The sequence below is a fragment of the Pogonomyrmex barbatus genome, unplaced genomic scaffold (genome assembly GCF_055798465.1).
Source record: "Pogonomyrmex barbatus isolate J1 unplaced genomic scaffold, ASM5579846v1 scaffold6, whole genome shotgun sequence".
NCBI classification, from domain to species: Eukaryota; Metazoa; Arthropoda; class Insecta; order Hymenoptera; family Formicidae; genus Pogonomyrmex; species Pogonomyrmex barbatus.
In genome coordinates this window covers 6,952,977-7,089,153 of record NW_028297160.1, presented here as the reverse complement: position 1 = coordinate 7,089,153, position 136,177 = coordinate 6,952,977, and the positions used below count along the sequence as shown (strand labels likewise).

Genomic DNA, 136,177 nt, shown 5'->3' with positions numbered 1-136,177 from the left:
CTTCATGTCGTTTATATTTTTATTAAAATATGAATGCATATTTCTTATTCCCTTCTTACACAATATTAATAAATATTTGAATATTGTAAATCAGATAATTACATAATATTTAAGAATTTATTTATTATTAAAATACTATCACGTAATCATTTACTTCATGTTTAGTATTTCACAAGAATATATTTTATATACAGATATTACTAATCTTGATAAATATAATCTTGATAAAAAATTTGAATTGACACAAAGATATTTACTCTAAAAATAATATGATCATTTTCTTATTTTTTATAAAAATTTTAAAAATTTCTAAATTTGCCAATTCTCCCAATTTTCTTGTCCTTTTCTTCCCGCTGCTTTTTTAACTCTAAAAGTAGCCTTGAGCGAATAGCATTAAAAGGACGTTACCGTACTGATATTATCAAGCGCTGGCAATTAATCGTCCTGTGAAAAACATGAATGGAAGAAAGCAACGCGGCGCCTGACTCGGCGCATTAGTCGTCGACAGGAAACGGCTCCGAAGATGACGTTTCCTTCGAGGGAAAAAAAAGGAAGAATCTTCGAAAGTCGGTCCCTTTTCTCAAGAATGATTATTTCGAAAAGGGCGGTGGGGTAATTTAGCGTTGGGATCCTCTTAGAGTTTACTGTCGATTTATGTCATCAATTTCAGATTTTCAGTGAAAAAGTTCGTTTCTCTTCAAATTCATTTTAAACCATTACTCAAAAAAATTGATTTGTTCACAATTTTTAATTTATTAAATATTATTTTTTATTTTTACATAAAGTTATCATATTATTGTCTTATTTCTAAATTAAAAGGATGGAATTACAAGTTATGAATTTTCTTTCCTTTTTATTATTTTCGCTTCTCCAAAATAATAAATTGCCTCTATTTAAAAAGAAATCATAAAACGCTAAAATATCTGTATTTTCTAAACACAAGCTGTTATCGTTAAAATAATCGCTCTATGAATCGATTCATAAATTCTTTGGAGAATGGAGCGGTAGCTGAACTAATCTCTTAATATCGCTGAATTTTTGGGAGGTCGTATCGTAATTTTCTAAAGCACATCTAGGTGTCAGATCGCACCTTTCTATGCTATGATGTTTCTTTAAAAAAAAAAAAAGGAAAACATCACATCTTAAACGGAATTTATGCCTGGCCCAAATCGATAAAACTGTATATTAACGAGGCTACTGAATCGATTTTCATTGCTGTGGCGAAAGAAACTATCGGCTGCACCTTTTTTCTTCCCGCTTCTCGTGAGAAGTGGCACTAAGTCTCTGCAAAAGACCCGCCCAAAAAGGAATGAAGAGATTGTAAAACTCGTGAGTACTATTTTCATGCCAATAGTAGATTTTTTAACTCAAATGAATATTAAAAAAAATATCTGATGTTCTAAACCACTTTGTTAAATAAACAAATTATTCTTATTATAACTAATTGCCATAAGACTGAGTGTATCAACTTGAATTATTTAAAAACTTTTATTAAAATAAAAATATTAATTAAATATATCTAATATATATATATATATATATATATATATATATATATAGAGAGAGAGAGAGAGAGAGAGAGAGAGAGAGAGACATAATATTAAATATCAAAATAAAAGCAAACAATCAATCATGTAAAAAAGATTTTCTATATAAATAAAGATTTTCTTTAAAAAAAAAGATAAAGATAAAAAGTGTCATAGCACCTGTACAGAATTACTGATCAAAACGTAAATGACAGTCAGTGCAAAAGAGGTAACCAGGCCCACACAGGTATACGGATCGTCGATAAACAACTCCCTGTGGCGAGTGTACGAGACATAGGCACGGGCGTTAAATGAAATTAGCACGGCATTTAGTTAAGTTAGTCGGTCCGTTTAGCTGATCCTTCGGGTTATAAATTATTCTGGAATGACTTGCACCGAAGCGGATAGGTAAGGCGAGGAAGAAGAAAGAGAGTCTCGGCTCAAATGAGAGCTAAACAGGAGAGAAAAAGACAACATCAGCGAAGACAGTAAACCAACGCAAGGCTATATATTAAGAAACATAATTTGTTTCGCCAGTGCGATATTTTTATTAACATAGTGTTCGATATTTTCAGTCGGCCAGTTTCGAGATACGAATTTTAACGCCAACACTAAACACGTACCATTCCATAAAGCCAAACATATTTATTTCAACATATACCGAGACGGAAAGATAATAAATATTGTCGGTTTGAAATGAAAAGTTGTCAAAAGTTAATTATGATATATTTGCATATATCTATAGGAAGAATGTTATATTTAGATTTTAATATTTTAATTAATTCTTTGCAAAAAATAAATTTAAATAATGCAAAATTAAATTTAAATCGTTAAATTAAACACAAATTCTTTGCAATAAATGTTTTACAATGTAAAATATTATTACATTCACAAAATTACAAAGAATAGACGGTCATGGCTACAGCTGAAGGAATGAAAAAAAACGAACGATAGCCGTTGAGGAGGCGTGAACGTTGGCGCCTGGCGCTCGAAAGAGGAAATAGGGTACAACGTAAAAGGTGAAACAAGGCTATGAAAATTAAGCTAGTTTGTAATACTTGACTACTTTCAAAATAAACGGACTATGACCGAAAAATATCAGTCTAGTAAAATTCGAAGCAATAGTATCAATTATCTATACTCCCTATCGAACAAATTGCAATTAGAAATATTATATTTTATTTAAGATATTCATCTGTAAGTTATAAAAATTTTTATAATTTTATCAATAGTATTACACAACTTATATAAATATACAATATGTATATATAATAATATAAAAGCATATAATAATACAGAAACTTTTACAGAAAGAGATTTTATAAACTACAATATTAACAAATATATTAATATATTAATATATTAATATATTAATAAATTTAATATAAAAGTAGTATTTATAAAATAAGTATATGATTTCTGCGTCATTCATCGTATATCCTACCTGATGATAGCCCTTTGGTATCTTCTACTTTGTAACGACGATTCATCTTTGCCGAACAAGCGTAACGAAGCCGCGTGGACAGCGACGTAGAGCAGGCTTGAGCACGGGATATCACCGGTCCAGAAATCTCGAAAGCAATTATAGCTGAATCCCTAAATACCCATCACCAAGCTACACGGGGTCTTTGTCTCGTGTACCTGTAAGCCGACTTGTTTCACAAACGAGGATAGGTCGAACTACAAAGATCGGCCGCCGCGAAGAATCGGAGACCGGTTGACCCGCGCGGTGGTGGCTCAAATCTCGTCAAAGGTGGCCCCGGATCAAGGTGGCCCCGAAAAGGGGAAGTTGTTTTTTGCATGAAATATTTACACATTTTTATTGGGTGCTAAACCCATTCAGGATCATTACATGGCATCTGTGATCCTATCTCAGAGATCGGTTACTCGCTTGTTAAGAGATTCGCTTGTCTCGTGCCGTCCTTATATTTGCTGTACGGTGCTTTCCTTCGCGATAGTTTATGACAACTTTGACGGTCCCTGCAGCTACCTGCATCGGAAGTTGGATCGTTTATTTAAGTGGATGAGTGCGAGAAGATACGAGTGCCGTACAAATATATATGTGGAAGACTTAATTTTTTAAATTTTACGGAATATAATTTTCTTATTTTAGAATATTGACATTAATTATAAGAGTGTAATAAAAATGTATAATAAAATTTAATAATAATAAAATTAAAACAGAATTTAATAATAATAAAATTAAAACAAAATCATTTGAATTTTTTTAGATTATTGTACATTATATACATTTGTGCCACGATAAAGAACAAGTCTGCCTAGTCTATGTTCTGGCTCCGCTTGTAACTTGAGCGCAAAAAATTTGCGAGCCAATGTTTCCGTGCTGGCCGGTTTAGTGCCAGAGGGGGGTCGCGTGATCCTGGATGTATCCTAGCTCTACCCCCCGACTAGTCAACCCCCCGAAGGGGTCTTCTTCCGAGGAGATCGAGGATGCTCGAGGATGCATAGGGACCCATCCTGAAATCCGGGACACGCGAGCCTCGCGGGAAATTCTTGGCTCTATATCCGAGCTCTCTACTTCTCGGTAAAGCGACTCGTAGCCGTGGGCGGTTCTTCATGTTCTTCTCTCGTGTCTCGTCCGTGCCTATCCTTCGTTGCTATCGACGGATCGCTAATTCCTGTTGGATACACTTAAGCTCGTTAATTCCATAGGACGGAGGTTTTTATTGTAAATATTGCCCGCTTAAAAAAATAATTTAAATAGAATTAATTAAATTTTACAATTTTGAAATCACATTTGTTTAAAGTAGAATTTATTATTTTTAGTCATTTATTTAAGGTAGACTTTATTGAGTCTTTAATACTTAATGTATTCTCTTTCTTCCATTATATAATTAAGAATTAGAATATTCTAACTTAAGATTTTAAAATACTTTACTTATAATATATAATGTTGTAGTCAAATTGTAAATCATCTCGATGAAAATAGCCAAATTATTTACTCTGATTAATAAGATTTTTAATTTTTAATTTTTAATTTTTCGATTCTTATGAAACTGCATAAAAAGAGCTGCAAAAAAACTAAATCTTATTTATATAAACTACAATCCAACATATTGTGAGAAGTTAACATACCGTTTGATTATATGATACACGCAAATTACTTATTATAAGAACACTTATGTGTTCTTATACTTCATTATAAGAACACATAAGTGTTCTTATAATGAAGTATATTAATTACCGCGTAATAAATTTTTAGTATGATTAGAATTACATAGGCATACATGGGATTACATAGAAACGTTTAAATATAAATTGAATAATTATATTCATATTATAAACAATAGTACTGTACATAATTCTATCAAAAAATTCATAGACTCATAAAAGGCGACAGTTCAAAAAAGTAATTTGGAACATATTTGTTTTCACATGTTACATTGTAAATATGTGCGTGTGTGCGTGTGTGTGTGTGTGTGTGTGTGTGTGTGTGTGTGTGTGTGTGTGTGTGTGTGTGTGTGTGTGTGTGTGTGTAAGGTATAAAACATGATAACATCTCATTTTTACATAAAAAGTAATCTATATACAATATTGTAACATTAAAGAAATTTTGTTTTATACATAACGAATCGATATATTTTTAATCACAATTAAGCTTGATTAAAAAGATAGAAAACCTCCTGATATTTATGATTCACGAGTATCCGGCCTGAAAATAATAACACTTGGCTCGCAAGCATTACCGAATAAACTTAGCTAGCACCGAAGTTACCGAGTGTGATGATAACATGTCTAGCGGTGCTACCATCGCAACTCTGCCCGCGCATCTACAATGCGCGGAAGGGCATGATCAAACCGGTAGGGTACAAAGGTAGCAGCGCGTGAAGGGCGCGGAGTAAAGCAACCCCTCGAGGGGACACTCGCGCAGCGGCAGTGATGTGTGACGTGGCCTGACACGATGTCGGATCCCGGTGGTCGTGTGGGTACGTCGCGGTCGTACATGATGTATATGGTGCGCGGGAATAGGGGCGGAGCGGAGACAGATGGGCGTGCGGAGGATCCCTTTGAGGCTGCCGCGCGCGGCGCCAGTGCCTCTGTGCCCTGGAAGTTCTTCTTCTATCTCACCTTGTCTCTCCTCCCGTCCCAGTCCCCCATCCTCTCGGAGAGCCGCTCGGACCGAGCTACGCTTCTACGGCTACGCAATCAGGCCCAGAAGAAGTCGGAGAGCGCCTTCAATCCTTCCCCTGGCGCCACTCTGCAACACCGTCTAAATCATCCTACTGCCGGGGAACAAAAAATTTCCTTTAACGGGTCGAGAGTGGACTCGCGATCGTCTGATTCGTGAGAATTTGATTCATGTTCGTGTTCCTTTTAATGTTTCTTGCGCCAAACAGTCTTCGTGCTGATGCAGTCATCAAGAAGCGGATTTCTTCTAGCGGATTTCCTTGAAAGTTGCAAACAGCTAGTAATTTGCGTACTTGTTTTTTGCATTTATTTTACCAACATCATTAACTGAAAAATCGCTAAATAACAATGTTACGATAATTGCAAATTTTTCTGTGAGAGCATGGTAAAAGAAAAATATAAAGTATCTGGAAGAAATATTCACAAATCTGACATGTTTATGAATAATCAATCTGTTCGAAAATCTATTCACACGTTTCTCAATGTAATTAATGGATTTTTAAGTGGCCAATTTATCAGTATCAGGTGAGGATCAAAGCTCACTGCGGCGAAATAGCGAATTGTGCAAGATCATGCAGTAACAATCGATCGAGCGCATCGTTACGAGGGATGCTCGACTTTCCAGCTCGTCCCTAGATCTTACAGCTTACTTAGCAGAGTGGGGTAACGACGTTTAGTCTTCTGACTAATGAACCTATGGGGCCCGAGCACCCGGCAGATTACCTGAGTTTCATCTAAACTTCTGTAGAAAAGGTCAACCAGAAAGCTGAGGAAGATGGATGCCATGGATTATAGTGTTGTTGGATTCAAGTATGATCTATTCATGTTGTTTTTTAAACATGACTTCCATACGTTATGTACGTTAATTTAAAAAACGTATACGAAGAAGTTTTGCTAAAATTTATTATACGTACAAATATGCAATATCATTATTATAATTGATTCTACATATAACATAAAGAATTTAAAAATTATATTTATAATTTTTGTTTAACATGTAAATAATATTAATATTTTTCAAATATAATATATAAAAAGGAAAGCTACCGATAGAGTATTACGGGCCACCACGATCTGGTCTTTGACCCCAATCGAACGCTTCTCGGAAATTAGGTGAATCGAAGCCCATGCCTTATAATTAATCAGGATCTAATCTTATACATTACAAAAATTATAGCACATGATATCTATCTCACATATTTTATCTATTTCACCATCTCAAAAAAAAAATCATTAGAGACTCTTTTCCATTCGTATATAAAAAAAAATGTATAATAATCATTCGTTCCGTAAATACTATCTCAAGTTTGTTTTTCCTCTTATAAAATTTTACTTAACATGGTTGATGATGGCGTACAGAAAATTACGATAGAAAATATTACGCGCTCGAAGATGCGCTTTCTATAAAACTGGCGAGTTTACAAGGAAGTCTCTTCCGTCGGACGCCTTGATTGATTGGACAGTAACTAATGAACCGCGGCTAATTGCGCGCGGTAATATTCGCCAGCAAAAACCAGGCAAAGCACACATAGCTGACCCGTGACTTCCCTAAGATCACAGGACTCCCCACGCCGCTTCCTGGCCACGACCTTCCGCCCGACCTTCCCGATGCCTCTCACTAATTATTTCGGCTACCCTCTCATCGACTCCATTTCTGTCTCTTCCAACTGATTCTTCTTTGTTCTCTTCACGTATCTCCTTTGGCGCCTAGCGCTCGTCTAAGGCAAATCTCGATTGTCTTTGCATCGATTAAAGTTACGTAATTAAAAGTAAAGTAATTAATCATTGATCATGTAATTATATTTATTTATACTATGAATATAATAATTAATATGTCTATTTATTAATCAAGTAATAATATAATTTTATGTAATGTCATATTTCTTAAATATAAACATGCGTCTAATTTGAGACTTTAAGGAATATTTTGTGCTTATAAAAATTAAACTAGTTTATTAATAACTTTTTTAATAAATTTTAAATAGTTATGCCATTCGTGTGTTTAAGCTAGTTATCAAATAAATAACATTAATTTAATCCATTTGGATATGTAAATTATAAATTTTTAAATAAAGCTGATAAAAGCAGCTTCTTAAAACAATATATGATCGTAATATAACTGACGTTAACCGGATTGCGCAAATTTATTGTGGCAATTATGGGGCGCCATATAACGACGTACAACCACGTTTACGGCAATCGACAGGCGAGGGACTTTTATTAGATCAGCAATAAACACCGGCCCCCAGGGTTCTCCGTCGAATATAAACGCCGCCGAAATAGGATTTGCCCACTGACTCCTAGAAATCCCTTCTGGCACTAGACTCAAAAGCAAAGGGGCCAATTACGTTGTGAGGGGAATGAGTGCCGTGTCAATTCTGGTTAAAGATGACGGCATTAACCCTCTATCGAATCTTTTTAACTCTACAATTCACCGCGACGAATTCTCGCGCTCCTCTTTCTGTGGAAAAAGCTGCATTTAATTCAAGTAAAAAAAAAATATATATACTACAATGAATAAAATCTACTACAAACAAGTGCGATGTTATAAAGATAACTTTCTTATTGCATTGACTTAATAAGATAACAATTCGCATTTATTTAACTGCTCACTTTAATATTTCTTCGAACAATAAACATTTTTTTGATCGGAAAAATTTACAGAAATTACATTCTACATTTAAAAAATTTTTTACATTTATAAAGTAACAAAAATTAACATCTAATCTTAATTTAAAAAATTAAAATTAAATTAAATCAAAACGCCTTTAGCAAGCTTAATCTTTTTGATTTATTATGGAACTTGACTTTTCCTTTCTAAAAAAATGAAAATATAAAAGTAATATTGTACAACAGTAGCAATTTATTGTACAAATTATTATGCTTTTTGAAACAGATTTGTTTTCACACGATCTTAATGTTTGTTTTGATACCAGATACCAAGTGTTGTTATATACGCAAGGCCGCGCGCTGAGTTATCATTCACTCGTGAGATTCCAGTCCGGCAGGTAGGACATGAGTTATTGATGTGTCGTCGTATTAAAATGCGATTATTTCTTACAAGTAATTAGTAACAATTAGCTCACACGATCAATTAATTCTCGCGTTTAACAACTGAATGAGTTAGCTATTTTAAAACAAGTATTCTGTGCCTTTATTCTTGTCACTTGTTAATAAAATATGAGTGTTATAAATTATTTTTTTATTTGTGCTAATGAATTATTTATTCAACGATAGATTCAAATGCGTTTTATATCACGTTTCAAATGTTTTGTTTATTTTCTAAATTTGCCCGTCGCCCATATATTCCGTGTTGTATATCGGCGAAACGTGTGAAGGTGCAATCATCTTATGTAGTATACACGTTTATTAATTATAAGTTAAATAATTATAAGTTTTGAGCGTGTATAAGTGTAACAAATCTATAAAAAGAGAGATCAATTCTTGTGATGTATAATCGTTAGAAAAATGTAAATGAAAGGCATTTCCATTGCACATTATCACTTTTTTTCGATTAAATAGAGAATATAAATGATCGCGAAGTACATGCGATACATACATCATGTTTAAAGTGTTACCGTTAAGATAACACGCAACTAGTTTACAGAAATAGATTTGATATAAATATCGAAGAACTTTGTAGACAATATAAGATAAGAGATCGCAACAGTGTTCGTGAAGTAAGCATTATGATACTTCAGCAAGTTATGGCTCGTAGGCACTTCGCGAACCCCTCGATTCCACTTGTAGCGGTCAATCGAGAAGAAATCTGAAGTGGGCATCGATGAGGCTCTCTCGCAAAAGTTCGACGACGGTCATACTTGTGGAACCCGTTCGCCCTCATCACGTATCGCTTGCGTAAGATTGATTCGATTCTCGCTCTCGCTCAGGCTCGCCGATAGCGTGACAGCCGGCTAGGCAGATGCGTGGCAACGAGTTGACATCGAACGCTGCGGGCTAGCGTGGCTAGAGCTGCTCTTCGCAGACACGCACCCTGGCATTCTGGTGGAGCAGGGGTGCAAATAAAAACAAAGGGAGGAAACGAAAGGGACGAGGACAGGATGGGAAGAGGAGTGAGAGAGGGAAGGAGAGGAAGGGAGAGCGAGAGCGAGAAAGGCAGGGAAAAAAAAATATAAAAAAAAGGAGGGCTTGTCGAGACGCGAAACGTGCGCGTGCGCCCATGCACGCACAACACGGCACGGTGCAGGCACGCACGCACACTGCTCGCTCTTCTTGTTGCCTATACACTGGGCCCGATGCGCGACGACGGCCCTCGTCGTCTACTACGACATATATAGAATAGTAATGAGGGACAGAGATACGAGGCGGGTCTTCCCGCTGCCACGGGGGAAACCGAGCCGGCCGCGGCGCGGCGGTTCGGAGCGTCGTCACGCGAGAACGCGGCCAGCTGACGTTCTCTCTCGCTACTCCCATGCGTTCTCCTTCGCGCTCTCCTCGCCTCTACCTAGGCTCCTTTTTCTCGTGCCTACGCTCTCTTTTCTAGCAACTTCTCCAACTCCTTCGCGCACCCGCGGGGTGTTCCCTCTTTTACCCCTCGGTTACTTTTGCATGATGCCTACCCTTCGTCTTAAACAGCGTTCCGTGGTGGTCCTACCGATCAGTAAAATGCAATTAGGGAAATTTCCCCTAGACAGATAGAATAGAATTGTGAGGAGTTACGTTATGACGACTTCATTTCTCAGCTTTATTGTTTTTCAAAAATAAGTGGAGAAGACATTTATGTTGCTACAACGTTAACTAAAGCAACGAGAGCGGAGTGGAAACTGTTATAACTTTGTCGTAAAAGTGAAAAATTACAAAACCGTGATCTTCAGCTAAAGCTTAAGTCTATGAAAAATTATGATAATTTCATATTATTATCAGCGTTTTGTAATATTTCTCTCGTTTTATTTTTTCAGTATCTTCTTAAATGAGATTGACTTTTATTTCTCACTCTATTCATTACCTTCTTCAATGATTTTGCCTGCTTCTTCGGTCTCCTTTTTCTCTCATCATTCATACACCTCGACGATGATCGTGAGCCACCCCTTTTGTAAGAAACCGGGGAGGTCCGTCCAGAGTCTCTCGCTCAATTCCACCCACATACCCTTCGTGCGAACATTAAGTTCCTTTTATCAACAGTCCATCACGATCGTTTGAGAACTCCAGGTGTTCGTCGCATACATTCGCAATGGCGTGCGTGCGAGCGAAGCCTTTGTAGAAAGTTGCAGAAATTGCGGGTGTACTCGTGAGATTCGATTAGATATAAGAAAGAGAATAAGAAACGCACTTACCTGATAGTGATATCAGCTATTTTTGTAATAACAAGTCAACAAATATTTTCTATGACTTTATTTTCTATGATTACAAGTTACATTCTGGCAAGTTAGTTTGACGAAAAACATCTTTTTGACCATTTTTAAATAACGCTTAAATATTTCTATACAACGCGTCTTTTATCACGCATGTATGAAAAAAAATTTCTTACATTTTAGGTTTTTAATTAACATTCAAATATGAATACCTTTCTCAAATTGAAGCATTGAAATTCTTGCGTATTAATAATCATATAATGAATTATAATTAAAATAATATATTATAATAAGAAAAAGAATCATTTCTCTATATATGAAATATTTTATATCACAAGTCGTTTAATATTACAAGATTTTTTTATAATAGAATATCTTATGTCTAAATAATACATAAACTTTTTTTCTTTTGTTCTATTTCTTATCCTATTTTCTCCTCTCATATAATTTTAGAAGTGTTTTCCGAGGAGTCACTTCATGAAAAAAAGAAAAACTTTCTTTTATCGTCATTGCAAATACGAGGAAGATATGCCTGAGAATGTCGCACAATCATACCGCGGGATTGCACGCGACTGTTTTTTGCTCCTAACAGTGACGACCCTTCTGTTATATTTTTCACGCGTGCAAATTGCTATCTTCTACATTTCAAAGCTTCACCCTTTTTACGCGGCTCACTGCTCTCGAACGGTTATACCTAAAAGTCCCGATGGAACAGTAGAATTTCCTTTTCTCATGATTGCTGTCGCGTGAAAAAAGAAAATCCATAACGTGATAGAAAAAAAAGTCCTTTCCGTTTCGCACCTCTGCGAATAGGAAAAGTCAGCCATTTATTTGTGTGCTATTATGTCGAGAATTAAGCATAATAATTACCGTGGAATAATAAATATTAACGTAATCTTCCTTGATGACATGTTATTTATAAGTTTCTAATTTTATGCTCAACATGTGCGTTCAACATTTTAATTCAGTCATTATTTTACTCTCTTACTAACTCTCTTACTAACTTACACTACCAGTTACGCGCATCTGGCTCTTTATGCAAATAATAAACACTTCATATATGTTTTATTCATAATAAATTGCTTGTTGGTACATGTATATGATGAATATTACATTTTATCGTTAAATATATTAAATTTGCTATCTCAACCAGCACTTCCAAAATAATTATGATATATTTACAGTAAAAATATATACGTATAGTAAAAATACGCACATGAGTGCTTGTGCATACAATATCTCATTGCGACATGCATAGTCATCAGAGAGCAAGTAAAGCTTCCCACGTAAGAATGTCGAGGTTCGATCAAAACCGAAAAGACCGAACATCCGCCGGCGTTTGCAGTCTCTCATTGAAAAGAGCTCCCAGTAGGACTCGCCACACCCTTCGCGGTCGCATCCTTCCACGTCCCCCTCTTCTCTTACCCCCCTCCTCTTCCTTTTAGTACATCGCGGTCTTCTTTTGTTTCGGGCATTCATTCACGCAAGGGCAACCACCTTGAAAGTCAGTTTTTCCTCCTTGTCTCTGCCCGTCTCAAGGAAAGAGATGTACGATATACGGAAATAATAGAAGAATGAAATGGGAAAATGGTCGCACTTAATTGTAGGGTGCGATTGTATGAGTAGTACGGGTTCTAGTTGGGCGACACTTCGATAGGTCAGACGCCTGCTCCCTACCGATTCAAGGATGCTCTGTATCGTCGTCAAAAGTTGGCTACCTGATATTTTCGAGAAATTAAAGGGTCGACTATTAGATAGACCGATAACACAAGTTTCTTTCACAAATTCTGAATTATGGAATTAAATTTTATGATAGTTCATCACGAATATAAAAATTATATCCGGAATTAAACGCAGTCTTCATAATTTTGATTTAACATTTTTATTAATGTTTTTGCTATAAGTTGTTTTCTATTTTTAGAAAAATTTATAATTTAAAAAAGATTTTTTTATTAACTTAAAACATGATAAATAAATAAGTATTAATTAATTTAACGCTTTAGAGAGTATACATCAATCATAAAAAGCCATTTAATTAATATTCTTTCTATAATAGATAAATTAAAATAGTACAAAAAAAAGATTTAAATCCGTAGAATTTTATCATTATAATAATTATTATTCACAGTAAATCATCTCGTCTCATGAAAATAATTATAATTATTAGGACAGTAAATTTAGTTTGCAATTAAATGCGTTGCATTAATTTCGTTATTAATAATGCCAAAATTATCTTTGATGTCTGCAACTCTAGCATAATCTTGTCGTCATTACTTGATATCTTATTTCGAATCCTTTCTGGTATACGATAATCAATTCCGCCACAATGGCGGGCAATTCGACTTCTCCAGGGCATCCCTCGCACCACGTCGCTAGTAGCTCCATTCATTCGTCTTGAAGGAGCCGCGTCCTCGCCCTCTCGTTTTTCTCCTCGTGGCTCTTCGCTCTCCCCTTCGCACGTCCACCTCCTCCCCCTCAGTGTCTTTTTCTTCCTCCTCAGGGGCACTCGTGAAAGTCTCTTTGTTCGAACGACGGCTCGTCCTCGTTCGCCTCGTAAGTCGCCGACTCCTCGAAGGCTTTTGACTCTCGTGAGTACCGATCGAACGACTCACCGTGAGACTCACGATTCCGCTGCTTCTCCCGCCTTTCTAACGTCGCGTTTCGAGCCGCTGCTGCGTGATGCACTTTTCTCAGAACGTGCGATTTTAAATTTAAAATAACTAATTTAATTAATTTTGAAGATGACTGATATTGAATTTTAGACATTAATATTCCTTTATTTTTAATAAAAAAGTTATTTTTATACAAATTATATAATTATTTGTTGAGAAAAATTTTATAAAGTTGCAATTGAAAATTGCCAATAGCAAAAATTAATTTAAATCTAAAAATATATATTACATTGTTGAAATACCTACTCTCTTTCAACTTTATAGACATTGATAATATCTTTCAAGATCTGTATGTAAAATAAAACCAGTTAAATCAGTTTTCCGGAAGACAATAATAACAATCATTGGTGCGATTCCTCTAATGCAATGTCTTCTCGCACCTCGCTACATTTTCTTGAATGACGGTACTCTACCCAAAAGAAATACTTCTCACTTGCTTCTCTCGGATGCTCTACATTTTCTCCGACTACCGTATCATTAAATTCAATACCACTGGAGTCTTAACGAGGAGTACATTTCTGCGATCCCGTGCACCTGATCTGTAATTTCGAGCCGGCATAAACGGATATGCGTCTACTCACGTACAGGATGTGTTTCGAAAACGCGTGCGACGCCCGATAAATCATCGATGCCCGGCGATATTGGATTAATAGGATCGATTCCGCGATAGCCGTTAAAGTGTTTCTAGTCAAGTGGCAGAGGCGCGGTAGATAGATTTCGTGGCCCGTGCTAAAAATAGAGAATGTTTTCGGACGTTAGAACGGACGATAATACCGTGTAGAACACGGTCAAACACAATGTTTGCGGGCGACGCCCACCTATACTCGCTCCGGCTTTTACTGCCAAGCAATAAAGTACGAAAATTATGATCCGAGCTTGTCACTGCTCCGGGCATCGAGAAACTCTCGAAGACTCGCTACTCTCGCACCCTCCTCTTTCCTCTTTCTCTGTTTTTTCCACACCGCAGCACTTCGCGCAACGTAGATACGCGCGCAACGTAGAAACGCCGACCGCGTAGATATTACGCGCCGTTGTTAAGCGCACGTGATGGAAAATGCATGATGCATGCGAGCAAAGCGCAATGCGATTCAATCGCGCATAAAAAGATTAAATTGTACAACGCCCAGTAATGGACGAGAGTGTTCGCATACATACAACGTTATCGGTAATATTCTTTCAGTGGCACGCGCGTGAAATATGAGTCTTAAATAAGAATCTCTTTCGAAATTCTTTATTTTCAAAAATATGTTATCAAATTTGTAAACAAAATTTAGAAGAATTTGGAACAATAAACATCTGCAATAAAATGCTGGATGCAATAAAAATGATAAATTATTGGGTATCAATGATAGAAGAAATGGAAGAAAGTCTTCGTAGTCTCTTCCATTCTAGTCTCTTCTCATCTCGTCTCTCGCGTTTGGAATACTCCGTATTTAAGCGTGACAAGTATTCAAGCTCTGTCATTAACTGACATATAGGGAGGAAAAAAAGGAAAGGAAACAACCAAAGTGCGGTAAGCGGTGCACCGATCGACGGTCACGGAACCTGCGAAACTACGAGCGAGCGGGAGAAAGTTCTCGCGGGATGCAAGCGCAATTACAGCGAGTGATAAAAGTGCCACTTAGCACTATAATCTGCGAGTATTTTTACGTCCTTTTGATTTGACAGAGAAACGACGGGGCAACGAGAAATCAAAATGCCACTTTGTGCCGCAATTTGTCCATGCGCGTTTCCACATCGCGCTGGTATTACCCCTTTTTTCCCGTTCATAAAACTACTCGAATTACGAGCGCTTCTCGCATCGTGTGAAAAACAATTTCTCATCTTTGACACCATGTCGTGTGAAACGTGACGAATTCGGGACAGCGAGGCGGGAATATTATTTTGTTTGTTTCTTATATCATCGTTTTTATATATTACTAAAGGTCTCTTGTATAACTTTCGTAAATTTTTTAAAATAACAAATTTTATTTCTTTAAATTAAAAAAAAATTTCTTTGTATTAGTAAATACTATTTTTCCAAATGTATTTTATTATAAATAGTTTTAAAACAAAATAATTAATAAAAGTTTTTCTAAATTTATCACAAAATAGGGAATTAATTATTTCCTAAACTATATTTTGAATTACAATATATCTTTATTAAATTAAGAAATTTGAGATTACCGATTAAAGTTAATTATTTTATTAAGACTAAACGCATATTTTTAAAACACGCGACTTCGAGCGACGATGAACCATCCGCTTTAGGAAGTACCCATCGAAACAGAAGGGACATCGAGTACTGCCAGCGCGACGCGGTCCTCTCGTCGTCTAATTGAATGGCATTTTATTTAGCACAGTTCCCCGCACTCTGGATAGCCGCTATTTACCTCAATTACGTAATTCACCGTACACAACCGGCCGCGCAGCTATCCACCATAGGCATCGCATGGTGATGGCGCACCCGATGGTAGTGGTAGTGGTGGCTGATGGTGGTGGCGGTCGGCTGATGACACGTGTTTGCGCTACCGCCGCCATGCAATTAGCCCCCAATGTAATTTCGCGCCATAAGAGCGTGCCACGCTCTTTTGGCCTAGTGCCGTTCCCGCGGGCGCATCGGTACACCGGTATTACGAAGAGGGAAGTGATTTCGTTCAGGACACGTAAGGAAATTCGAGTCTCGTGCCAATCTTCGTGTTTTGTACCGGATGCACTTTTGTACATCACGCATTGACCGGACTAATTATCAGTTTCATTATTATCGATATCCGTTCTTCATATGCCATCGTCTTAATTCTAAAACAATTAGAACGTTACTTCTAAGATGCAAAATAGCTCTTAATAAATTATTGTACTAACTTCTCGTACATATTTAATCGTGAAAAAAATTTTTAACAATATGCATGTATTTCATTCATAGAAGATATAAGTATTTTCGTTTAGAATAATATATACTTCGAGAAAAAAATATTAATATTTATATATAATTTATTTTTTATATATTTGTACACATATTATTTTATGTGTTATTATTTTAAAATATATTATCAATGCGATGGCTTTTACGTGAGCGTACAATTGCAGTTGTATGCAACAAACTCATATTTTATATATGATTCTAAAACTTCGCTATATCTAAAAACGCTATTATCATGTAATACAAAACAGAGTTCTGCACAAACTTTATTTCTCGTATATTTCTCGTATACAATACTAAAAGTTTCTTGTTATTCAATATTCATATTTTCTTTTTCCGGTTATAGCACTCATTATAGAGATCTGCAATTTCATGTTAAAAATAATCAAACAATTTGAACGTAAAAATACTACTAATAATAGCAACCGATCTAGTTATACTTAAATTGAAAGTTTCTTTAATGTATATAAGAATATCATATATAAACATTTGTTTATAAGAACATGAAGAAATATTCATATTTCTTTTGGCATTTGTGTAGACGATTACTTACTGTCAGTACAATTGTAATTAATGGTGCATTCTCCAATATATCGAGAATGAGTGCTCGAGTAATTGAAGCATCGTCTATATACTGGCAAAACGTGATGTAATGTTAATAGATAGTATATAATCTAGCGATTAATATCATTGTAGACGAACTGCGCACAAGATAGTAATTGTGCTCGCTCTGTCTGATTGAACATAATTATAAATCGGAAAGAAATGTCTCTGGGCTCATTGTGCTATGACGATTAAGGAATTTCTATTCAAACTATTTCATTTCATATTTCTAAACAAACATATATATTTCTAGAGTTTTGTCTAATTGTCTAAAAATTTTTTCTAAAGATTTATTCTGTATATTATTAAGAGAATTTTGTATTTATTTAAATTCGTGCTCAGTGTTAATAAAAAAATTTATCAAGTTTTTTATATTTATTAAAAATTTTTAAATATTAGATTAATAATATCGAAAAATATAAATTGAAATATTGCGTACAACAATAATATATTTCGTGTCTATAATAATCACATAAATGAAATTAAAAGTACAGTTAAAAGTATAATTAATACCAAAAAAGAGGATTTATCTAATAAAGTTATTTATTGAAGTACGCTGGCTTATATAGAAAACATTTTATTCGCTCGTTTCATGATCAGTCATCCATGAAAAGAAAATTTAATCATAGATAATCAAAAGTCATTAATTTTAATTAAAAATGTAAAGAAGCAATGTAATAACATTCCATCACAAAACAATTTATATTAATTGTATTGTGTAATGTGTAAGAGTTTATACGATATTGAAGATCAATAAATAAATAAATATATATTAAATATATATTAATATATTTTAAATATATAATATTTAATATATATTAAATATATAATTAGATTATTCGCATATAGAATGTAATTTATTTGTATTTGATTTTCATAATGCATTTGTTATCTTAGATAGTATCTGGAAGAAACTTTGTCTTATCACATAAAATATTATACCTCTTGCTGAAATTTTTTATATCATAGTTACCGTCGCATATTTACGTGTCAAATTATACGATACATTTAAATAGATTAATAATATGTATAAAAATAATATATACAACCAATATAGCTATTTTTATTTAAATTTTATAATATGTTTTATTATATTTTTATATTATTATAATATTTGAAATAATATTAAATAGATTTTGTAGAATTTCATATATTTACATATTTATATAGATAGAGCAATAACAAGTAATAATCGAATGCAAAATTTATAAATTGTAGCATAAATTAAAAAATTAAGTAGTTTTGCTAAGTAGCATGCATTATCGACACGTACGTGTTGCATTGACCACTCTTTCGGGCTTAATCAGCAGGAATTATTGTTAAATCTGTTGACGCTTCACTACCCTCAATCTCATCATCGATGCAACGGTGCATACTTCGAAGCAATAGAAAGAAAAAAAATATCGCGCCGTTCGTATGCTCCATCTTCTACCGAGAGTAGACGCCCTTCGTGGTGGATTAATGGGCGGAGCCAAGGACATCCTTTGCTGCCAAAGTGTCGCGACAAGGTTTGCACGATCAGGCGAACTAGCTAAGAAAGCATAAATTACATGGTCCAAAATTTTAATAATCATTCAGGATAAATGTACACCCAAAAAAAGATCATTTAGCATTTAATAGATTAATATATGTCACAAACTGGAATTCAAATATTAATAAATTTTCCATAGAGATAACTCTATTATTAAGCTTAGTAATTCCGCCACAGCTCAATACATTACGGATACTTACATATACATTTGCACATTATTTATATATAGATATATGTTTTATGATGATAGAGCAAAAAAAATCAAAATAAAAATTAAATTAATATTAATAAGAAGACTAAAAAAAAAAAAGATATGTATTTGCTATGGATAAAACAAAATAGTAAAAGTTCAAATTTATTTTTTATATACTTTAATTTTAAAAAATGTGAATAATTTCCATAATGTGTCAATATCAATAATTATACTTTACACTGAATAAAAATGTAATTATGTTTGTAGATATAAATAAGATTGTATGTTATATTAAAAAAACGGATTTCTAAAGAGAAAAATTGACTCAAATTTTCCTTCAAAAAAAAAAAAGAACTTTAAATGATATGAATGATAGTATGAAAGTAGAATAAATGCAGACACAACTGTTATCTCTAAAACATATGGATGTTATTGATCAAATTATTTTTGGAAAATAAATATCGTTTTAAAAATTAAAGATTTCATGTTTGTATTCGAAATTATTAGCTTCAAAAGAATAATCACAAATAAGCTCGTCTCAACTCAATTTTCAACAATCGAAAAGTCAAATACTCAACAATTGGAATGTCACTCGTCGAATCTCTCTCACCTCCTGTCACAATGAGTCTGATAGCGCGATTTAGTCAATGAATCGAGCAAGCCGAAAAGAATACAGACGCAATTTTATAACGGATAGTTCGCCGATGTCTCTGTAGTCTTCTTCAAGTATATCTCGACGATATCAGGACCTAATACGCGCGACGAACGAACGGGCTTCCTCAGGTATACAGAACACCTCCGCGTTGTCAGTCGCCCCGAGGGCGTCCGGGTATACATGGGCGTAGTTGTTCTGCAGCAACACCCACCTGGACACCATAATGGCCTCCACACCACCAGTCGCAATTGAGTATTTCATGTAGAGTTGGAGGGGAACAGCACAATGTACCAATCGCAAACGTGCCTGGTACCCGTCATAGGCGTGGCCTTGAGTAGCGCCACCGCGGCAACTTTCAGAAACGGTGAACCGGGCTCCGGGGAGAGGCTCCGGCTTCATTATGTATCATTATACCGGTCCGCGCCGCGCGGTGTGCACTGCAGTTACTGGAACCAGGCGCGCGTGTGTGCTTTTCTCTCTTCTTCTACGTCCTGGTCGTCGTCTTCTTCTTCTTCCCTTACTTTCTTCGCCCAGCCGGTACGTTCGCGTATACGTCGAGCGTGCACGATACGCTCATCGGCCAAGTAATCGTGGCACGACGCGTGTAAAAACTATACCGTCGCCGAGGAGATGCATGAACACGCGCTTGTGTCGGGTTGTACGGCGTGCAATTAAATTGACGACGAACGCGAGTGTTGGGATATACAATATAGATTTTCGGTACTCGTCGTGCAGAGCGAACCGAAGGATTTCATTTTGGTGTAGCTACCCACGCGCGGATGATCGCGGACCTTTGGCGCGATAAAGTTTGGTAACATCCATCAGCGAATCAAGACTGTGTTGAAAAGTGTGAACGAGTGACGTTTCGCGACTGGAGTACGATGCAACGTGAGTGAAGAGGACCGATATGCTGGTGGTCTGGTCACGCCGTTGCGGCGCGTTCCCATTTAAAAGCCGAGCAACGACGAGCTGACGCATGGCCGAACAGTAACGTCAACCAAAACTCTTTGGCTGAGTACAGTGTCTCCGAGAAGACTACGCGTGTGAAGTGGACGTGTTACAAGTGCTGTCCGAACTTAAACAAACAAAAGATCCAGACGTGAATCCTAATCAAGGAACGATTCACGGATACGTGTGACAAACACTTATTTGAAATAGTCAAAAGTGATATTATTGAATACCACAGTGAACCCTTTAAAAAAAAACGGGACATTGTGATAGTGCAACTTAACAAAAGTAAGTCCAGTGTGTGCGATCAAGCGACATTTCGTTTTCTTTTTTAATTCCAAAACTTTAAGCTGGAATTGAACGGCTTGAAAACTTGAAGATTGATCCTCTTGTGATTCAATGACGACTCTCCGCATCTATTCCGATACTTGGTCAACATAGTCGTACTAGGGCGCAGCGTACTCGTTGTAGAGAAGCCCCAAAATTCGGGCCCCGTACGGAGGGTACGCGACGGTCGCGGCGGCGACGACGTCGTCGGCAAGCTTGGCGGCGGCGAGGACCGTGGGGTGTGGCGGCGGCATCGACGTTGTGTCTAAGGTGGAGCGTCCGGGCAGCACGACGACGCTCAATTTCACGGATCTGGGGAGCCCATTCGGGGCGGGCGACCCCTGTCCGTCGAGTACCCCGACCCCGAACAGCATGTCGGGCGGCGGTGGACCTACCGGCGGCGGTGGTGGCGGCGGTGGCGGCGGTGGCGGTGCCGCCGGTACCGGAGGCGCCGGTTCCGACATGGAGCAACATCTTCATCACGCGGGCCTCGGTTCGGTGACGCCCGGTCCACCCGGCGGTAACGGCGGCGATAGCACGACATCCAGCACGCCGGTCTCTCAGAGCGGCAAGTCCGCCTTCATCGAACTTCAGCACAACAACCTCTACAATCCTGCGAGCCTGCGGAGCGGTTACCCGGGCGGACACAACATACCTGGAGCGCACCAATTCTCGCATCAGGTCGGTTCGTTGGCGCACCAAGGATCTGGGCCCGGCAGCGGGAATCAACAGCACGCGGACGCGGGCTTCCCCAGTCCCAGATCGTTAGCCGGATATCCGTTCACGCCCATGCACCAGCACAACGCCTACGGATATCACATTGGAACGTACCCCCAGTGCCCCTCGCCGCCCAAGGACGGTGAGTACCCCAACTGTATGTATTCGCAGCCTTTTTTATTCCTATTCTTAGATTACGTATATCTAGTTAATTTCAATCGGCGAGATCTCCGTTCTTTGCGATTTAATATCGCCGACCCGGATTAGTGTTTCATGTCGACCGTGGAATCGCGAAAAGATATGATAATGTAACAAAATTAATTTTGTACTCATCAGTGAATCTCGGAGTGAAGTTTACGCGAGTGCTAGTTGCATAAAAGTGCAAAGTGGAGACGGAGATATCATCGAAGGGCTCAAGGTGTTTATGCGATATCGCGAAAATTTTGGTGATGCTATTGAAATCCCGCAGAAAAATATAAATGTTATAAGCTTTCAATTCAGTGATATTCTAGCAACAACAGAAGTTATTACTAATATTATTTTTTGCGCCATGGGAACATTGATGCGAATGAAGAGCTTTAAATGTTCGTTCGAATATTCACTTTGAGTCTTACATTTTAAATATAGATAAATAGATATGACGATCTTTCGAAGTCGTCCATCATCGGTACGTGGACGACTTCGAAGTTGCAAAGGCGAGTATCGTGCCAGCATCGTAACATTTGTCAAGGGTGATATGGTCATCTTGACACGAAAAACAATATAAGACGGCGACAGGCGTTTCCGATGGGTCACCTATATATCGTGTGTCGAGCACTTTATTATTACGACTTTATTATATAGCTGTAGGACTTTATTGTCGCTTAGTGAATGTCTTCATTGCCGCTTAGTGAATGTCTTCATTCGCGCAAGTAAATTTCAGTGCGACAACAAATGTGGAACGCTTATGGCTTCGCGACGTAAAGCACAAGCAGATCGCTGCAAAAAGGAAACGGGTTATGCTTGCTGCTCGCACGGATTCCTATTTGTGACTCCTGCTGAGTCCTCGTTAAATCACTCGTTCGCATCGTTTTCCATACATAACTTTTTGTAGGAACTTCACTGTGTTGTAATCCTTATTTCCAGTGTAAAATATAAAGAACTGTGAGAGATCTTTAAAAGAATTTGAAAAATGAAACATAGAAAACAAGATGAAGGAGTTATACGAATAAAAATGACATTTATAAAGGGTTTTAGAATATCTTTAGCTTTCTTTTTTCGTATCTAAATATATTCCAAAAATCTAGAATAGCAGGTAGTAGCCGACGCCTTACCTATGTTACAGCACAATGCTGTGAGAGAATAAGATATATGACTGAGAATCCGCTCCAAGTCCACAAAAAAATCCCGCCAAGGGACTAACGAACGAGAACAAAAGATTTAGGACCAAAACGGGAGCAGTTGTAACTTCTTTTTCAGGAGCTTTTAGAGGTTTCCTTTTGATCGCTTTACTTCTTCGTGTTTTTATCTTCCTTACTTAATAGTATTAGCACGATATAATCACGACTTTTGTTTTGCGCACAAAATCACGAGTCAGCTAATTACGATCATTATCGGATTCGCTCCAAGTTCATCGTAGATCGCGGAATCGCTTAAGTTTAAGGCATGTGCGATGTAACGATACTTAACTTTAGAATATCTTCTTAAATACATTATTGTTAACGAATTCAACAAAATTAGTTATCTGAAGATTAAAACTAATTAAGATTTTGAAAGTACGATGAAGAAAATATAGTATAAAAGTACAAGAGCAGTAAGCAATGAATACATATTTAAATTATTGAAATTGTTTATATTTAGTTATCAAGTTGTCTTGTCATCTCGTGGAAATTTCTGTTTTATTTGTTCATAAATATGTCTAGCGCAGTTCTCTCATGTATTGGTCTAAACACAATGCGACTATATACACATCCGCATCGTGAAATCGCGTGATCAAGATAACTTATTTCGCCAAGGAAGTCTGCATGCCGTGAGGCTCCATGCAGCGACATTTGCGCTGGTTTCTTATTTTTCGATCGTATTTTCAAATATAGTAGTCCGGAGTATCGGCTTTAGAAATATTCCGAAGCCGTGGTAACATTCGGCGAATAATTTATCGTGGTGGACGTGCGCGTGATGTATAGAGCAACGAGGAACTCCGTTGGCGCGCTTAGACAAACGTTCATAGGAGCAAAACCGACGGGACAGCGGCGACAGTTTGCTACCCTCCATCCGCGACCCATGAATTCGTAACGACAGCCGCGTGTCCACCATCGCGGCATGTGGCAACCTCTCTGGAAGCCCGGCATTTCTGCGTAATCTACCGCACCGGGTGACCCTCGCTTTGGCGTGCGAGCAATTTTTGTGGCGCCTCTCTCGAAAATTGCCAGTGAACTCCCACTGGCGAGATGGAACGAAAGGGTTTGTTCGCGGGAGAAACTTTTCCGCCAACGGGAGGAATCCGCGTGCCATCGGGCGCGGTACAATTTTTGCTCGACCGAGCGGGCGAATGAACGAAGAAACGATCGGCGCCGGCGATCATTCGTCAGGGGGTTGAATTCTCACGCACGGAGGGTTGTAACGCGCGGAAACTTACGTTTCGTCTTTAAATTGCCGGTCATTTTCCTTTGCAACTTGTGCACGGCTCGCTTTTCATAAATCGCACGGGAACAAAATGCATATCCTCGATCTGCTTCGCGAACTGCATCGTAAAAACTTGATCGAAGGGTTGACATAACTTCAGTATTTTCATGGAAAAGTTCCATCGAGGTTCTGGTAGAAAAGACAGTTATGTATCGTTGCGATATTTGAAGTACTTGTTAAAACTTTTGTCAATTCTGAAGTGTTGTGCAGAGGCGAATGTGTACGCGAATAAGTGTGTAATAAAAAAATCGATATCATAAAGATTGTGGCATCATATTTACATCGATTTAATTAAATTGAAGAGAAATATGAAATCACCATCATTATTTATCTAATTGTTAACAATTACATTACAATTTGTATATTCTACTCAAAGTGATTTCGTTATTTGTTTATTTGAACACGAAGCACAAAATTAACTTATTTCAGAACAATTATTTCGGAACAATTTTGATTACTCGATTAAAATAAACGACACAGTCAATTGCGTGAGTTTCATAATACGTATTGTAATAAACATACGTTTGTGCGCAATTGAATCGGAAATATATTCTCAAAATCATGAGTTTTCATAACTGTATAAAATTAAATAAAAAAAATTTATAAATATTACAATTATTTTTCGAGAAGTAAATAAAAATAATATTGTTAATATTAATCAATAAACAGGCAAAAAGTACATTTTGTAAAAAAAATCGCAAACTATTACCCAACTAAAACTTTCTTAAATTATTTCTACTAAAATTAATTGATATTATTTGAAAATAATCTCTGAAATAAAAAATAAAATGTTATTTATAAGATAAATAAATATTACTTGTCTTCTTTGTATAAACAAACAAATGAGGCGAATAAGCATAACAGAAGCACAAAAAGTTCAACAAACTGCCACATATTATGTAGATATTTTTAGCTAATAAATTATTATCATTATCTCTTACGTGTGCGATGAATAAACTACAGTCGAATGCACTTCATAAAAGTGATTTATAATAAGATTGTCCGCGCTTTTACCTCAGCTCGCGACGTCAATCTCTTGATGATTGTGTCATCATACTTGAGATGAATTTACATAAAATCTATGAGACCAAGCAATACAATAATACACATATCGGTTGATGAAACAATTGGTATCATTCATCTGGAATGGAAACGTCGTCGAAAACATCGTCGATGAAATTTTTCATCACGCACGCGTGCTCTCCATGAAAATATTTTCATCGCGCTTGCTCGCAATCAACGCGTGTAAATCCACGATTGTAATGTCGGCGTAATTACGAGTGTTTCCTTTGAAATCAGCTCGTAGGTGGAGAGTCGTGCTTCGGCGGCGACGCCACGATTATCGCGGTTGCTCGCGATGTTAAACGCTCTTAGACTTGTTCGAGTTCGAGTAACGCTAATGAAGCTGTCCGGGAATATACGAGCATCAATGAGGAGCCGCGAGAACGTAAAGGAGGGGTTGTCCGCGTGTACGCAACTTGTCGAGATCCACAGTGAGTACACCCGGCGCCTTTGCGCCCTCGACCAATCTTATCGTCGCGACAAATGAACCGGCCATTAACCAGCTTGTCCGCGCGTCTGCGTCACGCCCGTTGTCCTTCTACTCTTCGGACAAAGCTGGAACGTGGCTGAAGCTGGAATCCAATTAGCGGGGGCTCCTCTCGTATCAGACGGAGGCCCCCACGGTATCTCGCATCAGTCACCTGACGTCTGACCGCCGCCCGATTTAATCCGGAACGGTCGAAAGACAATGCGTGCCCCGTGTTCGAGTGATGGATTAGGTATTAAACGGTTGTTTTCACAAGGATTAGGTAGATACATCGACCTGAAGAGCACGCCGACCCGGCCTTTCTGAAGCTCCGCTGACCATGCTTAAATGGATCGCTCGGATTTATGGAAATCCTATTTCTTCTAGAAATATACTTTTGAATATCGACGACTATTTCTTACTGTACTCTCCAGATTTAGGATTTGAAAATATGAAAATAAATTAAGAGAAAATAGATAAATGTTAATATAACTTAAAAGTAGATAAATATTTGATAAAAACATGTTTGAAAGTTTTATGAAATGAATTAAACATTAAGTTAATGAGAACTAAATTTTAAATTTTTGTGGGCAATGTATAATATAATATTATCAACATGTAAGATATAAATGAACTTTAATTGATAATAAAAGATAAAAAAAATATAATTTTACTTCTAAATGTGCTTAGTAAAAACATTTTTGATTTTAAAAAAAGTAAAATGCCCGAATAACTTGTTCAGTAATTATGAGTTAGGCAATTTTATAACTCTAAACCTTTCGAATAGCTATGAATTTCTCAATAGTAGCCTCCGGTCTCAAAGAAAGGAATGTTTTCATTCCGAGTTACATCGAAACACAAAAATGAACTCGGTGAGCTTTTTCATCGTTTCTTGCGCGCAATGTGGTAGCGATGTGGAAATACAAGATGTCGGTTCAGCGACAATGTTAGACAGGCTGCGTTAAGTCCAGCCTAGGGCAGAGACGGACACCTTGTAATTTCGAGTTCTTTGGATTGAGAGCCGCGCGCCTACCGTGTGATTATCAACGTCGCATTAATCGCTTGGTGGGCTTATTATCATACGTTCGGTTGGGTTTGATTACGCGATTCTAAAAGAACCTTCAGCGATGCGAGGCGGCTGAATACGCGCGCGCCGCCGCCGCAAAGTAGCACTTTGCGGCAGTTTCTGCCGCTGCCGCACACTTTGCATACGCCTCGGTGTTAAAAACCATAACTCTAGCCTCTCTCTATCGTATCCCCGCGCATCGTGAGCTCTCGCAGAGCGGCGCGAAAGAAAAGTGTTCCCATAAAACAGTACTTTCGTCTCTTCACGCACGCGCGAAGTTACACTCTACCCGGTCGACACCACGTCGCCTTAATCGGTTATAATTAACAACAAGAGCTCGTAATCACAACTAACCCCTCTATAAAATTTATTGCGCGCTACGTTATACGTCAATACACCGTGCGACAGTGTTAACTGTTACTCCGTAATAGAAGATGATAAAAGGGTTGAGATCAGTTGAAAGAGTGCATTTTTAGAATATAGAATTTATAGAGCATATTATTCCTTTGTGTTTTTTATCGTCTCTTATCTATTTCAAAATTAATTCTGCCTATAATTATAATTCCAACAAGATCATAAATTTTGTAATTAAATAAAGATATTAAATAATATATTACATGATAGAGTAACGTAGTATTATTAACATAATCGTTTTATTAAAGATTTTAAGTGTTTTAAATTAATTTCTTGTCATCAGAAACAGAAAGTAAATATCATGATTAAAATATTAGTAAATTAATCTACTCTTTATCCGCAAAGAATTGAATCATAATGTCAAAGAGAGTTGAGGGTGCATTTACACCGATATTAAATATCGCACACACGCCCAGTATCGCTTCGAAATTATACGGGGAAGATAAACACGAGCGCAAACACGCGATTGCATCGCCGTAGCGCGATGTAACCTCGTGGAAAGTTTATGGGAGATCATTATTGTCTTTTACGCGCGATCAAAGCCTCCCTATTGACTCTCCATTGATCCGCGCCTTGTCGATCCTTTCTCGCTCGTTGCCGAGACTCTCATGTATAAATCACGAAGAATCACACGCGCGCAAGTACGCTCGACAACTCACGCTAATTAATAATCGTACTAATTGTAATGGGGGAAAAAAAAAAGAGGATTCTCGCATTTCAAATCTACGCATCGCATCGCATTGTCAATTATAAGTCTCGGCTATCTCGATATCTCTGCTTGTTTAACTTTCGGAATTTTCCATCCCTTACGACAAAATGCGCCTATCATCGCTACAGAACAAGAAGTGTCCGTGTCTCTCCTCTCTCCCGGGAAGGCCGTTCGCGTCTCCCCGATGAAAACACGCAACATCGTAATCGCGATATAAAAATAATGAAACAGATTCCGCGCGAGATAGGCGGCGCGGGCGCTGGCACGATGCGCACCTCTATCGAGCTCTACGCTACTTCATTGCATCGCTTTAAGATTGATATATGGCTCCGTAATTAATTACCACGCCGTTAACGCACCGTAGGGCTTTCTTCCCCCCCCCCTCTCTCTCTCTCTCTCTCTCTCTCTCTCTCTCTCTCTCACACTCTCTTTTGACGTAACGAGAACATGCATTCTCTTCATTGTGCTAATTATCAGAATACGTTATATGTTGAATTGAATAATGCATTTATTTTATCAGATAATTAAGCGCGGCTTATCGAATAAAATATTCTGGTTGTGTTTATGCTATTGTTTTTTTTCTTTCGAAAAAACGAGACGTCATTTCCGCTTCGGAGTCTTTGATAAGACTCTGAATGTTTTAGTGCTCTTTATGTTTTATATGTCTTTCCGAAATCACCTGATTAAAAAAAAGACATAATTAACCGTGTAATATGATGATTTATCACGTAAAGGAGAATTTTAAAAAAACATCCTTAAGGAAAGTCTAGTAAAGTGTTGTAATATGTTTGTTTGCTTGAAATATTTTCTTTTCATCTGCATCTAAATTCATTATTCTTATATAAATTTATCAAACAGAATCAAAATTTTTAATCGTCCAATTTTATAATAGTAAATAAATTTTAAATAATAGTTATTAATTATTAGATATTAACAACTTTATCATTGTAATTATTTATTTATCTAAAATTGTCTTTAAAAAGAAATTCTCTACTTTATTGCATTACCTGGAAATTTCTTTGAAACATCAATCGTAATGACAAATTTATTAATGTCAAAGAAATCAATAGCCGCGCGTCGGTTGTACGCATTTCCATTATTGTTGTAATATCGCGATATATTATCGAAATCCCAAGTCAGGTTTTAGTTTGATTTTATTTTTAGTTCGTACGCGAGCAGTGATGAGGATTCTGAAAGTTGATGTTAGGGTGGTGCATGTTCGCAGACCTCTCGCCATTGGGTGATAAGAGCGGAAGCCTCGTCGACGAGCTCGGCGGCGGCGGTGGCGGTTCCCTCAGGAACGGCAAGGGCAAGAAGATGAGGAAACCGAGGACGATTTACAGCAGCCTGCAATTGCAGCAGCTCAACAGGCGGTTTCAGAGAACGCAATACCTCGCGCTACCGGAAAGAGCGGAGCTCGCGGCCAGCCTCGGACTCACGCAAACACAGGTAAGTTTTATCGACATTAAGCCCAACAGACTAGAGCGCAAGCTTCCCACGACATAGTCGTGCAACGATAAGTAGCTCTTATCTCGCGCTACTCGTGACAGGTTGACGTAAACAAATTGCGATAAACGTGAGCGCAAAGAACAATACTTTGCGAATATACAGTATTTTGTGTATTTGTAGATTAATCTACTAGATTTTCTAGTCTACTAGAATAACGTTGTTCAGTTTTCATGGAGGTACGACAAAAATTGTGAAGAATTAATGAGTAAATAATTTTTTATTTAATTTTAAATAGAATATTTAAACAGCGTTTTAATTTGACAAGATATATTTAAGAAGTTCAAGTATTAATTGTGTTACATATAGAGAGAAAGCCGATATAATAAATATATACATGAACAAATTTATTTTTCACAGTCTATATAAAACTTGTTTAAGTTTGTAACCGCTACAATATTATGTTTACAACTTTTCTACCGAATGATAAAATGAGTGAGACATACATATTTCCGCGAGCAGAACAGGTTTTTCACTCCTGATATAAATTATCAGGAAATACCGTCGGGAAAGTCCTTTGAAAATCGCGTAAACGAGTGAATTCCATACGAACGGCAAAACATTGTACAAAAGCCAATGTTTGCATCGTTAATTATAAGGATCTCGCGCCATGATTAGAGTTGTGAATTTTATCAAAACGACTTCTTTTTTTTTTTTTGTGATTGATGGATCCAGTTGCGTACTCGATCCGCGGTAACAGGAGCCCCGATATACGGCATCTGTCAGCATTATCGGCACAAATGACTTTACTAAATCACCGATTCGCCACGCCCTGGACATCGCGGATAGGGTTGCCGCCAGTGTCCAGTGTACCGAGGGAAGGAAAGAGAACGAAAGAGACAAGTTTCCGGACTAACGAGGTGGTCATAAATTTTCTCCTGGCGATCGCGCGAGTTTTACGCGAGCTTTCCACAGTAGGCAGGGCTTTATGCGCTTGTTGGCGAAAGACTTTTCGCCAATTATCCGTCGCGTGGTTTCCAATTAACGATTTATTAGGAAGCTCGAGCTACATAATCAGAGTGAAGGAGTTAATTGGCTCCAAACTTGTCCGTTATAGATTTCTCGGGAGATGACGATTTATTGACGAACCGAAATCCGCAACTAATTAGATCGATTTCGCGAGGGATAATTCGAATTTACGCGTATCATATTGGCAGTTTATTAGACAGTTTATTAAATAGTGGACATCAGCGTAAAGTTAGCTCCTTTCGATGTTATTATCGTCTTGCGATTTGATGGGATTACATTCCTTCACACAAAATTATGCGTTTCATTGGCTGATGCGAGACGAGATGGAGCAATTTTCGCGGTTGCTCTTTGTGCATTCCTCACCCCTCGAAGAAGTGTGTACAATCGACGTGCAGCACGTAACTGCGTATCGCGTAATCATGGGATAACTGGCTGTCGTAGCTGGTTGATGTCGTTGCAGGGGGTCCCGGACCGGATAATTTCATTAGACGGAGCACCGCGGGAGTTATTCTCCCCCCCCGTGAGCGAGTGAATCGACCGCGACGCAATCTGATGAGCAGTCGGCGTCTGGTTGTTTACTAAACACCGTCGTTTGAAATCAGCAGTAGCCGCGGTCGGGGGTGGTAAATTAAATTACGGAACTTCCGAGATTATTTATTATATTTTCTATATGATTATCTTATATAACGCGCTATCCATTTAGTTGACACAAGCTAATAAAAAACAAAAATTTGATTAATTTCTATATTTTCGTATTAAAACGCCGTAAGAGAGTGAAATCTTAGATTTTTCTTTTTACGTACGACTATGAAAATCTGCCTCGATGAAGCAATTCAATTTTGCGTTAAGTATTGCTGTGAATTCTCTTTCTAAAAATGGGGAGGATGACTTCTATCTTTTGCCAAACAGTCGACATCTTCGTTCCACGTAACGAAGAATGTTTGCCGCGCGCGATCGGTGCAGCTCTTCAGCAGGCACCGTGCATAATCCGTAATCGTCCAATCAAGGCGTTCGACCAAGCGCCTCTGCCTCTGCACTCTTGGCCCTGCTACCGTCGCGCGCTTGGCTTTCTTGTCATCGCCACCAACATGGCGCCTTAGCCTTCAGTCTCTTCCATCTTCTCCTCTTTCCTCGTCCCCTCTCTTCCTTATGCCACGACAGTCTCGTCGTCCCCCCGGCGATCTCCCCTCGCATTTCCCCACCGGCTCTTCCCATTCTCCTCCTTCTCTTCTTCTTTTCCTTTAACCTCAGATGAGCAAGAGAGAAAGAGAGGCAGGGAAAAGGGGGACGGGAAAGGGAGGGCGGGAGGAGCGGTGAGGATCGAGGTGAGGCCACGCATCTCTTTTTCTCCGGGGCCTCAATTTGAGGACGTGGTAGCGTTCGTGCCGCCGGTGTACACGCGGAGATACGCGAAGAGGGTCCGAGGGGGCCAGAGGGGAACAGAAGGACGGGAAAGGAAGGGAACAGGGAGTACTTGCACACGCGAAGTACATGGGCACACGTTCTCGCTCGCTCGCGCGGATATATACGTAGGGACGTGGGCACCAACACGCCCGTCTGCGTTCCTGCCACGTACCTTGGGCGTGGTGCTTCCTTTTTCTTCCTCCTCACCGCGGCTAACGTGCCCGATCTCTCCTCATTGGCCCCGGGAATGCGAACACGTCGAAGCGAGATTCGAAAGTCGCGGGAGGGAAGCCCAAGTACACGACGTGAATTCGAAATCCTGCCCTGCTCCTGTCCACCATGGGGTACGGCGTTAGCATTCTCGTGCCGAAAGAGAGAGCTTTTTCAATTTCGAGCAGGACAGACGATTCAATTTGGGAAACGAAAACTCATAGACTAAGCACTACATGCGCAAAATAGATTTAAAAAATATATTCGTGCCTCACGTTCAGCACTTTAAGCAAATAAATTTGATTTGTTTTGTATAATAAATTTAGAATAAAAATAAGATAAATTTATATTTAATATAAAATTTATATAAAAACTGTTAAACATACATAAATATACAATTCCATATTTAAAGCAAATTTCACAAATTATAAAATTAGATTAAATTATAAATCTTGCTATGTAACTGTCATGAAGATTTACAGGTAGATTATGTAGGAAGTCTTTGAAATACATAATATATATACAGCTTTGTAAAGACAAATTTTATTGCGATCAAATTCTCTTTCATTGAATTTTCGAAAGAAAATAAATTACGCATCGGAAAGTTGCCGCGGATCGCGTTCAAGGTCCTCGGGGATTCAACCACCGTCACGTAGTTGGATATCACGCGATACAGCTTCGCGGAAAAGCACCGCACATATCATCGAAAATGCCGCTCATATAGTAGATGAACGCGCGGGTAACTATTATTCATGCATGAATGCGTTCGCGATCACAAATAGTATATGCCATCCACTACCGTTCATCGTTGTTTCGATATTGAAACATTTATATAAGAATTTATGAGAAAAAAACAATTTTTATTAAATTGATGCGACACAAAAAAAGATATATAAAATCGCAAGAGATTGCAGGCTAGATTTTTAAAGGCTAGATTTTTTATTTATATACTCAAATTTACTATCGATTAAAATCTATGTAAATTTATATATAAGTCTACTTGTATTAATATGTTATAATGTACAATTATATGCGATTAATATCTTTTGTCCGAGAATGTTTGAAATATTTGTGTTTCTCGTAGCACATAATTACAAAATAATTTTGCACTTCTAAAATATAAACACATATTAATATATATTAATCTATGATGATTTCAAAAACTTATAAAAATTATTTGATGGAATATACTTTTGAATTTCAAGAATGTACCGTAATAGATAAGTAATAGATGATTTGATTCTTTGATTTCCGCAACCCAAAACACTTAAAGTTCTTCTTTGTAAAATTATATTACGATAACCAATTTCCAATACTCTCTATATAAAAGATTGCTAAACATGCCGCAGTGAAAACCACGTGCATACGCGAGATGTATGAAATGACGTTGGGTTCGGAGAACCTTGATCGTATCCGTTTCAGGAGAGCGAAAGAGAGAAGCGGATTAGCCCAGATCACGTTCTTAAGATCCTATCCACTCTCCTGACCAGTCCTCCGTGTATCTTTCTCCCTGTCGACTATAAAATCATTACGCGGTTTTTCTCCCTTTTTCCGGCTACCGCCGTGACGCCGACTTGCGAAACGCTCCGTCGTCCTCGTCTTCGTGGCAGACGTCGATCCGCCGATAACCGGGCGTGTGTCTCCGTTCTGTATGTATATCTCCACCTTTCCCTCGTCCACCTTTCCCGCACATTTATCAGCGTCCATTTATCTGCCTATCACTGCGGTCGCCGTGTATACATACACACACGCACACGCACACACACACACACACACACACACACACACACACACACACACACCACATACACACACACACACACACACACACACACGCTAGCGATCCGCAAGCCTTTCGTTCCGTTATCAGACCAGATGTGTTAGATAGCGGACATAGTTTCTCGCCGGGGAACAATGAATCGGATAATTAATCACGGGTATGGTGTATCGGATCACTGGGGTCACCGCCGGCCTAGCAATAAATCGTTGAGTTTATGAAAGTGTTATTTATTGAATAAATGTGGCGGATACGAGACGCTCGAGCAATTTATTATATAATATGTGAAAGGGGCAAATGTTGATCTGTATCTCAATACATTTTAGGTTTAGCTTGTCCTCTACTCAATTTTCATATACCAAATCAAATATGGATAAATTAATTGTCAAAACTTATTAATATTCAATTCGATTTGAAAACATAAAATATAATTTTACATTTTGAAATTATCAAATAATGACGTTATTATAATTTTTGTTGTACTGTATTGTAGAAAACTGTAGATTGATTCGTAATAATTAAAATCACTGATGAGATATTTAAATAATTTTAAAATAAACTCTCGTACATAAAAGACTTATAAAATGCGAGATGCTTAAATTTTGGCGAGAATGAAAAAAGTAGTTGTTTAGAAGAATGTTTAGAAGAATTTATAGAATTTATCAATGATCTGCTATAGCGATCCTTTGGCGCTCTTAAAGTAGATACGGGAGATAATAAAATCAATTTCTGATTGGAGAATATAAGCAAAAATATAAGCAAAATAATTGATGACTTTAATCGATCTAAATCATCGAACGAAAAGTTAGCTTCGGTGCCGAAATAATGTCGCAAGACATTGTCAGAAAGGTTCAACTAAGTTATATGTATAATATGTGATTCTGCAGAAGCCGTGTCTCATACATAGCTATAAGTTAATTAACCCTTTAATTAATTAAACGTTTTAATAAAGAAAGTGTCGACAGCTCGTAAGTGCGAAATCATTCGAGTCGCCTGGGAATTTAAGCTCACCGACAAGAATCGATAAAAGCAGAGAATAACTTGGTTATTTAATGGCTTTTCGGAACTTGGAGAAATCCGACGAAACATAACGTACTTTACATCACCGCGTAAACTTTTTAATCGAGATTTACGAAGTTCGGCGAAAGGTCTGGCTGCGTGTTTGACGCGACGTGAAGTCCGCCGTGAAAACCTGCCGCTTTCGGTGAAGTTAATTAAAATACTTTTCTGTCTATACTCCCACCCCTCACACTTGCAAAGTTACTTAGAATTGATATGAATACATCGTGCTACACTGTGAAATAGCAATAAATAAAAATAAATACAAAATAATTCATATAAAATAAATTGAATTTATCAATTACTTCATAATACTTAAAATATTATTGAAAAATATCGTTTTCTCACCGGAGAACCGTCATTCCACTTATACCTCTAGGATATACGGTGCGAGAGAAAGTGTGCTCTAGTTTTGCGATATCTTTTATATTTATTTTTAGATTTGTCAACCTTGCGTTTTTCTACGTATATACATATTTCGTTTAACTACACTTCTGACGGGCCTTGGCCCGGAATAATAAATTTATTTCTTTTTTCTCTCTTTACTTAATCTCTCTCTCTCTCTCTCTCTCTCTCTCTCTCTCTCTCTCTCTCTCTCTCTCTCTCTCTCTTTTCCTCTCGTTCACCCTTTCGGTCTTCCCGTACTCTAACCAACTAACCGGCATTGATCCCGCTTATCGCGATATTATCTCATCGGCCGGCCCGTGCGTGTCAAGATAGGGATGTGTCCATCGCTCCCGATCAGCTTCAGCCGTGCGTCGCGCACGCACACGCTCAAGCTCACACGCGGGCCCATGTCAGCCCACCCCCGCTATTATCGATATGTACAATAAAACTAATAGGAGTTCGACCGACATATCGCTATCGGCTTGTATCTGTCGATCGCCGTCTACCGGCTACAAATGGGAAAGTTTCGCGGCGCACGCAATCCTCAACGCGATACAACTTATTATTCCGTCGACTCGCGTGTACGCGCGCGCATTTACGTGTACGTCACGATTTTAACGGATTTCTTCGCGAGTTCTCCTAACTCCGAGTGCATGTGAGTCCTCTGCTTGTGACGTCGAACGAACTTGCGTTTATATATACTTTTACAACAAACATGTATAATTATAACATTTTTATAGGTGTATTAGCTTCTTTTTTCTTTTTAAGATATTTCTTCGGTGATTTTCTGCCTAGCGGTATAAAATCATTGACGGTTTCGCCGATAGCAATCGGGGAAACTTTCCCCCATAGATGAAGGTTGTAACACGTCGCACGATTGACGTTTCCGTTGTTTAATAGAAACGTCGCAGCTAGTATATCAAGTATCACCACTTATGCCGTGTACTTTCTTCTATCATTAGACGTGATTAGTATACGTATGTATATCTGATGAAATACACGATTGTCACTCTTCATATAAATCGCCGAGAAATGACGCAAGTCGTATTATGTGTAGCAAAATTTTATTATTATATACATTCTCATGACAATTTCATAATATTCGCTGGATTAAAATTTACATAAATTTATTTAATTATTCATACTTGATGAAAACCACAAAAATTCTAATCTATAAGGAAAATATCAGAATTCTGATTCATATTGATAACAAAAAATTGTTTACCGACCCATTTGATTGACCTGTTTTCTCAGAAAGCGCGCATTAATTTCTTGCAGTGGCGTACCGAGAAACTTCCCTTTCAAAGTAACATTTCGCCGCAGGACAACGACTTATCAGCTTCGGCTACCATAAGATAATTTTTTTTACCTACCGATATTGCCGGTCGGCTATAGGAAAAATGCATATATCCTATTCTTTCGATCGATATCGGTGATCCGGTATTGCCAGTTTTTTCTAGGTTTGTACGAAATCCCCCGACGTTTCGCGCGTGTCATTCACACGTGACGCAAGCACAGCGCGTGATATCAGGCTGATTTCTTATACGATAATAATTAATAGCGTCAAATGCGGCGTGAACAGCAAGAATCTGCTAAAGCTGCATCGAATCGCGATTACATCAACGGCAACACGTGCGTCGCAAAGAAATTATCCTTGGGTTATATCCAGTAATTTTCATTAAGTGCGGAACTGTAGGCATGCCTTCGCCCGCCCGGCAGCAAGTTTTTGTAACTTTCTATCATTTTCTGTCATTCTCGTCTTGCTGCGGCAGATGACGCGGGCGCGACAGGACTTATTGATTATTTTTTTTAATCTTAACCGGAGACAATGGAGAGGCAAGTCACGACTTGGATACGTTCAACGGAAGGTCGTGTCAACCTATCAACGCGAGTTGATCGTGATTGCAGTGCTGGAACCTCTTTCGTCTGCGCGCTTCAACTTGTTGCTAACAATTGTGAGAAATATGATATGAAATTGATATTTAAGAGTTATAAAAATAGAAGATTATAAAGATGTCTTTCGTGACTAGAAAACCATTACAAGTTTAAATATGATCTAATATTATTTGTAAAATATATATTACACTTTATAAATTTTCATACTTTTATCGCATATTTTTTATTTAAAATTTATACTGTAATTTGATACTGAAAACAGATACTCGGAAATGGTATTTTAAACTGGTGGAAACTTCATATGATAGCAGGATATTATCCACGGCGGAGAAAGGAAAAGAAATCGAGCGGAGTACCGGAAACTTGTCCCTTTTTTTCTTCGCGACGTAGCGGCGTCTCATCTCGACTCTGCCTCCTCGTGACGTTTCTCTTGCCGTGCAAACGGAGGCTAATAATTATTTTCACGCACTGACTCGTGTATGTATCCACGTTCGTGGGATGGCGTGCATCGCGATACCTCCCACGGCGCTTCGAATGCCAATAATTACACAGTTCGACGTTTGTAGAAACAACGCGGCGAGTCGCTAGTCGTTCCGTTACACGTGAACTCGGACGCGCAGTAAAACAACCTGCATGAAAAAGAAAGGGCAGAATCAAAAGGTTTCTCACAGATTGTGATTTCTTCGACACGATTCGCGCATCTCCGAAGGTTTCGTGCTCTTTATTGCTACCCGTTGCTTACAACGTGAATTTTCTTCCACGAAGTATAAGGATACGTGTAACGGATCGTTGTATGTTTTATGTTTTAATGACATACCTTTCGTTAAAGTTATGGCACCTAACGTCGCACATATTTAACCACGATAATCACGGCGTCACGCGTGAAACGCGATAGTTGTTAACAAAAATGCAGAGCACTGGTTTAGCAAGTGAAGAAGCATGATTAATTAATCGCATGCACGAATATATGATTAATATAAAATAAATGAAGTAGAAACTAAAAGAGAGAAGTAGAAAGAGAAAGATTTATGACATTTGTACAAAACGTTTGTATTTTCTTCGCTGAATATTTTAAACGAACGAAAGAATTTTTTTTTTGAGTAGTTACTTTTAGTGAAATATTTTTCAGACATTCGCGATAGTTTAGCTAAAGAGATGAATTGTCCTTGAGGAGAATTCGCATCGGCAAGTTCCTCGAGAAGAGAACCACGGCCGAGCATAGAAGAATTCGCGCAAAACAGGCTCGAGGGGTTTTCGAGCGGCGGCAGCGCAGCCTTCCTACCTCCCTCTTGCGAGGAATCCCTTCGCGGCGTAGAGAACCCTCTGCCCCGCCGTAGCCCGCCTTCTTCTCCGATCTCCCCCCGTCGAGAGATCTTTCAGGAAGATCACCGGCGGCGCACGCTGCGCTTCGTTCGGTGCTGGCTCGCACCTGACTTGGCCACGGCTGACGCCGCGGCCCGTATCGCGGATGATGCCGGCAACGTCGTTGAATACCGTACGGCGGCGGACCTGCCGGAGAGAAGAGAAAAGAAGAGAAGAGAAGAGGAAGAGAGTGGGTGGTGAAGAAGAAATAAGGGAAGGAGCAACACCCTTCGCGGGGCCAACTTGTAAAGTACACGCATACACGTTCACGTTCGCTCGTCCGCTCACTCGCGCACACACGTGCACGTACACGTGTACCCACAGACACACGCATACACACACACACACACACACACACACACACACACACACACACACACACACACACACACACACGCATACATTATTTCAATGTTGGCAGTAATGCCTGTTATTAAGCGATGATAATGATTGGTATTATCGCGAGTTGGGAGCAGGACTGGTAGCAGCGGATATAAATCATCGTTACTTCCTCCTCGCTAGCAATGCCTGGGCTCCGCCGCGGCGCCCGCGCGCTCGCCTCTCCATGCCAAGAAGCTGTAAATAACCTGGCAAGTCGCGCTGACGTTCGCACCCGCCAGAAGGCGATTCCGGGGGCCTTTCCCGACGACCATTCCGTTCGACGGCTCGGCCGACGATTTTCCAGGACAGGGTATCCACACCGGCGACGGCTTCCAGCGGAAACGACCGCGGCTTCCGCTCCGAAACACGCACATCTCGTTATCACTCTCTCGTAACGCTCGACATCGAACATTTATAGTATCAGATCAGTGTAAAATGTGTGTCTGGAACGTCACAGACGATTCTCTATGATTTTTTTCTCTTCTTTTCTCTTTCTTCCGTTTCGCTCTCGTTTCTTTCTTGGCTGTAAATCACGGATCTACCGACCGTAAAAACCACCCCGAGTTCCCACAACGAGTTCCACCGAGACTTCTTCTAGTCCCGTCGTCCCGCGTTTCGCGTTTCCCGCGAAGCGTCACGCGATCTATCGGTACTCGCGATCGTCCCCGCGGATCGTTCTTGCGGCGCGCACTTGTCGGTTATCGCGAAGATGAGCAACAATGATTCCCACGAATCTTTGCACCGATGGATCCAGCAATCGCCGCACGTCTCGGTTTCCTTTCGATCTTTCCTCCCTTTTCCTCCTTCACCTTCTTCTCTTTTCTTCTTTTTCGTCCGTAAATCATCATTCGGCGCCGGCGATCGAATTCACGATACCCACGTCCCTCGATTCCTAGAACGACGAAGGGTGCGGGGAGAACTCCGTCAGGACGTGGCATCTTCGCCTGCGATCCTCCTTGATTCTCTACGCGTATGCGTGCGCCACGCAGGGTTCCTCTCTAGTCTAGCTTTAGATTTAGATTTAGGTGGCTTGCTGGAAGGGCCCCTACGCACGTACGTAACCTAACGGTGAGGTCGAGCAGCGTAAGGTGGGGCAGCGGGAAGCAGGAGGGGACGGGGGATGCGGTGGGTCACGCCCACGCGTATCTCGATCTAATAAATCCAACATTTCGCCGGTAAATCCGAACCCTCTCGTACCAGTCGTGCATGGCCGTAGAGAAGATGAGGTGTCGAGGGTGGGCAGCGGGAGGAAAGACGCGCGGCCGTCTCATCCGACAGTGCCTTGTCGTGACGATCTTTAATTTTTGCCTCGACTTGTGGATTTTTATTTGCGAACCGTCGCGCGGCCAATATGCGTCCGTCGTTGTGAGAAATATTACCCAGTCTATCGGGATCGCTTTGATAGATGTCATGTCTTTAAATATCTCCATTTAATTTATTAGTTTTGCATAAGTAAATAAACTGCTCGATCGTAAAAGGATTCTCTATGAAAGCCTGAAGAACAGGTCTTCAATGCGCGACAACGCTTAGAAAGACTACACTTCAGCATAGACATTTCAGTCGAACTTCTCGATGAGTATACAACTATAGTAATTACATCCAACTTTGAACTTCTCTGTGCGCGGCCCGATGACTAGTTTATTACCCCGTATCTTCTCTTTAAGGTAGCTTCGTCGCGAGCGATTCTTTGAGAGAGAGAGAAACGCCACGCGATTACCGTCACGATGCAATAAATTGGCTTTGTAATAATTACAACCTTTCGGCCGCTACAATGTCTCGTAAAGATTTTCTATTTGCTTTAGCTGCACCTTAAATACTGCGACAAGCTCGGTCTGTCGAGACCTACCAAGACGACACTCGCTCGTTCTTTTCAAACGGAAATCCAAAGCGTGCAGAGAGCCGGTAGAGAGTTACTCTCGTGGTACGAAAATTATAATTTACCAGAATTTCTCTCTTCTTTCCCAATGAGAATCATCGCGATCGACGCCGTCACGAGGCATTTGGGCTACTTTATACCCACGACGCGGATTCCGCGTAGCCGGTTACGAAGTAAGGGATCGAGGGACTCTCGCAAAGATTGGTCCCGCGAGTGGATAACGAGGCGTCCCAGTTTGAAACTCTCGCGCTTCGCACGCGAGCGTCCAGCCCGCGTATATCGGAGATACGAGTATCACTTTGCGTTCGTTTCTGTGACTTCGTGGAAAGGCGATGGACCAAGGAAAAGGAGGTACGGAGAGTCGGACGAGGAGAGGCGCAAGAAAAAGAAGCTTCGTGTCAGGATCGGTGGGAACACCGCGAAGAAGCCCTAACGACGGCGTAACGATCGAATTATGCGTTTCGCACGAAACACTCCGAGAAACCGCCCCGTTTGTGATCCGCGGGACATGGGAACAGTATGCACGCGTGTAGCTATCTTTCTTCTCAGACAAGATTTCACCTTTGACAACGTTTGTTTGAACACTCGAATTCGCCTGCAGAATTATTATGAAGAAGACTGTATGTCTTTATAAAAATAATGTTCTTTATAAAAACAGAAGTTATACATAAGTTATTGAAGAATAAAATAATACATTATACATATCATACACTATATACATTGTGTATTATAATTTTCTTATCATAAGAGTAAAACATAGTTTTAAATATATTGATTGACATATTTATTCTACTTTACTTGTCAGATTTCTTCAAGAAATAGTATAGTTATTTTAGAAATTTAATACATATTTTTAGATAAAGAGAAAATAAAAATTCATTTGTGTGAAGTATCAAGAGATCACCCTTCCCACGTTTCATCTATGTTATAGGCGGTAAGACACCCGGAGCATCCTAAAGGACACTAAAGTTTCCGTCAGAGGTTACCGAACTTTGCGGTAGCGGGCAAAAACCGTGGAATTTGCAAAAATGAACAATTATAGGAATCCAGAGTAGTCGTCCCGGGTGCTCTCCCGCCGTTCCGCGTCTTTTTCTCTCCCTTTCGTGCTCTCTCTCTCTCTCTCTCTCTCTCTCTCTCTCTCTTTCTCTTTCTCTCTCTCTCTCCTTCTCCACACGATGTACCCTCAGCCCTGGTCTACTTCGCCGACAGTAGGCACCTTGCGGGGAAGAAAGAAGACGGAAGAGGGAGGACGCATGCGCGGGCCGTTTGAAGTGGCGGCGTCCCTGTGCTTTTGCTCTCTCAGATTTCTTACCGTCGCCTTCCTCTACCTTCTTCCCTCCACTATAGCTCGCGCACCGCGACAGCCACGGCCGGCCCTTTCGGTATTCGTTTGTTTCATGGCGGCTCCCTTCGTGCCCATTGACGATCCCTTCCCGCTCTGTCTCTTTTCGTTCCTTTCCGAGCGCGGGCGATCTTCTTTTGCCTTCTCCGGATGAAACTCCTCGCGCTCTCCTCGCGGTGTCTTCCTCTTCTCTCCAGTGCCGCGCTTCAGGGTCTTACGTATGGCATAGTTGTGGCATTGCTTCGAGCCTGGGCATCGTTTTACAACCTTGTCCAGCCTCCGTGAAGAAGTACGAATCTCCGAAGATGTATTCACCTAGCCTTCATCCATCCGAAGGATTCCTTGAACATTGCGCATAGCATTTATGTTGAACGTTTAGTATTGAGCGTTTTAGATGCATGAATCTCATTTTTTGTTTTGCTACACAACAGTCATTACAAATTGTTTCAAATTCTGGAACTGATATAAGCTAATTTTCATAATGAGTCTAAGAATTTATTCGTTCTATATATATATATATATATATATATCGAGACGCAGATTAGTTTTTGCGGCTACAGTCTCCATTGCGAATGACAGAGGATGGATTACGCAATTTTTCCGCGTGACGTTGAATTTAACCATGAGAATTTCCGCGAGGCGAGGCGCGGCCTTGATCGATCAGCCGCATCAATCACATTGTATCGCAATGCTCTCCTTTTTCATGTAAAATGGTATATCCAATCAAATGAAAATCACATGCAGTTGGACTCCATGAATTTACGTGGTCAATCTCGCCGACCTCGACCTCCCGAAAGGAATGAGGATAAGTCAAATGAAAAGAAACCAGAATGTTGAGTCGCGTAAAGGAGAAGAAATCCAAGGAATACTCAGGAAAAGAAGAACTTTCGAGGATATGCAGTGGTTCCCAGGTAGACAACGCGGTTCCGATTGTGAAAAACAGAGAGAGTATCTCATCGATCTCTCTTGCTCCCTTTCTACATTTTTCGCATTCTCGAAAGAACGAAGATGCAACAAGAGTACGCACATCGAAGCGTTCTTGCCGTTCGCAGGATTTGCTCAACATTTATGCTTGAATCAGGATTTTTAAATGTTTCCAACAATCTTAATAATCTTTACTTTCAATAATTTTTATAAAGTTAGCAATGGAAAGTAAGAGAACATTTATCGGCTTTAACATATTAATGCCAAAATAATTGGCGTGCTATTTCCAGATGAAGATATCTGTAGACAATATAATTAGCACAATTTCTCCTTAGTTACCGTTTACAAGTGCAAGGTTTCTCAATAACGATGAGCATGCCCATGTCGGCATTCTGGCGAGACAACTCGTTGACCCTTTCGTGTACTCGTCTTGTTGGTGTTGCATATGTCAACGGCAACAAGACGAGTATATGAGAAGGATAATTCCGCATTACATCACGAAAGCCGAAGCATAAATAACAAAACGGAATGATTTTGCGCTGATACTTCGACTAATCGCATCATATATATTGTCCAAAATATTCTGTCATAGTTTGGATGCATCAGCAAATTTCTCCATCATTATGCGAAATTTTTGGCGCGATAATACACGGAAAGAACACTTTTGCTAATAAATCTAAAAATTTAACCAGATCTAAAGATAATTTTGTTGGACCTTCAAAATTATTATAACATTTAAATTGCTAAAAGATCAAAAATTTTTGAAGTATTGGTATCATGTTTAAGCGTCTTACATAATAATTTCGATGGTATCATGATTGGTATCATGTTTAAGCGTCTTACATAATAATTTTGATGATCCAAGAAAATTACAACAAAATTATTTTTAGATCTATATCTAGTTAAATTTTTAAATTTGCGAACAAAATAACTAAACAATATGTTTCAGTCATTTTGGCATCAAGCTCTTTTTCGTAAAAATCTTGAGGATTTGATTAAATCGGATCAAGTGAGGACGATGGGGGCGAGGGTTAAGTTACTATAAAAGAATGAAAGGCCGAAGGTTTATTTCGTATTCGGGCTGCGCTTGCGCTAGTTGTCACCGCTGACACATCGTACGTCAATCCGTTTCTGCACACAAAGCTGTGAGGGAATAAAAAGGAAGGGGTTGCCGCGGGTACTCCCTCAGGGACGTCTCAATCGGCATTGCCGATCGATCGTCGACACATCTTCTTTTATCCCATTGCCTTCCAGATCCGCGCGGTCGGCCATTCTCAAAGACTTCTTCGGCGGAATTCATCGCTTCGCACGCTTGCGCAAGCCATTTGTTGTTGCTCATATTTGTTGCGCATCCACGAACATCGCGCGTGGGATCCTAAGCGAGCTAAGAGAAGCAACGTTAAATGATACAATAAGTTTCCAGGAGGCAAATTAAATAAAGATGAAAAAAGTACTGTGTATTAATAGATTAAACTTACGTATATATTAATTAAACTTACGCATGCTTTTCAATTCGCATTCGCAAATCATGTTTAGTTTTAAGTATTGCCACTGAATTGTAAAGCTTGTTTATCTAACGTATCATCTGGTGTAGCGCGGTACGATATTTCCTTGTCTCGTCAGATGCCTCTTCGTCAGATAGCGCAGTCGCCAATCATTGCCGCGCATGATTGCCCTGCGGCGACCGATATCGCGGTGGCTCCGGTTACGACTACGGAATGGAATACCGCGCGGGTGGAATACCGCGTGTCACTTCATCGTACATAGTTGCACCGTGATTATAACCTCGGACGCGGCAGTGAAAGAAAGGATTTTAATGCCACGTCAAAATCAGCCACGCTCACAGTTTGCCGATGCTATCAACCAGCTGCCGCAAGTTAAGTGTGTGCCCACCAAGCACGTACGTTCCCGAGGCCCCCGCACACACGCATCGCACCGTGGCGCGTTTTTCTTTTTTATTTATGTAATCTCTAACTCTCATTTGCTGTTTCATGAAAGATGTAACACGTTGATGCGCGCGCGCCTACTATATCTCTAAGTAAGAAGAAGGTGGAGGTCGGAGTGGATCGCCTTGGAGCCCGAGAGGCGCCCCGCCCACCGTCTCGTCTTTGCTTGGAGCCCTTTGCGTTTTGTATTCTTCTTCCAAAACCGTAGGGATCAGAGCCTTACGTTAAGCCGCCCTCACACAGCTAAAAAAAACCCATGAACCATGCAGGATATAAAACTATAATGTTAAATTAATTAAATTTTCCTTGTTTGATAAGAATCTCTCAAAATTTGTTGCTTATAATTCCTCATATATATCTAATTCTTTGTTGTATAATCTTTTACGAATGAACGATTATATCAAAATTGATATATGCAGAAGATAATAAGATAATTTAGCTTTTTATTTTCTTAAATTATTTTGATATCAGATTTCAGAAGATTGTTTCAATTAAAAACTGATGAGTACAAATTGTTATCTGGTATACATTTTCATAGAATTAAAGAAATTTCAATTTATAAAAAATATTGATGACGAATCTTTGAAAAATTGTATTTAACTTGTCACATATTTTTCTTTCTTAAGATATTAATATTTTATCATATTATAAATAATGTGAGTGTGTACAACTGTGAGCCAAGCTTAAAGGTCTATACCCTTACACCCCAGTATCATACCATTCGCATTTGGGAGCGCACGTAAACCGCACCACGAACCGGCCACAATCCATTCAGCGCAAATCCTACGGAGCCTATCAGATACCCTTTGTCGATCGATCCTCTTTGTAAATCGGTGCGCGGCAGGTACTATCGTGTTACCTTTTAAAAAGTATGCGCAATTATGATGATGGTGAAATACGTAGTCCTAATTTGCCTCCTGTAAGACGCAGTAGTCCAAATATTACGAATTACGATACAATAATAATTACGCTTGCAGATTTTTTTATTTCTATCTGTATTGGCAAAGTTGAAATTATATCCAATGAATTCTCTTTATTACCATAAGTATTTTATGTTTATTACACACACACACACACACACACACACACACACACACACACACACATATATATCTAAAATTTTCTAGTTTAAATTTAGGTATTACGTGAATAATTTTATGATGTCTTTATAAATAATAATAATCAATTTCGCAGTTGCTTATCTTTATTAATATCAAAATATCGTTCTCTTCGTAATAATTTTAGTCGCGCAATCACTCAATATATTTTTACACCAATCATGTTTGCACTAAAGCAATCCATATCGAGTATGTGCCAGGTGTAGCATAGATCGGAAAAATCGCAGAACGATGTCCGCGTTGGATATCGAGTTCAATCAAAGCAACGTCGGTTTCACGGATCGTTAATATCGTTACGACACGGGGCTGGTAATGGTCGCGTGCAAAAACATCTCACCGAAGAGAACATTTAATTTAACATAATTCAACGGCGCTTTCGCGGGACATTGGTCAGGCGAAGGAAAAAGATTGACGATGTGACTCGATCGACATGTAACATCTTGCTGGGTGGTCCATTTTCTTCTCTTATACTTTCTTCCGATTATCGTTATTATCGGGAAAAAGTCATGATGTATAACGGTAACATCGCTTTCAAATCGCGCGCTTTATACGTTATTATACATATATAGATTATCGTTTTATCGTTTTGCAGATCATAGGTAATTCTACGAATATAAAGATACGAATGATCAGATAATACCGTTAGTGTCATTTTACATGTATCGTCACACTCACGTAATATGTCATACAGTAAATGACGTCAGACAGTATGGCGCATGTCTTTGACCGATGCAATTTACTTTACCTTGTACGTCGGCGTTAGAAACGCATTACTCTAGAAAATATCCGGAATGATAAAAATATCCTTAATTTATATTGCACCCCGAACGTAAATTTTATACTGACCACCTGCACTTTCTACCGTACGTCTATCGTACATTGAGCAACTTTTCCTGTAACTATAACTTTTCCAACAAACGTTCCTCCGCAAGCCTCCTCCGCTACGCTCGCTACAGGAATATATAGCGGCTGTCGTAGATACAACTTTCTTATCTTATGAATCTCAAATGCGTACCTTCTTCATCGATCGACATACTCTCTGGAGAAATGTAAAATACTTTTAAAGAGATCGGAAAGTTTAATTTATTAAATAGTCTGATTAAAAAATTAATCGGTTCGGATGACCGCAGAGTTAAACTGCTTTTGCACAAATTTTGAAACAATGTATATAGGTTTTATCCTTCATTGCTCTTTATAAAATCTAAAGTGAAATTGCGCCGAGTTTTACCGAATCTTCTGAGAGAATGTGGTATAGACGAAGTTAGTCGACGGTTCAAACAGCAAGCCCACGATGAGGAGGATCGATATCCATGCAGTTGACGATTAGAACTTTCTTTCATTGCAACCCTTGCGCACCGGCGTGGCGTGCAACGGCGAAACGAGGCCTCAGATTCTTTTGTTATTATTAACCTGTGCCATATTAGGTCGATACACCGACTATACCAGACTTAGATACCGCATGCCGATCCTCTACGATTGGTAATAGCATGTGCACGCGATTGATACATTTTTTTAATTTCTGTAGACTTGAATTTTGCAAGAAAAAAAAACATTATTCGTCATTTGATAGACATAAACATATTTTTATGTGGTTCATATAATCTAGATAATATGAAAATCGCTTTTGAAAAGGAAAAGTGTTTGAAAAGTGATATATTACATAAAATGTGTTGCCTCTCTTGCGAATATGGCCATTAGTCATACGGGTTATCTTCATCGGATAAATACTTTGCACATGTCCGCAATTCTTATTTGATTCGCACGATTATCACTCACGTGCTTGAGATCGCTAGTATGTAACACGAGAGGCAGCGTTAGAAGTAGAAAAAATCACAGTAATGCAGAGAGAGAGAGAGAGAGAGAGAGAGAGAGAGAGAGAGAGAGAGAGAGAGAGAGAGAAAGAAAGATGAGAGGAACGCTCACAAAGGCAGGATGCCGCCGGCATACCGGCCTACGTACAACTCGATAGCCTAACTTTACTTTCATATCTGCCCCTCACCTGCATACTTTGCCTCCAGTCTCCTTGAACGTATATAAGTACGTACATCTATACTACCCAACCTTCCTGCGATGTACTCGAAAGGGTTAAGCGAAAAGACAGAAGTCTCATACAGACATTTTCTTCCCAGCAAGTAGCTTGACGTCTCCTACCCTCATCGATAAAGAAGAATTACCGCAGCTCTTGATCGTGGCGACCACTACCACCACCACCGCCACCGTCACTGCCACCGCAGCCGCCCTTAACTCCCCTAATTTCGCTGTTTTGTCAAGACGAACACGACAGGTTGTACGCGGGATCCCTCGAGGAATCCTTCCTTCCTTTTCTCGGTGGTTCCTTTCGAGTTGACCCTTCTTCGTCGGGTTTAACCTAGCGGAACCGTAGAAACATACGACGGCTGTGGGAAATAATGACAGGGCCCCTCGCGTACCCTCTCGCCTACTCGTCCTCGACGGGCCTGACAAGTAGATCCGGAAGCGAGGCGAAAATTTTTCATCACGAAATCACCTCGTCTCTTGCGAGCGCGCGGACGCACGGTCGCACGCCTCGCAGCCATTCGGGGGCCCGTCGACTTCCTGTCGAGTCGGTCAAGAGTCGCTCGAAGACTGCACCCAGCTGACTGAACCGTGAAGTCGCGACCCGAAACAGTAGCGCGGGGTCTGCACGCGAGACGAAGAGGGAAAAAGGATAAATGGGACCGGAAGATACGAGTTTTCTTTTTAGGGAAGTATTCGCGGTCCTTTAGGTCGCGCATGCGCGCGCGCGCGCGAATCGGTTACGAGTTTTCTTTCGTGAGAATCCTTTCGCAGCCATTGAAATAAATAGCAGGTCGTGTTGAACGTCACGAGACGCCGGAAGAAAGCGTAGTGAATTTATTCAACTCCCGTCCGTAATTAGGTTCACGTCGATTTGCTGTACATGATTTATTTTATCTTTTTTTTTCATCATGTATAATGAACGTGGCGACAACGGGTTACGTAGAAACTGATGGAACGAGATTCGCGACGCGAAGGGGTGGATACGTCTTCCTTCCGCCCCTGCCGAGTGCGCGCGGCATTAGATTACAAACCGCATAAATATTCATAGGATACAGGATTCGGGGTGTAGGGTGAGTCCAAAAGGTGAGAGAGCGAGAATGAGAGAGCCCCGAAACGCGAGCGAGAGAACAAGACGGAGAGCAACACGAGGTAGAATGGGCACAGCCGGGTGGCGGAATGGAGCTAGACATGAGAATGATAGAGCGAGCGAAAGAAGAGGGAGATGAAGAGAGGAGTAAGATTGAGAACGGGCGGGCAATATTAACGGGAAGTTTAATCGTCGGCTGGTCCGGTCTGTCAGCTCGGACGCGCGCCGGGTCAGTCGGGCCCCCGAGGTCAATTAGTGCTGCTCAACACTCTCTTCTCTCTCCGACCTCCGAAAACGAGGCGAGTCTAACGCGGGTCTCTTCGCTGCCCGCGCGCGCTCGCGCTGATGACGCGTCGATTTTTTCACTTCACAAGCACGGCAGGTGTCCCTTACCACCGCGAACCGCCCAATGCCATTCCCGAAGGAACGAGATTTCTATCGATAAGAGAATCTAGCGCAGCTTTCTACGTTTTTCCCGAATAGATTATCTAACGTGATTAACTAATCGCTCCGAATTACTTTTCTGCTGATAGTGAAAAGCGGTCTGACAATCGCCAATTACGTACAATTCTGCTGGCTCACATACTAGCACAATGTTATTTTGCTAAAATATCGTAATGATAAGTCTGCATAATGATAACCAGTTATCAAATTTGATCCCGATGACTTTATTATAAAATATTAATTACATACGGTCTATGTGCTGATTAAATGTACATAGATCATAACGTGTCGCGGATGTTGATAGGCAAGAATTTTTTTTATGATAATTACCGCGAAAATTCTAGGTATCGACGAGCGAAGTAAATGATCCATCGCGACTCAGCGCGGAAAGTAGAGATATAATCTCGTTTCTTAACGAGGCGTAACCGCATTTCTCATCATAGAGCGGAATTTCGTGCATCGCGATGCATCCGAGTTCCCTTTCCTTTCGAGACGCGCTCTTCGTTGGTTTCCCGGAATTTTTTTACGTTTTTACGTACAATCGCGATTAACGATTTGATCTCTGCTTCGACGCAATTCTTTTTCCTTGGCCTCTATGGCGAATCACCGTTCCGACTTTTCATGGGAAGAAAAAAACGTTCGCCCGAGCGCACACATTATGCGGCGCATTATGTAGATTCCTCGTACTGTGCTCGCGGCATCATTCGAGTCTTTCGCGTTTCACACAAAGTTGTTGCTGTTGAATAAATAACAATAATAATACAATCGTCATTACTTTTGTAATTTCAACCATACATACATATACATATATATATATATTCTTTGTCTACTTAAGATAATGGAATGAATAGTAAAATGTTTTGATAAAATCTTTATTTATTGCGGAGGGAAATAATTTGTATCCGCTACGAATATCCCTCTTTGTTATGTAATTGATATAAAAAAATGTTCAAATGCATTATTCTAATCGTAATCCGCGAGTCGATCCGCAACACGGCGTACGATATTTCGTCGATCGATTCGTAATTACGCGACTCCGCAATAGCGCATCACGACACATTATCCTTTCCGTGAGAAGAAAACTCCCTCGTATAGAGGCGCGCGTAGAGCGACGTTCATTCGCGCTCGTGTGCGCGCATGCAGCGCGCGACTGCACACACGTTGCACCGCCGCCGTGGCCTTCGGGCGTCATTCACTCGCAGCGGCCGTGCCGCCGGTCGCCATCCACTTTCATTATGTGCGCGCTCGCGCGCTCGTGCTTGCGCGCGCGCACGCCTTTAATTACATTTTTGCATCGCAACTGCCGAGAGAAAGAAAGACGGGCCGGGGTAGAGTAGAGATACCGCGCGCCGGTTAGAGGAAGAAGAAGAAGAGTGAGATACACACACACACACACACACACACACACACACACACACACACACACACACACACACACACACACACACACACACACACACATATACGGAGATCCATCTGAGAAATCGTTCCGCGGACATGACGAAGAGTGCGGTCGAAGCAGGAAGAACGGCGCGATTGCGCGCGCGCTCTAATTTTATTACTTGGAAATCGGTGAGATCGAACGGACGATCGATCGATCGCTCGCGTCTCTCGTTTTTCTCCCCGCGCGCACCCAGCGCGCACAGGTTCACGTACGTCATACGTAGATCGCTCGGTCAATGAACCATGATTGCATCTATTTTACTTAATACATCGCCACTTCGCAATATTCGCTGCTCATATCTGAAAAACTGTCATTGAAAAAAGGGACACCGCGATATAATGTTTAAACGCGATGATTAACTTTGCTACCAGATAATCAGGTTGCACGTGTCAGTATCCAGCGATGAAAGTAAGTGATCGCTAGATATATATTTAATTAACATTGATTGAGAGATTGAGAGAAGTAATCAGCGTACCGCGGAGTTAAGATTTAATGAGACAACAGGAGAGCTGCCTCAGATCAGAGCCCGGTAATATTCGTGCTACGAATCTATTCGAACAATTGCAATTAAACTGGAAGAATTAAAAAACACGATGCGAACCCGGTGTTTCTCAAATTTCGAAAGTGCGCGATCCACTTTCGCGCGTAATTCGTATTACGCGCTTGCGGCCACGGAAATATTTGCAAACACAACACGCGACCCTCCAGCAAATGTGCTGTAATGATTAATCGCCCGCGGTAGCCGGTTGCGCCAGCTGTGCCAGGCGAGAAATTATTCTGAGCGATTCTTCGACAGTTCGTTAGTCCGAGCAGTTACTTCGCGGAATTGGCCGCTTTTACCCGGCGACTTCCTTTCTCTTTATGCTCCGAAGGCGAACGTGCGCTTTTAATCGCATCGCGACGTGGAATCGCGCGCGATCCGTGAAGCTACCGCGCGACGAGGGAGGCGATTCTCACACGGGAAAAATTCCACGTGCCGCTTATCGATTACCGGACGCGAGATCGATACGCTATTTTCTACGCTGATATACGCAATGCGACTTTTCCATGTAAGTATTACGGACGAAAATGATTAATCGACCGAAGTGGCAAGTCTTGCGATGTTGACGACATGAATTCAAAAGGCTCTTTCCTGCTCCAACCGATCGTTCAAAGTGCTTTCTTTTGCTCGAATATGTCGAAGTTCCTCTTTCTTCTTCTCTCTTGTAATTTTCTTATATTGCATTCAACATGATCTGTTGTAACTGTAGAAAAATTTTAATTGCACTGATTGTACCGTTTCTATTAAACAATACATATGAATAAAATTAAAGGAAAAATCTATGCCAATTGAGAATGTTATGCGGATGCATTATTAGAATATTATTAGATATTATTAGAAAAGTGAGAGGAGCTATCGACTTCCGGTTTCATCTATTGTTATTAGTGCGTGCATCCCTTTTTGGGACAGGATAATGCGTCATTAGTCGTCATTAATGATCACGTACGCATGCTTCTTTGTGTTAAGTACTTATTAACTCTAACTAGACGGCACTGCAGGAACGAGTGTATTAATTCATGTAATTTGTAATCCTAGCGTGCCGCCACGTTTACGTGTGTCCGAAGTGCATTGTTAGAAAGTGTTACAATCACCAAAGAATTCCTTAACGGCACATTTTACTTTTTGTCATCTGGTTAAAACTGACATACGATAGTAAATATTTAACAAAAAATTAATATAATTAAATCACATCAGACAATAATCAGTTAAAAAGTAATTAATTACGGTGAATGATGAATCAGTCAGATAATTAAATACATAATTTTTTTTAAAAATACATCATGTAAGTCAACAAAGCATTGCTTTATGTGGTGGTTGACCCTTCAGAAAATCCATACTTCCAACCATCACGTGTTAGTTCACACCTATAATATCTACGACGGCGACAACAAAAGCGACAAGAAAATCGACAGAAAAAAATCATGCAAATCGTGGTGGCAATCGCGTGCCACCTTCAAGTATCGGTTCGCTCAAAGGCGAGACCGATCAACATAAATAATTAATAAAGCCATCAGGTGAGATCCGCATGCATTTTCTATCGATCCTAGTTCCGACAATTCGATTTTACTCGACGCGGCCGTCCGGAATATACATAAGTCGCGGGCGAATCCTTATCGCGATCGCCGATGTACGATCGGTGCCGTTCCATTGATCGCTGTTTACATTCGACCGTAAACAAGCCATTATGTAATCCCCTGCGAGTACACTCTCATACATAATTTACAAGCTCAGCTTCGCGTTCCTTCTCCCACCAGCCGATATAATACCACCACATCCGCTCCGTCCCTCTGCGCGATACCACGGCGATTGCATTCTTCAATGCGCATCCTCGAACTGCCTGTACTACCCTTAAGGTTGTGTCACACCGTTGTCAAGAATGAAACAACTTGTTTCCACGGTACTTTATATTTTAATTGTAAAATTAATTAATTAATTATTAATGTGTTTAATTTTTTAATTTATTATTAATTTATTATTATATTAATTTATTATTAATGTGTGTTTATTAATATATTTTTCCTGATCATCGTTATCTTTTCTAAAAAAGAGTTATATTCTTTCAAAAGGAATTCAAAAGGTTCTTTCTTCTTTTTTCACTTCAGTCTAAAAAAAAAAACTGTAATTATAATAATTTCAGTTTTAAAATGTTATAATAAATTACTCGACAATATGATAATACATAAATATCATTTAAACCACTTTCTGTGTTCACAAGCCGAGATGGTAGAGTTTTAAGCTGAGAGGTAATTCTGCATTGTTCTTTCGCTCATTGTGATGATTTAATCTTTTTATTGGTACCAACGCCGCCGGTACCAAAATCGAATGTGGCCGTGAGAAATGTGTTATACATGGACGAGGTTGCAGCTCGTCGAAGTGCACGGCGGCGCCGTTTGACCGACGATCTGTTTCAGTGAAAAGTAGCGAATGGGGTCTCATTCGCGCGGCCCTGAAGTACTGCCCACCTGACGTCACACACCTGTTCTCTCTTTCTCTCTTTCTCTCCGTGGCTCGTCCTGAGAATCCACCCGGCCCCGACCCATTATAAAGCCCCGTAGGTTTTCTCTCGTCGCGGCGATTTCATGCCGCGAGATTCGCGCCTCGTATAAGGCGAGCCGGCAGCTTCTCCTTCCTTCTTCGACTCACGCCTTAACCGATTTGCCGGCTTGCAAGTAATTCACGATTACCAAGCTGCCAGAGCCATCCAAAGTAATCTCGATATTGAAATGTACTTGAATAGACAGAATCTAAAAAATTAGCTTATGAATACTTATAGCATGCCATTTTTCCAATACATTTCCGTGTCAATATTCTTGCATGTGAATTACATCATTACCATTATTCTTGCGTATACATTAGATCATATACTTCAAGGTCGATCTTCTGAGATCCTTTTCGTTATCGCGAGAGTATAATACTTGGTACATGTGCATATCGCTTTCTGATATTAATAATATCCATTTATCGCATTTCTCGATGCCGCCCGACGGGTGCTGAGTAATCGCGGTTCTCCATACGACAACTAGATGACGATGATGAACATGACGACGGCGACTGCGATAACAACGATGATGACGATGACGACGACGACGACAACGACGACGACGACGACGACGACGACGACGATGACAACGACGACAACACTTGGAACAGACGACAAACATGAAGGTAACAATAACGCGGAGCGAGAGTGGTGCCGCGCGCGAGCGTTGCGTAAGAGCGCAGTTGCGGATGCGACGCGTCAGAGACTCCCTCGAGCGTGTCGGTCCATCTTAGCTCCGCAGGTAGATGGTTTTTCGCATAATCATAGTGCCACCTACGTCTTCCACGGATTTTCCTCCTCGCAGCCTCCGCGACCCTCCGCCACTCTCGGAGGATACGTGGAGTCACGCCTGTCTTCCTTCGGCCTTCGTCCCTCCCCACCCCCCCCCCGCCTCTTGTCGCTGCAAATTCTTTGTTGGGAAACTCGGGGAATTATTTCAGCCATTGCTATATTGTTTCTCATACAAAACATGTTTATAGCACTCCATCACGACGCGCTCTCTAGTCCGAATGTGATTCATCTCAGGAACTTGGTCGTAACTTCTCGGAATTTATCATATGATTAACGATATAACAGTTTTGTAAAGTATTAACAGCATTGTGATTGTCATCAAATGATAGCAGTGTAAAAATAGTTGGATTATTTATGGAGATTGCTATTAGCCTCTAGATATATCTGTGTGTGCAAAACATAACACACCGATAAATAATGCAGATTTCCTGCACTATAATTTTATAATATATCGTAATTTAATGAACAGAATGAGGGCATTATCTACGCATCAGGCGTACGAATGCCGATATCCTAACAGCAAAGTTCGCTCGATCCTACCCGCAGCTTTGAAGATATATCGGCATATCAAACCGGATGACCCATTTCTTCCTTTATTTAGTGCATGATGGTCGGATATAATTGATCTTACCGAATAAAGCAATTGCCAGCTTGAAATTGCAAAGTTCCAGCAGCTACACCTGCCGGAGTTGAACGATCCTTTAAGCCAATGTAGTTGCGTTTTATTCGACACATTGATGGCCGGTTCGCTCGGGATAGACGGCGTTATCAAGTCTAATAACGTGTGAGCGGGCGCGTTATTATTAACGACATTGCGTGTCATGGTACCGGAGAACATGAACAGAGCACGTGGAAAGAGTACCAGTAGCTACAGGTGGTTCTGGAAGAGTGTGTTACATCTCCGTCTCAACTCGACTACCGATCGCTCTCGCGTTCTTTTTTTCCTTTCATATAAAGGCTTCATTTTCTCTTCGTACTTATACATTTACAATACGCGTTGCAGTAACGTTACGTACAGTGATGCATTTCGAATTCCTATTTATATTGAAATGAATGAAATCAAAAGATATTTTTATCATCATAATGGAATTTAAGTGAAAATTTTATATAATTTAAGCGACAAATGTGAATAAAGAAAAAAAATTTATTTGATATTTTATAAGCATTTTTATATTAATGAGTATTTATGCCGAAATAATATCATTAAATGTATGTGAAAGATTTCTATGTGAAAGAAAATTATATTTGAGATCTTCGCTGTGCATCGAGACACGATCACGATGGTGGATCACTTCTTGCACGCACGCACGTACGTTCTGGAATAATTGTAAGTGAGACTTGTTAGAAGCGAGATTCTACTTCTTGCGAGAATAATTCTCAAGCGGGATCTGAAAAACATGGAATAATAGCGGCGGCATTGTATGCGGTATAAATTCCTGAATGACTGGAATCCTGGCACGATCATCGGATTCATCGGAAGACTAGCAGAACTAGTACTCGCTCTTTCAAGAATCACATAGGATGTTAGTCATACATGATATGACTTGTAACATTAATGATTGATTAGTGCATTGTCATTTTGATATGATTAATAGTCTTAAGGTTACTCTTTGTTTTATATTGATATAATTTTTTTTTCTAGACTAATTACATTTTATATTTGTAGAATATAATAGTATTTTAGAAAAAGCATAATTAATCTCCGAATAAATGATCCAGGTTCTTTCAAAAATATTAAATTCTCGGAAAAAAAAATCCTTAATTAAGAAATATTCTTTCATTAATTCAAATTTTTCACAATATCTTGTAAATGTCAAGAATTAGTCAAGATATTTAAAAGAATAAAAGATTTGATAGATAATTATTAGAATAATTATTAGAATTTAAAAGTTTGAAGGGATTGTAAAAGATATTCTGAAATTCATTTAGCCGCTGCGAAATATTGGCGACGTCTATAATAACCGACAAAGGTCGTCTCCAGATTCCGTCATCCGAAATGGCGTAATAGGTCTATGTCGTAGATCTGAAACGGCGAACGCGTTAACGAACCAGTTGTCAGATTTCTGCGAAATAATGGATCCGCAAGGAGTCATACGTCTCCGGCGATACACACGCGTGCGTCCCGCATACGCACATTCATACGCGCTCGCCCGGTCTCGACTCCAAGAAGAAGAAATTACGTAAGCCCGATTCCTCGTTTCCACTACGACACGCGTAGCACATAGTCCATTCCGTTTCGTCCTCCGTGGTTTCCTCATCTTTCTATGGCCAGCTCTCGTCCCTCGATCCGAATCGACGATACGCGAGCGGAGGCGTGCGGTCGTGTGCGTGTGCGAATACGCGCGGTTGCGTAAGGTCGCGAACGAACGGCATATCCGGTTCTTTCGACTCATCGTATAGGAAGGACCGGAAGTCCTTTGGACCGATTGGTAATTCGGAACGCACGTTCGAAAGAAGCGACTGATTAACGGCGCCGATGTTTTGTCGGTCGGCATCGCGATTCAATCGCGAAAATTGATCGCGGATACAGCCGCAAATATATTTATTTAGTTATCTACATCTGACGGAATACTATTGGAAACTTTTTTTAATAAAGTGTATCTTCTCAATGTTATATATGTATCTCATTTCTCGTTATCAAGTATGCCGCGCGATGTAACGTTCCTTTTAGGGTAAATTTAGATTGTCAAAGATTAATATAGAGAAAACTCCAATGCATCTATCGGGAAGATCGAACCGCGTGCTACGCATAACGATTCAGCTTCCAGGCGAACGCACACGGGCAACGGTGCATTTGCACGTCACTTCCTGAGCTCCCGCTCGATCCGCATCGACAGGCGGATTATCATTTATCTCATTTCAGGTTCATGTAGATGAAATAAGGCGCGTTTAATTCGCGAAATCTTTCCAATCGCATCAAGGCAATTTTCTCGCTGTCTGCAACTTTTGAATAATATCTTTGTCTGTTGTTGTACCTCATCATCGCTCACGAGATAGATCTCAACTAATCTTTCAATATGTCAGATAAATGGACAAATCCAGCATCGTTGATACCAAATGTCTAGCGTTTTAAGTAACATATTAAAAGCACAGTCAATAATATCAACATCTGCGACTAAGAATGACGGTCTCACGTTCGATCACCATGTAGTGTCATAATTGAAATTTTATCACGGAAGCACCTATCGCGGAATGTTTTTGACGATTGAAACGTGCAAAGCGGAGCATCATTTGTAATTTTATCCGCGACGCGGAATTCAAGCGTGATGAGACAAGAAAGTGAGAGCAAATGCGCATTACGAATAAACCACGAGACAGTAATGTCAGTAATGAATAACGCGTGTCATCGGTCGCGCGCAGAAAAATGCGAATGATGAAACGGACGCGACGTCGTCTATTGTAGGTACATCCGTTGCAATAAAGTGCACATGCGTTGTTTATTACGTAACCGTCAGTCGAGCTCTACCTGTTAATCTCAGCTTAGTTGTAATTAATGATCTACATTCCGCTGGGAGTCTTTTTTTTTTGTCTTTTTCTTATACCTCTTCGTGCGGAATTGGCACGATATAGAAACGCATATGAGCGTAAAGTCTTAAGATTATTATAACATAGTAGTATTTATGCTTAGTTAGAGATCAGCATATGCAAAGTATTATGCAAATTCGTACGAGTCATGGAAGTGACCTACCAGTTGACGGGTAGTGTTTAGCATGGGAAGAAAAGTTGGTTTTGAAATCTCATCACTTCTCATATTTTTATGCGCGCTTTATTAATGCGCGGAAGTAATATTGACAGGAAAACAATAATATAATAGTATAATGGTGTGAATAATTACGATCAGTTTTTGCGATGTGTTTAACGTGTAATTAATATAGGAATTGAAAAGCAAAAAGTATTACAAAAATTACACCTATCTGATACTTATATTCCGCTTTTAATTTTAACTCTTAATTTCTACACGTGTGCACAATATTACGATGCAAATCGATCAACCTAACTAATGATTTTATCAACTGCAGTAATTTTATAATAATTGATAACGTAACAATTAATGTATCATTTAAAGATAATATATGCCAAACAGATTAATCTGAAAAATAAGTGACACTTTTTTCTGGAATAAATTTCCTACATTTTGATATATCGAGGATAATATTTGATGGACATCAACCGGAAATATAGTTTTGATCGCAATGTGATGCACCGTGATATTGAATAAATAGATTCACCTTCTTGAACGCCTTTCATGGCTCGATGTTGGCGTCTGCTTGACTAGACGATCCGTTGATCGCGATAAAACAAATTTTTCGTATCTATCCGTGGCGGCCTGACATAAATCGCGTTCGGACGGTTAATTAAACCGTTGGTTATCATGACGATTAATCTATCGACATTTCCTCCCAGCCACTGGCTTCTTCACTCTCCCGCTCTTTCTTTTTTATCGCGCGTTCGTCTCTTTACCGTAAGATCTAATATCTGCGTTCCATTAATAAAAGCGTGCTCAAATAATTGAGGCATAATAGTTAACGGATGAGTGAACAATAATTGTGCCATAAATAATTATTATAACAATAATAATATGATAATTCCGTCTTGTAAAGAAGAAAAGGACGAGATAGAGAGCGAGGTGAGAGTAACGTATATCGACCAGATAAGAGCTTAAAGTGTGTATCCACACGCGGAAAACGCATGTATAGAGACGCAGAAGTGACTAAGAGGTAAGATCCTTAATTCGGTTTTAATCAACGCAATTTTAAAGCCGCTCTTGCACATGTGCACGCCGGCATGTCGAACGTGAATATTTATGACCGACCTCTCGCTGCCTCGATCGCGGCCTATTCGCACTCGGCGAGCCAAGAAATCCACCGTATTCTGGAAAAGAGATACACATACGGATTGTTCTGATTTATAATCGTGCGATTCCGCTCGGCCAGTGCCGCTCAAGTCGGCCGGATACTCGCGCGATTTCCGCCGTGCGCTCGGTGATCGATAACCGAGATTGGACGCAATGAAATATGTAAGAGTACGATGGAAGGAACGCGGAATAAATACAGGTATCTAATACTCGTCGAATTTTTTCTTAACGGCATTGGAATAGTACGAAGATAAATATCTTTGTCTTTGCATCGCCATTCATCCTCGTCGTCGAGAAGCGTTTTGTAATTTTAAATACGCACTTGTTCTAAAGGATTTGCGCTAAGAATAGGTAAAATTCTTCCACCTTGCATAATCAATGGATAATGAGAATTGTTTTTCATAAGAACGTAGATTGGTTTCGTTGGGATGCATCGTGGCGTGAATCACACACACGTTTCGCTTCCCGCTCCGTAATCGTCCATTGACTACTCCACGTGCAATTGCGGTCCCCGCGATAATTTAAATACACACTCTACATTCGTGTGGTAATATTAATCCCCTATGAATTTGTCCCTCCTCTTCTCGGATATTTAATTCATTTATCTAACATAAAAAAGAAAGATTCATTGATGCCAAAGATTTTATGATGTCGATTAAGAATGATCATTGTATAAAACTATTGAACGTTCTAGCTGTGTCATAATCATATAATTCTATTACTTTGTTATTCAGTTAGTATTTAACTAACAATCAATTAATCTCACATTTATGAATTGAAATTATTTATGAGAATTATCTACTAGCACTGCTATAGATAAATATATATTAATTAATATGCTATAGATAAATATATATTAATTAATATACGCAATATAATCTTATGACTTGTAATCTCTTATTTATAAGTAAGTAGGGGAGACTGTTTAATCAGTGGAAAGCTATTTAATATGTATTTTATTTATTATATTTTATTTATGGATACTATTTAATATGTATTTTATTTATTATATTTTATTTATGGATCTCAGAGAAGCTAGTGCAGTGTATATTTGTATATGTATCTATCATGTAATTGAGTTATCAAAGATAATACGAGCGTACTTCACCTCGATGAAACTGCATTGCATTGGCATGAACAAAGGCAGACACTGAAAATATGTGCCGGTCGGCGCGTGAAGGAAACAAACTGCTGGCCTAATGTGTGTCGGGATACCAACACGACGCGCTGATTTATATAAGCGAATCGATTGGATCAGTGCCGCTCAATCGGCCTATACATGCGCTAATCGACGTTATACAGGACCGCATTAGATTGGTATCGGGTGACCCGCGATGCAATTTACACGTTTCTCCTGCAATTTCTCTATTTTCTTCTCGCTCTTTCGTTCGCACTCTATCCACAACTCGCATACTATCCACGACTTTTATGTAATTCGCGCCGCCGGCTTTTCCACCGCGCCGCGTGCTGCTAAACCGGTATAAACGCAGATTATAATTATATTTCTAACAAACTCGTTAAAACGCGATAATAATAATAATAATAATAATAATAATAATAATAATAATAATAATAATAATAATAATAATAATAATAATAATAATAATAATAATAATGGTAATAGTATGTATTAACAGACCGTAGGAAAAAACCGTTTGAGAAATTGTCCGTACATCTTGGATGAATATGTTTTGATACGAAATGATATAATGATTCATTAAAGCGCATTAGACAATTACAAATCAGGGCAAAAGAACACAGGGAGAATCGTGAAGTTTCGAAAAAGTGACGCGCAGGCTAAATGCCGTTAAATCACACAACATCGAAACAGGAATTTCAAGTTCCAAGTGCAGCGAATGCTGCGTTTGCGGTACGCGGTAGAACATAGCGGAAAATTATGCAAAAGATGAAGGCTCTGACAAGTTTCGTTATCGTTCGTATTTTTTCTTTTTTTTTTTTTTTTCGTTCCTGTCGCCCGTAGAGCCGCCGATCATCGAGTCTCGCCGAGTCGGGAGTGACTTCGGCTCGGATACACTCTATTTTGATCACTATAGAGAGCACTCGCATTATCTTACTGCTAGGTGTATCTTTTGTTAAGTCCGTTGAATAAAGCATGGCCGTAGTGACGGAAGAGTATCGATTTAGTGTCGCGGTAACGTCAGGCCATACGTGCAGGTCGTACTGTTTCCACCTAAAATACCGATTTCTATTCAAGGTAATAAAATACTCTTTAATTTCACCGCGCACGCCGATAATGACGATAATCCTTTCCAACAATATACTTTGCAATGAAAAATATTTTGCTTTTTGATATTATTTTTAATGAATCCACATCTTTCACTGATCCACTTTGCTCGATACGTATAGCCCGTTGCACTAAAAATTATACAATCAATCGGAACGACTGCGGTCGAAATAACTTTCGGACATGCGAAATTTTAGTTCACCTTACGTTCACGACGACGAGAACTAGCGATCTGATAACGATGCAGGAAATTATGCGGGAACGAGCGATGCGTCGTGCTCCTCTTTCGTTGGTGAAAGCCATTCTGGTCCTCGAGAGGCGAAACACTTCGCGGCACGCCTACGTTCTTCGAGTTCCTTTTCTACTTTGTTGCGGCACCTCGCACACTTCCTTGTTCCGTCGCGAACGGATATGAACTTTTACCGCGCGCGGAGTAAAAGCAACCTCTCCTTCGTCAGTATATGTCATGCCGATTAAATCCTATAAATCCCTCTTGGCAAAGGAAGGATTACCTACTTACCCTACGACGATCCTCTCATTAGAAAGCGGGATGCGAGCCTCAGCTCGTCGTTGAGTGTCGACGACAGCTGTTTCTTTCAATGAGATTTTATTAGAGAAATAATGGGATTTTCGGATTTGATGAGGTAGAATAAAAATTGTACTGTATTTGCGTGTATATATCACACAAGTTTATTATTACAGTAACGGTAAAATAAAGTTAGAAGATCAAATAACTTCCGCATCTTATGATTCTTATAATTTATTGACAAGAAAACGATTTAAATTTGATGAGCTGTTAAATATATAAAGACGATTCAGGTGTGCAACGCTCTAAAAATAAATTCCGCGGCTTGACGAAAGCACAAACGATGGAGCAAGATGTCACGAAGATTCAACGTATCGCAGACATGGGTTTAACGAGCTATTAACAGACACTTGCTTAATTACGAGATGCCAATAATGTTAGGAATAACATTGAACGTTAACGACTTAATAGTACATCGTGACTTTGTAGTCTTAGTCGACTATGAAATAGGTAATGCGAATACCGGTACCAGTTTCCTAGATTAACTTTTTCCTTGGGAACTATCTTTAACGACCAATGCGTAAGTATCTCTTTCCGGGAATATATTAATCCAAGTCCGACATATCATTCTTATTTAAGAAACCGAATAAAATTAATAAATATCTAAATTTTTAGATATTGTAAATAATGAGATGTAAATGTTTATATAAATAATAAGTAATGAAAAAATACGTAATGAAAAAAAAATAAATTTTATAAATTAATATAGATAATTTTTCATTTTAATTTATTTGATATTAAAAAAAAAGAAATGAAAGATCCATCTTTACTGTTAGTTTATATAAAGTGTGGTGTCGATATAAATTTTGGCTGTTTCGAGTAAACATCAATATTCCTATTTTTATCACCTAATAACAGCGGTTTTTGCCACATTTACGTCCTAATAGAAAATTAGTATCGTCTTACTGCGGCAGTTTTGGGTACTGGCGAAGCCGCAGGACTGCGCCTAAGCACGAAAAGCGAATAGCAGTATATAATGTCTATAGGTATATAGGATGTGTCGAGGTACGCCCACAATCGTCCTGCCAGTGTTTCTCAATTTGTACTGATTTTACATTTTACTTTGTACATTTTACATCTTGTAATACAATCAATGATTCCTAACATATTAAATCTTCTCGAATTATTATCTGTTAAATTATAATTATATTATAATTAAATTATAATTATATTTTTTTTATAAAAGCTCTATTCATCTTCCGTTAATATAGTTTTAATTACACATTTTTATATTTTTCCTAAACTTTGATTTTAAAACAGCATTTTGTACATATACTCAATTTTAGAATACTAAGAAATCTTCCACATTACTAATCAATCTTATATCCGACTTCAACAGCTCTATCAATACAAATAATTATGTATATCTCACTTTATCCGCCTCACCCTGCAATTAGCTGTCTGCAATCTTCCACGTGGTTTCATTAGTTATACGATGAATTATGAGTATTGGACTTAGACTGGAAATGTTTAATCAACAGTATAAATAATTAATTTTTTCCATTTAATATTACAATATCTATCTTTCATTAAATCTTCTACTCTTCTCGTAGAAATTAGTTTAATTTTGTTTTGATTTTCATAAACCTATTAATATGTATGTACAATATTCAATTTATCTATCTCACTTATTTATTCAGAATGTTTTTCATAAAATATATAGAATTATATACGTTGACTTGCATATATATACTATTTAATCATCAATATTCCTATAATTTTGAAACTTGATATAACTTGGAAAATATGGATTATATCATGTAAACGCGCATGTATTACCATATCAAAATCCCATTTAAAAAGATAATATATTGGCGGTGAAGCAATTAATACAGCAATTAATACAGAAAGTTTGTGATTCCTCATCAGGTAAGTCAAAAGCATGGTAAGTACCACTGTGCTGCGAATTTACTGGGGGAGGTAGTCTTGATGCACAGCCTGATTTTTGGCAAGGAGGGACCTCCTCCTTCGTCATCGGTACGAGTTTTAATGCGTTTTACGGCCCCGACTAAAAACCCATTAAGGGCCCGTCGGCGGGTGGGAGGACAAATGCCCCCTTCCTCAAGGACGCACTGAAAATTATTTCCTCTCTCTCTTTCCTTGCGAAGAGAATGAAACTTCGCACTTGGAGCCGGGCTCGTAGTGATCCAGCTGACGTTCCAAAGTTTCATCTTCCTCGTATTCTTCGTTTTCCAGGCGAGATAAAGAAAGGAATTTAAATTGCGACAGGCGGCTTTTAAAAGCCTAACGAGAAAAATGTTACTTGCGTGATTTCTAATAAAGAGAAAAATGTTACTTGCGAGATTTCTAATAAAGTTGCCGAAGCGATTACGCTTTCAAGTATGGGGCATACCGAAAGTTATTGCACTTATTACTTGGTTACAGATTCCCTAAATGTATGTATTAATGTAATATTGTAAATTTAGCATATCTTTTTCGGATATATTTACTGTCTTGTATAAGATAAATTTGCTTAGTTTAAACGGTTGGTCGCACTAGATTCTACGTAGATTAAGAATGAATAAAATAGTGGATGCCGATCGATATTGTGGCGGATGTGCAGTTTTATTTATCGACTTTCAATCAGCGGTGCCGGCTGATGCCCGCACTTTTCTTCCTTATGAATTCTCGTGAAAATGCCAGTTGCGTGTCTGGCCACGCAGATCGTACGCATGAAACAATGTCAGCTTGTGCTGCGGGTAACAATTCCTCGAATTAAACAACACGAAATACGTTACATTTGCATCGTGGCAGTAATAATTAAGTAACCGCGATTTGAATTCCGTAAAAACCGGTGCGAAGCGACGCGCTTCCATTATCACAACTGATAATGAATAATAATATAATGTAAATATACTTTATTAGTACACAACGTAACACGCGAGTGCATTAAGCCACGCATACATTAAGAATAAATTTATTTCAATCTAGATGCGTAGCGAACGGTTCACGATAAATGTACGGAATATATGTAATATGTGCGTTTGAGATTTATACGCATAACACTTATCAGTACTGATAATCGCGAAATTTATCTCGCAGCTTTAATTCATAATTTTGTTTTTATGCATGCGTCTTAAGCAAAACGTCGTCGCCTGAAACATTATTACACTTTATGCATATTACATCGCAGTTTACATTGATATGATCTGCCTAATAAGACATTTGACTTTGTAAAATGTGTTTCATACAGATATGTTTCATAATTGACGAAGACAAATTTAGAAAAAAATAACACGTTCCTAACTTGCAACATATTTCATTTCTGAGATTACAAACTCAGTTGAAATATCATTTGATAAAGCTAAGATTATGTATCTCAATCAGCTTATTTTTGGAAAAATAAATAAACGCTCTGCTGCATAAAGTTGTCGTAAACGGTGGTGTAAACGATAGTTATTATTCGTGATACAAGCAAATTATTATAAGAAATATTATCATCCGCATATTAATTATAATTTCTACATCCAATCTGACCTTGAATATATTATTTTACTTACAAACGTTAACAAAATGTAAGGATTTATTAATTGTAATTATAAAAATGATTAGTGTCACTTTTCATCCCGTATTTGCATATTGATCGTTGAATTTTATGCGGTTATCTTTTATCGAGATGGTGTTCCGTGCGGTACAACCACTTTTATCTTTACGATACGTCTATCGTCTTCCTCCGCGTAACCAGTCTGAAATTATCTTTTTAATTTCTCAGGCACATTGAAAAGCATCATCCAGCAAGAAACGCCTTTTTAATCTGTAGCCTCTTTGATTGAGAGGAAGAAGATGATGAGTATGGGACATCGCGTATGATGGCACGTTTGGCGCTAAATATTGCCCTTCCTACGTTTATTAAATGTGTTGCCGCAACGTAAATACGGGACGATTATGGGATACTCGCGTTTAGCACTAAATATGATATAATATACTGAACACGGATTAAAAAACATCAATAAAAAATCTCAATAATCAACATTATGAGCGCTACCAGCGCGTTTATTTCTAAGAAAACAGTCAAAATGCACAAAGCAAAAAGAAAAGAAACCTCGCGTCCCGCTATTTGCATGAAATCGAACTACTGACTATCGATTCTATTATCGTTAAGAATTACGTACGCCTTTTGAATTATACATGGCACCGCTCCACCCTTCAACCGCACCGCGGTGTACACCGCGCCGAAGAGACGCACGCGGGAGCGGGAGAGCAGGACGAGAGGCGAGAGCAAAAAAGGGGGGCAGGTAGGTAAGAGAAGGACACGTATTGATGCATAAAACGTGCATATTTACGAAGCCTGTTTTCACGGATATGAACACCCGGTATGCGCGCGGGTACACGGGAGGTGAGCGGGGAGGGATGGTTGCAGCGGGGAAGGACAGGGCCCGCGCGGAGGACCGCGCCGCATCGCGCGCCACGCCGCACACAACACGCCATTTATTTATTTTACTCCGGCGGATGGACGCGGAGAACTCGTTTGCGGCGCGCGGATGTGCGCTCGCACGTCCGCGCGCAGCGTATACTTAACGGAGGCGCGTACGTGCGATGCGGAAAGCGCGCGGATCCTCCACGCCGTAAACGAACGAGGACGGCATCCGACATCGCCGTTGGCTAAACGCCGGGAGGCCCAGCCCGCCGCCGCTACCGTTCGCCGATTTTTCCGGACCCCGAAAGAACGCGCCCCGCGGAACGCGCGAGATTACCAGGCTCTGGACCCGGACGAAATTACGGGATGGCGAACGCACCGAGGCTAATCTGCTCGAGTTCGAGGGAGAAAGAGGAAGAGATTACAACGGGTTTATCCTACCGCGGGAAGGCGGCACGGTATTACTGGGAAATGGATACTTTGTCGATGATAGTGCAATTGCCCGCTGAAATTAACATTGAATTGCCTAAGTACCGAGAAGCTCGCGCCTCGGTTAATTATACGCGTATGAGGGCTTAGTCCATCGATTAACTCTAATCGCGGTTAACTAAACCTCTCCTTATACTCTCCGTATACGCGGCTAATGTTATTATATAGAAAAGGTTTTCTTTTTTTAAATTTCAAGCAAATACTAAAAATAGACATCAATACAACTGGTTCTCTTAGGCATAGTTTTTATGTAAAAAATTTTTATGCAAGAACAATAACTTAGAAATCTTCTGCAAGAATCCAATCTGCAATCAATTCAATTAATCAAAGTTAATAATTGTTACGCTATAGGAAATATGATATTACATCTTACACATTTCATGTAGCTTAAAGCTATGAACGATATAATAGATAACTCGCATCGTTCGCGAATGATTTGGCATGAATGCCAAATCACATTTCTAGGCTAAAAATTCAAAGATACTTTGCTCCCTGTCCAATAAATCAATCTTGTGTTTGCAAGTAATATCATAATTACGCATTCATTTATACGTTGAATCCTTTCCCATGTGATAGACTATATTTAAGTATGATAATGTTTGTTAAAATAGATATGTTATTCACATATATTACAATAATGTTCATAAATACGTATATTTTTAAAAACTTAGATAGAAGAAAATAAAGAGAGAGGAAAAAAGAAAGAAAGAAGTCATTCAGGAAAACACGCGTAAAAATTAATATATGTATATTTCATTCATTTTGTTGTTATGCTCTTTACACATTACAAATAAATTAGTAGATTAATTACACGATAAATTTGTTTATATTGTTACTTCATAAACACAGTTTTATTTCCAACGAACTATGTTTCTTCACCTATCATGCTTGTTATGATAAAAACGATATCGGTCGACAAAAGTGATTTCCTGTCGGAGCACGCGATCTAAAAGAAGAGATTATGAAACTCCGCCCTATTAACAATCTAATAAAATAACGGTGTGTTTTACCAAGTATTATGCACGCAGGGACGCTGCGCTATGATCACATGCATCCTCACGCGGCCGGCTTTGATCCGTCTTCGTCTCGCATGCGATAACTATTCATAAGCGACGTTACACCGAAAACGACGTTACATTGGCCCCGCGGTAACCGTGTTTCTGTCATACAGTGTCGACAAGCCACTTAAAACGCGCACCCTCCCCCTCATCCTTCTCCTCCACCCCGCGGAGAAACGCCCGGGCGAAACGCGAAAGTAAACTAGATATTAATGCGGACGCGTCGGACGTCGGGAGGGGGAGTGGACCATTATGAATTACTCGTGCATGTATATGTATGAGTAGCGGCCCTATGCATATTCATAAAATAATCCTCTTGACCCCGCGAGATCGGAGGCAGATTGTCGGAGTAACGCTGAAAGTGCTCCGAGGGCGACGAGGCAGGGGAGACGCGAGGCGGTATGGGGCAAATCAAGATGCGGTGTTGCATTGAAGGATGCGCGTTTCCTACGCCGTTGAACGTGCACGATCCTTGGCGATGTATGCCTGGCAAATGCATCTGTGGTGGGTGGCAAGTGGGCACAAATAAAAAGTGCCCAATAAAAGGAACATAAATAAAATAAAAGACGAATTTTTTATATGGCTGAAGCTGTTAGAGAGAAGCAGTATATAAATTTGCAACATATTGTTCGTACACATCACAGTTTACATAAAAAAAAATAAAGTATTTTATACTCAGTCAGATGTAAATCCTATTCCCGGCAATGAGGTGTATAAGACCAAACTTTTTGGAGAACGCACGAGATGCAAAACGGATATAAAGCGAGCAATCTCAGGAAGCCGAGACGAGCCAAGACTTTTTCCCGTTTTTGTTCCGCGGCACAAATCGCTTTCCTTAACTCAATTACAATGCCCCCGCTTTTAATGACGCCTGTAATTACAGCGGCAATGTCAAAGTTAATTAAAGTTGTCGGATCGCTATCTCACTTTCATGTCGAGGCCCACGTAGCGCAACGGCGTTTTCCAGTCATCGCCGTGGCGGAGCTTCCAGTGGGCTAAATGTATTTAACCTGCTGACGCGCATTTGGAGTCAAAATAGTACTCTGGTATCGCGCTTGGTATCGCGTATACAAGTTTAGAGACAAAATAGCTGGTAAGATAACGTGATTTTATTTTATGTTCTTTTAAATGGTATACAAATTTAATTATCCTTTCAAATTGTTACAGTTTTTAAATAATATCACTTAGAAGGTGCAATTCTCTGTGCAAAAGATAACCGAACTAGATTTTTCTACATCTAGAAAATCTCTTTTAGTTTCTTTGGTCTTAACGAGACATCAACGTAATAGGCTTCTCCTCCTTTTGCGACTTGCCCGAACTCGTTAGACTTTATCGCGTAGAATCTTTATGATCATCTTGCTCGCGAAGGATATTATATCGAGGATTTGTTATTCTTTTTACAGATGGTATTTCAAAATTTGATTTGACTCTATAAAACGCGACGATACTAATTATACGACGCAGGAATTCAGGATGTATGACGTTGCACACAGATGCAAAATAAAACATAGAAATAATGATTTATACGTAGAACGAATATTAATAATGTTATGGACGGAAGATCAGAAACTAATACGATCGAGAGAATCTGGTAATTTTCCATATATTCTTGGTGTTAATGCAAACGATCATCGCGCGGGTTTCCATTAAGGCGATAATTACGCCAACTCATAAATTTACCACAAGCCGGAACAAATCGCGACGGGTGTCATATATCGGCGGCCCTTCGCAGTTCATAAATTAAGAATTAACGAGCTGCCGATGTTTGCGGATCGTAACCCCGGTGGATTCCTCCAAATGACTTCGGTTGCTGTTACCAGTGGCGAGCCGTCGCGCCGCTTTATAATTCTGCCTTCTTTCTAAATTAAAAATTCCCCGCTGGTTAAGGCGCGTTAACGACTACGAAATTCCCACGTTGATGCATCCAACGAGCTGAAGAATATTCCTCTTCCGTATCGTCCACGGTATGGCAGATCTGGCACGATATACCGCGCCGACCGGTTACTCGCGGATAATTATCAAAGTCGTAAGGGCAACCGGCCGCTAATGAGGCCGCCTTGTTACGATCTGTCGATTAAAATCGTGTCTGCTCGCGCTAGCCGCGTGCGTCCGCATGCAGTCCAGTTTGAGGTATTCATTGATATCGTTGCTGCGTCGTTGCATCGCCGCGGCAAAGTGGGAAAAAACGAGTTTCTACGAGCTCTGATCGTGAACCTATCTTTCTAGAACAGCGCTATTCCCCCCGTGAAGGTTATCGTAAACCGATAAAGAGAGTGAAATGTTTTTGAAACAAATTTGCGATCTATTACTATTTTTTATTCTTACTTATTTTCGATATTTATATCATGACGATTGTCAAGTTTTCGCGTTGAAGACAATTTCGGTTAAAGATGGAGAAAATATAAATGCCTGTGAATGGAACATGGAAAAATGAGATTGTGCAATTTGTCGTAATAATTGCGCATACGTGATAAATATTCTGAGTTTATCGTGCGTCAGAGGCAAAAAGCAGAGAAAGGAAATAAGAGCGCTTCGGTAAACGTTAAAAGAAGGCAAGGTGAGAAGCAAAAGGAAAGGGCAGGGATCGCGAGCGCGAGCAAAGAACTCGCTCCGCAATCGCCGTGAAGCCGCGAGGCTTAATACGTGGCTTACCATGTGCCGCGGCTTTTACGTGCTGCTGATACCTCCAGAAGTGTCGTAAGACTGATTTATCACGGCTCTTTTGCATTGTGTTTCCTAAACGGCGGCGTCGATGACAAGCATATAATTTCCGCTTTATACTTTACTACTTCGGCATTCAACGATACTACGGTTACTTTAATGTGTCAATAGAAGTGATTGAAGACCAGAATAGTTTGTTAATGATCATTTTCTGAGTTGATCGGTGCGCTGATAAACATAACGCCTTGATTATTGGATATCGATTGCTCGGATTGAAACGCAAGTAATTAATCACTATTATATAAAAAATATCGTGAAAATAAAATATGAACAAACAATATTAAAAATAAAATGCTTAATACAAAATTGCAAATAATTTTTGAAAATTACTCATCTTTCAGTGTAAATGATAAGTTGGAGAAAAATTCTTCATTATCATCGCTTTTTCTATTTGTATAAAACAACCGCATGACGGAGTGCTCTCGCATTTCTCCGTAAATCGAAACGAGAGAGTTAACAGGGCATTCTTCGCCGAAACGAGGCGAGGTGAGAAGCTAAGGGGAAAACATGCGGAGCATTGTGGAAAGAGGCCGATGACGTTTTATGACCGATGCAATGCGATCCGCCGCGCGCGGCTTTTCGTGCCGTGCCGCGCCGCGATTTTACGTTCCGCGGACGCGTAAGCGCGCTCGTTTTCGTGGCCGCGCAACATGGAAATCCAGGACGCCTTTACTGCTCGTTGCTGTGGTCGCAAAGTTACAACGGGGGCAACTTTACGATACTTCGCTCCTCTCCGCGAATTCGCCGTTCTCGAACTCGCGCAGCACCGCCCCGTTCCGCGCGGTGCGGCCGTTACCGCTTGTGAACACCGAAGGAGGAAGACACTTGATCGTCGTTATACCAGGCGGAGGCACGCTGCTCTCGTAGACGAGCGGGCGCGACTCGTGAAAAGTGGCCGCTGAAACGAGCCTGCATATTCCATCGCGCGGAATTAACGACCGCGGGCTTGAAAATTGCGTATTTAACCTGCGAGCGTTCGCACTGCGCGATCTCGAGTCGAGAGCTCGAGAATTAGTTTCTTCTTATGGTCATTAGATCGAAATGTCATCCAGTAGCTGATCTACTTCTTGAAAAATATGTGTGTGTGTGTGTGTGTGTGTGTGTGTGTGTGTTGTGTGTATGAGAAAAGAAAAAAAATATAGATATCTTGCTGCAATTGCAATTACGTAGATGATAGAATCGACTATATATATTCACGTACATTTCTTTTACAATACAAACTATTTCAAGTGGTGATGTGGTGATGAAGTTTTCAAATGCGTATTGCACGTATTTAAATGTATAGTCCGATGCGATCGTAATGTTTGTATCCGTCGTAATAATTCATATACATATAATTGCTGGTGGGGAAGGGACGAACGCGAACACCTGATCGTCATAACAGGCAGGCTTCAAAACGTTAAACGTAAGCGGGCGTACCTTATGAAACGTAGCCTGGAAACGAGCCGCTCGCCTTTCGCATTCGCCGCGCGTAGCGTTGGAATTAACGATCCGCAATATGTACGCTCCACGTTATGTATTTAAGAATACATTGTAATTCGTCGATTTGTGCCTAAATACATCAGATTTTTTGGATCTTATCTCGAGAGATCAACTCGAACACGCTTCAGCTTCGATTAACTCGAGCAGCGATCCGTTATTCCATCAACGTGTCGAAATTCGGAGCAACGAAACTTAAACGTACCGATGTCTTATCCTGTCGTTGCGTTGCTCTATATACGCTGCTATAGTTGCGAGCAATCGCAGCTGTTGTGTAATCCGCTATTAAGATTTCTATTAGGAACCGCGGCAGGAATTTATAATGCTCGCGAAGAGCGGCATGTATGCGCATCGCCGTAGAAAGCGTTTAAGGTTTAAAGGATTAAAAGAGAGAACATCGTTACGAAATATTCAACGTATACTCCGCGGAGTGTTTGTGTAGGAATGTGAATGTAGGAATGTCTGTGAATGAAAATGCGCGCGGACGTTTCTGCGTGCGCGAATTTATGGGCCATTTTTGTGGTACCATCGCGGACTCTCGAGTGCTAAAAAGCGTGAAAGCCACGGCCTATCGACTGGTCGCTATGCCGACGATCGTACGGCTTCATTGGTCTTGTCCTCTTTTTTTTCCTCCGCATCATCGTTCCACGCTCCGATTGGTTCTGGTACCCGATACTCCTGTGTCACGGTAAAATTAAGCGTGCTTTTAGTGCAGCCTCGATTTGGAGAACCCCTCGACCATCACTCGTCAGCAATCGATCCTCGTCCAATAGAACCGAAGTGATTCCTCATGACAAAACAGTATGGTGCGTAGGTATATCTTCTCTTTTTTGCCGGAATAATATTGTCATGCATTTTTATTTTAATCATTACAAAACAGTCTTTTTCTAAACATAAAAGTTAAAATTATCTATACATTTGATATCGAAGGTGCAGCATAAAATATTTAGATGTTTTTACAAAATTCCGAACGTTACAATTATTGTAACAATAATTATCTCTAACGAGAGAAACAAAAAAATTCTTGAAGAAATTTTAAATTAAATAATACAGAAAATTATTTCGAACAATTTATTTAAAAATAAAGGAAGAGGAAGGGCGTTATGTACAATTATAATGCTGAAAAGAGCGGAAAGGTAATGGTAATGCATATATATGTAGCGGTCGATAAAAATGCATCCAGGAGAAGCGATAAATTCTGCGCGGCAACACGTAGACGAATTGGTGATCAGACTGGCAGAACGAATTAATGCCGCCATGCCGGCCGCGTATGTATCTCGGGAGACTGACGACTGCGTTTCGAAATAGTTTTGAAGACCTACCCTTCCGGACGACAGACGACAGACGAACGTACCTACGGGCATTGATGCGTACGAAAAAGCGCGCGCATGTCCGCTACGCCGGCCCACTGGGTCGGCATTAGGGAAATATTCAAATGGATCTGCGAGGCCTGCATTGTTATTCTACCGTGAAAACGGCTGGCGTTGTTACCTTTTATTAGCGTAATTTGTCCTATTAACCGTTTCCCAACCACCACCTTGTAACGGCTTTCCCCTCACGGTGAGCGGTCGTATGGCGCGCCTGAAGGGCTCATGCATCGCGACACATACGCGTTTCATAATTGACCCTCTGATTAAAATTGGCCCCTGATTAATGAAGATTCCCTATGACGCACGCGAATTTCCGCGAGCGCTTTTATCGACCTGTCGCCGAGGAATCTTCGTATCCTACAATACGTGGGATACGAAGTAGAATAAAATAAAGTGTACGATACTGGCTTTTTTTTAAATTCATTATTTAGTCATTAATCATTAAGTAAACCGATTATGCTGGAATTTATGATTAGAAGTACTCGGCTACGATGTTACCATGTATGGTGTCGGTAATTCACCGTTAGGTTTGCAAGCAAGCGAAATATTGCATGCCGAAGAATAGATCACTTGGTAGATCTTCTAAGGTAGGCCCACGCCTCGATGAAAGTTCTCTTAGAGGCTGACTCATCGATCGAGATTAATGAGTGTGCCTTAAAGGCGCCGGGAAAACAACGACGAGCTTCCTAAGATCAGCGTGGCGCATTGTCTTGTGCGAAAATCGTGCCTTTACGAGCACATTTAATAAGCATACCGGGATGTTTGCTAGATGAAGTGGTAATTAAAACGTACTCACGCGCCATGCGTGGCGCTCTAAACAGACCAATTTTCCGATTAAGCCTTAACTATATACCGGCCTACTATCGTGGTCTCCATGTGTTCCACGATCTGTGCCTCTAAATGAAATAAATGGTGCTCGAGTTATGTGATTTTTACGAGAACATTAGATAATGCAATTATCGTAAAAATTTAGAAATATGCATAATAATTAACAATTGTTAACTTTTTTTGTTACAGGTAATACAAACATTCGCAGTCTTAAAAAGCAAGAGCCAGAATTGTCAGCCATTTAGATAAGTAAATACTTGAGAAAACAACTAACTCATTTTATTGTATTATTATTAACTTTTAAGTTATTAAGTATTTTTTTATTTATTCTTTTTAGACTTAGACTTTGCATTTCTGTTTCGTATTTGAGATATGTAAATGTGCTTTACAGTCACAACAAAAATTATTCGAATTGTGCAGACAAAAATGAAATAAATCGCTTTGTCGAGCTATTGCAACTACTGCACTTAGTCGATGAGTGACTCAGTCACGAGAGGTTTATTAAATAAATCGAACGTTTCGCGTGTCAACCGAGCATCCAGGAACAATCGGACTTTTACAGGAGCGAAATGTCACTGCGACTGTAAATCGACTCTCGCCGGTCGCGCCGAAGACCCGCGTCCGCACGACGCGTCCCACTTTTCCTCGCGTCGCTCGCTCGCTAGTGATTTACGCGCGACACTTGTATAAAACATTCATAAATCGAGTTCTCGCATTCGCCGAAAAATCGGTTCGCACGATACCCGACACAAGCGCATGACAAAGCGAGCGTATAAATAGCCTTTGGAATATCAGAGTTAGATCTATCAGATTTTTAAATTCCAAAAACGATATTTAGAAAGCAAAAAAACACTGCATTTACGAGAGAAGTCTACAAATTGAATATAAAATAATCGGATGCCGAACATTGCCACGATCGAGAAACGTGTATATCTCAATATGTTACGACGTTCGATCGTAATACAAGCCGAGTCGTTAAATAAGCATTACGTTTTGAAGATTAAGTGGGCGATGGGACATGCAGCGTGAAGTGGGATGGATAGTCGCTTAGTCATACTTAGTTCAGAATCGGGATGCGCTCAAGATCATCTTCTCCTCCCTGCGTTTCCATGTTACGCAATCATCTCACCTTGCCGCGAAAATGCGAGACAATGGTCTCATGTGAGACGCGCAGCGCGCGATATGCGATCTTGTTGGTGTATCTAACTCCTGGAAATACCATCGCGCGGTCGAATATGGACACGACTTCGGCGCGGCACCTTTGATATGCGCGCTAATGATTCATTGACGGGGGCTAGAGAACGTGATATAACGAACCGTGCGAAGATACTCGCGGACGATGAAACGCACGACATCATCATATCTAATCTCGGTCTTTGCGGAAAAATTATTTTCCAGGCCGGGATTCCCTCGAGCGGAATTAATAACTCGAGTATTACTAACTCGTCCGATGTATTCACAAGCCTAATAAAAGCATGCGAATGATTTTAACTAATGATTTTAACATCTTGCAACGATCAATATCGTTTTACTTCTTCAAGGAGGAAACGTATGTGTGGAATTCATTTTTTAACAATAGTATCTCTCTCTCTCTCTCTCTCTCTCTCTCTCTCTCTCTCTCTCTCTCTCTCTCTCTCTCTCTCTCTCTCTCTCTGTTAATATCATGTTAATGTCTAATATCATGATGCTCGTTATATCAAGATGATTTACAACAAAGTTAACTTTATGCAATTTATGCTGGATTTACTATTAGTAAGATTTACCATTAATAAGTTCTCTCTTTCCCGTATAAAGCTTTAACATCTAACATTAAATTTCTCGATAACGATTTCCTACATTTGATTTACTAAGAAACTATTAATTTAGAATGAAGTGGAAAGTAATATCCTGTTAGCAGTCTGTGTCGTTGCAATTTTTATACATTATAATGTTACGAGTTGCAATATGGAAAGTATTGATCGAGGCTTAAGAAAAATATTTGCTAAGGAATAAAAAGGCTAAGGCACCTGTTATCGTGATATATTCATGCTTTGAGACGTGCTCACACACGCCATCAGAGATCAACTACCGTCAAAGACACAAGAAAAATATAACACAAAAACTAAATCAATGAAACAGACAGCCGCCGCTCCATATAAACACAAGTAACGTAGACGAGATAAAAAGATTCGAGATGTTGAAATCCGAGCATATTCGCCTCCTATGTAAAAGTATAAAAAAATCCGGCTTTTCTTTCACAATCTTGCGATTGCGGCGGGTGCCGATGCAGCTAGAAATTAGTCACGGGATATGTAACCGCCATTACAACGCGTTATCGACGTATGAAGCGAAGTAAAATTGAAATGTGCTGATCGGTGAAAGTACTTCGGGTTACCAGTCATGCCACGGGATAAATTAACCCTCCGATATGTGTTGAACAATTTTGATTTGTACGCGGCTTGATATAACATCTAACCGTCTAACATTCATATCTAATATTCATCTTCGCGAGCGCTTAAAAAATTCACAAGGATCATTCGGTGTCGTCTACGTCGACTCTAACTTACACAATCTCGCTTATGAAATACAATAGATTTATAATGAGATACAATCTGATTTTAATTAGAAGCGCTAGGGCGGATGGCGTTAAAAAAAGAAACACGCTGTGCACAATGTGCACTGAAGATCTTGAAAATTCAAATTCACTCCATAAGTTAAAGAAGACAACGACAGCCTGTCCGGCGCCTCTCGAACGATTATTCATTCCCTGGTCTTTTCTCTCTCTCTCTCTCTCTCTCTCTCTCTCTCTCTCTCTCTCTCTCTCTCTCTCTCTCTCTCTCTCTCTCTCTCACTTCTGCCATTGTTGCAGTCGCGTAGGCTCAATAGAATCAGCAAACAATTTATTACGCCTACTCCTTGAGGCACATCTATGCGCTTATCAACAATCGCTCGGTGCTCCTTGCGAACGATCGCTCCTTCAACTCGGGCCTCTAAGGAGTGAACAGCCGATGCTGATTCTAAAGTCCTTCCCTCCTCTCTCGCGTGAGCATATCCATCAGCGCTACCGTGTACGTGCGTGCATTAGAAATGCTTTATTTTAATGACGCATTGATGCCTTTATCTGCGATCGAACAGCACGACAATACCATTTGAGAAATGCGTATATTTTTCATTATTATAAGTATTGAATTATTTTATAATATCGTTAATGCTGATTGTATTCAAGAAAATGTGTTTTTATAATAAGTGGATATAAATAATTTAATATTTGATACTATAAAAATTTATAAAAGGAATTATTATGCGTCAGATATTTGAGTTATTTTTATCTAAAATGCTTGTCAATCAAAAGCAACTTTCAAGCTTGATACTCGAGTGACATCGCTAATTCGAGAGGAAGCAGTATTCGACCTCGAACGATACATCGATACATTCTCGTCAATGACCTCGTATGCGTCGCGCGCGAATAGATGATACAAATCAGTTCTGTGATTGGTACGATCTCAGTACGCTTCCTCTTTCGTGCGAGGCATGAAATTTATGTATGCATAAGTAACGAAACCAGTTTTAATCATCTTCACGATGTTATTATACAGGGCGAATCCTTAACCGGGGAGAAAGGGCGGAATTTGGAATGAGGTGATTATAGCGGTTCTTGTATAATGATCTCGCGTAATAATTCGCGATGAGTATGCGTATTGTGTTAGCAAGTTGAAATATTTGAATACGTCTCTTTCTCCGAATAACGCTCTAATCTTTAAAATGATGTACAGTTTGTCTTCATCAATCGCGATGAAACTTTTTTCTTTTTTTTTGAAATCTTGTTTATGTTGATGTGAACGAAATGAAGAAATAGAAATGACAAAAATGTATACAAGAATACGTAATCTCTTTATGAATTGGCAGACCATCGTAATTACGACAGTCGCGATAACCCTCTATTTAACTCTCGCATCCCTCACCAGCGTTAAGGATCGGATTGCTTAATCCTTAAGAGAGCTCGTGTTCATGATAAATCACAAACGTGCGCTAATAAGTGAACAGTCGCGAATCTAGACCGACGATAAGTTTGCCCGCCGCGCGCTCGAACGCATGCACGCACGCACCTACGCACGCACGCGTGTATACCGTAGATATACCGGAAGATTTCTAAGGCGATAAAATCCCGCGAGCGAGGAACTCGTGTCCCGTAACTATCTGCCGGTACCGTCTGCGTTTTCGTGATCTAGTAGGTCTTTAAAGCGAGGACGACGCGGCAGGGAGGTGAAGAGGGGAACTCGCGCGGATGGGTACGACATTTTCCACGAGAACGAGCTGCGCCTTGCTAACCTGCCCGAGTAAAAGCGTGAAATTACCGGCAACCGGGGTAAAATTATGCTCCTCCTTCCCATCTCCCTGCCGCTTCTTCCTCACGCATCTCCTATCGCTCGTCGTCGCCTCTTTCTTTCTCCAACATCCAGCTGACAGAACCCGCTCGAAAATTGCATGTGCCCGCTATGTGCCGAAGAGTACTTCGGATAATGCGGCTGCGGTTTACGGGTCCTGCTCCTCGCGGTTTTCTGTGAGTGTGTGTATGCATGTATGCGTGCACGTGGATGCGTCTAATGATGGGAATTTGTGCATGCTACAGATTTTATTCCGAAGGAGGGGGAGAGGGGAATGCCTGATCACACAATCGGATCATAAACAATCATAATTTTTTAGAATATCAAATCACGTTTAGAAATAGACGGAATCGCTGATAAAAATAAGATATTGACGGATAAATCTCTGCTTTGTGTACTTTAATTGGTCACTCTCTCCGTACGAATGCGGAAGCACATTCAGGTGATTGCGATGCATCGTAACGCGTTTTTCTTCCTATCCGGGCCCCCCTATCTGGCCGCGCGCTACCACATCTGTCAAAGTATTAAGACCAAAAACACGGGACAAGCTCATAAGAAAGGACGCGCCGCTGAAAGCTGTGTCGAACGTGAACCGTTTCCAGCGGTTATCGTGAGGATGTGCCTGGAAAGTGCAGCGGTACATACGCGTTTCAACACAATGTACCGTTCCATCATCTAACCGTAAGATCTTCCACGTGAAACCGCAACACGTTGAATACGAATTTTTGCCCCATCATCATTTATATCTTACGCCATCATGTCACATCTCGCCGAACTCTAACTTAATTTCGCGCTTTAGCGAGATACAGTCTACAATTATTCTTCTTGTATTTGAACATACTTTATTTATGCCTGCCTGCTTTAATTATCTCGCGCGCAAAACGTGAAACACATCTAGATCCCGCGCGTAACCGTGTACCGAGAGCGAGATTCCTAGAAACATAAATCCTTCCTGTAACATTCTACCGACACTTTAAAATGTAAATCCCGAGCGAATACACGCAAGCAGACTTCCGGCCGACCGCCTCCGCCGATCGAGCGATTCGACCGCGCGCGCACTAACCCGGTTACTATATCGCGATCTTCGCGATCGAATGGAAAATGTTCCTCTTTCACGTGACGGCGCCGTATGTTAATAACGATCGCCGGGATTTCCCGGCGGTTCGCACGAGATCGCGCGAATCCCACGCGAATGCGCGAGCGTTATGCCGCATGCCGGCAAGATAAGACTTTATCTCCAAGTATGTCACATTACTGCCTGCGTCGCATCGCGTTGGTGTTGGTGCGCGTGCAGGCGCATCGGCGGCGGTCGTATAAGAGTGATATAATGCGCATCCTCGCCAGGAGGGAATCTACTTCATCATCCTGCGCGGTAGCACAATGTCACTCGCCCGCCGGAGTTTCCGTCCGTTTTGTTGTAATGTACTGCCGTAAACACGCGTCGGTCTGCTGCTGCTGCCGCCGCTGATGCTGCCACTTTTTGCACGCGGGTGAATTTGCATACACGGCCGGGTGCGTCAGAAGCGGCGAGCAGTTCGACGCAAGTCGCGATCGTAGATAAATCTCCGCGGTCGATGGCGACTCTCTTCCGGCTTGCGAAATCCAGAAACTCCCTCGACGTCAACGAGACGCTCTCTCTCCCCCCCCCCTCTCTCTCTCTCTCTCTCTCTTTCCCTCTTTCGGACGTGATTTAGCGCGCTTTGAACGTGCCGCATCCGCTTGCGCGAGGATTGATCACCGCGGAATTTTTATTCGTCGCACACGTGAAGTTAATCTCTTAATACGCGATTTAACACGCTTTGATGACCCCCGCGTCTGGTTGCGGTAACATAATTTCATGCGGAATCTTTCTCGATAGAGGCAGACGTGCAAAGTTCGTTAATCAGATAATCTCGTTACTTTTTTATAAAGATAGTTGTTATTGTTCTCAATTTCCGTCGGGTTTCCCGACGATTTTAATTACCACGTTGCATATATATAGTTATCTTTTCTATTAATCGTTAGAAGTACTATCTCGAAGTGTTTAATCTTCCGAACATCTTCCGAAAGCACTATTTGGGGGTGTACCGTGTACACTATGTAAATATAATGAATGGACGCGAGTACGTATGCGCGCATTAAAACGTTTCACGGTAATATTAGTTCCGCCATTTCCTCGCGGCGCGTCTTGCATCTGTTGGTGCGTCTAGACGGTAGGCCACGCGGTAGGCCGCGCGCTCCTAAGCTACACGTGCACGAATTAAGATATAAGGGACTCGCCTTAAGCGCAATCGTGCATCATGCCCGTGCACCAGGAGAAGCGTCTTTGCGTCTTTGCGTTCGCTTTCGTGGAAGCGCTAAGGTCCATTTAGGTAACCAGGAGGAGCCGGCTTTGCGCTCCGCCGAGCCGCGCGCGAGAGCGTTTCTAGACTTTTACGGAAATCGGCAGCTTGGCGGTACATCGCGTGCACCATGTACAGCGCACGGTTTACACTCGGTGGCGAACGACCTGGCCTAAACCCGTAAGGTACACGCGTGTAGGATCGCTTTACCGGTTGCTTCCAAGGCAGACGCGAGTATCTGCAAACACGTTTGAATCATTGACGGAAAAGAAGAAAACGAGATTGAGATATCGACGGCGGAAAGTTTGCGTTTCCCCTTCTGCGACGCGATCGCGATCGTGAAAATACGAATCTGATAAGCTGGGCGATCGCACTGGCGACACAAAGATATGGAAGTGGACATACCGTAGAGATCATTACGAAAATCAGATACGTAGCGGATAAGAATGTTGATTATACAAGTCAAGATTTAAGTCTTCTTTGTAATACGACGTATTATTAAGTTGTAGTAAAAGATTTGAAGTTTGGATGATTTAGCTGAAAATTTTCCCAGCACTCAAAGATGTGATATATTCCATCGATAATTTCAGCTTTAATTTTCGAGTTATACATAAGGAAATTTTCTTTATTATTATTCCTTATACTAATAATTTTTATTAGGATATAATTTGATGAGTCGTAATGTCGCACGCCTATTTTATTTTTCATTCTATTACCATATTTTTGATTCACGTAGCGATGTATATTAATTCTTCCGTAATGTTTCGCGGTACCGATCGGCTCTACAGCCGCTCGACAACCTGCTACTTCGCGCCAGGTGCGATTCGAAGCACGAGGCGCTCGCCGAAGCGAAACTTTTGGTGCAGCGTAAACGATTTTATCGCACGACAAGGACTACGTGTTCAGGGATACCGTAGGTATTCGCGCGAAGGGGTCACTCTAGTTGTTGCGTTCCGAGAGATAGATCAAGATACTCTCGTATTGTTCCGTCTCGTCGTCGAAAGTCACCTCATTGTCGTTTTAATGGAAGGGGCAAGCCGAGTGCCAAGTTTCGCTGAAATGCAAGCGTGAAACTTTTGGCATAATAGCACACTTGTAATGCAAATATGAAAGAGAGAGAAGTCACGGAATTCGTAACATCGTCGAATGAATTTTAGTCGCTGAGTTCTGTAAGAAAAATTAATGGTGAAATTTTGCTGCAAAGAGATGCGGAGAGATACGTTTTTTTTTTCTTTTTTAATACGACCAACATATCTTATGCTTTTATGGAGGCTGTAATGATCCCGTGTTTATGAACTTCCATTCATGTACTTGTATGCCGCGAGCAATATATATTCGATGGTATGTGCTAATATTCTACCGACGCAATTTATCACATAACGGCGGAAAACCGGTCGCTCACCGGAAAGACGGCACAAATCCTGATGATCGCGTAAGATCGAGTAAGATTAACGTTGCCACATACGACAACGGTTTAGACGCGGTTGAAGCGACAACGTAAACGTGACCGTGGCTTAGTGGGACGCTGACCACGGCGTAGGAACGACCCAGGGGACGAGGATCTACACCTCGATGAGCACAGCACGACATTCTCCTCGCTCCCCTCGCGTCCCTGTGTGCATGGTGATCCCTCGCTCTCTTCCTCCGTGGCCGCTACCAAGAAGAAGGTCCCTTCTCTCCTTCTCTCTTTTTCTTTCTTTCTTTCTTTCCTCTTTCTCTCCTCTGATTGTCTGTCTTCTCTGTTTTCCCCGGCCTCTCTCCCTCTATTTTTTCCCCCTCCTTCCGATTTATTCTTTCTCTCTTTCTCCTTCTCTCTATCTCTCTCTTCCTCTCTTCTGTCCTGTCTCCGCTCATCGTCCTCGAGCGCATCCACCACGATTGTCCGGTAAACCATGCTGCGAACCGCTCACCGTGACGAAGGTACCCACCTACAAACGAGGACTTATTCCGGCTCGTGGAAACTCGCGAGAATACGGACATGGGAATGTCCGTCAAGTCCCGCGTTGTGTCTATCGTGAAAATTGCGAAGAAGAGCCATTCGCGTGGTCTTAACCAACGCTTCTCCAAATGCGTTGTTATTATACATTGAAAAAAATGCGTCCGGCCTGATTCCACGCTGGGTCACTTGTTGAAATCGCTATACATCGATTTTAGTATTGATAAATCATATCAATTCTATTTTTCGTTACTTTCATTATTTAAGAAAAAGAAAAAAAGAATAAATTTTTCTTTAACGTATAGTTCTTTATAACACTTATGTGTCATAATTTAAATATTAATCATTTACATTAATTACAATTTACATATTAATTTTGCATATTCTCCTCGTAAATTAAAGTTTCAACGTCTTTTATTTTGGCTCAATAAGTATAATGTTCCATTGTAATGTCATTTTCAATGGAAGAATCATGTAAATCTGTAAATCATTACATCTCAATTATCGCAAGCAATAAAGGGATGCTAATTAATATTAATAACCCTATAAAATTAATAACTCGTGTCATAAAAATACTATCGCCCTATTAATCTTGACATAATGGAAAGATTGATAACCGTTAACAATGTAACTCCGAAATGAATAATCGTCTGTGCTCAAGTAAGTTACGATTCTACGATTGACCGACAGTTACACGACGCAGACGGCAGACATTAACCCGAATTCCGTTTTCGTGCCGTTAATGTTCATTTGCGGTTTTCGATCGGAAGACCGCAATTTTACTCCGCGATTTTACGGAGTCGGACGCGTATTGCTTTCGGCTCGCTGCGAATTCTTTTCCGCCGCGATGTAACGCGGTAACGAGGTTGAGCGAGCAAGGAGGAGGTGTTTGTCGGATAGGAGAGGATAGCGCGAAGTGACGCACGGTGTGATGGAAGTCAGGATCGGTTCTTACACATGCAATTGCACGCGAATGAATAGAGTCTTTGTGTCTTGCGAACGACAGCCGGCGCGATATACAATAACGGTGCCCGAAGATTTCTCACGTAACGCAGGACCACAGGTTGCGGCTGATCCTGCGTCGCGCAAACTCGCGCTGAAAGCCAAGGGAATAAGTAACATTTCATCGGGATTTATACGCGCGCGCCACGGTGCTCTACGCGATGCGAAAGAGCTCTGATTTGATTAAAGGAAATACGGATTGATCAAAAACGTAATTAAAATAATGAAAATTTATTGGTATCGCATGCAGGAAGTTAGGAAAGTTCAGGCTTCCTCAAAGGATGTTACTAATTGTGAAAATTAATTCGATTTTCTTACGCTTTCTCGCAATATATGCCTTTAGAAATAAAATTAACTGCCTTTGAAAAATAATAAGTTATCTTGCAGTTATCTCTAGGGAAGTAATGTTTCTTCATAAGGGAAAAATTATATAACGTACACAATACTAATTTGAATTATTTGAGCATAGAATATAAACTCATGGAAAATATGAATTCAGATCTGACTTTTTAACGAACGTATCCGTATACATGTAATCTCTTACAGCATATTTTATGCTGCAGATCTGAACAATTAGTAACGAACCTCTTGAAAAACGTTTACCACGGCAAAAATCAGTGACTCGATACGCTCGCAGCGCATTAATCGCATTTTAATTGCAACGTGGCCAGCACTGTTTCTGCACGGTCATTCCTCAGGATCTAATAAATCCGCGCGAAACGCATCAACGGCGGACATTGATGGATGACAACCACTGATTGGTATCCGTGGACATGGAAACGGAAAGCAGGGAAAAATACCGGGAGAGGCAAAAAAAAAGGCAATAGGAGCGAGAGAATGCATCGGTAAGCGCTGGTGTGATGTAACGCCGTTATGAATATGTACAAAATAACAAATGGCGACGGTACAAAGGAACGGTGACGGTGTTGTACCGCTCCGTGCGACACGGTATTCCGCTCGTCACGATGTCACCGTTGTTCGCGGCACGTGAGCCCACTACGGAATTGCGTTTCGATTTCAACCACTTTTCGTCTCTTCGCGGCGACCTCGCGCCGCGCCGCGGCGCGGAGCGGAGCAGAGCGGACGCAGAGTACGCGAAGCATATAATAACGATACCGCGATAATCGCGCTTCCGATTAAGATTTCACCGGACAAAAGCCAGCACACGCGCGGCTTTGTGTCGCGAACGGCTGACAAAACGATAGAGATGATTGCGAGCAGCATTGTACGCGAGGCGACGCGGCGGCCGGCCATCGTTCGAAGTCCTATTATCACACGAGAAAAATAGTAAGGCTCTCGCGTGTTGCGTGGCGTGATAAGTAAACCGGTAGGGACAAGTCAGGTAGAAGGCAAGCTCGCGCTTGGCTTACCTTTTTCATTACGATATTTCGTTGAAAGATATTAACTAGTGGCTTGCTACTTAATTAATGTGCCTTTGAGCATCGCGCGAGCGTGGCATGAGGGATGATAGGAGATCAAGATCGTCCTTCGGATTATGAGGATGTAATCCGCCATGCAAGAAGTTGAAGAGCTTAGCTGAAATCTGGACGCGGACTCCATGAAACACGCGAATCATGCCGCTTGATAACATCTATAATTCCTTTTATATCATCGCCGGATTCCGACGCGAACTTTCCCGCTATGTTCGCGGTCATACATACAAAAGAAACAACCGTGAACGAAACAAAAGCGAGGAGGACCGCTGCACCGTTGGGGAATTTCGTTGTTAAGGTGGCACTGCGCATCACCGATGCCAGGCAGGAAGTGGGAACCGCCGAAGCAGCGAGGGGCCCCGGCATAATGACGAGAGAAACGTGGGGGCGGAGGGGTCGACGTTGCATTGTAGGAGTGAGCAGGCGAGCGAAATAAAAAAAAAAAAAAAAAAAAAGCATTATAACATTATGCGAACGAACGGGGCCCTAGTGACGCATTTACACGGCTGTTATTATTCTCCCTGACCTCCTACTCCCCCATACCCTCTTCACCCAGCCGATAGTTGGAAATGTAAACGCTTATGATATCCGCCGAGCGACTGTCCTTCTCGAAATATGCGACATATGTTATCCAGCTGCGTCTAAGAGTGATTTCGAATATATTAGCGAGATATGAGGAAACGTTAAAAAATTTAGGCAAATTTGTGCATTTTTCGAATATCGGCACTGAAAGATAAAAAATAATTATTATATCTTCATTTTATATCTTTTAGTGTACTCTGCGAGCAACCGTGTGAAACCAAAGTTGAGCGCGCTATTAGAATGAATCAAAATTTTCTATTCTGATCTGTATTTGTAGAGACACTATCTCCTTCTCATCTTCATCTCTTTTACGTGCAAACAAGTGCACTGCTAATTCGGCGCTATCAGATGTACGCTCGTTGATCTACTTACTTAGATCGTATAAAGAGCACGGACGAGGGTGATCACCTCATCGTGCACTCTTTCTATGCTGCGTGATTGAAGCTCGCAGAAAATTCTCAGGCTAAGTGCACCGGCGTCGGGCACCGATGACGGATTAGTTTGTTACGGCTTTCGGCCACAGGTAGGTCGTACCGATACGCGTGATTATTTATTGTGCGGACAGATTGGATCATTCAGAACGTGCCGACGGGGGTCCCACTGTATGAAGGGGGATCGACCCGCCGCCAGAAATAACCCGAATCAACGTGCGACATAACACTGCAATATAACTTTCAATTTCGCATGGATTCCTACGTGAGAAGCTGAGCGCTCGATGTATAATTCGCGTATCACGATTTGAATTCGTTCGTGATTTTTAAACATCCCGATGTCATCGCTGGTTAACAATTATTTCATTTATTTGTGTAATAAATCATATGCTATCATTATTAAAATATTTACAAAAAATTTTATTTTTATTTTATAGATGCATTTAATAATTGATTATTATTTCGCATTATTTATTATAGAAGCATATTTCAAATATTATGACTGTGAACTATTTTATTGAGTTTATATTGTATCATTAGTCACTCCGTCATCACAGTCGTTGTAATTGTATTTAATTGTCCAGTCTTCATTTCGATCAGTCTTCATTTCAATGAATGAGTTACGATGAGATCAGCAATGGAGAACATATATCACGCACAGTGTAATTGGGTACCATTGGGTGATATATGTTGACATAATTTGCTAAATTAAATTTTAACAGAATTTAACGCGTTTGCAGATTGATCTATTCGACTTTATTAATAATTAAATTTAATTAATAATAAGAGCACTGCTGATCAACGTTTCTATAAAATGCACCGATCGCGCAGTGATAACAGACAATGTAGATAACACATGATTCCTGGAATTTATCATTATTAATGCGCATTTTTTACCATATTTACGCAAATACTAATTATGTCACATCATTTTAATTTTTTCAACTTAGTCCAGTGAGTCCAGTGACGCTAAGTATTATCTCAGCCAATATTGACAGAGAGTACAAACTTTATCGATTCAATCGACTTACATTATGCAAAAAAACCATAAAAAAGATATAGATAAATACGATAAATAAAGTTGAAATACTTTCTGGATGGATTTACATTTTATTTACGCTATATTTTTTGAAATAAATTAATATTAGTTAAGAAATGTTCAAAACATGTCTTTGCAACGATCTGAAACTTGACGCGTTTTCAGCCATCCAAAAAGAAAGTTGCAATTTCTAAAGACTCATCCTTCCGCAATCTCCCCTCATATTAGACGTAGGGACTTCAAATCATCGAGTTGCATCGCGATCCAAGGATGCAGCCCCGACGCGGATCGAATCGCGGTGGGAGCGTTTCCATTTATACAGAGATAATATTACTCCTAGATGCTACTCATACATATTAAACAGCATCGCCTTCGATTCGCGCTGCACTTTTTCGTCTAAAAATCTTACCTGTCCCCTCAATCGCAACCTGCCCCCCCCCCCCCCCTCGTCCCCTGCCCGCTGGCATCCTCTTCCGTCCCCTTCGTCCTCCGGGCGACGATCCGTCGCTCATTGAGTATGCATCAGCGATATCGACAGCGTGGACTGTTACCGAGTTCCTCGCCCGCGGCGACGTCGGAAGCCCCCGTCGCTGTGGCCGCGACAACATCATCGGTCCGGCAGCAACGGCGTCCTCGCTTCCTCTTTTTGCCCTCACGAGGCGAGACGGGACGAGGCGAGGTGAGGCGACCACCGGCTGCTCCGGCGCAATTTTTGCTCGCTCGCTCGCGCGCGGCCGCCCGACGGCCATTCGACGCGCAGAAAACCACGTAACACGCGCGTCTAAGTTCAACCGAGAGATAACGACAGCTTGCCACCGTGCCTGCCGGTGCCCGTCGGCGTCAGGGTGCATTCGTATCCCTTTGCTCGCTCGTTCGGTATTCTTCCTTTAACTCGTGCGACGCGAAGATTCCGCTCGACGCCTCATGCCTGCGTCGCTCGTTGTTGGAGCTGCTGGAGTATAAAGCGTTTTTGATTGCTACCTCCCGGCCAACCGACGGCTCTATGATTCACTCTCGAAGTGTAATTTGATTTATTTCTTCAGTTACTCTTAACACCCGGTGTAGCTTCTTCATATGTGGGCTATACAGAAAATACTTTATATTTTTATGAAATCAATGTTAGAAATTAAGTGAAGATAAATATAGATTGTCAATGGATTTGTCTATATGCGAAAATAATATATTATGAAAATATTGTTAATTATATATATATGTATGATAGAAATTAAATAAATTAGTTACTAGAAATTCTCGAAGAATATTTTACGTAAAACAAAATCTTCTCGGCAAACATGCCCTTAAATTTCTTAAAGATGACATTTTTCTCTTTCAAGCAAATTGTGGGAAAGATTTGATAGAAAGAATGTTAGTAAGAGATAATGAGTAGCACAAGAAGTAATAAATCACTGACGACCGAGCTTGTCGTCGTACTCACGGCAAGAGAACTATTATTATTATTTTCAACTGCATTTCGCACCATAAAACTTTATATTTTCACACGCGTTTCAGAACTTTCCCCATCAACTTCATTGACGAACTTGTAGGAGAAGATTACATATGACATTGATATAGCAACGAATATATGTTATATAACAATTAAATAGCAGTTGATGACGTAGTTTCAATATTCTTAAAAATCAGTTTTATGATAAATAATTAATGAAAAATCAAACGTATATCTTGTCTTTGGTTACGGCAAATAACACATAATCATTACTCGTTGGTCCGATTCTCCAAATAGGGCGATAACAAGAAGAACCACTCGTATGAGTGTCTAACGTGCTTTGACGACACTTGGAAAAAAGATATTAATTAAAGGCTTTGCGCCGAGCGCGCCGACACACGTAAATATATCCCGCATGCCGTTCCCGCGAGAGAGGAGCCGCCGGCGGCTCAAAAAAAGACAAACCCCTCCAATATTATGCCCCTCCTCGCGAGCGAAGGCGCATCCCTTACCGTCGATGCGCGTCGTGCCCTGTCAACGTCGGCTGTAAATATCAATAAACAAACCGCCGCGCCCGGCGAACGCAATCCGTTCTTCTCGGCTGGCCAGGTTGACCGGCCAGTTGAGCGAAATAAAGCACGTCGAAATCGAGTTTTAGCGCTGCTGGCCTTTGTCGGGCGCCATCTCTACTCAACGCAACCGCGGCCGGGTTTTTCAGCGAGCAATTAGAAAGAGATTTATTTGCGCCGGCACGCCGGGCACACGCTTGCCGACTAGGGGCTGCTGATGTTGGCCGCGGCATATTTTTTACAAATGAATACTCGTATGCATAGGATGTCTCAGATGTTCTAACGACAGGTGTTTGGAAGAGTCGAAAACCGATTTTTCCTTAAGTATCAGATGAATCAGGCACATACTTTTTGCACTCATCACTTTTAGTATAATTGTTTCTTCAATACATTTAAAATAGGCATTTAAAATAGATATTTTATTTGGAAAAATGTTGGTACTAAATCAATTAATAAAAAAAAATCTGTCATTTAAATTAAAGAGAGAAAATTGGAATATTTTATAAATATACATGTATGCTTTGTGAGTCGAAATGTTTCTTTCGATAACTCGTGCTATGTTTTTATTGAAAGCGAAGCTTTCAATAAAATGATGATATGTGTTTCATAAAAAGTATATTTTATTTTTGTTTTTTAATGTTTATATATAAAATCGTGTCTACCGGTTTATTTTGATTTAATTTTCAATCCATTCTGAATTATCCATATTGCATTTTAGGAAAACGCGCGAAAAATGAGATTTTTGCATAACAAATTGATGAATATATTGTTTTTATTATTGTAAATTTCTTTTATGTTTTGTTTAGAATATTATAAAAATATAAATCTATATAACTGTAAAAATGTTCTTCTATTTTAATTATTTCACGACTTTTTATTTGTTCGATATAGAATTGCAATTGATCGAAATGTTCTGAAATCAATTTCTGTTTTTATCTTTTGTGATCTTATTTGACACTTATATCGCTAAAAAAACAATTGTTTAATCGACCCATATCATTCACCACGTCAGTATATAATTCTTCCATTGCGCAATAGTCTATGAGACAGCGTACTCATACATACGTTCATATCGTTTATATCAACTTTTTTACACCTTGAACGTCAATCAACAGCTGGACGGTTACTTTAATTAACTAAGTCGATTTGCCCAGATGAAAGGGGAGGAAGATATCAAAGGATAGGGAGTCAGGCGGTTGAAATGCATCATGTGGAATAGTAGCAACATCGTACAGAGTTCATTAAAAGTAAAGAACAGATTCACTTAATTGCAAGAAAACGTATATTTACATATCGTTCTATCATATTTTATAAGGAAGAATAATTTTATCATCGATGCTAAAGTGTTCGAAAGCTTGCTCAGGTAAATGTCATGCTAATTAAACAAATGACTAAAAAGTAAGAACGTTTAATTGTTAATCTTTTTGCTCGCGCGCGTTTTCGCGATAAAGGATTTCTTTCTCGTCAGCTTAATAATTAATATACAGCCGCATATATGTACATACATAACGGTATAATTTATCTTATAATTTATATTCCGCGAAAGCATTGTTCGACGGAGCTAAGATTAAGACCGTGAAAGGAAAGTAATTTTTAATTGTGAAAAAATATTTCTTGTGCCTGGTGAATAGAGGCGCGTATTCACTGTATTCATCACGCGTTTTATGATCGCAGCGTTTGATCGACGTGGCGGTGGAATATCGAGTAAGCCCGGTTTGTAGCGGATAGGCTCGTTAAAAAGTCATTAGGCGTGGTGTACTATTAATAAAAAGGCATGTCTCTCTCTGTTTTCGTTCAAGTCATCCGGCGTAGCCGAATACCCCTCCAAATCGCGCGGTAAAATAACGGAATCATGAATATTTCAGGGACAGAAGACTACGCGTGTGGAAAGCATCTAAAAGTAACAATAAATTAATAAGCGGTAATCATTCCGATATGAGAAACATTATATTTGCAGAGATTAAATGACTTATCTTGACGCAGCTAATGAACGAAAAAAAAAAAAAGAAGAAATATACATGTATCTTAAAATTGGTAAAAAAATCCTAAAATAATTAGGTAAAATCAAATGCAGAGCTATTTTTATTAAATAAAACGGAAGAGGTAATATCGCGCAAAAGTGGGAGAAGTAAAGGAGCTTGTTTTCAGCGTTGAAGGATTTCTTTTGCGAACCAATTCCGACGATGTGTCCGAACATATGGCTTCGATTCAGGCTGTCGTGCAAAACGCGGGTATACCTCGCGTATTCCTGTACACGTACACACTTAGCTACGCGCGGCGGGGTTACGTAAGATCGAGCCAGCACGTCACATGCGCGTGGTGCATGTGTGCGGATGCTGAGACAAAAAAAATACCGCATGTGCAATCCTAGCGGTTGCGCGTGCGCACCGGTATACGCGCCGCAGGACGACGAAGCTGCTTGCCGCTGCGATTCTATGCATCGTACAGAGGAGGCAAAAGAAACGACGATTACGAAACGCAGTGAGCGTTTCTTTTTATTTATTTTTTTTTTTTCCTTCGTCTTCGCCACCGAGTCTAACCCGGCAGTACGATGCGATGATGCGAAGCATCGGATTAGACTCAGGCATGCTTTTGCGCATCGCGCGGTTGTGAAATGTATTTCCAGTCGCGCATCGATAATCGGACGATGTATCTCGAAGAAATCTTTTGCGATCCCATTCCCGTGATATTTTTACGAACCTGCCTGATGTTCCAAGAATGGCTTAACAATGCGAGACAACAACACATTGATAATTAACATAATAATAAAAATATAATAGCATTTATAAGCAATGTGATGATTGTATATTTAATGTGATTAGTGTCGATGTATTTGCATTATATTATATTATTTGTAAATATTATAATATCTTGCGTGTGACCAAACATCACGACATTACGAGATGATTTATGTTATTAAAATATGCTAAGACATTAATATCATATAATGAATTAATATTCAAATCTTCTAATGAGTTAAAAAATTAATTATCGTTATATAAATGCATAAACGCGACAACACTTTGAAAAAATATGATAAATATGATAAGTAATTCTGTATTAAGTAATATATTCGCATAGAAATATGATGTAATATACGTAAATATTATGCTTATAAACATTTAATAAGTATTCAACATGATATATAATAAACTCATATATACTATTCAGTTACAATAATTTTTTATTTCTGCAAAATTTTCTTTTATCTTTTTTGCTTATCTAATACTTTTAGAAAGTTGACGGAAGTTATCTTCATGACAAAATGAAGGACAACGACTTAATTAATATAAGATAAGATTATTCATACTTATTATCGTTAGAGTTCTGAAATAAAAAAGTCCAACATTGTTGACAAGAGCATAAATATATAATAAAATTTCTTACTTCATGTTCACATTTATAATATTTATCTAATATAATAATATTTATCTCTAAAATCGATTTTTTTTACAGGTGAAAATCTGGTTCCAAAACAGAAGGAGTAAGTATAAGAAGATGATGAAAGCAGCACAGCAAAGCGGGGGTGGTGGTGGTGGCCAGCATGGCAGTCTCCTGGCGGGTGGAACCGCTCTACCTGGTGGACCATCCCCTCAACCTGGTCAACCCGGAAGTCTTATGCAAGGAGGTATGTATAAGTCACCTTACTATTACATAAATAAAATATATATTAAAAAATGAAATAAAAAAAAATACTCGCGCGACAAAGAAATCTATTCCATTATACATTCAATTGAAGCCTTGAAGAAACGTGCGTTTGATTGATCTATCATTGATTGAATCATTCTTACGGTCACCCGATTTATTTTCGCGAACGCGATCACTCGCGCATTTTTAATTAGGCAAATGTCCATGGGCGTTAATTGAATGTCACTGGTGAACGTGCGCGATGATTGCGCACTTGACGGGACTACTCTCCATCACTTTACCGCATCGCCGCTGCCAATCTCCACGAACGTCACTTTGCTTCGTAATTACAATACTAATAATCCGATGCAATTTTCGCGGTGCGCGTTTTTTATCGCGCGAATACCTTACTTTGCCACCGCCTATATCGCCGACGAAAACCGTTTGCCTCATCTCACTGATCTCTTTCTGCCACTAACGGTAATCTCTTTGACTTGCGAGTGATTTATCCGGAAATGCTCTACGAAAGACGCGGCCAACACAATTAACCCCATCTTGAGAAATTTCTCTTGCTAGGAGTGCCACTCTTTTATAGCGATATTAGAGGCAAGCATCCGTTCCCAATTGCATTTTGTATATAAGTGCCCGAAGCACATCAACGTATAAGATGTATAAGTTTTATTCTTATATACGAACAGTTTCGTTATATAATTTAATTTTTTCAATATATTTTTTATTACTTGAATATTAAACTGATTTTATACTTTTTTCTTGGATTTTTTTTTCTCGGAAAATTGCAACAATATATATCAACGAATATGAATACATATATACATTTTATAATGTATCTCATTACTTACACTCATAAATGCAATATTGTAATAATCCCGTGTTTAAGAATAGCATCAAGGTAATAGAAAGTTTCGGAAAAGATAAAAATCGGAGCGCTTCTAAATGGCGGAATGTCACGGAAACGTGACGTGCAGTCAGGGGATGAACTATATGTACACGCTCCTGTTCTCCGAACAAACCCCGACTCAACTTAGAGCTCGAAATCGAACGCGCGACTACCCTGTGAAAACTCTTTCCCATCTCGTAACAACCACCAGATGCATTAGCGCACAATACCGCTCCCTCGCTCGATTAATACAATTTGCGACGCCGGTTCCATTCAGGCGCACGCAGCTGCATGTGCAGCAACACAGCGACACAGCTGAATATGACGACGGCGGCGGCAGCGGCGGCGACGACGACGGCCGCGAGATTCGGAGCGGTTCTGAAACGGTTCCCGTTTCGCGTTTGTGTTTCAGGGGGCGGAAGTTCCGTGTCGGGCAGCCCGACGACGGGTTACCTCGGCGGCATGGGCGGCGGGGGCGGCGGTCACACCCCCGGGAGCTCGAGCCCCGGAAGCGAGATGTCGCCTCAGCACAACGAGAGCCCACCGGCACCCTCCTGGCCGGGCGAGATGAAGCACCATCCGCATCCACACGCGCCACCCCACTCCCATCATCATCCGCACACGGCCGGGCATCATCCACCGCCACCGCCACCGCCGCCGCATCACGCGGGTTACATGCCGCAGTATTCCTGGTATCAGGCGGACCCCAACCCCGGACTACTCACGTAAGTGCTGCTTCTCCGAATTGCGAATGGATTGACATGGTAATGGCTTGATGCATTGCCTTCGGAAGTTAGAGATTATTGCGAAATTGATGCATCTAAGATAGTTCTTAACTGTGGTATCATTGTATTGTTGAAAATAAGAATACATTAAATTTGTGATCTGAGATTGAAACTGATAATGATGTTAACCACAGCTATAGAAGAACATTGTAAATAAAATTTGAAATATTATAATTACATGAATTATGTAACATTTATATTTCGAATTTTGTTCGTTGACACTATTTAAAAGATGAAAATAATTGAAAACGTAAGGTGAATCGCGTTTCAAGTTATGGAACATTTATCGTGTTTCACGTACAATGAGAGAACGCGTTCCTTAAATATCTACATAGCTTTGTCATTGTAGCTGCTATAATTCGTATTAGTAATTTCTATGTGGGCACAAATGAATAGTACACAAATGAATACTTCGATACTCAATCATAGACATATTCAATTTAAAATTAAAGTGCGACGCGTCAATCAACGTACCTCAATGCAAACTGGTACTGCCAGTCACGTGTCCCCTTGGGATATGTTGGACGTTTCTCCTATTCACTGAGAACCAACATGACACGACAAATTTACCTCACTCGCCTTGCCGCGAATATTCATCATCACATCGCGCTGTGATTCCGGAAGCTTCAAAGTTACCGCATATCTCTTTAATAGTAATAATAATCGACCTAAACCACACAGGAGCCGAACGTATAAAAAAAAAAATACATATGCGATGCAAGATAGATATGTATATCTATAGATTTATACCGCAAAAGACGCAATATACTGGTACACTCTCAACTTAAAGTTAGTTAATTATTAAAATGCCAGCAGTTAAGTTTTTACTCACGTACAATATCGGTTTGATGAAGTAACAGCTTAATATTGATTGCTTCTGAAATTTCGCAAAATCTCTCGTTGTACATTTTAACGTTTTCTAACCGAATGGTTGTCTGTGTTTTTTGCAGAGTATGGCCAGCGGTTTAACGAAGATATCCCTTGAACTGAGTTCAGATGACCCAATCTCTTCGTGGCATCGCGAACGTATCCCAGCGGTTCCGCCCCAAAGTGTGAATACGTGTAGCGCCTCTTGCGAGGAAAATTGAATGTTAATATTGTTTTTAATCGTCTAATGAAACCCGCATGCCGGTATCCGTGCGGGCCGTTCGTCGAAGTGAGAGCGGTACGAACAGTGCGACGTTGTGTGTGATACACGCCCCTTAGCAAAATATTAATAATAATAATACTAATCAGACGAGAAAGATGCAACCACGAATGCCAATCGGCGACGAATATAGACGCTTCTTCAAAGCTGACAAAGAGGAACGACGCCTCAGTTTCCAGCGTGGACTGACGACTACAGCGTCGCGGAGAATCGGAAGTCATTCGTGCGAACGATTCGTGCATCGAGTGATTTTTAACTGATTAGTGACGTTGTTTCTCGGTGCGCGTCGTTTCGTTGTGCTCTGTGAGACATTTCCTTCTCGAGCTGGAATCGACGTTAATTGGAGGAAGACAGGAGCGACGTCGTCGTACGGTGAAGTAAAAAAAAAGTACGTTGTAAAAAAGATGATAAATAATGATATAACAGAGTGATTTACGAAGCGAAATCGCCGAAAATCGACCCGTGACCATTCGTGATGCGAGTTCTCCGTGGAACGACGTCGATCATTGATGATCTTGAAGTTCGATTTACGAGTTGGAGGGTACTTGTAACGCTTCGCGTATGATTGAGTGATTGTCACGACTGTAACGCTTTTCGTGTTTGGCAAGTAATCGTTGTCGCAAAAATGATAGTCGCGAGGAATCTTTTTTCCCGGGAAATAAAACGGCTTCTCTACATGTCTGTTCGTGTCGACCGCCGTGATTGCGTGCATCGGATCTAATTTGATTATTACGGTTAATTATAAGCAGAGATTGCCTCTATGTAATTGTTTTCATTGTGAAAATGTTGTTGTCCGCCGTTTGTCAAGCGTGGAATTGCATACCGAATTTAATCGCTACGGTTAATCAAATAAACAATTTACGCGATACAATAATTTCCTATGAAAAGATATTGAATCGACGTTACCATCAACCATTACAATTAGATGTTAATTCATTTTATTTCTAGAAATTAGAAGCCTCAAATTTATAATCTGTCCACTGGAAAATATTTTATTTTATTTTTCATTTTTTGTTTATTCTTTATACCTTGATTTAATATTGAAATATTTTATAATTTAATTTAATTTTATAATTGGTACCTTTTATGTGTGAAAAATTAAATTTGAGGTTTTTAGTTTTCATAGTGCCACTATTATTCTTACATACAATCGCAATGTTTTTCAGAATGAATCGTGAAGTTTGATAATCAGAATTCCCGTTTAAATTTCAATTTAATTAAAGTTAACTTGTATCAACGTTGACAAACAAGTGTAAAAAAATTTATTAATATGACAAATAAAAATTGTTTTTCCCGAGCCCTTTATTTGGATGATAAAGATATAAACTTGCATAGTTCCTGTTACTTGTCTAAACTTAACGAGTTCTGACGATTACCGAAACTAATGCGATGGTATAATAGTGGCGATAATGATATTGTAATATGAAAAATCGAAAAGAACACGGACCAGATTTAAGATCCCTGGCCTACATCCGGCGCTCGTCTCTGGTAATTATGTCCGGGGCAAGCGTAACAAACTCTAGCGAACAACGGAATCAGGTCGCGTGATTCTTTTCAATGCGGCTCGATCGACCCGATATTTTCGTCACCTTTCTGAATCAACTCCGGTCTGGCACAATCGTGCATCTCTAAAAACCAATTTCTATCTCCTCGCAAATGTCAATTGCCGATGACGTTAGGTCGGTCGATCCTTTGTGACAGTTGCCCAACAACCGCGAGTGCGATTGACCTACTTCGTGCACGGGCTAGATCTCGCGCGATAGATGGTGAAGAACGACAGGGTTGGCGAAGTCTCTCCGGGAAGACAGGCGAGGAAAAGGAGCGATGGGGAAGGGGAAAGAAGGGAAGGGGGACGGAGAGACAACGTTGCATAAACTCGTTGAGCAGTCGTTCCTCAAGGCGGTTGGAAGTAATGAAATCCTAATGACATTTTCGTGAGTCAAACGATCTCGGCAATCACGGTGGCTCGCTGTAATCACCGGTCCCTCCTTCCCGGATGAGGCAACTGGCCGGAGGCCTCCTCCGAAGAAGAGAATAATACGCGAGAGATGAACGGAGGAACAAACAGTTGGAGGAGCGAGCCGGAGAAAGATTATTATCTCTGTTGGTGACACGCGGAATGCCATCGATGTTTAAGTACGCTAAGAATTTCGGAAAAAGAAGACTCGCTCTGATTTCGACATTCATCAGCTAATCCAAATTGTAGTCTCCTTCTATAGTCTAACATCGCAATCCGCTTGATTTTCGCTCATTTGCAATATTTTACGTAATGGATTAATGAATCAAGAATTTTTATTTTAAAACGTAATTTTAAAATATTTATTTATTTATATATCTGTTTACAAAATTATTACTTTATTAAGTATACATTTTGCGTAAAATTTTAAATTGTACGGTGAATAAACTGAAAGAAATCTTTCGTAAATTAATGGTAAGTCAAATAAAACGATTTGCTGCCTATGAAAATGTAACTTCTACGATTCGTTTGAATTACCAAGGTTTTTTTCTAAGTAGCATCTCCTATTCTTTTCCGCCGCAAGCGGTTTATGTTCAAACTCTGTCAGAATTCTGTCAGGCAGAACGTGGGCTTCACGCTGTAAGTCGAGTTGCGGCGAACTGTTGCACGCTGTTTCTTCCTCGCCGTCCTCTGTCGGCCATGTTGGGTCACCCTTGCCATTTTGCGTCGCACAATATCTAGCTTTCCAAGAGGCGATGGCAAACCGCAAAAACGACAACTGTGGCTTGCAACCGCGGGAAACTGGGAGGATCGGGCGAGCCCCACCGCTGACCTACATCTACAGTCTCGTCAGTGCAACAATGGTCGTCTCATGAGAACGAAGTGGTGCCGCACACAGTCCCTGTCCTTCCTGATTCCATTTTTTTTTCTTTGCTCTGATTGTTACTGTTTGGCACGTCGGTCGTGATGTGCACTGACACTGTCAGGCCTCGGTTCACATCTCGGCTCTCAAGCCTGAAAAAATTAAATGACACCTATAAACTTCTTTAAACTTATGTACGTCTTCTAATGCAGTAACTCAAACTTAACACTGAAAATTGAAAATTCTTAATTTCCATAGATACTTGTCATAACATTGAATCTTCTATAAATATTTCGTATCCCAGATCAGATCACTGAAATTCGACATGGTCCCATCGATTATGCGGAATTGTAATAGGATTTTCATGGTTGCGTCGAATTTCCGATGATACAATGATAATTCTCGTAACGTAAAACAAATTTTTATTACATTTTTATATAAAGATGTAATAATTTATCTCAATCGTGAATCAAATGTCAATCGAGATACCAGAGCGGCTTTCAAAATTGCTTTCAGAATCGGCGATCGAGTACGCAAGATCTCACTTGTAACGCACCCGTATAAATCTCCCCCGATTTCCCCGATTTTCCCCGGGAATCGACGAGGACGTCGGCGCCGCGCAAGTCAACGCGGCGCGGAAACTCGAGGCGGATTAGGCTGCCGGGTTCGCCCCCATGGTGCACAAAGAGAACAGTACAAAACTAGTTTTATGTCCTTCCGCTCGTGTCGACCGCGCTTGCTGTTGAACGCTGGTACGCGATTACGTCGCGTGTGCTTGCGTAAAGACCTCGCGGCGGAAAAAGGGAAGGCGAGCTAGAAGGTAGACTACGGTCCGGGGATCGATGTCGCTGCGTCGGGGCGACGCGGAATTCCTACGTCGTGACGCTCAACGTCGTCGTCGAGTGCACGCGATGGATGCACCGGTGGCAACGACGATGATGACGATGACGACGGCGACGGCGACAACGACGCGACGATTCTCTCCCGTGTATAATAATAAGTGCCGTTAGATTTAACCGCAAGCCGCGCTGCGAAAAACTAGGAAGCACGAGACGGCCTTCTCGGACGGATTCTTGCGTTTTGATTCGGTGCAATAAGAACGTGTATGCGTGTATAATTTAAGACGAAGCTCCCCTCAGTTCCTAAATCACGTGTAAAGCCGGAAATGCGAAAAACAGCGTAAAACAATAGAGCGTGGTCGAAGTGACAAGGCGCGCGTTTGATCATCGTTGTCGAGATTGATGCCGAATTTCCTGAGAAATTGCAGTTGTCAGAAAAATCAATTAACTTTCTATGTACAAAGATCTCTATTCTCAAATCTACATATCATTACATTTGATACTTGAAATAAACAAAACTTCGGGAAATATAGGACAACGAAAAGTAATTTATATTTTCTTTATATATCTTTACGAACGTAATCTGTTTACGAGAAAGGTATACGATTTTCAGGAAATAATGCGAAAGAGACATTAATCTCTGTGACGTAAAAAAACGTCGATCCGACAGCTTCGATGAACAGCGTGCAAAATCAGTCGTGCGGCTCACCTTTATTACGCTTTCGTCGAATACGCGGATCATGACAGCGCCGCACGCGAAAACGAGTGTGAACTTAATGTGACAAAAAGTACGCGTGCACGAGAATGAGAGAGAGAGAGAGAGAGAGAGAGAGAGAGAGAGAGAGAGAGAGAATGATAAACAACATAAAAAGTCCATAGAATTTACTAGCGTTACTAGTCTCGGTGCAAGCCATCGGAGATCGATCGACTCGGCGAGGCTGGCAGATCGAACCCCGAACGTCTGTAAATATTGCACCGGGGCCCTTTAGCATGTAAGCCGTAAGTGAATCTGTGTAAAATACGATATTGTGATAAGAATGTAAAGAGATGCGAAAAACAAGAGACAGAGGAAACAAGAGATGCCTAGAAAATCGTCTATATACATATAGCATATAATACGGCAGACCCCCAATTTATCGATTTTACCGAGTACCCTTGTACGAATATAGAATATTACGAGAACTAAAACACCTTAATTATGATTACTATTGTATAAAATATGAATAATAACTAATTAATTCAATTTAAAACATCGTCTCATAACATTCCATATACATATATGTTCCTGTCCCAACGTAATTCTTCATTTTATGTAATACGTATATAAAGTGAGTATATAAAATGACATATTTATTAAAATGACATATTAAATGCTTTATGTTAATTTTTATAAAAAAAAATATTGAAATAATTTTATTTAATTAGTAATAATGCTAAAATTTACGAGTTTCTGAGAAATGTGAAATTCCATTTCCAGAAACACATAAATATCCTTAAATTGGCTAAAAATGATCGGATTAATGATAAAAAATCTTTTTTTGCAATTAAATAATAATTAAGCCGATTTAGAAAAAAAGAAATTACTATGTCAGAATCGTATTCTCTGTGATAGCGCAAGAAGAAGCGTATCGGCGATTGATGCACATTGCATGTCCTTCGTAAATTACCGTATTTTCGTGTAACGAGCGGACATCGTGATGATCTCAATGATTCAATCATTTCCCAGTGAACGAGAGCTCTCTCGTACTACCTCGATAGATGACGACTCACGTTCTTTTTGCTTCTTGTCTCTTTGTTCAGCGGCAGCCACCTGCCGCTCTAGAGCCAACGTACGCATGCTCTACTTTATGGATAACTGTACTCCTATCTTCGCTCAAAGCTGAAGGCGCACGGTATCTTACGTCTTCTTGCGAGCTTCTACTCCACGTCCCGAAGAGGACATTTCGCCCGGGAACGGAAACGACTGTTTAGTCGCAGTCGCGTGTTGTGTGATCTTGGAGCTTTATTAAACGAAGGTTTTACATTTATAAAAAGAATTATCCCAATTTATTCTGATTCATTTTTTGTAATTAAATCTCCTATATTTTATTCATATGATAAAAGAAAAAAAAATTCACTTAAACACTTGTGCAACCGAACTTTGATTAAATTAATTTGACCAAGCTTGGCTTCCAAGTATCTCATTAGGAAATTGAAAAATATCTGGTAAAAACGGCTCCATTTCTCCACGAGTACTTTATTCCGAGGTCCGTCGTTCGCCACGCGCGACTAGGCCCGCTCGTCCATGCGGGACCGTGGCGGCAGAAAAAGGTATGCCGATGTTGGGATGAATACCGGCGGGCCTTGTGGGCCCGTGGTTTCCAAACGTAAACTTATACTTATATACAGGGAAAAGGGAAGAGAAAGAAAAAGGAGGAGGGAAGACGGAGAGGCCACCTCGGTACGACAATGCGAGGAGTCTCTCGCGGGAAACCTCGCAAAAGAGGGACGAAAGGGCGGGAGAGAGCGGCAGACAAAAACGTATAATGGACACAATGCTCGATGGAGCACGCTCGAATTCTCGCAAGGCAGGCGCCTGCACTCGACCCGACTCAAGTATTCAAAAAGATTATGTCGAGTGGATGTTTATTTGCTTTTGGCTACCTCGAAGACGAGCAGCCGTCATCAACGTCGAATTCGATTTACTGTAACCATGAGGATCGAGACTTTCCTCATAAACATTATTATACATACATAATCTCAGTTTTTCTGTTTCTATCAAAGTATTGCTTAAAGAAAAAAATGAATCTTTAAATGTTTTAAATCAGATCGTTCTGAATTCCTATTTCTGAGTCAAATTCTTTTCTTTCTCTTTTTTTAATCATTTATTATTAAGAAGATTTACGGAGTAGTTTGAGTGATTACAAATGGAAACAAGATACCTTGAAACGTAAAATGTTTGCTTATAATAATTTATTCAAAAATTCTAACAAGATTTAAAAAAAACTCGCTAATAAACTGATAAAAATTGAATTTTAAATATGCATTTAAATGTATTTATGTTAAAAATGCAGAATACGTAAAAATATTAATTATTTCTATCAACATAAAATATACTAAATAAATTTACATTTTCGCAAATGTCTGACTAAATATCTTAATAAAAAAATTAATTTGTTAATAGTATTATTAACATTCTAAATATGAGAAAATAATTGTAAACTTGGCGCACTGGTAATTTATTCTGATATTACGACGTCATTTGTTTACTTTAGGAAAGTAGATAGAGAAGCCGCACGATCGATCCAGGACACTTTCTAGTCCTAGTCGATGCGCGCGGATTTCGAGCTGGCAAATCTGGTCAATCTAGTCCATTACTTGAACATTCTTAGCTTCATATTATCACATTATATGAAGGATATAGCGGCACACGCTATCATCATCCGTTATAGACACCTCGATCTAGATTTGAAACGGTAATAACAAAAAGGAAGCTATCGGATGGTAGCAAAGGTTTCATTTTTTTTTTCATTTCCACTATCTTACAAGAAAGCAAGAAGAGATTCGCGTCATTTATTATTTTATCGTTATTTGCAGGTCTTCATTGACCTGTTATCCATATTCGACGTATTCATTTTGTCGCACGTCATATTAGATAATATTGTTTGCGCGAAACTGACATTCATTCCTTCGTATCGACTGTCAGGAAAAAAACGTAACATTATCGCCACGTGGATGCAAACAGTAAGGTGACAGATCACAATCTCGCCGCGGATACGAAGTTGACACAATCAAACGTCGTAATTTTTGCGTCGTAATTATTGTACCCGTGATTAATAACTCGGTAAATTATTCATGACATGATAATAATATACGCTCAGACACACGACCTTCCCATCCTCTTGAGATTCCCACGTAACGTGATCGATACCGCTTATAAACCATTTATTTGGCACAGTTCAACGCGTGTTAAATTCGTAATATCGATAACTTTTATTTCCAGCATTGTAGAAAGCACTAAACTTTTTCCGAGCGGCGGTCGTGCTCGAGTGAACGTGCAGCAGCACGCAACTGCTACACGAAAGCCAAAAGTGCCCCAGAACTCCAACGCCGCATACACGAACTCTTAACCTTCCCAATGTAAGCGCGGATAAGAACGCACGTACTTCGTGTAGTTCGCTTTATCGTGGCCGCGGATCGTGCCACCCGAGGGATTCGCCGCCGTCCGACTTTGAGCAATTAGCATTTAACCCACATCGGATTTCTTGCTCGCTACTTTGTGAGCAAATCGTCCGCGAGACACTACGGCTCCCTCGACGTACGAGTTTTCGCGATTGTGCGGGATGATTTTTACCCGTTATAACAAACATTGCTAATTGTAATTGTGATAATAATTGATAAGCCGATATGTTGTTTCCCCGCTCAAAACGCTTAAATATCTTACCATCATTAAGATGGTACTTGACATTATTTTGAGAATATTTTATTATTGTTTAGCGAACGTTTCAAAATTTCGCGGAAACTAATTTTGATCATTGAATAATTTATTACTCACATATGGAATTTGTGGGAAACATTCGTAATATCTTTCCTCTTCGTAACGTCCATACTTTGCCTCCCATATTACTTTTTCAATATTTCCCTTAGTTCATGTACAAATAGCATTAGTCATAAATCAGCCGGTACATATATAGCGCCATTTGGAAGAGAATAGTATTACCGCATAAAGGTCAGAAAGAAAGACCAGGCTCGGCCTCGGTAAGACGGTCGACGATATCGAATAAACAAACGAACGAGTGGGAGGCAGCGGAAGTGGCGGATATTAAGGTCTTCGTGACGGAACTTGACTCGCGTTATAGCGAGGCAAGTGAAGAGAGGTCTTCTCGTCTGGCTGAACTAATTCTATTACTTTGTTGCTTCTTTCTACCATCCGCGACATTCTGCGCACTGGAAATCATTGCTGTCGTAATCGTACGACGTGAAGTGCCGTAAATTAAATGAATAAAAGGAGATACTTTTTTAATTTTATTCATACCTCCATCTTTAAGGATTTTTTAAATTTGGAAAACGATTATGTGTTATATAGTTTCTTGGTCATTTTTACATTATGAATATAACTGTACTATTTATTATTGTATATTTTTCACATTAAATCTCTTTTATCATATAAATAAAAACGTCATAAACATTAAAAAGTTTTGATAGAATTTCTTTCAAATAAAATCAAAATCGCGATGCAAAATAAAGTCCGGTAGAGATGTCTCGTGAAAACCCTTTGGCTTATAATGGAACAAACGGAGAGAAACAAGCTGATATTAAAACTTTCAAAGACAAACGTTATTCAACGGCTCTAACGACGAAAAATCGACCGAACTTCTGTAGTTCCAGGTGGTGGACTTGCACGGCGCAGATCACAAAGGTCGAAAGGAACCGGGCGCAGAACTCCGCCCAACGTATCGGTTGTCTCATAAGGGTTGCAGGCACGTGGCAGAAAGACGCACACAAACGTACGCGTACGAAACTCGAACTTTATATATAGAAGGGTAAAATTAATAACTGACATTTGCGTTTCGTTTGACCGTCGGTAATCAAATATATACATGTTTTAGAATACAAACTTTAACATATTTTGGATTACTGGATCAATAAAAATAAAAGATATTATTTAAGAAATAATATTATATATTTTTCTTTCCGAGCATTAAAGTTTCATAAAGAGTACACGAGAGAATTAAATTAAGGGAAAATATATTTTGTTATTAAATATATTTTATAAAATTATTAATATATGTAAATATAAGATAAACATAAACTTACTAAGAATTAATTTGTGTACAATTCCATCGATTATTCATATTTATGTAATACATACAAATTATATATATATATATATATATATATTAAATATATATTAATTATATATATTAATAATTTATATTTATAATAGTCAAATAATTCAAATAATTAAGAAATCACGTGTCATTAATGTTCATTAAGAAATTAACGATAATTTCATTAAATGTTCTCGCATTTTTTTAACTTAATTTACTATGCAATCTGAAAGTTGTTTTGTCATTTATATTACTGCTATTTGTGCATTTCTTGTCATCTAATGAAATTATATATATATATATATATATATATATTTGTGTATACTTTAGATTAATAACTTTTTTATTATAATTTTTACACACACACACACACACACACACACATGTATATAAATTCTGTTACATAGACAAAAAATTCTTGCATTACCATTTATCGTTAACTAATTATTCTAAATGATTTTTTTCTATTAATGAAATAAAATAAAATAAAATAAAAATAATAAAATTTATTTTTTATACATATTAAAGTCTTTCAAATGTAATTTGATAGATAAGACAATTATGTGCAAAAGAAGTGATTGTTGTACTTCATTGTTTTAAAATTCAGTATGTCTAACTATAACATAATTCCAAAAAGTCAAGTAGTTTAGAAGATTTCTTTGAGCTTTTGACAATAAAGATCAAAGGATTAGTGTGCAAATCTCAAGGATGTGACAAGTTTTCTCAAGAGCGGAACAACACGAGTCTCCGATGTCTCTCTCAGACTGTCGATCGCACAAGGGTCGATCCTCTTGAGGACCTACCTGTCGAGGAGACCCGCGCAAAATAAACAGATTTGCAAAAGGGTCGGCTCTCACTCGACAGTAGTCGTAAAGTAAAGCCGTGAAGTTTAGACATAGGGAGAGAAAGACAAAGAGAGAGAAAGAGAAAGATGAGCGTACGCCCGATCCTCTGACCCATTCTCGAGTTAGTCGTTTTGGAAAAAGGCTAGTGACACTAATCTGACATTAACAGCAACGTCGTAACCATAGATCTTATCTAACGACATGTCGGGACATGAAGATGAGTCGGGTCTGCCCTCTATCAAACGAAGGAGTAAATCTGGATAATTTTTTGAAACGGTTTATTTGTTATGCGTTAATTATTTATTAAATATACAGTTAAATTATGATATGTTTATTGAAATAAATATAACAGCCTGATATCAGTTTGTTCTTTAAATGTGTTGTTGACACATCAATTTTGATATACATTTAGAGAATAGATAATCTTGTGGATTTTTCTCTTTGAACAAGGATACTTTATATCCTATATAAAAAAAAAACTTTACTTATCTCTGAAGTTTAAGTTATAGTACTTTCAAGTAGGGGAAGATTGAGATATAAACCTCTCTCTGCTAAGGGGACAAATAGAAGAGAGAAAGCGTGCAGTAGATATCTGAATAAATTATTGGAAGTTAAGGTGGTTTTTAGGGGAGTATATTGTCGAGGATAAACCGATGGAAACGGCTAATAATTTTTTTATTAGTAATTATTCGCAAAAGCCTATAAGATCAGAACGCAGTAGTATAATTAGACGGTTGCTATCCTCTAATTTATGTTTTGTCATATTAGGAAATAAGCAAAAAATTATTGATCGTAAACTATGATGAAGATGTAACATACTATTCGCAAACAATTGTCATATGTCATCGTAAAAAAACAGATGTATTAAACTTTGTATGAAACTTTAGTGCGGTTTGGACATATTTTTTATTTTAAATATGTATAAAGATACACTTTATTATAATTTAAAAAAATAGAATTTTAAAATATTTATTGTTGAAACTTAATTGATTCAATTTCTTACATTTAATATCCACTATTTCATTCGATTGAATCTCTTACATGTTTATCTGAAGACAAAAACTAATGAAAGCGTACTTGCAAATAAAAGTGCGAAATTTCTGTTCTATGTACTATGAATATACACGTACGTATGTTCCTCAGAAACAATTTAGCGCGGCAGTTCCGTCCAGCTGGATTGCGAATAAACTTCAACGGTTCCTTTTAGGGCCCAACTTTAGCGGTACTTGCAAATGTGAAAAACGCCTCGAGGTTACCCGTGGCAGCCAGAGTTCACGCCCCCAGTACCTCGAGCACAATTACGAGGGGGTCGCGTCCGAAGGGAGGGCAGCAAGAAAAAAAACTCGCGGCGCAGACTGCCGATAAAAAAGCCGCCCTGTAGCAGAGGGTGCACGGGGGTTACTTTACAATGTGGGAGGAAATCCACGCATAGCCAAAAGCATTTTTTCGCTCCGTCTGCCCTTCCCCCGTGCCCTCTTGTGTCTTTTCCTTGTGAGCAAGTCGCATACGTGTTTCATTGTACCCGGTACTTCCGGTGTAACCAGATATAGCCGAGCGTATTGACATTAATTTATAAAATATTCGCACCCGTCCGATCTTTTACTCTTAAATATATTTCTTGAATTCTTAAAAATGTTTTTAGAAAAAGCAATGAATTTTTGACTGATAAAAATATCGTTTAAGAATTAATTATTTTTTTATAATGTTACATTGATATAGTGATAAATATAATCACAATTATTTGTATCATATATTTATCATATAATTATTTATAAAAAATTAATCTTGTAATTATAAAGTAAAGTTTTAAGAAAGTAAAATTTTTATATTATATAATTTCTCACATTCTTAGTTTGTTAACAGACTGGTTTTCAATACAACTATTTTTATTAATACAAGGCCGAAGAGTGTTCATATTTTTAAACGTTGAGTTTGAGATAATCGCCATTGTATTTCGCAAATGCATTACACAAGCAGATGGTACCAACCATATTATTTTAACACATAAATATAAAAGTTTGTAAGTAAAATCAAAAGCTGATGCCTAAGAAATAATCGCCCTTATGGTTGATAATTCGTAGGAATGGTGTCGGATCACCGTTTCAACCTATCATCGCCTCCTATTTCAAGGGACGAATGGCACGCGTCAACCCCAAAGAAGTTGCACCCTTAATCCTTTGTTACGCGCACGCGTCGCGTGCCTCGTTTTACATTCGGACCCCCTAGGATAGTACTTTTAAATGTAAACGCTAACGAGATCAAAGCAAAGTTACCACGATATCAATAAAGGTATCAAAAGTGATAGCATTATTATTTTATTAGATGTATATAGTGAAGAAAGTTCTTATTTCTAAAATAATGAATTTAAATCTTAAGTACGCAATAGATTTTATTTCTAATTTATTCTTTATTTTAATCTTTGCACTTTTAAATAGCTATTAAAATTAATAATCTATTAAATATATTTTAATTATCTTAAGCATTTCAGACATATATCAAATAAAATACAATATCTTTGTTGCAAATTTTAATTTACATAGATATCTTCATTTAGATATCTTCATTTTTGATCCTATAATAGTCCTATATATCTGACTTTTATGTTACAAAAATGAAAATTGTATTAATACTGCTTATTAATACTGCTTGTCATTATGTTGTGAAATATTAAGGAAAATAAGTGAGAATTTATCTTTTAGCAAATGTATACATATATATGTAAAGATTTATCTTATCATTCAAGAAACTCTAATTAATAAATCATGTAAAGAGATATATAAAATGCTTGTGAATAAAGTCTTGGAAAGGTCATAATTTTTTATTCTTTGGATAATATATCATTAATATTCAGCCGCGTGCAACGGAATGCTGTTATGTAAGTACCTTGCTCATCTAGTGATGATGTGTTATCGAAAATAATTTTTTTACGTAAGAAAAACACAAACTTTTTTATTTTATTTAAAATATATATGAATGTACAAAATAATTTTTTTACGTAAGAAAAACACAAACTTTTTTATTTTATTTAAAATATATATGAATGTACAAAAATTTTTTACAATTGTTTGATTTTAATTTATTCAGAAAATATTCATATCACATTTTTAATTTTATGATTTGCATTTACAATATTGATTAATATGATTAAATTTAAAATTTACATCTGATTATATCTGTAATGTATTGAATATAACTTTTTAATAATAATAAGATTTGTAACATTTATATTCAAAAACTTCTGTTTTATCAAAAGATCAGGATTACAAAATATATCCCACTTCTTCCGCTATTAATTAATGGAGTCGAGTTAAAGCATGCCCGAACGCGTTCACTGTTTATAGAAGCGAAGTGTGACGACTCTTTCGGTTTCTTTGATATAAATTTTCTGCGAAGGAGAGCATCGCTCTCCTGGTAGAAAAATATGTGCGTGCCGAAAGAGGAATACACGCGACTCGAATGTAATTGACGCGTGGTTCCGTTTGCAGAAAGTTGGCCGATGCCAGGACCCGCTGCTAAGAACGATCGTTCATTCTGTAATACGCTTAATGAGGGCCCGTTAATTACGCTAATGAATCCCAGAATCCCTTCGCCTTATACCTGACCGCCGTGCTGACGAGGAAACCTGCTACCTCACGGCCTTCGAAAGCGTTTTTTTTCGAGATATATCACGCATTCTGACGCCACTACCGATCGCTTTTATTCGTGACATGGAAACGTCGATTATAGCGTGAAGAATGAAATTGGGATGCCTCGTTATCCTACAAATTACTTAAAATTGAAATAAAAAATTAAGGCATTTTATTGATAGCTCATGCTTTAGTAAACTTAAAGTTTTCTGGAAAGTCTGTGAATCTTAAACAATAGCTAATTCTCATACCGTAACGTTCTCGTAACGCGCTTTAACTAATAATTAAATTACTGAATTACAATTTTTTATTGCAGAAATAAAGTTCTCATCCATCAAGGTTTTATTTTATGGTCGATGGGATTAATATGTAAGTTAGTTGTTAAGGCATATATTTTTCAAACACGTCTAATGATAAACATCATTATACTTATTAATTTGTAATTGATTGTTATGTTAATAGTTGGCAATTAAGTAAATCAATCCTATAGAGAAACTAAAATCTTATAATACAATATCACGGAGATAATTCCTTATAAAATTTAATACATAAAAAAAATTTTAATGAAATAAAAGCTTCTGATATGCGATATATGGAAGAAGAAGAAAGAATAGAAATAAATTTCGTAAAGGTTTGTCGCAAAGAAAAAAATATATTACTCACCTTGGATCTTCTGCACTCCTATTTTGCGCGGATGGTGTTCCGATTGTCGAATTGAGCTTAACATTCGGATTACCAGCAATTCCCACAGAGTTAATAATATGGTGAGATTAAACTACGCTTTTTTTCTGGGACTACGATATTCACGAAGGTGTTTCGTGAACTTGCTTATCAGCTTTGCCGAGTCGACTCGACGGGTTTGCCTTGTCGTGACCGTACAGTTAAGCATACGTCATTAACGTTATTTACCGGCCACAGCCAGTCGTTATTACATGTGCACTGCGCATATCATTTTAACGACAGGGAAAACGTTTTCTCTGATTCCGAACAACAGTAAAAAGTGGAGTGCTATGCCGCTTGTGCGCCTCGTTTCGATGTTTATTAACAGTAAACTGTCTGAAAGCAATGCCACTTTCGTTCGAAATCCGCCGCTTTCGATTTCATTATATTCTTATCTGTAAACATCTCTATCGCAATAATTATCTTTGCTTCTTCTCAGAAGTAAAATTTTATCGCAATTATTCGTATCCCAACTGCGCACGCAGCCAGAATAGACGGACTGCTTGTCGAATCTTAAGCAGGAAGCACGTCGCGACGCCATTTGCATGATTTGACATACACGAAATTCTGGTATCTCGTGAAGAAATGACAATAGCCGAAAGCTAAAAATTATGTCTGCGTGCCGCACACGAAATGCGCTGGCCTTGGAGTCTGCAAAGTCTCGCTATCGTCGTGGGATCAAGACGAGCGAAGAAACCTGGAGAGTCGTGCACGCCGATAGCATTCTGACGTTTTTTTCATACACACACATTCGATGTCTTCTGCCTTCTTCGGCAATTTTTTGTCTAGCAAAGACGCATGAATTCCCGTGGTGGAAAGGCAGCATCTCTTTCGTCCGAATCGAGAAGGTAGCCGTCGTTACTCGTCCTCTCGATAATGAGACGATAATTTCTATCGTGACAAGAGTTACGCAGAAGTGACGGTGACCGTAATTTATTTCGTGTGCGGAATGGACACGTTACCTCATACACATATGTAGTTATTTAGACTTAAAGAGCCCGGGTACTTACGCGAAATAATAACGCGACCACTACATTTTCAAGATAAACTTTTCGAAGACACTCGCGGCCTTTAGGCTATAATAACTATGATAACTAAAAGCGACGGTCAGTAGATACAATACCACATTTCCGTATGAGATGTCTGTTTAACTTGTTTTCAAAAATACTTCCTGTTATATTATAATAGAACTCACATTAGCGTACATTTGTCAATGTCATATAGCAGAACTCTTGTAAGTTACTCTGATATCGGCAGAACGAACAAATTAAAAAGGATTTTGCATCTTTTTGGAATTTGTATAAAAAAATTCGTTTCTAAAATACATTTAGTGTCGAAAAAGTTAATTAAGTTAAAGTATAAAAATTAAGGCAATGTGTCTTCGGCCTTTGCCACGTCGGCTTTAATTGTGAGTAATTGTTTCGAAGGTCGGAAGCAGTCTGTAAAGACACGAGCCTACGCAATTGACGGTCACACCATACGATATAATACAGGGTGATCACGTAATAACGTCTCATATGGAATTTTTCTTTCATTAAACGTGACCTGATCAGAAATAAACGACATATAAAAATTCCTAAACTATAAATAAACGAACGAGGAAAAAACGCTAGCTACGCTGATTTTTCTCATCATTATATCTAAGAAGAATGTAATTGAAAGAAGCAGCTGATCGCGAGATTATATACATATAAGTATAATCTCGCGCAATCAGCTGCTTCTCTCAATTTATATTTAAATTTAGTACCACGCGCGTCGCGGAAAAGTAAAATGCAACGGCGCGGAGTAATAAAAGACAAGTATGAAAAAAGTTTATCGAAACGCGCGGGTAATGAGATATTATTACCGTTATCGATCGGTGATCAATAAACAGAGATAAGCATAAAAAAAAAACTCCGTAACTACTTTATTAAATACTATATTATAATTGATCTCCGTCGGTTGCCGCGTCCTTTGACAAACGCTATACGCCGATCTCTTATAAAGTAGCTCGTAATTGCATTAGCTCACGAACGCGAAACATGCATTAGTTTATAGGAGAGAAAAACGGCTCTTGCGCAAGCGATGAAATCATGGCAACGGATTTTTCCGCGATCCATTTGGTTTTTTTATGCAAAGCAAATGTCAATATCAATCTGCTAATCAACTTTTGATCATTGTAGAAATGATATGAATACATTATACAGAACGTAGTTAAGTATTCTAACAATATTCGAAGCTGTATTTATACGCATGAATTTCTTGAAGGAAATTAGAATTCCCTTTTTTTATTACTGAAGAAGAAAGCATTTCTGTTTTCTATTGTCGGTAGTTTGCAACGCTCCTTCGTCCATGTCGATCGGCTAGCTTCCTAAAGGACTGTCACACCATGTTGTGGTATGCATCAGTGGACGAGAGTAGCTTCAAAATGCGCCGAGCATTAGGTCGGTGTCATCTCTTTCATGGGGACAATGCCGCCAAATCCGATTTTGAAATGATCGCGTTAAACATAGTCTGGGATTTTCCAGGGATTCGAATAGCGCCGATGTGTTTACCGATCTCGATAGAAAGAGGATTAACCGCGCGTATATCCGTTACATATGAAAGAGAATGTGTCCCATCGGTCTCCCGCGGGGAAAGGGTAGTATAAGCGACATGGAGTGCAAGGGGCGTGATGTCGCAGCATCCTCACAATGTCCTTGACAATGAAATGAAGTGGGTCCGGAAACTGGGTCAACAGCTGTCTTAGTCGAGATGGATCATCCAGAAAATTAAACATATAAAATTGCTAAAAATTACTTATTTATAATAAAAAATCATGGATTAATTATAAATTGTTATAATTAATACTAGAAAATATTTATAATCGGTGCTAATAATAGAAATCGTAACTCTGTTATATATTTAGAATATTTTCAAAAATTTAAAATCTTGTCATTTATCTCCGTGGTTTCTATGTTATTCTGCTAAAATTCTAGCACAAATTATTGTTTTCGCGTTACGGGTGCGTGACTGAGGATGTTGGACAACAGCGGTGCGCAAGAGCTACTACGCTTTTCACCGATGCACGGAGGCATATCTCTCCGGTAAGAAGCGAGGAACACTTTCGAAAATCTCGTGACTCTTGTCCGCCACGAAGGTATCTCCTAGATGAAGAGAGTAATCGTTCTCGTTGGCACGAATGAAAGCGAGAGAATGAGGTAGGGAGAAAAAAAGAGAGAGAGAGAGAGAGAGAGAGGCTTCTCGCAAAAGGAAAACGGAATCCATCTAGGGTGAATCCAGAGCGTGGCCATTTTGTCTGTTTAGTTCCACACGGAGACACCCGATGTATGGATGCCGCGATGCGTATAATCGCTAATGCTGGAACCCCCTTATACGGATCGGTGGGGTGGGCAGAGGGTGAACCCCCGCTAATCTACTAGGTACCTCTCGCTCTTTTCATCACCATCTCCCAAATGGGCCTCGTGAGATCTCGATGCCAATGCTGCTCTCGTGCATATGCTATGAGATAAACGCTGATACGTGACGTGACGAAAGTCAGGCCGGTGTTTCCACGATATAAAATGTCGTATGTAAAAAGTGTTCTATAAAGAATTTTTCTACGAATCCGATTGTTATATATATAATATAAGATAATGTTTCCAGATCTAATTGTATAACAATCGAATTCGTAGAAAAATTCTTTATAATTATTGTACATATATATATGTACAATAATTAACAGAAATTATTATTAAAAAAAATTATTACTCAAATTAATAGAAATTACTTTCTTGTTCTACAGTTATTGTAAATGTTGCTATTATAAACGACAGAAATAGCAGAAAATATAATAAATGTCTAAGAATGGAATTATTTTAAATGAAACATGACAATGCTTATTTTTATATGTCACATTTGAAACAAAAATTACACATTACACGTTTTTCATTATCTTTATTTCTACGTTCTCTTCGACGTATACATGTAATGACGGACATTTTCGACGACCGATTCCGAATCAACATATCCGTGGATTATAAGAGCCGTTTTATCGCACCCTTCTTCTATCAGCCTTTAGCTGCCTTCCAAAATGCGATGCGCATGTCCTTTTTGCGGTCTTTTGTGAGAAATCTGCTGCACGAAAACCTACTTGGTCCATGTCACCGGTTTTACGCTTCGGTGCATCGTGAGCCCCATATTTCTCGTCGTTCGCACGAGGCCGAGCTCGAAGAATGGATGGAATTGGCCTTTTCCATTTTCGCACAGAGTGCCAGTCCATAATACGTTTCTGCGAGCCACAGAGAAGCCTCACGATACACCGAATGAACATTCTCTTCATTGTTACTGTGGAAGCTTACCAGGGACATCGCCTATGTTCGTGTAAAAAGTTATCTTTTTAATATCATTGTTTTACACACACATATATATATATATATATATATATATATATATATATATATGTCTGAATATATATAGTGGCCTAATTTGTACATTTCTAAACGTATGAAGAAATCATTATAAAATGTGATATCGTTGTTGCGATATTTTTCTATAGATTACGGTATCAATTCCATAAGAATCTCAACCATATTCTTACAAGATTAAACAGACATGTTTGCTTTTGTTATTATTATTAGTAATAAATGTAAGTTGTAACAATGCGATATCTTTTTTAATGGTGGGATATCTCGTGAGTGACTAGTTTCTCATCTTCTAGGTAGAAAAGAGCCGAAGACGAAGTCTCGCGGTAGATCCGTTTAACCATCAGAAGAGTAGTAGGTACTCGTCTCTGGTCGCCGTCGGCCTCTGATTGTCCTTTATTGGGTTAAATTGAACTTCCTTCTCGTGATACGCGGCTCGCATCAACTCACTCGCTCTGAGTAGTTGCTTAGCTCTTAAACATCTGTGTAAGTACAGGGTGTGCTTAAAGTATCTCGATTTGTCTTTGTCTGCTTTGCAAGTAGACTTCCGATCTCCGATTTAAATATTCACATATATTAGTCGGCTTTACCACAGACAATCACAGACATTTCATAATTAAAAATATTCCATTACGTTGTACCTCTCTTGTCTAAAAATTTTTGCTTTCCTATTATTGTTCTTTAAATTAATTTCAATATTTATTTAATATTTACACACACACACACACATACAAATTATTTCTTACATATCTTTTAGAAGGAACGGCTATTTAAATATTTATTATATGTACAAATATTTTTAAATTTGCTACTTGCTTGCTATAATCTTGAATCATACAGTGATATCGAATCACCTTGTATATGGCTGAACCGACAAGTCGTACGAGTTTAAGAGTTAAGAGTTTGGGTTTGCGCTACGCAACAATTCGCGAGGGGGCGAACCTCGACTTCAGGAATTCAGAGCGGGTAAATACGGTGGGAGTCTTATTCTTACGTGTGGAGAACGCATTCCGTGCGACCTATGAACTACATTTAACGTATTGTATCATCAAAGCTATCGCTTCTTTCGGATATAAAATATCAGATTTTTATTAATACAAGGATTATTAGGAATATATTGGCTGACTATTATTTCCATAATTTTTCACAAAACAAAGTGTGTCGATGTTATATATTTTATTATGTGAATATTTTGACATTTGATGTTTATAGATGCTTAAAATATTTTCTTTCTATCCTTCAAATAACAAAAATTGCTTCTAAAAATAATATATTTTATATATTATACTTATTAAAAAAGTTAATTTTTAATAAATATAAAATATTAGAAATTTAATATCATATGTATACATGTAATATAAAAATTATAATTTATCAATTTTAGTTTTGTTACATATACATTATATTTATTTATATTATAAATAGTAATAGCTATAAATAATTTGCGATTTATGATATATATATATAATGCTGTCATATAACGATCGGATTATATTGATAGAATTGTATTTTCCAGATATCTAACGTTGTCGGTTGAGAATCTCTGCTTGAGGGAATCGTACTGATAAGAATGAATTATGCAGATGAATGTTGCGGCGATGTCGCCGATGTATCAAACCGCCTCAACTAGCTCATTCTCCTTCGTTATCTATTCATTGACGAGCCCGACGTGCGCGACGTGATCGTGGACCAGAAATCCGGACTGTTCCCATGTTCCACTTATAGCATTTGGTCCAATCGCACGCGTCTGACTTTAGACGACGTCTGATAGCCCCAGAGTCAACATTACTCTCGATAACGATCGCGCGCAAACATTTCTATATTTATACGTTGAAAGCTCTGCGGGCAACTGGATGTGCCCGCTCCTTCGGATTTGTCGTTACTAATCGTGCCATCAAAGCCTTCCCGCGATTTCCACAAGTGTATTTGCATCGTTCACTTGGATATGTCAAGTTGACGTTCATTAAACGTTCCTGGAGAAGCTCGCTCTGGTACCGCTACACGTCTGGTAATACGCACATTTGTCGCGATAGATATCTAACAACCTCTGAATAAATCAGCGATTTCGTGGGAAGGCCATTCTCATTGACATACATATATTGCCAGAAATGCGTAGTCATTATACATAAAAAAAAAATTACTAGCATGATGAATACAATATGTCATTACACTTCTCACGCACAATATAAATTTGTACTAATTATAAGGCTCAAAGAGCTACCAGAACGAGGAACGAGGATGTCAAAAGAAGACCGATTTCGAGGTGACGATAGATCATTAGGCAGTTGACTTGATTTAAGTAACGAAGGCTAATCCTCTAAAGTTAATAACCTTCCTGAGAATAGAAGCCGCAAGGTGGTCAGCTTGGTATTCGGCACCGTTGCTAGTCGCCAGCGAGGAAACGGCGTCGCCCGGCTTCGCCACGGAGAACCCGGTAAGCCATGACGAGGAAGGCCAGGGGTGGACGAGGGGCAACTTAATGACGCCGCATCCGGGAGTCGCCAGGACATTGTACCTCGCAAAAAAGGACCTTATAACGCGTCTACACAGCTGGACCCGCATACTACGCTCGTCCGTGCTCGAATGGGAGACCCCGATCCATTAACGGGCCGGCGCGAACATTAATAATCCGCGCCTTCTCGCCCGGATTGCTGGTGCGGACGCGCGAGCTCCAAGGTGGTGGCAACCTTGCCCAGGTGACGTAATGGTAGCCGATCCGCGGCGTATCGGCTTCCTGAAGCGGTCTCGCGCGGTAGCCGCGTCTTTTGTGCCACGTCAAAGCTAATCACACTTTGTGATTTATCCAGATGGAGTCAATAAATCAGATTCGGGAATGCCATGCTAGATTAGGCCCGGTTTTTGTCGAGCCGCTGAGTAACAGCTGATGACGTGAGAGAGAGCGCAGGTTGAAAGTCGATATGTATGAACATAATTGAAGCTGCATAAATATTAGAGAAGTACGAGGAATTGACATGCGTGTTAAATAAAAACACTTTTACCTTTTACAAAATGTATTTTTATTATTTAATTATTTTTCAATCATAACGTTACACGTTACGATTGAATTATTGAAAATGGTGAATTGAATAATTTTTTAAAAATGTAAACGTGTAACTCTCGCAAATATTTTAAATTTTAAATTTTATATCCTTCAAAGTAAATAATTCAGAATTGATTATAAAAATTGGCGATGGAACAAAAAAGAGTGCATAAGCTTTCTAATAATGTTGGACGAATTTGTAGATGCTCTCGCCATGTAGGTCCACGGGATCGAGCCTGGGTTGATCGGTTCGATTTCAAAAAAGCATCGCCCTCCCGCAGCGCGAATCCCCGTTCATCCATTCATCCAACCGCGAGTTACGTTGTCTTCTGCCGTGTGCTGAAAGAAGAAGACGAAGTAGAATGAAGAAGAACAAGAGGCGGTGGAGAATAGAGCGTACAATCACGATGAGTGGCGGCCGTGAGGTGCGAGCTGCGAGTGGAAAGGCTCCTGGGCTGCCAACCTAATAAAGCAATTTGTCACGGTTGTCGTCCGAATGCCAGCCATACATTAACACACAATCTCGCCTCCGAGAGAGCCGAGCCATCATCTTCTTCTTTCCTCGCTAGACAATCTCTCTTCTTTTAGTCTCTTCGATTCCTCCATATCCACAACTTTCTCCTTACGCGCGTTCCCGATAATCCTGATCACGAGAATTTATCATATTAAGACATTACGAAATCGAAAAGAAATGTTAAAACATATTGCGACAGTTATGAAGCTAATGCGAAGATTTAAAATAAATAATAATAAACAATCACTATAAGATATCATGATTTTTACGATGGAAAATTTTACGATTTGAGGAAAGAAATTCTAAATATAGCATATCAAATCATTTGCTGCATTGTGAAAAGAAGGATGCAGGAGCTCAAATCACATTTGTCAATAACTCCTACTAACTTTTCAGCGGACACATAGGTGACTGAGAACAAGCGCATACTATTTTCTTCACGTCCGCTCAGTACAATGTCCGCGGATTATTACGCACTTTTTGCGCGGAATGAGAGACCCTAGGACGATCAAGGCAAAGGATGGGACCTGACTTCCTCGGCGACGCTGTTGTAAAGGCGAAGACGTTCTGCAGGTTCTTGCTACTGGGAAGAGGTGCGGGACACATGTGATTGATGGATCCTCTCTACGAGTGGTCCATGGCGAACCAGATGGGACTTCCTCTCCTCCAACGTGCACTACCTCTCTCTTTCTTTCTTATTCTTTACTTTTGTATTTTTCTTCTTCGTCTTCATTTTCTTCTTCGCGAACGCCTTCGCATATGATGTGCCGCACGGCTTTCTAATCAAGAAATATTGGTCACACTCAGGTCCCGTAGCTTAGGAAACTCGACGGACATTTCCGGCAAGATCGACGAAGATGCTAGAAGGAAACGAGAAATTATTCATAATTTTTGTCTGCGATTCTGTATATCTAACTACAGATACGTACAATATAAAATAGGAAATCATGACGAAGATATAAAATGTTAATCAAGAATTAAAGGGATGGATAATCAACCAGTACTCGTCAACCGTAAATAATTTTATGAGCGTAGGATGATAAAATTACTTCTCTCTACGAAAGGTATTTTTATCTTAAATATAAAACTTTAATCCACTAGATACATGTCTTCAGGATTTTATCAAATAGCAGGTTAATTATAAAAAAATCAAGCAATCGTTACTTGACTTCTGTATAGAAATCGACTGGTTCTATACAACGTACTGATCGCCAAATCGCATTTATTCAATTTCTTGAGAGGAAGTTACCGATCCACCGTGGCTTTCGTCTCCTCTTCGGCGACGACTTTGGATCTTGAGCGAAGTGGTGCACACGCGCAAACGCGTTCGCGTATGCATACATCATGCTGCGTGCATGTGCGCGTGCGTGTTTGTGTGTCGTGGGGTTAATTGAATCAAGCAGCACGCAACCAGCTCTGTATACACTGCCGGGTCATCCGAGGTCAAATCGGTAATGGACTGACCCTTAATTCACCATGTGGCCGACCACTGAACGCCGATACATCGTCGCTCGTTCTTGGACATGCGACCCTCCTAAGCACTCGATGACCTTGAACTCGGAAGACCGGACGATAGACATCATGGATCCACGACAACTTCGACGGCACGAAACCACCCCGTAAGCCGCGTCGAAGCTGTCCGCTCGTCACGGCGCTATTACTTCCGCATAGCTCCTCGCGTGCTATTTGAAGACATAAAAATGGCCGGTTTCATTGAAGAAGCGGCCTCAGCGCGATTATTAGTAGACTTTTGATAATTATGATTGAGAGCCGGCACTTAGCCGTGAATGCGCGACGTACAGATTTTCTCGAAGCCTGGTGATTGATCCTCGGTTTAAGGAGGGAATCGTGTGGTTGCAATCGTATGTTCATTATGCGGCAAAGTCGCAGGATTGGTCGCAGGAACAGGTATTTTGAATGGTTATGGAATGGAAAAAGCTGTTAGGATATAAGCGCTTATAAAATGAATATTTCAGATATAAATGAGAAGCTAAAGAAAATGATATAAGCAAAACGATCATTTTTATAGATTATGTTATACATTATTAATTTATATATTGTAATTATTTTACATACATAAATATCTTAGTTATTAAGAATATAAGAATGCTAATGTGACAATATGAGAAAGTAACTTTATATCGATCAAGTTATTTGCTGATCAGAGTAGTATTATTATTAGCACGAGCGAGTGCGAAGCGAATTCGGAGGTCGGTCGTGGATCGATGAACTTAAATCGCTCTCTCGTGTCTCGTCTGCAATTTGCGAGAGGACCTCTTAATTCGATGTGGTTTTCTGCGCTCACCAGGCCGCTTGGTAGACACGAACAACGTGTAAATATGTAACGAGTTCATTAAGCTGCCGGTCCGGCAAACTTTCGTGGCCGCTATAATGACGATCGCTGCTGTTAATTACGGTTTCACTGAATTTCCTCGATTAACCACGTTGCCCTCAGCTTCTTCTCGATATTCGCGCCTTTATGGCAAACATTGCACTAACAGCTTGATTAATCGCAATGACAAATCGCAAATTACATTTCAAGAAAGCTAATTGTAAATATCGTTGAACCAAAAAAATGAAAGTTTGAAAATAAAGGGATTAACTAAATCATTTTGCATCATATTACGATCTATCATGTGTCTCTTTATTTATCGAAACGTAACATTTTCTTTTATTTGCGGAGCATATACTTCTTTTGCTTTTATCAAAAGTTTAATATTTAGAAAGCAATGCGTTAGAAACATATGTGTCACATATTTACATCTACATCATCGTTAAATTTCATTTTACAATGATCATGTCCAGCTTCCGATTTCCAGTCTCAGATCAACGGGGAAAGCAAATGAGCTCTCCATCGAACGGTACAGCGCTCTGGGAAAATAACGTTCTATAGAATTTTTTTATCAACCTGCCGCGACCCAATCTCCAAAATTATGGCCAATGAAACGGTACGCGCTGTAACAAGAACAAAACCGCCACTTTACGGCGGTGGCAAGGGGACTCCGCTGCGACGGACGAATAGTGCAGAGCTCATCGCGTCTAACGAGTTCCCGCGACGCACATTGAATCCCACACGGCGAAACCGCGACACACAAATCCCATGGAGACGCTTATCCGCTGCGACGCGCATCGACACGAGAAGACGACGAATTTAATTTATTCGACCTCGTGCCCACACGCGCCTCGCGTACGATTCGTCCATCATTGGGTCAGACGTATCGCAGAGATTCAAAAGAGACTTTCTCTCGCTAATTGTTGTCTAATTGACGTGGCCGTCTGCCCGCGGCCCCGAAACGACCGAAGAAAAGAGGACCTACAAAGGGTCGGGCCTGAGATACCAACCGGGCAATCAGTATCGGGTTTCTCCCTCTCGTTGTTCTTCTCCCGTTCCTTCTGTTTCAACGTGGACGTACAACAAATGGCTCTCTCGACTCCTATCGCGTCAACGCATTTGATAAGAGCCGAGGTCACCCGGTAACCAGTCAACAGATGCGGCCAATTGGACGACTTAATACTCTTACGACGCTAAGAGGGAGTATGCTATTGTAAGGCGTGCACTGTGAATTTTTATAATGCTGCATGAATGCATTATTGAATCAGTATAGTTCATAAAAATTTAAGTACTTTAAATAACCTATTTTTGATATCTATAGATATAATTTTGGGAATTTTATTATATTTTTTTAAAAAATAATAAAATTTTTTATATTACGTAATTAAAATTTATCTCTAAAATTTATAATTAAATAAGATATATATATATATATATAAGTTAAGTATTAAATATATATGTATATATATATATATATTTAAATATTTACCAAATTATAATATTGTTACTGAAATTATACAATATGTATATATATAGATATAGTATATTTAATTATACTTAGCTTCTATACAATATTATGTAATATTAGTCTTTTTATAACTTGTTAATAACCGTTAAAAGTATCTGAGTGTTGTAAATAACTCATTACCTGTTGAATAATGCAGTATTTTACGATGTAGTTCTGACAATAAAGTTTCATGACCGACTAATTACTAGCTACACCTGTCTTTTAAAAAATTCGATTTATAAATATAGATCGATAAAATATAGATTGATAATACAATTCGTAATACTTTTTATAACTTCAGTTTTTATAAAAGCTAAGATTATACATAAAATAGATAAGACAATAAAAAGAGATTAGTTTAGTCGTCAATTTCATTAGAAAATTCTTTCATGAAAATACTGATATTGCACATAATGTCATACACGCGAATCTTTCTTGAAACCTTTTGCTTCTTTTCGGATTTTTTTCTATACATTCACAATTCAATTAATTATTAGATTAAACTTAATAAAATCTTCTAATTTTTAATCATCTATTAGTTAAGTTCAACCAACGTCGATTTTTGGGAGACACTCCAAATCTCGAACGAATAAAGCACACAATTTCTAAAAGCTCTGTATAATGTGTCTAAGACAATGAGCGCGATGGTTTCTTCACGAAGGACAATTTGGCACTCGGGCACATTCAAAGCGCAATGGTTCTTACGGCGAGCTTCAGAAATCGCCGAGTCGGCGGCAATCGCGAGACTCGGCCGAAGTTTTGATGTCACAAGTTTCTCCTGGATGTCGAGAGTGGTTGTTAAAAGTCGTGTCGCAATCGTCGTGTCGGCGAACCACCGACGTGGGGCTGCGCCCGATTGCGCAACTTCGCGTCTTTCTGTAATCTCTTGAACGCGGTATCTATATACGCTCATGTACTTTTAACACGCTTGTAAGCGCGCGAACGTTGGTGAGTGAACGAATTATTGCCTAGACCGTGTGGAATTATAATTTTGTGTTTTTACGATGTAGCATAGCCGCTTTTTTAGCTTTTTTAGCTAAACGATCTTCTCGGAATCCATCAGCCTTATGTATCGGGTGTCGCAAATTTGAAATTCAAATTTGTAAAATTAATTTATGAAATATAAAAATATATTTATGTATAAAGATTACAAAAAGATCGAACAAAGATATATCCCGTTTAATATCAAAGAATTTCTATTATTTATTTTTATATGCATTCAATCGTGTTCATCCAAGCGAAACGATCGTAATCTGCGGAATCTGTTGCCGTAACTTCAACAATAAGCTACGATGTACCCCCAACAATTAAATGGTCCGTTGATTAGCGTGCGAAATCGGTCAAGACCCATCGAGTCCGTTCACGCTCGCGCGATTCGCGCCTTTTTCATTCGCCTCAACGCGTCGATCCTCGAATCACCCACGTTCAACAGGCCGCATTAAGCCACCCCTCGTTACACATATTATAAAAGAAAGAAAAGGAGAAAGAATAGAAACGATTTATGTACTCGATAAAATACTTTTCACGCGACTTATCTCAGTGTGTTATTTTAGCTTTTATTGCGAGGGATTAGAGGGGATGCTGATATCTTTTTAACTTCTTCTAGTTATAACATTTAACACACTGTTACATTCAAATTTGACTTTGAGGGAGATTTTAATCTAGTATTATCCTCTAAAGTTTAGTACCGATATTGACATGAGTAACGATAAGATTTCAAGTCGTACATTATTATTAACTGTTAATTGCGGAAGATTTAGCACGAAGAACAGAACAAGACTTAACGATTGGCATCCGCGATACTCTGTTTTTCAAGTCAGCCGAGTGTTACGGGCAAGCGGTGAGATTTTACCATTAAGGAACGTCATTAGCATTACGATGATTAATTACGAGCGACGACTTCACGAGTCGTTAACCGCCCGACGACGGACTCTCTCGAATTCCCTCCCGACTGAGGAAACGACGAGCTGTGCGCCTCGATCTCGTTCGATCGTCCAAGCCGACCGCAACAATTCTTAAACTCGCTGGTGGAAGTGATTCTTACTGACCCAAAAACTCGAGGCGCCCAAGGCTCCATTATGTAAATTAAAATACAGAAAGAAGCAATATGCGCCACTGCTTTCTTATTACTATCTTTCGTAATCACTATCGGTTCGTTAAACATTTGACCAAGTAAAGCAATATCACGGTGATCTTTTTAACTTATACTGGAAATTATTAGCACTTTTTTAATAATACTAATATAATTTGTACATAACTTTTTATTATCAAGAAAAATATATAATAGAGCGCATTGTAAATAACTAGAATATAAAGGTAAGTAAGAGACATTTCTTGATATATTCATTAAGAAAAAAAAAATTTGAATTTCCGATTTATTTAATCTAGTCAAAGCATTTTATTAGCTTAATACATAATCTGCCACAGTTGTGGAGAAAGAAATAGAGATAATACAGAGAGAGAAAAGGGGAGAGAAAGGGGAGGGAAGGATAGAGAGAAACAAGAGGATGCTGGGGAGAGATTCGATGAGAAGAGGGTGAGCTTTGATTGGTCCATTGAGGACACGTGCTGGCAACCCCGACGTAGCCCAGCCCTCTGGCTGTGCATCTCGTTACGAACTCATTCAGGAACTCCAACATCGCCAATGACGGAATCAAGTGGAATTGTTAACGGGGGCACCGTAGGTGGCTGAGAGAAGAGAAGGCGATAGAGATCGAGCCCTAATGACAACGATGATATAATCTGATGGGATAATTTACTTTACATGATCACCACCGCGGGATCTCCGATGCATTGATACTTATCGCACTCGACTTGAAGGTTAATGGTATTCCTACATTATATATGCCAATACTAATGTACTACTGGGATTAATAAAATTTATTATATTTCTTTGTCAAGAACCGTTTATTTAAATGAGGACATGATATTGGCAAGCAGTAATCGATATCAATTAATATTATACCGCACATATCATTGACATTCACAACTAACAAGTGATGTCTAAACAAAGGAGACATGGATAATGAAAATTAATGACACCGGTGTGGTTGAAGTGGAAAGATAGCAATCGAATCCCGATGACAATAATGTGAAATAACGTTACATGACAATCGTAGGAGTTGTGAGATTTCTCAAGTGTTTAATATACATTGATAATCAATGCGAATGCATTTAGTATACAAAAGATTTGAGATCCTATCAAATAATTCATGCTTAGTAATTATTATTTCTACAAGTGCATACAACACTACCTACTTAGTGCATACAACACTATCGAAAATACAATTACATTAGCAATTACAATAGCAACACTATAATTGTGTTCATTTATAAATTATAGATATTACATTTTTTACAAATATCGATAGAAATACATAAAAACGTACCAAGGAAATAAATTTATATTGCAAATAAAAAAAAGATCCATACAAGATGTCTTATATATCTTATATTTCTCACCTTTCTCATCTTTAGATTCTCCGCTCAAAAGTATTACAAAAAATAAGCAATAATTTTGAAGTAAAGATCTATTCTCTGCACATCATGTAGTGTTTTTCTTTTGATAAATCATTTCGTTCTCAGAACGAAATCTATCGTGCATAGACTTCGCCGCCAAAATTTCTGTTGAGGGAACTTCAGTTTCGACTTCGTCGCCGATAAGGCACAGGTAGAATCCCATGCAACACAACTCGACGTTATTTGCCACGTTGTGAATTTTCACGAGTGCACTTCAGCGTCTTTCAACCGCACGGCCGGTGAAGCACTCTTCGATGCTGTCGACAACGCTGCGACGGGGAATACCCCCAGCACAGCCGCGGCGGCCGCATGAAAACGTGTACGGAATATAATGGACGAGTGAAGTGCGTCGCGGTCGCTCTCCCGAAGTGGGCATTGTTGGCCCACATGCTCGCTCGAATAAACCAGGCTGATCGACCTCGTGGTAACACATGGGAACGCCGACCGACCGCCCCGTTTCTTCCTCTTCCCGTTTGCTGTTCCCTTTTCTTCTAATCTCCACGTCGTCCTCCTTACTCTCTTTCCAATTATGGCGCCGACCTTTAAGATCATTAGACGCTGACAATGCTCTTGCACGACTTCCTCGTTTGTACACTTAAGATACGTGAGCAATTTAAGTTTGGATTAAGTTTCCAAGATTGGCAGGCCCATTTTCTGATACGCGAGCATAAGTACTAATGCATTAGTTAATAATAAATAATTGCATTCTCATGTGACATTTAAAGTAAAAGTGCTTATATTTAAAAAAAAATTATATTTTCTAATGATACAACTAGTTAAAAATATATTTCTTGTATTTTACAATTGATTTTTATTTTATTTAAATTTGAGATAAATATCGTAATTATATTGTGACAGCAATGTTCATCGGAATGATGCTAACACTTCTGAAAGGAAATAACATGACGCATAATAAAATTTTGACGGCGCAAACAAGTTTATGCATGCAACGCGCTTTATGAGCACGATAATGCTCTCCATTGAGAAATGGCATCGTTTAAGTATCCGCTACTGTTTCGCTGTCGATGCCCTGCGACGGACCCTTGAGCTCGCTCTCCTTCAGGCCGGTTAGAGGTGCGGGTACGGATGTGAAAGAGAAACGTACGTATATGTGCGTACGCCCCGGTACCCGAAGGGTGAAACAATAAGCGACGGACGACAATGAAGATTTAAGTGGCGACCTCAATGATATCAACTGCACGCCGGAATAGAATTCAATTGAATTGAAGGAACGGCAAGGGGAGCCCTCCTCTATCGCTTACGCGGCCAACATTTTGTAACCACCTCGTTGTCGACTTTAGCGATTTCCACGTAGGTCTCAGTCTATCCTTATCTTCTAATCTGGTATTACAAATCTTACAATATAATAAATATATCTAACAAAGCAACAATCTTAGATATTTTCAACGTGATGTGTATTTATTTATATATATTATAATTTCCATTTAAAATTACATTATTGATCTCAAATAAAGTAATCGGGTTTCGTTGGATATCCTGTCTTCCACGATAAATCACAGAGATCGAAACAAGTGCCTCGTACGACAATGTGGCAATGTACGCACGAAACTAATTACTCGCTTAAGCCGTGTAATTTCGTCCCTCCGCTCTCGCGCGCCCACGACCCACCAACACGCCAATTCTTTCAAGCACCACGTCGTAGCGCAGTTAAGCGGCGAGCGTACGCCAATAATCACGATTAAGGTGCTTCCCATCAACGAGCGGCGTTAACTACCTGCCGGCCCAATTTGTGGCAAATCTGCGCGAGCGCTCACCTCAAACGCGGGACTCACCTCGCGCGCTCCGTTCGCCACCGGTCGCCACTCGTGGCGTAATAACGCCACATGCATAATTAATCGCTGCGCTGATATGTCGACGAGCGCGCGCTACAAATGCGGGATAGCATGTGGTTAATTCATCGTGTCGGGCGATCGCGGGCGATTGCGATTTTATTGCGCGACGTTACACGCGCTTTATCATGCCGCAGATTATCGTTCGCGGTCGTTTAACCGAACTGTTCAGCACCGCTCTCGCGAATGCGATCGCGAAAATTGAAAATAAACAGAAGACTATTACGCCCTTGCGTAATGATTTATCGCCCAATTTTCTCGTTGGTAGCGTTTCGCCACGATTATCGGCGCGTTAATTTTATGGTGATTAATATTATCTTAATTGCTCGTGTTCTGATTGTGTTGTTCAGAGAAATGGCTAAAGCACATGAACATTGGCATGTATTTATTGTCACTTTTTATTGTTGTAATCTTTTTGCGAGAAGTATACAAGAAGAACTCAATGTATCCTCAGTTACAGATTACTCTTTTTATATTTTGTTAAACGCTTTACAAAGACTGGTTTATTGGAAGAGCTTGAAATAAATTTTATTATTTCTACTATAAAAATTAACAATTGAATATTATAAAATTGAGATATAACATTCATTAATGAATTAAAATATGTGGAAGTAAAGCTAAAGAATGATATTGTGTCTCAATTCTTTAAACAAATTTATATTCATTTGACAAAAAAGAAGAAAAAGAAAAAGAAGAATAAGAAGAAAAACTTTTCTGAGGTCACGTTGAAGATACCATTCCTAGTGGCGCCATCTCTTCAGGAAGTGGAGAACCAAACTCTCGTGGATACAAAGATCGGTTGAAGCGTTGATTCTAACGAATTAGGTGTCTCATAAATCAAATATCAAAAGTGATCGCGTGCAAAATATTCTGCATTCGACTCTCTTATCTTGGTTAATTCGGCTGAATTAAATTGCTTCGAAAGGTTCAAGAATAGTTCGATCAAAATTAGCTTACGATTCCCTAATGGAATGAAGTCTCACATTACGTACCCATATTTCAAATAAAATCAAACTTCACATACCAATTTGTAAAAAAATAATTTAAGTAAATATATTTCATCTAGCTAAGTTAAATGTATCTCTTTAAATTTTAAAAATGTATTACACATTATATAGGAATCGTTGATCTGATCGTCGATGAATTTTTAGAGCATGATAATCTTATCTGCTATACATGAAGATATACATATATATATAAAACATTCACAATAATTTAATACTTTACACAAATTCAATATTTTATTACAAAGGATTCTCTAAAAAGGATGTTCGGAATATGTGAAAGGAGCCAATCATACTGTTGGAACGTTCGGTAGCCAGGATTTCCTGATAAAAAGCATCAAACGAAGCCGCCAGCATTCACGGAAAGCGCCGACCCTGCTGCACCCTCTCTCGAGCGTGTCCACGTCGCGTCCTTCCTGCAACATCGACCGCATTTTTTCCGTTGGCATCGATCGCGGCATTGCACGCCGTTCACCGCGAAAAGATTGCCCGGGGAGGGGAAAGTTATCGGGGATATACGTGTCTCCGTGGTTATAGACACGTTACGGATGCGTCCTTTTACGGGCAGCAGCTTTTTTTTATGGGGTTTAGACGTATCGGTAGGTGGACATTGCGGGAAGAACAGCTGTCGCACGGCCAAATAGCGATCGAATATCGTGCATATCTACAGGATGTACAGGATGAGTTCAGCGTGTAAAAAAAAATCACCTATTGCTAGTATTATTTATGCATGTATGTCACGCAGGATGAAAAACTGCACGATCGATGGATTCGCATCCTGAATTCCTCGGCGATATATCTCAGCGATACATATTGTCAAATGATGGTTTATTTTTCTTTTTTTATACAAACCTTTTTACCTCTATTATGTTATATATCGCGTGGATTTGGCGTCATTTTTAAGGCGCTTAGCTTTTCTGTCAAATCGATTGTGCATCATCCGACTCGAGACAAAAGAGCGAGACACGCCATCACGATGAAGAAATATAAATTTATTTATTTTTCTGTTTTTCTTCGTCAAATACGCACAATTCCGGAATATGAGTGCAGTTTGCGAGCCGCGATTGCAATTCTTATCCAAAAATACGCGATTCGCATTCTTTTTGTCACATTCACTGCATTCTTGCAGCGCTTTATGATACGCCGAATGAAGATCAAAATAAAGACAAATAATACGATTATAGCGAAGATTAATACGTCTTCCGTAGCAGAATGTTCTTACAGAATATTCTTTTCTTACATGCATAATGTCGCTTTATATAATTAATGACGCCATATTATTGCATGAAAAATCAGCATGGAGATCACTATTCAAATTATAACTGCATCAATTTTTTTTTTTTTTTGAGCGGAGAATTTTATAATTTTCAAATCTACTCGTAATAAGCCTCATCCTCAATTAAATGTAACTCCTGTAGCTATAAAAACATTTTACATTGAATTAATGCAAATGCTAGTAGATACTTACAATGTTAATATATATAATTAATATTATATATAACTATTTATACACCACCTAAGAGTGGATTGAAATTTTATAGATACAAATTATGATGTATCGAATTTTAAAACTTGAGTTTCGTCGAGAGACTCTTGGCTTCTCTCAGCCCACAGAGTGGACTGTCATTACGGGAAAGCAAGCTGGGTTTTAATGCTAGGGTCGCTCGAGCTAGTTCGATTCCAAATTTTCGACTACTAAGAACAAAGGACAGTTGCGGTGAACACTGGCAACGACGAAAATGCAGGTGGAACATATTACGAAACAAAGAGCAAACAAAATGACAAGAAAACTTGATCGTCTCTATCGGGCTGCTTCGAAAGAAAACATAACAAATACGTTTCAAAATTTTATCTATATATTTTTATCTATATTATAAATAAATTGCATGAGTTATATGTATATTCGCATTGTATTCGCTTTTAATCGCTTTTAATCACTTAGTCGAATACACTCATTAATGCATCATACGCATATAATAAATTCACAGATTTATATTCAACAAATCGCGAATTATGCACAATAAACAATTATTGACTTGCATGCAAATACGTGGTTGTGATATCGATCGAAATGGCATTTTCTTATATGTTAACAAGCAAATTAAACATGACATTTTTCGTTAAATGACGGTGGTCGGCAAAATTATATAGTGATTTAAGTCAAAGTTGTAATAAGAGAGTCATTCAACACATAAAATACACAACTAACATGCGATAGTATAACAGCTATTAGTAAACAGTAGAATGATCGTTAGTATATCAACGTTAAATAGAATACATTAGGCGTATTATGACAGTTGTTTGGGAGTAATAGCCACTAATCCGCAAACTATCAACGTCATCGACCTGTCTTTTAAATATTACATGACGGTGTAATAGTTATCTAATCCCGGCATATATGCCACTAATTACGTCGGTGATATTTAATCAGTATGCATAAATAATAAGATTAACAAGATACTAAAAAAATCTTGCCTTTATCGGTCTCGTAAAATTAGAGCGTATTTATTGATATTACATCAGGCGTGAATCAGGTGTGAACTATAGCATTTAACATGCTTATTAGGGATAAACCATGAAAATCGCTTCATTTATATAAACTTAATGGATACCTTTCAAAATGCAGGTTAAAATTAATATTTGTGTGTATACGAAACGAAGCTATTTATTTAACTCTATTCACACAATCGCACATAATACTTATTGATTAGTCCGTCCTCGGTGCTAATTTTACCTCGAATTAGTGATAAACGAGCAATGTTTTTACCGTAATGTAATGATATTTTTGCAATGACGAAATTTTTTATTGTGTTTAAATACTTCCATAATTTTCAAGGTTTCATTCTTTTTTTATATTATTTAGTATATTTTGTAATTTAAACTAAAATTGGCTATCTTTTTCTATTGCTCAAACGTTGTTTAATTAAGTAAAAAGAATAAAATAAAAATTTTGCGAAAGAAATATATCTATTATTACATACGATAAGCAAATTATACGCAATTCTAAAGTGATTTTAGAGTTAATCGATAGTATATGTTATACAATATACATGGAGTAAAAATAGCGCACTGATAACGTCACGATACAGTCTGTTATATCTTGTCACGCGCTATCGACCGGTCATAAACAACTTGATGCACTTGACTCGATTAATGCCGTTTTCTTTTTATCACGTTGAAGTTGCAGTGGTCGTTAATTTAGGATCTAATTTAGAATTAGGTTGTAAAACCAAGATAAATATATACAGTATCAGTAAGCGTTCCAAACTGTTCCTGAGTCCCTATTTACTCATAGCACTACACGAATATAGAGTCATCGATAATTTTGACGTCGTTTAACAATGGCACAATGTTATGGTCGTTATTATGGTGATAAACGCGAACTCGCAATTGGTATATATGGTAATGATAAGATATGGTAAACACGCATATTGAACACGTTAGATTAGGAAACTAGAACATTTATGATAGTTAATTATTAAGCATTATGCAATCGGTGACTCTTCGCCCTGGTGACACATTAGATAATTATTGTGTGTCAATTTATGAAAAAAGCGAGAAGGAGTGCTCTATATATTTTTTGACAGTGACGAAAAGTGAGAAAAAATGGCTTACATATTTTTTGACAATGATATATTTCGAATGGCTAGATAACGAGGTCTTGTTATCGATCCTATATAACCCGATCCCGATTCTTCTCAGAAGAATTATCCCCAAAGGCCGAATCATTAGAAATCTTCCGGTTCCGTGGCGGACTAATATAAACAGGACAAAATGCCATAAACCATATTAAGCAGTAGCTATAAAACACTCCCGCTGGGCGCGTATACGCCGCTTGATTTCAAATCCTTGGAAGGTCTCGCTATTCACCTTGATCTGAGAACGATGCGTGTCGTATATATTTATTGAGACAGTAAACCGCAATTATGCCCACTATAACCGACTAACTAACCGCCACGTCGTTTTCGTCGCGGATCACGAATTTTTTCGACCAGTCTTCTCGCTCCTCCCGTCTCGTCGGTCTTTTCTCCTGCAATCTTGTTTTCTTTTGCCATTGCTGGAAGACGAAAAAATCTGCGAAAGTGACTACTAGCGCTTTAGGAACAACTAACGATTAATTTGCAAACTTTATTAAGTCAATAATATTTTATTAGAATATATATTAAAATATTAGTAAAATAGAAACTATAATAGAGACTTCTCTAAAAAATTATGTTGATGGTAAAATAAAAAACTTATTAAAAATGACATTTTATTATATGAGCAATATACATGCAATCTTTAATCACACAAATTACGTTTGATAATTTATAATAATTTTTCTTGATTATTGTTATTATTGTTATTATTATTATTGTTATATTAATTTATAATAGCAAAAATGCACAGTCCCTTTACTATTGTTTTCAATTTCAATAAGAGGTCGATGAACTTACCGTCACGTCAAAAATAAGTAAACAGCCACAGGATAAATTCGTCGGATAATGTCACACTAACGACGAGATAGTCCGAGGAAATCTCACCAAGACCCGCGGCTCCGCTCGGCTACATCCAACGGATTTAATGATTATTACCGTGCCGATGATTGCGCCATAAAACAACATATTGCTGTACCTGGAACTCCACGGTGATGGAACTTCAGCTAGCTCGTATAACCCCTGGGCGATAATAGAGCTGCCCCGGTTTCCGGATATTCTGTAGACTACTTGTAGAGCATGAAACGCATATTCGTAACGATTCCACGCCGTTAATGCGAATCGAAATGTGAGTCCGTTATAACGCGATGTATGGTGTGCTATTATGCGTCGAACTCGCTAGTCGCTAGGCACTTCTAGAGAGCCCTCGTCACTTCGCCAAAGCCATGCCTCACTCCTTTGTTGTATGTATGCGGTCGTGCACATTCTCTCTTCACTCCCATTAATTAACTTCGCGGCATACACGACCGCTCTCCTATTTTGAGAATAAGGAGCGCGTCCCTTGCGCTGTATCGCCATTCTACAACATCCGCTCTGCATTAATTGAATATGCTCGCGTTTACACGCGATATCCTACTCGCGGCCGTCGCTTTACACGTGGCCAGAATCTATCTTTCTGAAAAATTTCAAATTTATTCAATCTTTCCACTGGTGGAATTCATCGCGTTCGCGTGACACGCGAAAATGTGAAAGAATCAAATAAAGAACTGTGCTGATAGATCTAATAAAGTTTGTAATATGTAAATTGGATTAGATTTTTTTAAGTTAAATATATCTCGTTGCCATATTAATATTATTTATAAATGTGAAAAAAATTACCCTCTAGATTTAGCAAATATTTTAAGATTTGAAGAGCTTTAAAGGACTATAAGATAATCCGCTAAATCGAATAAAAAATCGAATAAATATTTAAAGTGACGTTTATTTTATAAATTAAATAAAAAAAATTTCTATTTTGATCAGAAATAGCTTGAACGATAGTTATGAAAATTAAAATGCAGCAGAAGTTTCGTTGACTGAACGTAGCTTGGCATTAAAACAATCAGAACTGTCGCTCGCTTGCAAGTGTCTGGCCAGTGAAACACGAACACAACCGGGCGTTCGATAAACAATGTCGCCGCAGAACAAAAGTCAGAGGTAACGACGGAGAAGCGATCCATCGCATGTTTAACGAAGCGCAGCCGGCGGGTATTGCGGCGAACAAAGAGCGGCAATATCGCGGGAAGCTATGACGAGACCGAAGGAACGAGAACGAACGGCAGCTAAAGAGGGCATCGCCGGTTGTAGAAACAGTCGCAGTGCCACAAGAAACTGACTAACTGGTAATTAGCATATTCTCGGAATATTTCGGAAGCACGCGATGTTACGGCCGCTCGTGCTCTGCGAAGTCTCGCGATCGCTCGGATTCCAACGAGAGAGAGAAGTTTGTTAAATCAGGCAGATGCTGGCATATAAGCTGTCCGTGAATTCCAGCGAAGTAATCAATCCGAGGTGGAAAATAACTTTGTAAAAAACGATATAAGTGCAGCATTTGAAACGTGAATCTGCAGAAATATATGTGCTCGGATAATAATTCATTAACGATGATCATTTAACATGAAATAATACATCATCTGAATTACTCTTCTGATAACGCCTTGCCTCTGAGGCGAAAATTCACTTCGATTTATAATTCATAAAGTTACCCCTGAAGAAGAGGAATTTTAATTTTTGTATAATTTAATACGCATTTTTCCAATTTATACGCCCACTTCGATCATTTGGCCACTAATTATTTTGCCGATGAAACATGGCCGTTGATTTCGCAAGAGTCTTCGGATTGACGACGCCTCCTTTCATCGAAGGAAATGTCCCCTCTTTGTTTTCGATGCAAGCGATCTTGCAAAACCTGTCGTCCGTAGATGTACTGCTTCGCTCCGAGGGATAAACCTTCTTTCACCGACCGTAACCGATTATCCATGCGTGTAATTGGACCTAATTGGACATCGATCTACGTACGATCTTCCTGTGTTATCCGTCCCGCGACTTTGATCCACCATCGGCGGATTACTTGCGACGCTCGATTATTACAGGATTAATGGCACGATGACTCAATTAGACGATGACGTGCCCGCGGAATTCAGACGCCTCGGAATCAAATCCTACGCTTATACATGCCGATTACGCCTTCGACTTCACGTAGCAATTTCGTAACTCATCTGATGTAACACGTCACGCTTTACCCTGCTTCCCAATATTTATCGCAAAAAGATTAGCTTTATGTATTAGTAGTATGACTGAAAGTACAAAACAAGAAAGACATCAATTTCAATTTTATTACTTTTTTATTTATCCTTCAAAAAAAAAACGTTAATAGACATATTTTTTAGTTAAATGAG

At 39.3% G+C, this 136,177-nt stretch overlaps 1 protein-coding gene and 3 long non-coding RNA genes across 8 annotated transcripts; 2 read left to right on the top strand and 2 right to left on the bottom strand.

Annotated features, from left to right (window-relative positions):
• Positions 1 to 18,295: 18,295 nt before the first annotated feature.
• LOC148935131 (uncharacterized) lies at positions 18,296 to 19,814 on the bottom strand. Its single transcript, XR_016140556.1, has 2 exons — positions 19,464 to 19,814; positions 18,296 to 18,692 (listed from the first exon to the last, which is right to left on the bottom strand). It is a non-coding gene; the product is annotated as an uncharacterized LOC148935131 (long non-coding RNA).
• Positions 19,815 to 19,966: 152 nt separating this feature from the next.
• Dll (homeotic protein distal-less) lies at positions 19,967 to 101,425 on the top strand. Of its 3 annotated transcripts, none has more exons than XM_025217265.2 (5): positions 19,967 to 21,674; positions 29,118 to 29,359; positions 93,517 to 93,688; positions 94,998 to 95,310; positions 96,321 to 101,425. In XM_025217265.2, exons 1-5 carry the CDS (start codon positions 21,188 to 21,190, stop codon positions 96,337 to 96,339), a joined length of 1,233 nt encoding a protein of 410 aa, XP_025073050.1. In that variant the 5' UTR covers positions 19,967 to 21,187; the 3' UTR covers positions 96,340 to 101,425. The 3 variants fall into 3 exon arrangements, with proteins under 3 accessions (XP_025073050.1, XP_011630732.1, XP_011630731.1); XM_011632430.3 differs by having other exon boundaries at positions 19,968 to 21,674; positions 29,136 to 29,359; XM_011632429.3 differs by having other exon boundaries at positions 19,969 to 21,689; positions 29,136 to 29,359.
• Positions 101,426 to 116,947: 15,522 nt separating this feature from the next.
• Positions 116,948 to 120,428, top strand: LOC105422873 (uncharacterized). 3 transcript variants are annotated; one of them, XR_016140651.1, is made up of 3 exons: positions 116,948 to 117,821; positions 117,904 to 120,176; positions 120,292 to 120,428. It is a non-coding gene; the product is annotated as an uncharacterized LOC105422873 (long non-coding RNA). The 3 variants fall into 3 exon arrangements; XR_016140652.1 differs by lacking the exon at positions 120,292 to 120,428 and having other exon boundaries at positions 116,985 to 117,821; positions 117,904 to 118,515; positions 118,802 to 118,912; XR_967316.3 differs by lacking the exon at positions 120,292 to 120,428 and having other exon boundaries at positions 116,994 to 117,821; positions 117,904 to 118,254; positions 118,366 to 118,648.
• On the bottom strand, positions 118,806 to 120,488 carry LOC148935130 (uncharacterized). Its single transcript, XR_016140653.1, has 4 exons — positions 120,362 to 120,488; positions 119,502 to 119,972; positions 118,999 to 119,241; positions 118,806 to 118,937 (listed from the first exon to the last, which is right to left on the bottom strand). It is a non-coding gene; the product is annotated as an uncharacterized LOC148935130 (long non-coding RNA).
• Between the last annotated feature and the right edge of the window lie 15,689 nt (positions 120,489 to 136,177).

Coding starts and splice junctions, on each gene's coding strand:
- Dll (XM_025217265.2), top strand. CDS start 21,188: ATGTCGGGCGGCGGTGGACCTACCGGCGGCGGTGGTGGCGGCGGTGGC. Junction 29,360..93,516: donor TCGGACTCACGCAAACACAG/GTAAGTTTTATC, acceptor TTTTTTTTACAG/GTGAAAATCTGGTTCCAAAA. Junction 93,689..94,997: donor CGGAAGTCTTATGCAAGGAG/GTATGTATAAGT, acceptor TTTGTGTTTCAG/GGGGCGGAAGTTCCGTGTCG.